The 139,389-nt window shown below is 40.5% G+C and overlaps 28 protein-coding genes across 31 annotated transcripts in view; all 28 read left to right on the top strand.

Moving 5' to 3' along the window:
• Nucleotides 1-4,594: 4,594 nt before the first annotated feature.
• si:ch73-233f7.1 (uncharacterized protein LOC100537710 homolog) lies at nt 4,595-10,827 on the top strand. Its single transcript, XM_068326052.1, has 4 exons — nt 4,595-7,120; nt 9,614-9,672; nt 9,838-9,965; nt 10,275-10,827. Exons 1-4 carry the CDS (start codon nt 4,595-4,597, stop codon nt 10,619-10,621), a joined length of 3,060 nt encoding a protein of 1,019 aa, XP_068182153.1. The 3' UTR covers nt 10,622-10,827.
• A 2,871-nt stretch (nt 10,828-13,698) lies between these two features.
• On the top strand, nt 13,699-20,808 carry pcdhb (protocadherin b). The gene is made up of 4 exons (XM_068326464.1): nt 13,699-13,709; nt 13,889-13,950; nt 17,710-20,042; nt 20,776-20,808. The coding sequence occupies exons 1-4, from the start codon at nt 13,699-13,701 to the stop codon at nt 20,806-20,808; spliced, it is 2,439 nt and encodes an 812-aa protein (XP_068182565.1).
• A 160-nt stretch (nt 20,809-20,968) lies between these two features.
• LOC137603223 (protocadherin alpha-C2-like) lies at nt 20,969-23,580 on the top strand. The gene is made up of 2 exons (XM_068326462.1): nt 20,969-23,353; nt 23,518-23,580. The coding sequence occupies exons 1-2, from the start codon at nt 20,969-20,971 to the stop codon at nt 23,578-23,580; spliced, it is 2,448 nt and encodes an 815-aa protein (XP_068182563.1).
• A 540-nt stretch (nt 23,581-24,120) lies between these two features.
• Nucleotides 24,121-26,818, top strand: LOC137603222 (protocadherin alpha-C2-like). Its single transcript, XM_068326461.1, has 2 exons — nt 24,121-26,511; nt 26,759-26,818. Exons 1-2 carry the CDS (start codon nt 24,121-24,123, stop codon nt 26,816-26,818), a joined length of 2,451 nt encoding a protein of 816 aa, XP_068182562.1.
• Nucleotides 26,819-27,437: 619 nt separating this feature from the next.
• Nucleotides 27,438-30,135, top strand: LOC137603221 (protocadherin alpha-C2-like). The gene is made up of 2 exons (XM_068326460.1): nt 27,438-29,828; nt 30,076-30,135. Exons 1-2 carry the CDS (start codon nt 27,438-27,440, stop codon nt 30,133-30,135), a joined length of 2,451 nt encoding a protein of 816 aa, XP_068182561.1.
• Nucleotides 30,136-30,754: 619 nt separating this feature from the next.
• Nucleotides 30,755-33,178, top strand: LOC137603219 (protocadherin alpha-C2-like). The gene has a single exon (XM_068326459.1). The coding sequence runs from the start codon at nt 30,755-30,757 to the stop codon at nt 33,176-33,178; it is 2,424 nt and encodes an 807-aa protein (XP_068182560.1).
• Nucleotides 33,179-35,043: 1,865 nt separating this feature from the next.
• On the top strand, nt 35,044-37,455 carry LOC137603218 (protocadherin alpha-C2-like). The gene has a single exon (XM_068326458.1). It carries the CDS (start codon nt 35,044-35,046, stop codon nt 37,453-37,455), a length of 2,412 nt encoding a protein of 803 aa, XP_068182559.1.
• An 861-nt stretch (nt 37,456-38,316) lies between these two features.
• Nucleotides 38,317-49,668, top strand: LOC137602933 (protocadherin alpha-C2-like). 4 transcript variants are annotated; one of them, XM_068326055.1, is made up of 3 exons: nt 38,317-40,812; nt 46,694-46,729; nt 47,887-49,668. In XM_068326055.1, exons 1-2 carry the CDS (start codon nt 38,404-38,406, stop codon nt 46,703-46,705), a joined length of 2,421 nt encoding a protein of 806 aa, XP_068182156.1. In that variant the 5' UTR covers nt 38,317-38,403; the 3' UTR covers nt 46,706-46,729; nt 47,887-49,668. The 4 variants fall into 4 exon arrangements, 3 of the variants coding, with proteins under 3 accessions (XP_068182156.1, XP_068182155.1, XP_068182154.1); XR_011037221.1 differs by lacking the exon at nt 38,317-40,812 and adding an exon at nt 43,036-45,655 and having other exon boundaries at nt 46,159-46,729; XM_068326054.1 differs by lacking the exon at nt 38,317-40,812 and adding an exon at nt 43,036-45,655.
• A 7,312-nt stretch (nt 49,669-56,980) lies between these two features.
• Nucleotides 56,981-63,076, top strand: LOC137603217 (uncharacterized). Its single transcript, XM_068326457.1, has 3 exons — nt 56,981-59,338; nt 60,520-62,940; nt 63,062-63,076. Exons 1-3 carry the CDS (start codon nt 56,981-56,983, stop codon nt 63,074-63,076), a joined length of 4,794 nt encoding a protein of 1,597 aa, XP_068182558.1.
• Nucleotides 63,077-65,452: 2,376 nt separating this feature from the next.
• LOC137603216 (protocadherin alpha-8-like) lies at nt 65,453-68,819 on the top strand. Its single transcript, XM_068326456.1, has 2 exons — nt 65,453-67,813; nt 68,802-68,819. Exons 1-2 carry the CDS (start codon nt 65,453-65,455, stop codon nt 68,817-68,819), a joined length of 2,379 nt encoding a protein of 792 aa, XP_068182557.1.
• On the top strand, nt 68,456-71,338 carry LOC137603215 (protocadherin alpha-8-like). The gene has a single exon (XM_068326455.1). The coding sequence runs from the start codon at nt 68,951-68,953 to the stop codon at nt 71,336-71,338; it is 2,388 nt and encodes a 795-aa protein (XP_068182556.1). The 5' UTR covers nt 68,456-68,950.
• A 785-nt stretch (nt 71,339-72,123) lies between these two features.
• LOC137603214 (protocadherin alpha-3-like) lies at nt 72,124-75,409 on the top strand. Its single transcript, XM_068326454.1, has 2 exons — nt 72,124-74,454; nt 75,326-75,409. Exons 1-2 carry the CDS (start codon nt 72,124-72,126, stop codon nt 75,407-75,409), a joined length of 2,415 nt encoding a protein of 804 aa, XP_068182555.1.
• A 39-nt stretch (nt 75,410-75,448) lies between these two features.
• On the top strand, nt 75,449-77,818 carry LOC137603213 (protocadherin alpha-3-like). Its single transcript, XM_068326453.1, has one exon. The coding sequence runs from the start codon at nt 75,449-75,451 to the stop codon at nt 77,816-77,818; it is 2,370 nt and encodes a 789-aa protein (XP_068182554.1).
• Nucleotides 77,819-79,782: 1,964 nt separating this feature from the next.
• LOC137603212 (protocadherin alpha-8-like) lies at nt 79,783-83,031 on the top strand. The gene is made up of 2 exons (XM_068326451.1): nt 79,783-82,140; nt 82,885-83,031. The coding sequence occupies exons 1-2, from the start codon at nt 79,783-79,785 to the stop codon at nt 83,029-83,031; spliced, it is 2,505 nt and encodes an 834-aa protein (XP_068182552.1).
• A 138-nt stretch (nt 83,032-83,169) lies between these two features.
• LOC137603211 (uncharacterized) lies at nt 83,170-89,011 on the top strand. Its single transcript, XM_068326450.1, has 3 exons — nt 83,170-85,530; nt 85,615-85,643; nt 86,677-89,011. Exons 1-3 carry the CDS (start codon nt 83,170-83,172, stop codon nt 89,009-89,011), a joined length of 4,725 nt encoding a protein of 1,574 aa, XP_068182551.1.
• Nucleotides 89,012-89,518: 507 nt separating this feature from the next.
• Nucleotides 89,519-91,897, top strand: LOC137603210 (protocadherin alpha-C2-like). Its single transcript, XM_068326449.1, has one exon. The coding sequence runs from the start codon at nt 89,519-89,521 to the stop codon at nt 91,895-91,897; it is 2,379 nt and encodes a 792-aa protein (XP_068182550.1).
• A 1,341-nt stretch (nt 91,898-93,238) lies between these two features.
• On the top strand, nt 93,239-95,702 carry LOC137603208 (protocadherin alpha-3-like). Its single transcript, XM_068326448.1, has 2 exons — nt 93,239-95,599; nt 95,694-95,702. The coding sequence occupies exons 1-2, from the start codon at nt 93,239-93,241 to the stop codon at nt 95,700-95,702; spliced, it is 2,370 nt and encodes a 789-aa protein (XP_068182549.1).
• Nucleotides 95,703-96,511: 809 nt separating this feature from the next.
• On the top strand, nt 96,512-99,970 carry LOC137602781 (protocadherin alpha-8-like). The gene is made up of 2 exons (XM_068325815.1): nt 96,512-98,944; nt 99,153-99,970. Exons 1-2 carry the CDS (start codon nt 96,581-96,583, stop codon nt 99,189-99,191), a joined length of 2,403 nt encoding a protein of 800 aa, XP_068181916.1. The 5' UTR covers nt 96,512-96,580; the 3' UTR covers nt 99,192-99,970.
• Nucleotides 99,971-100,637: 667 nt separating this feature from the next.
• LOC137603207 (protocadherin alpha-3-like) lies at nt 100,638-104,216 on the top strand. Its single transcript, XM_068326447.1, has 2 exons — nt 100,638-102,998; nt 104,139-104,216. The coding sequence occupies exons 1-2, from the start codon at nt 100,638-100,640 to the stop codon at nt 104,214-104,216; spliced, it is 2,439 nt and encodes an 812-aa protein (XP_068182548.1).
• Nucleotides 104,217-104,334: 118 nt separating this feature from the next.
• LOC137603206 (protocadherin alpha-8-like) lies at nt 104,335-108,082 on the top strand. Its single transcript, XM_068326446.1, has 2 exons — nt 104,335-106,695; nt 108,017-108,082. Exons 1-2 carry the CDS (start codon nt 104,335-104,337, stop codon nt 108,080-108,082), a joined length of 2,427 nt encoding a protein of 808 aa, XP_068182547.1.
• A 609-nt stretch (nt 108,083-108,691) lies between these two features.
• Nucleotides 108,692-112,063, top strand: LOC137603205 (protocadherin alpha-3-like). Its single transcript, XM_068326445.1, has 2 exons — nt 108,692-111,049; nt 112,034-112,063. Exons 1-2 carry the CDS (start codon nt 108,692-108,694, stop codon nt 112,061-112,063), a joined length of 2,388 nt encoding a protein of 795 aa, XP_068182546.1.
• A 1,333-nt stretch (nt 112,064-113,396) lies between these two features.
• LOC137603204 (protocadherin alpha-13-like) lies at nt 113,397-115,775 on the top strand. The gene has a single exon (XM_068326444.1). It carries the CDS (start codon nt 113,397-113,399, stop codon nt 115,773-115,775), a length of 2,379 nt encoding a protein of 792 aa, XP_068182545.1.
• A 1,153-nt stretch (nt 115,776-116,928) lies between these two features.
• LOC137603203 (protocadherin alpha-3-like) lies at nt 116,929-119,337 on the top strand. Its single transcript, XM_068326443.1, has one exon. The coding sequence runs from the start codon at nt 116,929-116,931 to the stop codon at nt 119,335-119,337; it is 2,409 nt and encodes an 802-aa protein (XP_068182544.1).
• A 2,355-nt stretch (nt 119,338-121,692) lies between these two features.
• On the top strand, nt 121,693-124,474 carry LOC137603202 (protocadherin alpha-3-like). The gene is made up of 2 exons (XM_068326442.1): nt 121,693-124,050; nt 124,421-124,474. The coding sequence occupies exons 1-2, from the start codon at nt 121,693-121,695 to the stop codon at nt 124,472-124,474; spliced, it is 2,412 nt and encodes an 803-aa protein (XP_068182543.1).
• A 1,908-nt stretch (nt 124,475-126,382) lies between these two features.
• On the top strand, nt 126,383-130,401 carry LOC137603201 (protocadherin alpha-3-like). Its single transcript, XM_068326439.1, has 2 exons — nt 126,383-128,743; nt 130,324-130,401. The coding sequence occupies exons 1-2, from the start codon at nt 126,383-126,385 to the stop codon at nt 130,399-130,401; spliced, it is 2,439 nt and encodes an 812-aa protein (XP_068182540.1).
• A 127-nt stretch (nt 130,402-130,528) lies between these two features.
• LOC137602777 (protocadherin alpha-C2-like) overlaps nt 130,529-139,389 on the top strand; it is a 117,558-nt gene continuing 108,697 nt past the window's right edge. Inside the window, exon 1 of the mRNA XM_068325793.1 lies at nt 130,529-132,889. Within this exon, the coding sequence (XP_068181894.1) occupies nt 130,529-132,889 (2,361 nt within the window). The remainder of the gene's footprint in view (nt 132,890-139,389) is intronic.
• Nucleotides 134,105-136,483, top strand: LOC137603160 (protocadherin alpha-8-like). Its single transcript, XM_068326401.1, has one exon. The coding sequence runs from the start codon at nt 134,105-134,107 to the stop codon at nt 136,481-136,483; it is 2,379 nt and encodes a 792-aa protein (XP_068182502.1).
• Nucleotides 137,930-139,389, top strand: part of LOC137603159 (protocadherin alpha-3-like) — a 2,494-nt gene continuing 1,034 nt past the window's right edge. Inside the window, exon 1 of the mRNA XM_068326400.1 lies at nt 137,930-139,389. This exon is cut by the window's right edge and continues 901 nt beyond it. Within this exon, the coding sequence (XP_068182501.1) occupies nt 137,930-139,389 (1,460 nt within the window).

Below are 139,389 nucleotides of genomic sequence, written 5' to 3'. Positions count from 1 at the left end.
AGGGTTAGGGTTTGCCATTATAATTCTTAAGACGCACTGTGAATCAGGTATAGTGTATTTATTTGGTAATGTGGATAGTATAACAGCAGCATTTTTCTTCTGTCCTTTAAAGTGTGAGTCACAGTTACTGGTGCTTTCTATGGATGCACCTGACTAAACTGATCCATCCATCCATTGCCTATCACCGCTTATCCTTGCAGGGTCACGGCTCACTGGAGCCAATCACACCTGACACTGAGGAAGAGGCGGGACACACCTTCGACAAGTCGCCCATTCATCACAAAAGGCTGACGCATAGAGTTTTATGCGCGCTCGCATGCACACGTAGGGGGTCATATAATTTTGGTCAGATTCGTTCATTATAACAATTTTCTGGCAAGGTCACACGATGTAGCGAATGTTGCTTTGTGCCTTTAGTGTGGTAGTGTCTAAACAATGTTGATCAAGCAACAGCGTTAGTGTATACAGGAGTAGTCTTGCTCATTCACTTAGTTTAATCCACAGTTCTGTTCTTCTCCACAATTAATTACATCCTGCTTCAAAGGGATGATTTATTTTAATTGTCAGCATTCATCAGCGTTCGACAGCCAGAAGAAGACAGAGGGAAAAGGGTTCATATATAGGGAAGAAAAGGAGGTGAGTTAGCATGTAGTGAAGAGTTTTTGACCATGTGTTCCAATAACCAAACACAACATTAATATTATCTATTTTTATTCACATATTTTTTTTGTGATGTGTTGATACATGCTTTGTATAATCGTTGCCTAATGCACTTAAAACAATACCCCTTGTTATTTTCATTAAAGAAGAAAAAATCTTGAGAAGTTTGGAAATCTAGATTTGGGTTATTTTTCAAACTGATAGAACATGAAGAACAAGACGTCAAGTTCAGAAAAAACAGTCTCACAAACGGTATCTAGATTCACCCAATGTTCATTAATCAGCAGGGGGAAAAAACTAAGGATCACTTCCAAAAGGATTATATAAGGAGTTTGATTAGACTGATGAGCTAAATGATATGATTTAAAACTCTCCAATACAGAGAATCACATAATAAATCTGGGTATGGCGCACTCATACTGTGTTACGATAGTAATCACTTACATTGTTACATGTTGCATTTATTGCATTGTACTGTATATGATTAAAAGAAGATACATGAGCAGATGCTATGACATAAAATATCCGATAGATGGCGATATAGGATCAAAGATAAAGTAACGACCACTGAAGACACAACAGAGTATGAATATTGGCTTCTACTGTAACAACAACAGAAACTTATGGCAAATCCTGAACGGTGCTCCGGTGTTTTTCCATAAATCAGATTTTCTAAAGCATATTTCTGGAGAAGGGTTTAAGTGATTACATTATTTAATCCCATATACTCGCATTAATCCCATCAATGTGGCATACAGAATAGCTTTATTGTCAAATGTTTGTCCTTATACAAACAATGGCACAAATAGCACAACTAATCCCCTATTAAGTGGTTGTACAGTGATTATCGGTCACTACTGAAAGATAAATGATCACACTATAACACGTTTGTTTTAGGCTTCGTTCAACAACTGATGATGAGTAAAGATGTCCAGATAGAAAAAGTACATGGATGTGGATGTTTATTATTAACACTAATAACAATCAACATCCACATCTGATAAATTAGAGAAGATAAAAATGATTTAAGACTGGACAAATTTTAACATTGACAAATAACAACCAGTAGATGGCGCCACTAGATCACAAATGAAATGTAGTCAGTTGACCTATTCTGTGTTCTTTGTGGGTCAAATGGAAATTATCAAGTAACCCAGCAGCTCTCTATTCAAAATTTAACTTCTCTTTTTGTTATTTTTAAAAAAATCTAAACTAAGGAAGAAGTTTACAACCTTGAATCCTTGTAGCATCTAGAGCGGATTCCTGATCCCACCACCTTCTCCTCCTCTGACACTCAGAGGAGTCACAGGTCACGGTCAGGTGGTTGTTAAATGGTCGTTCAGAAAACGTAATGGCTGTCTCTCTGTCGGACAATGGGGTGAGCGAGGCGATAGGGGCGGATGAGACTGGCTTAATGCTCCGTGTAATGCATGTTAATGTAACAGGCACCCAGGGACCGCCGGCCGGAGTGCTTTGGGATTATTTATCACTAAACATTTGTATTCTTCCGTCGGAGAACGGTTGATCCCGGATAGCTGCACACTAATCCTTCACCCCGTTAATTAAAAAAGAAGGGGAAAGCAATAGAACTGGTGCTGGTGATTTTTTTTTTCTTTTCCAGAAATATAATCATTTCTGGAGAAGCTTAACCATCTGCTTGAGGTTAAATCTGCAAGCAGATTGTGTTTCCTACTTATTTAAACCTGGGGATTTTTTTTTTTTTTACTTTATTCCTGAAAAGGGGGTGGTGTATTTGCAAACTGCTTTTTGGAAATATCGTGCTCAGCTTGGGGGCAGTTATTATGTCCAGGTTCAGTGATGATTGCTATCTTTCCCTGGAAATGGAGTCGAGATATTGCATGATACAAACGTTTCACCCACCTCCCTGGATTCCTTAAGTCAGTTTTGTCTAAGTTTAAAGAGAAATCTCCCTAGTAACCGCTGTTTACAAATGTAAGTAGTCCCACCAGCCTCACTTGATTTTCCTCAAGTGAAAAGAGTCAAACAACATCAGACATCAATGTCGCGTGGTGTCCATAATTATCCTGACAAAGGACCAGACATCAACCCAATTTCCAGCAAAGTATGCAGCCCACGGATTTCCAGGGCAGTTTGACAGACAATGTTGCTTCTTGTGTGAAATAAAATGTTCCTCTTGGGAAATAGAAATATTTGTTTCTTGCTTCTTCTCCTCACATCTACTGCTACTACTTAACAACCCATATGTTGCTCTGGGGTTGAAGCTGTGTCGTCAGTCTTAGGCAGAGACTTTCAGATTCCAACACATCATTTTAAATTAAAATGCAACTCGTGTCTGTCTAGACACGAACCCGACTTCACAAAGACGTCCTTTAATTTCTCCCTTACTTTCTCCTCTCCCCTCTCTAAGGTTCAGTGACTGTCTAACTCAACAGGATTAGCAGGGAAAAGATTAGATGTGAACAAACATGCGCCACAGTCGAAAGGATCTGGAGACGTCCTCTTTGTCCTATCATAACTATAATGCTGAGTGTTTCATCTGCCAGTCAAAATTTAACCCGGGAAAACAACCATCGGGATTCAAACTGGCCTTTTCTGTTATTCCCAAACCCTCAGCTCATCACCTATGGGATATTTATCAAATCCCTCTGTAATACCTGATTAGAGCCAAGTGTGATTGAGGCTTTATGACATTGCTTTTATGTTGATTATGATAATATGTGTTCAGGACGACTTCAACGAATTAAACCAGTGTAATGCGCATTTGTATGAGTTGATCACCCGTACATGATTACCACTGCAATCACTTTAAGCACCGAACTGCAGCTCTCACTTATTTGAATGTTGATTAAAAATGAGTGTCCTGACCCATTAAACATTATTTTTAAATCCCAATGCTGTTTATGATGATGGATATATGAGGTGTGTTTTTTTTCAGTGTGTTCATCTCCGAATGACTTTCATTAAGATGATTAATAAAATTCCGGGAGAATACCAATCACTGGCCCATTTCAAACATGTAACAGTGGAGCCTCATGCTATAATTTATCAAGTATCATATGAGGGCTGGGATTAGACATTTCATCTCTTGTTTACTTCCCACCAGCTAGTTAGAACTGAAGGATCCTCTTAGATTAGAAGTGAGGTGACTTCAAACCCTAAACAGAAGTCTAGTTTCTTCCGATTCAACCTTCAAGGATTAGCAAGACCTGAATTAATGAGAATCTACATCGACATATAACAATGTCAGCTTCCAGTACATGACAAATCCTTCAAGATCCTCATCTGTTCATCCTAGAAAATAACACCCACAACACAATTTGTCCCCTAATCCAAATCTGGCTCCGATGTCTACTGTCAACTTTACGCCTTCTCCTCTCTTCTCTTTAATGGGTCAAAGGAACAGACATGAGGACGTGAAAGGGTTAAACGTCTTCAGTAATTAGAGTCGGCGTCCTCCAATACGGAGCTGAGCGAGTCTACCCCCCCTTCCCCCCCCCCCCTCTCTCTCTCTCTCTCTCTCTCTCTCTCTCTCTCTCTCTCTCTCTCTCTCTCCGCACACACACACACACACACACACACACACACACACACACACACACACACACACACACACACACACACACACACACACACACACACACACACATACACAAGCGCGCCTCCCCATCAGTTCCTCCGAGTGTCTTACACTCTGGAAAATCAAAGCTCCAGCTCCCCTCGTTCACACACCGGCGTTGGGCGCGGAGCGCATTAGAGAGGAGAATAGGTGCTTTCACTTTCCCCTGCTTTCATCTCCTGTCTCCTTAGCTTAGCTGTCCAATAAAGTTAACTATAGATCTTTTCTCATCTGGGACAGAGTCTAATTTCAGCTTTAATTATTTTTAGCAGCACTGCACACTCAATTTTATAACCCAAACGATGTCTGGCTGAGGACTTTACGCGCGCCTCTAACATGGATCACAGACTTCACAGATGCAGTTGGGTACCGGTGACTGGATTGGTTATATGTCTGCTTCTGTGTGCGTGCGTAGTGGACCTAGTTCTTGCACAAATTCGGTATTCCATTCCCGAAGAGCTGGAGCATGGAGCTTTTGTAGGCAACATCGCTGAAGATCTGGGCTTGGATGTTGCAAAACTGTCAGCTCGTCGGTTTCGTATAGTCTCCGGAGCTAAGAGGCAGTATTTAGAAGTGAACTTGGAGAATGGTATTCTCTTCGTCAACGAGAAAATAGACAGAGAGGAGCTGTGCGAACGAAGCCCGAGTTGCTTTTTACACCTTCAAGTGGTGATTGAAAACCCATTAGAACTGTACAGAGTGGAAGTGGAAATCTTAGATGTGAATGACAATTCCCCTAGTTTTCCATGGAGCGAGTTTAATCTTGACATCACAGAGTCGGCTGCGCCTGGTTCCCGTTTCCCGTTAGAGAGCGCGCAGGATCAGGACGTGGGCACCAACTCCCTGCGCTCCTACCAGCTAAGCGCAAACGCGCACTTCATACTGAATATCCAGACGCGTAATGATGGAAGCAAGTTTGCTGAGCTTGTGCTGGATACCCCATTGGACCGGGAACAGCAGAAAAAACACGAGATGGTTCTGACTGCCTATGATGGGGGGTCTCCGGAACGCTCTGGAACAGCGCTGATAACTATTACGGTGTTGGACGCCAACGATAACGTGCCCGTGTTCGACCGCTCAGTTTACCGCGCAAGCCTGGTGGAAAACGCACCGAGGGGAACGCTGGTGGTGAAGCTGAACGCCACAGACCTGGACGAGGGCTCCAACGGGGAGGTGACCTATGCGTTTAGTGGGCACGCACCCCTCAAGGTGCGTGAACTGTTCAACGTGGACCCGTATATGGGTGAAATCAGAGTGAAAGGCGTTGTGGACTATGAGAAAGCCAGTGTGTATGAGCTGTACGTGCAGGCGAAAGACCGCGGACAGTCGGCTGTGGCAGTCCACAGTAAAGTGCTGGTAGACATCCTGGATGTGAACGACAACGCGCCCGAAGTCATCCTCACATCTGTCTCCACTCCCGTCCAGGAAGACGCACCACCAGGCACGGTGATCGCGGTCATCAGCGTCATGGATCGGGACTCAGGAGAAAACGGGAACGTTGACTGCCAAATTCCCAGCAACGTCCCGTTTCAGCTCCATTCATCGTTTAAAAACTACTACACTTTGGTTACAAGCGAATTTCTGGACCGAGAAGCTGTATCTGAATACAACATCACCCTCACAGCCCGAGATTTGGGCTCTCCTTCCCTCTCCACACGGAAAACCATCCTCGTTCAAGTGTCTGACATTAATGACAACCCCCCGCGTTTCTCCCAACCTTCATACACAGTTTATGTGACCGAGAATAATGCCCCGGGCGCTTCCATTTGTTCTGTATCTGCATTCGACCCCGATACTAACCAGAACGCGTATCTGTCTTATTCTATTCTTGAGGGTCAGATTCAGGGCATGCCCGTGTCCACTTATGTCTCAATCAACTCTGACAACGGCAACATTTACGCACTACGCTCTTTTGATTATGAGCAACTTAGAAACTTTCAGATTCTGGTTCAGGCGCAAGACGCTGGCTTCCCACCTCTGGCCAGTAATGTCACAGTCAACGTCTTTGTCCTGGACCAGAACGACAATCCACCTGTCGTCGTATCCCCGCTTCCAAGAAACGGCTCCGCGGCCACGGAGGTGGTTCCGCGGTCAGTGGACGCGGGGTATCTGGTTACCAAGATTACAGCGTTAGACGCGGATGCAGGGCAGAATTCGCGGCTGTCCTATCAGGTGTTACAGGCTACAGATCCCGGACTGTTCAGTGTGGCTCTGTACACGGGAGAAATAAGGACAATTCGCAGATTAGTGGAAAAAGACGCAACAAGACAGAGAATGGTAATATTAGTGAAGGACAACGGGCAGCCGCCGCTCTCCGCCACCGTTTCCATTGTCCTTACGGTGGTGGAAAGCGTCCCCGAGTCTCTGTCAGATTTCGGAGACCTCACACTCAGCCCACAGCCCCCCTCAAACCTCGCTCTATACTTGATCGTGTCACTGAGTACAATATCTTTAATATTCCTGGTGGCAATTATCATCCTGGCTGCTATCAAGTGTTACAAGGACAGGGAGACTCTCAGCGGATACAACCTCCCCCCGTTCGCCTGCTGCTGCTGCGATGGATTTCAGTCCGAGCCCCCACCCCCGGAGGTGTTCAAAAAATCCAACCTCAACCTGCAGATTTCATCTGCGGCCAAAGTGCCGACGAACTGTATGGAGGTGAATGGAAACAGTAGTCTCTCACAGTCATATTGTTATAAAGTGTGTCTGACTCCAGAATCAGCCAAAAGTGACTTTATGTTTCTGAAGCCGTGCAGCCCCGGTAGCACACCGAGGAACAACGAGGCGAAGAGCGCAGAAAACTCGTGGAACGCGCAAAGCCGGAGCGCATCTGTGAACAACGGAGCAACTACTCCCAACGAGGTACAGTTCATTCAGCATCAAGTAAACGTAGAGTTTATATGTCATTCTGTTTTTTCAATCATAAACATCTCATCTCTGGATTAAATAAAGAAGCAGGACGTGACACTCTTCCCTTGAAGGTCAAATCAAACATGCCAGACAGAGTCAAACTCTGCTTTTCCTCTGCGCTCAGTCTGACGCTGCACATCATTTTGTCTCGATTAGTTTTTCTAATTATGGCACCGATTTCTCCTAATTGTGTAGCCTATCATAATGTTTGGCACCCTGGAAATGAAATGAGACGTTGGCGAGATTAAATTTTAATTGACACGCTGATGAAATCGTGAAACCCCCCCATTCTGAGAGGAGCATTTTCTGTGGCACGTATCGGGGTCTTTATATCTGCGTACAGAGCGAAGTGAGATATCAATTACTGTGTGAGAGGAAGCGGAGATTCGAGGCGATTAGTGTCTGCTCCATTCTTAATCAAAAGAAAAGAAGAGAAAAGACATGACACGTGGAAAAGCTTCACCCAATTGATAGTTTTTAATTGTGTTTGACATATAAGATGAATTTCTCCACATATTTATGCAAAAAAAGGGGGGATACACACCTGCCTCCAGTAAATCATATGGAGTTTGAAACGTCAAGGTTACACGTGTGAGGGACAAGGTGAACGGCAGCAGCGTGAATTTATTTACCTTGGGTTTAGACAGTTGTTCGACCATTTGGGTATACAACACGCCTTCTTGTTCTCCATCCAATAAAATAGGACAGACAACCTCACAACAATGCCTCAAGGGCAAAAACACGGCCGAACCATTACACTACACACAATGTGGCGTATATTCGCAAGAGGGGGGGGGGGCTGTCCGTTGTGGATGAAAAATGGCAAATAGTCGGTTTTGGGGAGAAGGTGGAGGACACCAAAGAGGGGAGGGGGCAAAAGGGAGAAGGAGGGGGTGCAAGGACAATGTTGGACTGACGTGGGCCGCTTTTAGATCGGCAATAGTCTTGTCCTCTGTTTGCAAAGAGAGAGAGGGAGAGAGAGAGAGAGAGAGAGAGAGAGAGAGAGAGAGAGAGAGAGAGAGAGAGAGAGAGAGAGAGAGGAGAGAGAGAGAGAGAGAGAGAGAGAGAGAGAGAGAGAGAGAGAGAGAGAGATGCTGAGGAGGGGGGGTGTAATAGAAGAAGGAGAAAGGATGGGGACAAGGATAAAGGAGAATTCACGGTGGCATGATGTCTATACCAGTGTATTGTAACTCGTATAGACGGGCCAGCAGACCGTAAATATGTGCCCACTGCTCATTGCCGCCTTCTTGCCCCCCCCCCCGCCCCCGCCCCCGAATCGCCGAGGGACAAAGACTCGGAGCCATGATACCCGACTCCACCAGACAGACTGAGAAATGTCAGCTCGGTCATCGGCACAGACACCTCTGGCCACAAGAGGGATTTCGAGGTCACGATGATTGTTCCGCCTGCAGCTCTGCTCCTTCAGGAGAAAGTGTCCTTTCTGTCTTTTAATTGGTCCCCCTCTTATAATTCACCCGGTGACGCCCCCCCCCCACCCCCACCGGGCGCATCCACGTGAGTCCGTCCCGAGGTCGTCAGTGACACATTAAATTTCAAAGGCAAATCACAATGAAACTATCTGAGCATCACAAGTACACGGGCCCGGAGTGTACGTTGATGAATTGAAGGTGAAAAGAAAGATTAAACGCACATCCAAGCGTGTAAGACAAGGAGGACAGGTGCGTAAAAACGTGCCTGCGCGCTTTGCCGGTGTGGATCACAGCTGCAAGCGCCGCAAACTTTTCAAGGCTTTCAGTGAGACTTTTAATTAAAAACCTTGCTCGAGGAGCGGCAAGCAAATATTAATGTAGAATGATGCATAAAATCTACAAAACAATGACGTGGGTAATTTTCTTAATTTCCTCCCTGGTACGGTTTCCTTTGAAGATTAAGATCATGTTTCGTTTCATCCCGGTAGGGATCTAATTGGTTTTGCGCGCAAGTTGACGAGGGGTGTATTTTGAATACCGATTCTAATAATACACTAACGTCACATTCTCCTCACTAACGACTTTAAGTGAGTTAATAGAGCGTGCAATCCATACTATGAGACTCGGAATAAACACCAATCGCGAACTCCCCCCTCCCCCCCCGGCCTCCCGCTGTGCCACAGAGGATAAAAGCAAAAACTAAGTGACAGGCGAATAGTAGCTGAAGGCAACGGCGTCTCTGCTCTTTAAAAAATGTGTGCTGCCATATATCCACAGGGCGGCAGCCGCGATCCACGGGAAACAAAATCATATCTCTACATCAGGACGGAGATAAAGATAGAACTCTGCTCGCATAATTTATGAATGACCTCAGGACTGGAATCAAAACCGGTTTGATTGGAAATTGTTTGGAAGCAAAAATAAGTTTGAACGGTAACATTACATTGTTATACTCATGAGATTTCCTATTTTTTTAACGATTCAATTTTTTTCTTCTTCTTCTTTTTCCCTACAGTTGAAGGCACCAAACACCGACTGGACCCTCACTAAAAATCACAACTCCTCTATTAAAAGGTACCGATTTTGACCTGTGAACACATTGTTTCTTAGTCATTAATGAGGGCGGATATGAAGAAAAGCTGAGACGTATAGAGTATGCTGTGAAAAATATATATTTCACTCGTAGAAACTGAACGAGTGAAATATATCGTTTATGACAGACCGGTGTGTTGTTTGCAGTTATAACTCCATCAACATGGATGGCACGCTCATGCGGAAGGCCATGCATGCAGACCCAGAAAATTACGTCACCTCCATGGGACCTGGGCAGTATTGGACCTGGGGTACTCACATGAAAGGAATGAAAGGTGAGAGAGAGAGACACTGGGAGGCAAACAGCTTCCATAATGATGACACTCATTTTGGATTACTAGTTTATGTGGATGCAATGTAAAAAGAGTGAAGTGCACGTCTCATATCCACGTGAGATAGTCTTACCTCAACTCCACTATCCTCGAGCTTTATATTCATACACTACATACACATCATGTTCTATGCTTCTATTTTTGTTTCATGCCCTCGATTTTAGTCTAGATAGCTCAAAGATGAAATCTAAATGCAAATTATCACATTAAACGGTTGCATCTTCTTTTTTTCTTATCCATGTCCTATTCCAGATTACAAAATGTCTCCTTCACCCAGTGTGGTCCCCTCTCGCCCATGGACTCCTCGGTGCACACCTCCACCTCAACAACAGCAGCCATCAATGGCCTCCCACCCCCACCCGCACCCGCACCCACACCCCCATCCACACCCTCACCCCCATCCACACCCACCACCTGACTATCACCACAACGTGTATATCCCCGGGACGCCATCAGGCTTTTGCACCCTGAGGCCAGCAGCCCAGCGGAGTGAGCTGGACGTCCACAATTCCTTCTCCACCTTTGGCAAGAGGCGACGTCTCCAGATGTCACCCCAGGGAGAGGCTGCGATCATAAATAATGACCTGTTCAATGACTAACTTGTCCATAATTGCTTGGATAGTTGATTGAATGAATGATGTTTTCAGATGAATATGGAGGCGGAAGTCATTCAGTAGTGAATTGACCAACATATGACTTACAAATGATAGGACTGTGAAAAAAAAAAGACCAGAGGACAAACAGTTCACTGAGAAATAATGAATCAACAAGCCTTTGGATGTGGAAAGAAAGTTAGTCGTGGTGATAATTTATGTGACATACCACTGTAACAAGGCCATTGTATGTGTCCGCCTATTATTATTATTATTATTATTATTATTATTATTATTATTATTATTATTATTATTATTATTATTATTATTATTATTATTATTATTATTATTATTATTATTTAGACAATCAAACCTGAGCAGCAATTCCATCCAAATTTTTTTGAAAAAACATTAGTGGACAATATTTTTGCACATCCTTGAATTTATATTTTGGATTTTATGAACAATATCTTCTTTTTGTATGTTTGTTTGCTAACAGAGCTTGTGTGAATAAGACCTATAGTGTGATAATGTATATGCAAGCTGCATCAAGATGCACACAGCTGTAAAGACGGGGATTATCCCCACACATGTACTGTAGACATTTATGAAAATAAAGTATTTTTTCCATATGGTCTTTGAAGTATCTTAAATGCTGCTGTAATTGATCCAAAGCCAATTCCAACCCAACACACATGCATGCATGCACTCAAACACACACACACACACACACACACACACACACACACACACACACACACACACACACACACACACACACACACACACACACACACACACACACACACACACACACACACACACACACACACACGACATGATGCTACAAGCACAAAGCGTTTAAGTTTCTGAGATCAATGCTTAATTAGCTTCAGTCAAGTCTTTCGGGATGGAAAAGTTCCACAGCTCCTCTTTAGAAGGATGGAAAGCTTTTCGCCTTGGTAAGCTGTTTTCCACGGTAAGGAATAAACATGGTAAAATGCTAACATATGCTAATTTGACTGCTTGCATTTCCATTTGCCCGCAGAGAATAGTGGGGTTCATTAACCGAACAAAGAGAACCTCCTCACTCAAAATACCACTTTAATTAAGACCACAAGCACGAATACAAGTGTTAATGGAAGGAGCGCCCGGCTCCAAATGTCACACCTGGATGTGAGCTCAGAGGCCTGAAACTTCTCTCTCTCTGCCCTTTTACGTCTTACTTCCCAGGGAATTAGTTCCTACCATCAACAGATGAGATTTGGCCACCGGCCAGAAATGAATAGGATAATTGGGTCGTTCTATGGCTTAGATTGAAAATAATTCCATTAATAAGGAAATGTGTGTCCACAGAGAGCATGGTGGGTAAGGTGATCCACAGACAGGGCTGAGGGAACAGCTGCTTTTAGGTCAGCATGGCTCACTTTTATATGAGCGAGGAATAGAACTTGTTCCTGTTATGGTAATGGGGGATTTTTCTTACTGCTTCAAGAACGATAAGTCTGGGGGAAAAAGAACTTTTTTTAGGCTCTGAGGTTAGTGAAATTGTAATAAATTTACATTGTTCTATTTTTTTTTTTAAATTAAAGCCATTGTGGATACAATTTGGACCATGTGTGGTATTTTGTATTCATTAGACATGGTGGTCATTTGCACCAGGAGCTGTCCGTTACCGTGGTGCTGGAATTGTTCTTGACAGTGGCTCGTTCTCCGTCAGTTGCAATGTCACCAGTTATCCACCAGAGGGTGCATTCGGCTTTATAACCTGTGCGACATGCTTTCTTCCAACAACAACATTGAGAACAATAACTCAGCAATCTTGTTCTGAATCCATTTGAAGAAGAAGAAGAATTTTGATTTTTTGCAAAAACACTTTAATCACATTCAAACATTTTACAATTTTTCATTAGTGCTTCAAACACACTAAAAACCAATAAATAAAAGGAAATACAATTTAAAAATTAGTGCATTACATCAGGAAGTTTGTGTGGTACACTCAAAATATATGGTCATATTTGTTTTCATTGTTAGGGATTAATTTTTACATATTATTTTATTGATTTGTCAGCACTTTATTTTCGCCAATTCTAATTTATGAAACATTTTTATATTAATGTCTGTCCTCCCAGATATTAATTTCGTCTTTATTTTAAGACAAAGTAACTCATGTAACAGGGAAACAGGAGGGCGGAACCTAAGTGCAGGTCGCGTTGCACCCAGGTGACTCTAGGTGACGGACCTCGGCCCCTCTCCTCAGAACATACTGGAGATGCAACAAGGGTGGTTCGTCTCTCTCATTCCTGTGACTGTTTTCCTGTGTTTTCAGGTTAGTACATTGTGACAACCACAAAATGACTACCTTCTAAGAGATAATTATTTTTAGCATTATTGACATGCTTTGGTGGCGTTTCTCAACGTATAAAAGTAAGTTTGATGTTAGCTAGAAAACTCCGCCTAGCAAGCAAAGCCGCTTGGCGGGAGTTTCGGAAAATGGCGCCTACCTGTTAAATATTAGGCAGAGCTCATTTGCATATGTGCACATTGCGTGGCAAGATTTTAGTTGTTTTCCTTCTTTTGGCCCTGCACACCTGACAAACATTGTAGATAGAGCGTTTCTGTTGGGATATGATTAAATTAATATTGTAGGATCTTTGTTTACTATGGTGCATTATGGAAATTACTTGAACAAGTAGATGCATATATTTTTGAATGGCTATTTTCTGTTTATAAAAAGCACTATTAGTTTCATGTGCCTTTCCGGAATAAATAGTTACAGTATGAAGGGTGAAACTGCATTTTCGTCAGTTTTAAAGTTGTTAGTTTTACTGTATATTAGTCCATTAACATTCCCTATGCAATGAGTTTACTGTTTTAGATTATACCAGAGCACTACATATCATAGTAGCCATGATAATAGCATAGATGCCGAAAATATGCTTTTGGGACACAAGTAATATACCGTCTGAATCCCCCTGATTCATGTTTATTTATTTTTGGCTTATTTTGAGTTTTATGGGGAAAATCTTAAACTGACTGTGATGTGAGATGGAGCGGAATACACTGTGTCCTGGAGTTTAAGCATGGACATACAGTATGAGAGCCACACAATGGACATTGAGACATGAACTTTATTGTATTAGGGAGAGATTAGGGACATGAATGTTTATCGTAATGTTGTGAATAATTGTGAAATAAAAAGAGAACATACTGGAGATGCAACAAGGGTGGTTCGTCTCTCTCATTCCTGTGACTGTTTTCCTGTGTTTTCAGGGTGCGAGGCGTACAGAACCGCCATTCATTTGTTATTACGTCCCTCAGTATTTGGGACCGGTAACATTTGCAAAAGTGAGTTGATCATCAATTAAAGTGCATAGGACATTTTTGTGACACCAGATGTTCCTAAAGTTATTTAGGTCTTTTGTCATTTTATAGAAACCAAATTCTAGTTTTAAGCAACATCTGATGTTACAGCAAAAAACAGTAGCTGCTTCTTGAACGGTATTGTTTTCAATTCTCCTCTTCCTGGTCACATAAAACATTAATAAATATACTTTTAACCAATTTAAAATGGAGACTATTAGCCATCAATCATATTTAACGATTTAAGTTATAACCTTAAGCTGTGAGTAATAAGTTATAATAGTGTTAAAAAGTACTATCGAATAGATACATTTAACTGAGTGAACATAAAGTGACATCTCCCTCCAATATGTGCTCAAATTAAATAGCTTGAGTAAACTAATAGTTGAGTGCAACAATTAATCTTGTTTTAACGTCAAATCCTACAAGGATGCTCTTGGCCCATTTATATAATTCCAATAAAAAAAACCCAACAACACATGTGAGGTGAGGAACCAGATCTAAGCAGAATAGTTGGAGTTAAGTGTCCCTGTTAGAAGAGTCCCTGTTAGAATGCAGGGCTCAGTTTATAAGAAAGTGGTGAGGTCAGCCATGATGTACAGACTAGAGACAGTGCTGCTGAAAAGAAGACAGGAAGTGGGGCTGGAGATGGAGGAAATGAAGATTTTGAATTTCTCTCTAGGGGTGATCAGGATGGATAAAATCAGAAATGAGTTCATCAGAGGAACAGCCAAGGTGAAACGTTTTGGAGACAAAGTTAGAGAAAGTTGACTTCGATGATTTGGTCACGGCCAGATGAGAGATTGTGAGTATATTATTAAAAGGGTGTTGAGGATGGAGCTACCAGGCAAGAGGGTAAGCATACGACCAAAGAAAAGCTGGATGGATGTAGTGAGAGAAGCCAAGAGGGCAGTTGCTCTTATAGAGGAGGATGCAGAAGATATGGAAAAGGATGACACTCTGTGGCGAAAAATAAGATGAAATAATACTTGACATAGTAATTAATTATTGAACATATTCAATTGGTTTTCTCAGAATTCTATCGTAGTGTCAGACGAATATTAAACTAAATAAACCAGTAAAAATGAATGTGCCTATGATAACAATGCTGAATTTGTCCACTAGAGGGCGCCGTTGTGCAAGAATCTACACACATTTGTTCTTATTTCACTGTGACGTGGAGCTGGAACTTTAAAATTAAACAATTTTAAACACTTGCCACAGAATTGGAAAAAAGTATGTCAGTATGTCTTTGCTTTCTTGGTAGTTCAGAAAAATGTTATGTGACTTCAGTTTTCAGTCCTCAGCAGTGTAGCAGTCTGGATATTAAAATACAACCTTATTTTTTTCCTTACAAATAAAATATTTTACTCATGGCTCTTTTCTGTCTTTGTGACTCAAATCTCAGAACACAAGGAAATGAGGTGAGGGAGGATATCTTCCACCTAGAGAAAGAAACCAAATATACAAAACACTCATATCATCTAAACTATTCCTGTTTTTTCATCATCCATCACATCAGTGTACAAAAACACCCTACAAAATAAATGACATGATCAAAAATACTTAGTCCTGAAAACACAAGAGTTCCTCTTAATGACCTCTTCAGTGGAACAGTGAAAGTTCCTCTTAATGTTGCTTTTAGTAAAGATTAATTCCTGTCACCCATTGCAGGGCTAGATTGGCCACATATATATATATATATATATATATATATATATATATATATAATTTTATTTTATTTTTTTACAGGGCTTTTTTTATTTAAACTATTTTTTATTGTAGATTCTTACCAAAGGTATCAAATCTATGAATGAACAAATTTGAAATTATCTCTATAAAGAGATTTTATATTCCAAGTTTTTCAAAACAGCCACCCTTTACTTTGATTCCTACTTTGAACACCCTTGGCCTTCTCTCCAGAAGCTTTAAGATAAAGTCCCCTGAAATGGTTTTCTAACAGTCTTGAAGGAGTTCCCACAGGTGCTGAACACTTGTTGGTTCTTTGGCGTCACTCTACAGTTCATCTCATCCCAAACAATCTTGATTGGTTTAGATCAGGCGACTGTGGAGGCCAGGTCTTCTGCCGCAGCACTCCATCACTCTCCTTCAAACAGGTCATTGTCCTGTTAAAATATTAAATTGTGCTCTAATTATAAGAGCAAACTGGATGATGGCATTTTGCTACATGATGCAGAAGTAGCTCGGTGTGCCTTCAATTTTGAAAAGCAACATACATATACACGCGCGCACACACACACACACACCATGCATATAGGGAATCCTGCACAAAGCAACCATCCGTTGACCTTTTCTGCCTCACACAAAGACAGTGGGTGGAACCAAAGACCTAAAAATTGGCCTTATCAGTACAAAGCTCAGATTTCCACTGGTCTAATGTCCATTCATTGTGCTTCTTGATGCAAATAAATCTCTTCTGCTTTTTGCTTTTCCTTACTCATGATTTCTTAGCAGCTATTTAACCATGAAGGCCTGATTCACACAATATACTCTGAACAGCTGACATAGAAATGTGTCTGTGGCATATATGTGTGTTCTAATCTGAAATGTAGTTATCTTTTGATTTCTGAGGCTCTGACTCAGATGAATTTTTCCTCAGCAGTAGAGGTAACCCTTGGTCTTCAGTTCCTGAGCCAATCCTCATGTGAGCCAGTTTGTAGTCGCGCTTGATGGCTTTTGCAACAGACATTTTCTGGCCCGACTGACCTTCAGTTCTTAAAGTAATGATGGACTGCCATTTCCTTTCAATTAGCTGATTGGCTTTTCTCATAATATGTGTATTATAATAGTTTTCAAATGGAGCTGTCAACTGACCTCTACACAACACTATTGATGTACTCAAGAAAATAAAATAAAATTTAAAAAAAATTATTAAAAGAAAAAGAAGGTAAGAAAATCCACAAATGAACTATGACAAGGACACCTGTGACCTGAAAACCATTTCAGGTGATGACCTCATGAAGATCATTGAGAGAAGGCCAAAGATTTACAAAGCTAATATCAAAGCAGAGTAGCTATTGAGGAATCTAAAATATAAAACTTTTTTAGAGTTCTTTCACATGTTTTTGTTTGCTACATAATTCTATAAATGGCGCTTTATAGTCTTAATGTCTTCAGTTTGTATCTAAAATGAAGAAGGTAGTCATCAATTGCAGCCACGTTTAACAGCTACACGACTCTGTAATCATCTCATTCTACATTCACGTGGCATCGGATTTATTAGCTTCCATGGTCATTCACATCGTTTTCACCAATTTTGGTTTAAAAATGAAATTGTCATAGACATGCAAGTTGCATCAAAAGTCCTCCTATGTACCATAATTTATTATGTCTTCAAAAGAGCAGAATTGATACTTTTACACAATATTCACAATCATAAATCTGTATTGTTATTGTTCCTTGATCACAAAGCAACAAACAGCGGCTGCACTGTGTACAACTGTGTCTCTGTCAAATGGTGTCACTGTTGCCCATGAAGAAAAATACTTCTCTCCTCCTTTCATGACACACCCATTCATAAATGGTGCAGGACACATCTTGGAGGAGGATGAGATTTTTATTCATGTGTTAATAACACAACCTAGCAGATATTATAAGACCTTTTACACATTAAAACATCACGCTTTTAAAATCTGGGGAATTTTTTTTTCTTCCTGCTGACGAAAGGATGTATTTTTGGGCCACTGTCTTTGTCTTGTGTGCAACGCCCGGCGCTTTGTCTGTGACGCGGTACTCCATAGCCGAGGAGATGGAGAGAGGATCTGTTGTGGCCAATCTGGCTGCAGATTTGGGACTTGAGCCTGGAGGTTTGACTCAACGCGAGGTAAAACTTGATATTTTCCATAATAAAAAATATCTAGACGTGAACAAAAAGACAGGGGAGTTGTTTATCGTGGAAAAGATGGACAGGGAATATCTCTGTTCGAAATTAACGTCCTGTTTTCTAAAGCTTGATGTGATCATAGAAAGCCCGTTGCGTATCTTCAACATTGAACTAGGGATAACAGACATAAATGACAACGCTCCACATTTTCGTCGGGACAGAGTAGAGCTCGACGTCTCAGAATCTGCAACGCCGGGGGAGAGATTCTCCCTGCCGAACGCTGCGGATCCAGATGTTGGCATGAACACAATTAAAACATATAAGCTCAGTGTCAGTGAACATTTCACGATCGAAATTCAGACGGGCAGCGACGGAACTCAGTACGTTGATTTAGTGTTGACCAAATCTTTAGACAGAGAGGAGAATGCTGTTCATAATTTAGTGCTCACCGCTGTGGACGGCGGGGTCCCTGAACGCACCGGTACTGCCAATATTATTGTTAATGTGCAAGACACTAATGACAATCCTCCTCGGTTTGACAGGCAGATTTACACGATTAATATGACAGAGAATTCTCCCATCGGCACCTTAGTGATGAAGCTCAACGCTACAGATATTGACGATGGTCTCAATGCAGAAATAATGTACTCCTTCACCCTTTATACTTCCGAAAAAACACAAGATGTATTTGCACTGCATCCCAATACAGGGGAGGTAACGGTGAAAGGAACTATTGATTATGAAGATATGAAATTTTATGAAATGCACATCGAGGCAAGAGACAAAGGGGCTCATCCCTTACTGGGGCAATGTAAAGTAATTATCCATGTAATCGATATGAATGACAATTACCCGCACATTACCATACAATCTGTTAAAAACACGTTCGATGAGAACATCCCAGTTGGAAGTGTCATTGCTCTGATAGGCATAGGCGACAGGGATACGGGTCAGAACGGAAACGTGAGTTTATCGACAAACGGGAACCTGCCTTTCATTCTTAACCAATCGTTAGAAAGACCCATGCATTACAAGCTAATAGTATCCGAACCTTTGGACCGTGAAACAATGCCAGAATATGACATCACACTGGTTGTAACTGACGCCGGGAAACCGCCTTTATCTGAAAATGAAACCATTCATTTGAATTTATTGGATGTTAATGATAATGCGCCACGGTTCCCTCAATCATTTTATACGATACGTGTGATGGAGAATAACGCTCCTGGGGCCTTGCTCAGTTCCCTCTCTGCCTTTGACCCCGACCTCCATGAAAACCAGTATCTAGTTTATTTCATCCTGGAAAAGGAGACAGCCAACACCTCCATGTCCATGCTGTTCTCCATCAATCCAGAGAACGGGAATCTTTACGCACTAAAAACCTTTGACTATGAGATCGAGAAGGAGTTTCTGTTCCACATCGAGGCCAGAGACTCTGGTTCTCCTCCACTCAGCAGCAACGTGACCGTCCACATCATTATTGTGGACCAGAATGACAACACCCCTGTTATTGTCTCCCCGTGGCGTGCGCATGGATCAGTGGTGGAGGAGAAGATCCCCAGATCCACTGACAAAGGCTCTCTGGTTGCCAAGGTGATAGCATTAGACGTGGACTCTGTGCACAACTCTCGGATTACCTACCAGTTTCTGCGGGTGCCTGACGCCACCTTGTTCAGTCTGGACCAATACAACGGAGAGATCCGGACTATGAGGATGTTCAGTTACAGAGATCCACGACATCTGCAACTGGTTGTTGTTGCCAAGGACAACGGCGAGCCTGCTCTCTCTGCTACAGTCACCATCAAGCTGTCCACAGTGGAGACTGCTGTGAAGGCCTACTCTGACATGACTGAGGTGCCTCTCCAATACGACATCTTTTCAGACCTGAACCTGTATCTGGTCATCGGTCTGGGCTCGGTGTCATTTCTCCTGCTGATCACCATATTGGTCACCATCGTGCTGAAGTGTCAGAAACCCAAGGCCAGCAAAGCAGCTCCTCCCTGCAGGAACAGTGTGATCAGTGAGAGGAACTCCACCATCGCAGATTCCACTCTGGTGTCCAACGATGCCTACTGGTACAGTCTGTTTCTGGCAGAGACCAGGAAAGGAAAGCTGGTGGTTAGACAGCCTGTGCCAAAGGGCTCCAGATACATCGTGTCCAGCATACCGAGAGGAACAGGACTGACAGACACCAGTGACTCAGCAGCTTCTACTCTGCAGGTGAGAGACCAACGATTTTTCCCAGTCACTTTTAATATGAAGTTATTTTCTTTTAATGTAGTTCATTTGAAGTCATTCAGCTTCAAATAGAAACGTCCTTGTATCATATTGTGAGGGTTACATGTCCGGTGCTTGATAACTCGAGAAAAATATAACCAGAAGGAAAGAGATCTGTTCTGGAAACAACGGTTCATCTTTCGGACCCGTCCGCAGCTCGTATACCAACGTCAACCTTATGTCAAATATTGTATTTTCCCTTTTTGTGTGTGTGTGAATCACATGCCTCGTAATTAACCAATGAGAAGACGAAAGAAGTTAGAATTAGGCAAATGTGTGGGAACACAGGAGGTAACGCCGGCAATTCTTTAAAAAAAAACATGCTGTTGTAGCTATTTTAATGTAAACAGAACGATAATGTTTGTAAGAATAACGCTGTGGAAGATGTGAACTTAACATTGAGCACAAACCTATGTATATCCAGGCAGTTATACGATTTTCATGGACATGAAATTTATGGCTTTATTTGGTATTGATACTGAGACTACAATCAGTAAAATGGACGGATATTGAATATAAATGATATTAAATGCAGTAAAAATTCTTTTATTCAATACAGTTGAAATAATTAGGCAAAACCTTAAGGATGGCGCTGTTTTCTCAGCAGAACACCAGCTCTGGGTCGCTGTGATTGTGAATCGTTGTCAGCAGCGCAGACTGTCTCACGTCCGGACAGCTCCTCGGTGCTGACACTGTCCTCAGAGAATGAAGATGCTAATCTGAAAGCAAAAACCCATAGATTTGCAGTTGTGTGATTTTATTTTATTTTTTGGGGCTCAGAAATACTGAATAATGCTCGGCATTGCTGGGATCGTAAATTTTATCATTTGATTGTGAACCGACGCACAACAATGAGGGCCGTGGTAACAATGGAGTCTTGGCAGAGGTACGTGCTGCTCGTGTTTCTTCTCTCGTTCTTCCGTCATGCTTCGTCTTCAATGACTCATTATTCAATACCAGAGGAAATGAAGGAAGGATCGGTTGTCGCTAACCTCGCTAACGATCTGGGTCTGGACGTCAAAACACTGAATCAGAGGAAGATGCGTCTTGACATCATCGCTAATAAGAAATATCTGGACGTGAACAAAGAGACTGGTGAGCTGTACATTGTTGAGAAAATTGACAGAGAATATATTTGTTCAGCGAAGTCATCATGTTTTCTGAGACTGGAGGTGATCCTGGAAAATCCTCTGAGAATTTTCAACATAGAACTAGAAATTTTGGACATGAATGACAACGCCCCACAATTTCGGAGAGACGCCATTCATTTAGACATCTCTGAAGCGACACCGAAAGGAGAGAGATTTTCTCTCAGCAACGCAGTTGATCCCGATGTTGGAAGTAATTCAGTCAGAACGTACCACCTGAGTGAAAGTGGATATTTTACTATTGAAGTTCAGACGGGAAGAGACGGGTCAAAATTTGCCGAACTGATCTTAACAAAGGCCTTAGACCGAGAGCAGCGCGCTGTTCATAATTTAATCCTCACTGCTGTAGATGGAGGCACACCTGCTCGTTCTGGCACTGCAAGTGTCATCGTTCACGTTTTAGACACGAATGATAACTCACCTACATTTGACAAAGAGATTTATAACATAAAAATACTGGAAAATTCTCCCACGGGCAGTCTTGTTATTGATCTGAACGCAACGGATTTAGATGAGGGGTCCAATTCAGAAATCACTTACTCATACAGTTTATATACATCAGAGAAAACTCAGGAAACATTTAATCTGAATCCCTCCAGTGGTGAAATTACTGTAAAAGGAATGTTAAATTATGAGGACAGTAGAATTTATGATATGGAAGTTATAGCAGTAGATAATGGAGCCAATAGTTTATCAGGACAATGTACAGTAAAAATTCTGGTTGATGACATGAATGACAACCACCCTGAATTATCAATCAAATCATTTCAGAGTCCAGTGGCTGAAAACATAAAACTAGACACAGTGATAGCTGTGGTTAGTGTCAGTGATAAAGACTCAGGAGACAATGGAGTGGTCGAGGTTCGTATTCCAGACAACATGCCTTTCAAACTGAGGGAGTCCCCTGATAACTGTTATGAATTAGTGGTGTCAGAGCCGTTAGACCGCGAGAAGGTTCAAGAATATGACATCACTTTCACTGTTACAGACAGAGGTTCTCCTCCTTTGTCTGACAATGAAACTATGACGTTAGAACTGCTGGATGTTAATGACAATGTTCCACAGTTCCCTCAGTCATTTTATACGATACGTGTGATGGAGAATAACGCTCCTGGGGCCTTGCTCAGTTCCCTCTCTGCCTTTGACCCTGACCTCCATGAAAACCAGTATCTAGTTTATTTCATCCTGGAAAAGGAGACAGCCAACACCTCCATGTCCATGCTGTTCTCAATCAATCCAGAGAACGGGAATCTTTACGCACTAAAAACTTTTGACTATGAGATCGAGAAGGAGTTTCTGTTCCACATCGAGGCCAGAGACTCTGGTTCTCCTCCACTCAGCAGCAACGTGACCGTCCACATCATTATTGTGGACCAGAATGACAACACACCTGTTATTGTCTCCCCGTGGCGTGCGCATGGATCAGTGGTGGAGGAGAAGATCCCCAGATCCACTGACAAAGGCTCTCTGGTTGCCAAGGTGATAGCATTAGACGTGGACTCTGTGCATAACTCTCGGATTACCTACCAGTTTCTGCGGGTGCCTGACGCCACCTTGTTCAGTCTGGACCAATACAACGGAGAGATCCGGACTATGAGGATGTTCAGTTACAGAGATCCACGACATCTGCAACTGGTTGTTGTTGCCAAGGACAACGGCGAGCCTGCTCTCTCTGCTACAGTCACCATCAAGCTGTCCACAGTGGAGACTGCTGTGAAGGCCTACTCTGACATGACTGAGGTGCCTCTCCAATACGACATCTTTTCAGACCTGAACCTGTATCTGGTCATCGGTCTGGGCTCGGTGTCATTTCTCCTGCTGATCACCATATTGGTCACCATCGTGCTGAAGTGTCAGAAACCCAAGGCCAGCAAAGCAGCTCCTCCCTGCAGGAACAGTGTGATCAGTGAGAGGAACTCCACCATCGCAGATTCCACTCTGGTGTCCAACGATGCCTACTGGTACAGTCTGTTTCTGGCAGAGACCAGGAAAGGAAAGCTGGTGGTTAGACAGCCTGTGCCAAAGGGCTCCAGATACATCGTGTCCAGCATACCGAGAGGAACAGGACTGACAGACACCAGTGACTCAGCAGCTTCTACTCTGCAGGTGAGAGACCAACGATATGTGTTATTGTTGTTGTTGCTGCTGCTTTTGCTATTTTATATTTTGTATTTACATATACTAATTTTAAAGTTTTTTATACACTGTATATTGTTTGGCATCCATTCATTATTTTGCGGACGAGATGACCGTTATCTTTTCGTCTACAGCCGCTTTTCCGCTGTGCGGGTCACGGGTGTTGCTTGAGCCAATCGCAGCTGGCTACGGGCTAGAGGCGGTCCGGACCAGTCATTGTCTGATATCATTCACCTACACCAATATAACGCGCTACTATCGTATGGTGAACGTAAGATTTGTCAATAAGGCGTAACACATGTATAAACAATGTAGATTATTTGAGGCAATTCAACTTCAAAATGATAGGTTGATCAAAAAAAAACAGAATACCGTCTTCATAATATTACAGTGATGAAAATGAACGGTTTTGAGGGATTCGTGAAATTAAATGCAGATGAGAAAGTTGTGGAAAATATGAAGGATGGCGCTGTTCTGTCAGGAAAAAGGCCAAGGAGTCATCGCCATAACAATGAGTCGTTGATAACAGTGCAGGCTGACTGCCGGACAGCTCAGCGGTGCTGAAAACAGACACCGAACACTCAGTGAGGCTATGAGAAGCCCAAATACCCTTGGATCGAAAGCGTGTGGATGTGTTCGGGATCAAAATCTTTGATCGATGTTCGACATTGCTGGGACCGTAAATTCTATCATTTGATACAGTAATCCGACGCACAACAATGAGGGCCGTGGTAACAATGGAGTCTTGGCAGAGGTACGTGCTGCTCGTGTTTCTTCTCTCGTTCTTCCGTCATGCTTCGACTTCAATGACTCATTATTCAATACCAGAGGAAATGAAGGAAGGATCGGTTGTCGCTAACCTCGCTAACGATCTGGGTCTGGACGTCAAAACACTGAATCAGAGGAAGATGCGTCTTGACATCATCGCTAATAAGAAATATCTGGACGTGAACAAAGAGACTGGTGAGCTGTACATTGTTGAGAAGATTGACAGAGAATATATTTGTAACTTCAAATTCTCGGCATCTTGTTTTCTCAAACTGGAGGTGATCCTGGAAAATCCTCTGAGAATTTTCAACATAGAACTAGAAATTTTGGACATGAATGACAACGCCCCACAATTTCGGAGAGACGCCATTCATTTAGACATCTCTGAAGCGACGCCGAAAGGAGAGAGATTTTCTCTCAGCAATGCAGTTGATCCCGATGTTGGAAGTAATTCAGTCAAAACGTATTTTCTGAGTGAAAGTGAATATTTTAATATTGAAGTTCAGACGGGAAGAGACGGCTCAAAATTTGCCGAACTGATCTTAACAAAGGCCTTAGACCGAGAGCAGCGCGCTGTTCATAATTTAATCCTCACTGCTGTAGATGGAGGCACACCTGCTCGTTCTGGCACTGCGAGTGTCATCGTTCACGTTTTAGACACGAATGATAATTCACCTACATTTGACAAAGAGATTTATAACATAAAAATACTGGAAAATTCTCCCACAGGGAGTCTTGTAATTCATCTGAACGCAACGGACTTAGATGAGGGGTCCAATTCAGAAATCACTTACTCATACAGTTTATATACATCAGAGAAAACGCAGGAAACATTTATTCTGAATCCCTCCAGTGGTGAAATTACTGTGAAAGGAATGTTAAATTATGAGGACTTTAGAATTTATGATATGGAAGTTATAGCAACAGATAATGGGGCTAATAGTTTATCAGGACAATGTACAGTAAAAATTCTGGTTGAAGACATGAATGACAACCACCCTGAATTATCAATCAAATCATTTCAGAGTCCAGTGGCTGAAAACATAAAGCTAGACACAGTGATAGCTGTGGTTAGTGTCAGTGATAAAGACTCAGGAGACAATGGAGTGGTCGATGTTCGTATTCCAGACAATATGCCTTTCAAACTCAGGGAGTCCCCTGATAACTGTTATGAATTAGTGGTGTCAGAGCCGTTAGACCGCGAGAAGGTTCCAGAATATGACATCACTTTCACTGTTACAGACAGAGGTTCTCCTCCTTTGTCTGACAATGAAACTATGATGTTAGAACTGCTGGATGTTAATGACAATGTTCCACAGTTCCCTCAGTCTTTTTATACGATACGTGTGATGGAGAATAACGCTCCTGGGGCCTTGCTCAGTTCCCTCTCTGCCTTTGACCCCGACCTCCATGAAAACCAGTATCTAGTTTATTTCATCCTGGAAAAGGAGACAGCCAACACCTCCATGTCCATGCTGTTCTCCATCAATCCAGAGAACGGGAATCTTTACGCACTAAAAACCTTTGACTATGAGATCGAGAAGGAGTTTCTGTTCCACATCGAGGCCAGAGACTCTGGTTCTCCTCCACTCAGCAGCAACGTGACCGTCCACATCATTATTGTGGACCAGAATGACAACACCCCGGTTATCGTCTCCCCGTGGCGTGCGCATGGATCAGTGGTGGAGGAGAAGATCCCCAGATCCACTGACAAAGGCTCTCTGGTTGCCAAGGTGATAGCGTTAGATGTGGACTCTGTGCACAACTCTCGGATTACCTACCAGTTTCTGCGGGTGCCTGACGCCACCTTGTTCAGTCTGGACCAATACAACGGAGAGATCCGGACTATGAGGATGTTCAGTTACAGAGATCCACGACATCTGCAACTGGTTGTGGTTGCCAAGGACAACGGCGAGCCTGCTCTCTCTGCTACAGTCACCATCAAGCTGTCCACAGTGGAGACTGCTGTGAAGGCCTACTCTGACATGACTGAGGTGCCTCTCCAATACGACATCTTTTCAGACCTGAACCTGTATCTGGTCATCGGTCTGGGCTCGGTGTCATTTCTCCTGCTGATCACCATATTGGTCACCATCGTGCTGAAGTGTCAGAAACCCAAGGCCAGCAAAGCAGCTCCTCCCTGCAGGAACAGTGTGATCAGTGAGAGGAACTCCACCATCGCAGATTCCACTCTGGTGTCCAACGATGCCTACTGGTACAGTCTGTTTCTGGCAGAGACCAGGAAAGGAAAGCTGGTGGTTAGACAGCCTGTGCCAAAGGGCTCCAGATACATCGTGTCCAGCATACCGAGAGGAACAGGACTGACAGACACAAGTGACTCAGCAGCTTCTACTCTGCAGGTGAGAGACCAACGATTTTGCGTTTACGCTCACCAATCTTTCAATCAAGTGATTTTTGTTTATTTTTTGTAGTTGATTATTTGAAGTCATTCAGCTTCAACGAGTGAACGTCCTAAAATAGTGTCATGAGTGTTACATGTCCTGTACCTGATAGACAATAACTATGCGGATGGACAGGGATATCTTCCTGAAACAACGGTTCAGTGTTCTGACACTTCCGAGCTTGACAGATGATTTTTTTTTTCAGTGTTGGCGGGAGAGGGTGGGCGTGGTGGTGGTGGTGGGGCTGGAACCGCATGTCTCATAATTAGCGATTGAAAAGATGAAACAAGTTAGATTTAGGTAAATGTGTGGGAACCCCAGATAGCGTCGGCAATTTTTTTAAAATGCTGTTGCAAGAATTTTAAAGTGTTAATGTAAATTATTGGACGGAAATACCCGTGGAAAGTGTGAACGTAACAATGTGCAAAAACGTAATTATACTAACTATTAAATGAAGTTTTTATGCACCTATATTTTGTAGACATTTGGGATCGACGCTACATGATTACACTAAGCAAAATGTACGAATAGTAAAAGTAAATGACGTCAAAAACAGTTCAAGGACTTCTCTCTTAAACATTTAGAATAATTAGGCAAGACGTAAAGGATGGCGCTGTTTTCTCAGCAGAACACCAGCTCTGGGTCGCTGAGATTGTGAATCGTTGTCAGCAGCGCAGACTGTCTCCCGTCCGGACAGCTCCTCGGTGCTGACACTGTCCTCAGACAATGCAGATGCTCGTTTGACAACCGAAAAACCGCATGGATTAAAAGTGTGTAATTTTTTTTGGGTTCAAGATCGTTAACGTTATGTCATAACATTTGTAAAATCGTAAATCCTCTTTTTAATGTGTTGAACCAACACAACAATGAGGGCCGTCGTAACAATGGAGTCTTGGCAGAGGTACGTGCTGCTCGTGTTTCTTCTCTCGTTCTTCCGTCATGCTTCGACTTCAATGACTCATTATTCAATACCAGAGGAAATGAAGGAAGGATCGGTTGTCGCTAACCTCGCTAACGATCTGGGTCTGGACGTCAAAACACTGAATCAGAGGAAGATGCGTCTTGACATCATCGCTAATAAGAAATATCTGGACGTGAACAAAGAGACTGGGGAGCTGTATATCGTTGAAAAAATCGACAGAGAATATATTTGTAACTTCAAGTCTTCAGCATCCTGTTTTCTCAAACTGGAGGTTATTCTGGAAAACCCAGTTCGGATATTTAATATCGAAGTTGAAATTTTGGACATGAATGACAACGCCCCGAGATTTCGGAGAGACGCCATTCATTTAGACATCTCTGAAGCGACACCGAAAGGAGAGAGATTTTCTCTCAGTAATGCAGTTGATTCTGATATTGGAAGTAATTCAGTCAAAACGTACCACCTGAGTGAAAGTGAATATTTTAATATTGAAGTTCAGACGGGAAGAGACGGCTCAAAATTTGCCGAACTGATCTTAACAAAGGCCTTAGACCGAGAGCAGCGCGCTGTTCATAATTTAATCCTCACTGCTGTAGATGGAGGCACACCTGCTCGTTCTGGCACTGCGAGTGTCATCGTTCGTGTTTTAGACACGAATGATAATTCACCTACATTTGACAAAGAGATTTATAACATAAAAATACTGGAAAATTCTCCCACGGGGAGCCTTGTTATTCATCTGAACGCAACGGACTTAGATGAGGGGTCCAATTCAGAAATCACTTATTCATACAGTTTATATACATCAGAGAAAACTCAGGAAACATTTAATCTGAATCCCTCCAGTGGTGAAATTACTGTGAAAGGAATGTTAAATTATGAGGACTTTAGGATTTATGATATGGAAGTTATAGCAGTAGATAATGGAGCCAATAGTTTATCAGGACAATGTACAGTAAAAATTCTGGTTGAAGACATGAATGACAACCACCCTGAATTATCAATCAAATCATTTCAGAGTCCAGTGGCTGAAAACATAAAACTAGACACAGTGATAGCTGTGGTTAGTGTCAGTGATAAAGACTCAGGAGACAATGGAGTGGTCGATGTTCGTATTCCAGACAATATGCCTTTCAAACTCAGGGAGTCCCCTGATAACTGTTATGAATTAGTGGTGTCAGAGCCGTTAGACCGCGAGAAGGTTCCAGAATATGACATCACTTTCACTGTTACAGACAGAGGTTCTCCTCCTTTGTCTGACAATGAAACTATGACGTTAGAACTGCTGGATGTTAATGACAATGTTCCACAGTTCCCTCAGTCTTTTTATACGATACGTGTGATGGAGAATAACGCTCCTGGGGCCTTGCTCAGTTCCCTCTCTGCCTTTGACCCTGACCTCCATGAAAACCAGTATCTAGTTTATTTCATCCTGGAAAAGGAGACAGCCAACACCTCCATGTCCATGCTGTTCTCCATCAATCCAGAGAACGGGAATCTTTACGCACTAAAAACCTTTGACTATGAGATCGAGAAGGAGTTTCTGTTCCACATCGAGGCCAGAGACTCTGGTTCTCCTCCACTCAGCAGCAACGTGACCGTCCACATCATTATTGTGGACCAGAATGACAACACCCCGGTTATCGTCTCCCCGTGGCGTGCGCATGGATCAGTGGTGGAGGAGAAGATCCCCAGATCCACTGACAAAGGCTCTCTGGTTGCCAAGGTGATAGCGTTAGATGTGGACTCTGTGCACAACTCTCGGATTACCTACCAGTTTCTGCGGGTGCCTGACGCCACCTTGTTCAGTCTGGACCAATACAACGGAGAGATCCGGACTATGAGGATGTTCAGTTACAGAGATCCACGACATCTGCAACTGGTTGTGGTTGCCAAGGACAACGGCGAGCCTGCTCTCTCTGCTACAGTCACCATCAAGCTGTCCACAGTGGAGACTGCTGTGAAGGCCTACTCTGACATGACTGAGGTGCCTCTCCAATACGACATCTTTTCAGACCTGAACCTGTATCTGGTCATCGGTCTGGGCTCGGTGTCATTTCTCCTGCTGATCACCATATTGGTCACCATCGTGCTGAAGTGTCAGAAACCCAAGGCCAGCAAAGCAGCTCCTCCCTGCAGGAACAGTGTGATCAGTGAGAGGAACTCCACCATCGCAGATTCCACTCTGGTGTCCAACGATGCCTACTGGTACAGTCTGTTTCTGGCAGAGACCAGGAAAGGAAAGCTGGTGGTTAGACAGCCTGTGCCAAAGGGCTCCAGATACATCGTGTCCAGCATACCGAGAGGAACAGGACTGACAGACACAAGTGACTCAGCAGCTTCTACTCTGCAGGTGAGAGACCAACGATTTTGCGTTTACGCTCACCAATCTTTCAATCAAGTGATTTTTGTTTATTTTTTGTAGTTGATTATTTGAAGTCATTCAGCTTCAACGAGTGAACGTCCTAAAATAGTGTCATGAGTGTTACATGTCCTGTACCTGATAGACAATAACTATGCGGATGGACAGGGATATCTTCCTGAAACAACGGTTCAGTGTTCTGACACTTCCGAGCTTGACAGATGATTTTTTTTTTCAGTGTTGGCGGGAGAGGGTGGGCGTGGTGGTGGTGGTGGGGCTGGAACCGCATGTCTCATAATTAGCGATTGAAAAGATGAAACAAGTTAGATTTAGGTAAATGTGTGGGAACCCCAGATAGCGTCGGCAATTTTTTTAAAATGCTGTTGCAAGAATTTTAAAGTGTTAATGTAAATTATTGGACGGAAATACCCGTGGAAAGTGTGAACGTAACAATGTGCAAAAACGTAATTATACTAACTATTAAATGAAGTTTTTATGCACCTATATTTTGTAGACATTTGGGATCGACGCTACATGATTACACTAAGCAAAATGTACGAATAGTAAAAGTAAATGACGTCAAAAACAGTTCAAGGACTTCTCTCTTAAACATTTAGAATAATTAGGCAAGACGTAAAGGATGGCGCTGTTTTCTCAGCAGAACACCAGCTCTGGGTCGCTGAGATTGTGAATCGTTGTCAGCAGCGCAGACTGTCTCCCGTCCGGACAGCTCCTCGGTGCTGACACTGTCCTCAGACAATGCAGATGCTCGTTTGACAACCGAAAAACCGCATGGATTAAAAGTGTGTAATTTTTTTTGGGTTCAAGATCGTTAACGTTATGTCATAACATTTGTAAAATCGTAAATCCTCTTTTTAATGTGTTGAACCAACACAACAATGAGGGCCGTCGTAACAATGGAGTCTTGGCAGAGGTACGTGCTGCTCGTGTTTCTTCTCTCGTTCTTCCGTCATGCTTCGACTTCAATGACTCATTATTCAATACCAGAGGAAATGAAGGAAGGATCGGTTGTCGCTAACCTCGCTAACGATCTGGGTCTGGACGTCAAAACACTGAATCAGAGGAAGATGCGTCTTGACATCATCGCTAATAAGAAATATCTGGACGTGAACAAAGAGACTGGTGAGCTGTACATTGTTGAGAAGATTGACAGAGAATATATTTGTTCAGCGAAGTCATCTTGTTTTCTCAGACTAGAGGTGTTCCTGGAAAACCCAGTTCGGATTTTTAACATTGAAGTTGAAATTTTGGACATGAATGACAACGCCCCGAGGTTTCGGAGTGACGCCATTCATTTAGACATCTCTGAAGCGACGCCGAAAGGAGAGAGATTTTCTCTCAGCAACGCAGTTGATCCCGATGTTGGAAGTAATTCAGTCAAAACGTACCACCTGAGTGAAAGTGAATATTTTAATATTGAAGTTCAGACGGGAAGAGACGGCTCAAAATTTGCCGAACTGATCTTAACAAAGGCCTTAGACCGAGAGCAGCGCGCTGTTCATAATTTAATCCTCACTGCTGTAGATGGAGGCACACCTGCTCGTTCTGGCACTGCGAGTGTCATCGTTCGTGTTTTAGACACGAATGATAATTCACCTACATTTGACAAAGAGATTTATAACATAAAAATACTGGAAAATTCTCCCACGGGGAGTCTTGTTATTCATCTGAACGCAACGGACTTAGATGAGGGGTCCAATTCAGAAATCACTTATTCATACAGTTTATATACATCAGAGAAAACTCAGGAAACATTTAATCTGAATCCCTCCAGTGGTGAAATTACAGTGAAAGGCATGTTAAATTATGAGGACTTTAGAATTTATGATATGGAAGTTATAGCAGTAGATAATGGAGCCAATAGTTTATCAGGACAATGTACAGTAAAAATTCTGGTTGAAGACATGAATGACAACCACCCTGAATTATCAATCAAATCATTTCAGAGTCCAGTTGTTGAAAACATAAAACTAGACACAGTGATAGCTGTGGTTAGTGTCAGTGATAAAGACTCAGGAGACAATGGAGTGGTCGATGTTCGTATTCCAGACAATATGCCTTTCAAACTCAGGGAGTCCCCTGATAACTGTTATGAATTAGTGGTGTCAGAGCCGTTAGACCGCGAGAAGGTTCCAGAATATGACATCACTTTCACTGTTACAGACAGAGGTTCTCCTCCTTTGTCTGACAATGAAACTATGACGTTAGAACTGCTGGATGTTAATGACAATGTTCCACAGTTCCCTCAGTCATTTTATACGATACGTGTGATGGAGAATAACGCTCCTGGGGCCTTGCTCAGTTCCCTCTCTGCCTTTGACCCTGACCTCCATGAAAACCAGTATCTAGTTTATTTCATCCTGGAAAAGGAGACAGCCAACACCTCCATGTCCATGCTGTTCTCCATCAATCCAGAGAACGGGAATCTTTACGCACTAAAAACTTTTGACTATGAGATCGAGAAGGAGTTTCTGTTCCACATCGAGGCCAGAGACTCTGGTTCTCCTCCACTCAGCAGCAACGTGACCGTCCACATCATTATTGTGGACCAGAATGACAACACACCTGTTATAGTCTCCCCATGGCGTGCGCATGGATCAGTGGTGGAGGAGAAGATCCCCAGATCCACTGACAAAGGCTCTCTGGTTGCCAAGGTGATAGCGTTAGACGTGGACTCTGTGCACAACTCTCGGATTACCTACCAGTTTCTGCGGGTGCCTGACGCCACCTTGTTCAGTCTGGACCAATACAACGGAGAGATCCGGACTATGAGGATGTTCAGTTACAGAGATCCACGACATCTGCAACTGGTTGTTGTTGCCAAGGACAACGGCGAGCCTGCTCTCTCTGCTACAGTCACCATCAAGCTGTCCACAGTGGAGACTGCTGTGAAGGCCTACTCTGACATGACTGAGGTGCCTCTCCAATACGACATCTTTTCAGACCTGAACCTGTATCTGGTCATCGGTCTGGGTTCGGTGTCATTTCTCCTATTGATCACCATATTGGTCACCATCGTGCTGAAGTGTCAGAAACCCAAGGCCAGCAAAGCAGCTCCTCCCTGCAGGAACAGTGTGATCAGTGAGAGGAACTCCACCATCGCAGATTCCACTCTGGTGTCCAACGATGCCTACTGGTACAGTCTGTTTCTGGCAGAGACCAGGAAAGGAAAGCTGGTGGTTAGACAGCCTGTGCCAAAGGGCTCCAGATACATCGTGTCCAGCATACCGAGAGGAACAGGACTGACAGACACCAGTGACTCAGCAGCTTCTACTCTGCAGGTGAGAGACCAACGATTTTGCCAGCTGCTTTTGATATGAAGTGAATTTTTTTTTACGTTTGACTTCATTTGAAGTCATTCAGCTTCAATGAGTAAACCTTGTTGTATCATATTGTGAGGGTTACATATCCGGTGCTTGATAACGCTCGAGAAAAATATAACCGGAAGGAAAGAGATCTGTTCCGGAAACAACGGTTTATCGTTCGGACCCGTCCGCAGCTTGCAAATCAACATCAACCGTGTGTCAGTGATTTTATTTATATATTTATTTGGTGAATCACATGTCTCATAATTAACCAATGGGAGAATGACAGAAGTTAGACAAAGGAAAATGTGTGGCAATATAACCAAATATCAACTTGCCCTTCCTTTAATGATAGACAAACGAGGAGATCAGATTCAAAGGTTACTGTACAGGAATTTATTTAGGGTCTGGCAGTAGTATGCTGCCTAAAGTTAAAAAAAAAAAAAACTTTTATGGACTGGAGCGTAACTCCCCTTTAAATCAAAATATATCATATGAAAATAAACTTTGAATAACTTAGAAAAAAAATGTATTAAAATATATAAAATAAATTCTCTTTAACCATTCCCCCCCCAGGATTTATCAAAACGAATCTGTCCCTCTTATTCTGATAAAGAACGGTTCTTCCTTTCCACAAATCGTGACGATCCACTCTTTATGCAGGAAAGGAAAACAAAAAAAATTTTGGGTACCCAACAAAAAATTACTATAGAGCTCTATAGAGAAGAAAACAATAATTTTCTAGTACTCAATGTGTCTCCTAGCAGAGCTAGGTGATCGCTCGCAGCAGGTCCCGACACACAGCAAGCCTCTAGCCGGCTCCGGTCCACTCACGCTGGTTTCCTCAACGAATAGAGGTGGGGTCGCTACACGGAAGACGCTGACTCTTTTTTAGTCTCTCTGTGAATCAATTGACAACCTGCTATTTTCTCCCGCTTTTTTTGATCACCTGTTCCACAGCCGTAAAGCAGAGCGTTACTGTTGTGATTCCTAAAGAGACAGTGTACCTGTCAACACTGCACAACAGGCTGGCTAAATATTAACCCCTGGGTTACAGCAACACAGGAGGTAACGTCAGCAATTAAAAAAAAATGCTATTGTAACTATTTTAAAGTAAAAATCTATGTTAAGGCGTGTAGGTGGAAGAAATCACTTCTTGGAGCGCAAAAGAACGAAGATGTCAGTGGTGCTCTCTTTAGACTCTCATGGGCATCTTTATTGAACAACTTTTAGCGGGTCACACAGCACAATGACAGCTTGACTACATACCAATTAGAAAATACAATGGAAAAAGTGACGTCATACGTCCTACAAAATAAAAGCTTCTTTTACACAGAGCGTAAGAGCGTTCTAAAACAAATACTTAACAATCTAGATAATGTTTATAAAAATAACGCTGTGGAAGGTGTGACTTTAACATTGAGCAAAACTGTAATTATAGAGGCAGTTAAACAATTTTGAACCTACAATTAATGGCTTCATTTGGTATTGATACTGAATGATGACATTCAGCAAAATGGACGGATATTAAAATTAAATGATGTTGAATGCATTTAACAGCATTGTGTTCAAAACCGTTAGAAAAAGTAGGCAAAACGTAAAGGATGGCGCTGTTTTCTCAGCAGAACACCAGCTCTTGGTCGCTGTGATTGTGAGTCGTTGTCAGCATCGCAGACTTTCTCACGTCCGGACAGCTCCTCGGTGCTGACACTGTCCTCAGAGACTGCAGATGCTCGTTTGAAAGTAAAACCCCTCACAGAATTAAAAGCGTGTGGATATTTTAGGGCTCGAAAATACTGAGTAATGTTCTGCATTGCTGGGATCGTAAATTTTATCATTTGATTGTGAACCGACGCACAACAATGAGGGCCGTGGTAACAATGGAGTCTTGGCAGAGGTACGTGCTGCTCGTGTTTCTTCTCTCGTTCTTCCGTCATGCTTCGACTTCAATGACTCATTATTCAATACCAGAGGAAATGAAGGAAGGATCGGTTGTCGCTAACCTCGCTAACGATCTGGGTCTGGACGTCGAAACACTGAATCAGAGGAAGATGCGTCTTGACATCATCGCTAATAAGAAATATCTGGACGTGAACAAAGAGACTGGTGAGCTGTACATTGTTGAGAAGATTGACAGAGAATATATTTGTCCTGTGAAGTCGTCAGCATCTTGTTATCTCAGACTGGAGGTGTTCCTTGAGAATCCAGTTCGGATTTTTAACATTGAAGTTGAAATTTTGGACATGAATGACAACGCCCCGAGGTTTCGGAGTGACGCCATTCATTTAGACATCTCTGAAGCGACACCGAAAGGAGAGAGATTTTCTCTCAGCAACGCAGTTGATCCTGATGTTGGAAGCAATTCAGTCAAAACGTACCACCTGAGTGAAAGTGAATATTTTAATATTGAAGTTCAGACGGGAAGAGACGGGTCAAAATTTGCCGAACTGATCTTAACAAAGGCCTTAGACCGAGAGCAGCGCGCTGTTCATAATTTAATCCTCACTGCTGTAGATGGAGGCACACCTGCTCGTTCTGGAACTGCGAGTGTCATCGTTCGTGTTTTAGACACGAATGATAATTCACCTACATTTGACAAAGACATTTATAACATAAAAATACTGGAAAATTCTCCAACGGGTAGCCTTGTTATTCACCTCAATGCAAAGGACTTAGATGAGGGGTCCAATTCAGAAATAACTTACTCATACAGTTTATATACATCAGAGAAAACTCAGGAAACATTTAATCTGAATCCCTCCAGTGGTGAAATTACTGTGAAAGGAATGTTAAATTATGAGGACTTTAGGATTTATGATATGGAAGTTATAGCAGTAGATAATGGAGCCAATAGTTTATCAGGACAATGTACAGTAAAAATTCTTGTTGAAGACATGAATGACAACCACCCTGAATTATCAATCAAATCATTTCAGAGTCCAGTGGCTGAAAACATAAAACTAGACACAGTGATAGCTGTGGTTAGTGTCAGTGATAAAGACTCAGGAGACAATGGAGTTGTCGATGTTCGTAGTCCAGACAATATGCCTTTCAAACTCAGGGAGTCCCCTGATAACTGTTATGAATTAGTGGTGTCAGAGCCGTTAGACCGCGAGAAGGTTCCAGAATATGACATCACTTTCACTGTTACAGACAGAGGTTCTCCTCCTTTGTCTGACAATGAAACTATGACGTTAGAACTGCTGGATGTTAATGACAATGTTCCACAGTTCCCTCAGTCATTTTATACGATACGTGTGATGGAGAATAACGCTCCTGGGGCCTTGCTCAGTTCCCTCTCTGCCTTTGACCCTGACCTCCATGAAAACCAGTATCTAGTTTATTTCATCCTGGAGAAGGAGATAGCCAACACCTCCATGTCCATGCTGTTCTCCATCAATCCAGAGAACGGGAATCTTTACGCACTAAAAACTTTTGACTATGAGATCGAGAAGGAGTTTCTGTTCCACATCGAGGCCAGAGACTCTGGTTCTCCTCCACTCAGCAGCAACGTGACCGTCCACATCATTATTGTGGACCAGAATGACAACACCCCTGTTATTGTCTCCCCGTGGCGTGCGCATGGATCAGTGGTGGAGGAGAAGATCCCCAGATCCACTGACAAAGGCTCTCTGGTTGCCAAGGTGATAGCGTTAGACGTGGACTCTGTGCACAACTCTCGGATTACCTACCAGTTTCTGCGGGTGCCTGACGCCACCTTGTTCAGTCTGGACCAATACAACGGAGAGATCCGGACTATGAGGATGTTCAGTTACAGAGATCCACGACATCTGCAACTGGTTGTGGTTGCCAAGGACAACGGCGAGCCTGCTCTCTCTGCTACAGTCACCATCAAGCTGTCCACAGTGGAGCCTGCTGTGAAGGCCTACTCTGACATGACTGAGGTGCCTCTCCAATACGACATCTTTTCAGACCTGAACCTGTATCTGGTCATCGGTCTGGGCTCGGTGTCATTTCTCCTGCTGATCACCATATTGGTCACCATCGTGCTGAAGTGTCAGAAACCCAAGGCCAGCAAAGCAGCTCCTCCCTGCAGGAACAGTGTGATCAGTGAGAGGAACTCCACCATCGCAGATTCCACTCTGGTGTCCAACGATGCCTACTGGTACAGTCTGTTTCTGGCAGAGACCAGGAAAGGAAAGCTGGTGGTTAGACAGCCTGTGCCAAAGGGCTCCAGATACATCGTGTCCAGCATACCGAGAGGAACAGGACTGACAGACACCAGTGACTCAGCAGCTTCTACTCTGCAGGTATGGAATACACCGAGTTAGAGATATAATTTGACACATGTGTCCACAATATTGCTAGATCCAGAGCGTCATACTTTTCAATATTCTTGAGGTATTGCGTTTCTTTTAATTTTTGGAAAATTTGAAATAAATTCACTGATATTGAAACTTTTAACAGATTATTTATCCCTTGTTTGATTTTATTTGAGTTGGGATCCTGTCATCTTGAAAATATTATAATCCTTTTTAAACAGGTAAAGTTGCTCCTAAAATATTTCCATCAACAGGTTTTCTTTTATCAATGTTTTATTTAATAACTCATGATTTAAAATCATTATTGCATCGGAATAGCACTCTGTGTTGCAAGATCCAAATTCTCCGAAACATCTCAATCAAGCAAAGAACGCAAGTTTTTACCAATGACAAAGTAAATGTTCATTGTTTGCATACAGCAAATCTAGTGATATATACACTCACTGCGTTCAGGGGAAATTCTTTGAACTCACAGGAATCGGTTATGCAAAAAAAAAAAAAATCAAAAGCCAAACTATAACAAGTGTCTGTTATCCTTCATAACCGTTGCACTAATAGATGGTCATTTTTCATCTTGAAATTCAAATGTTAAAAAAAAATAATGTTCCATTTACATGATGATAAACAAGACGAAAATCAAAGACAAATTCACACGTTTTATTTTTTCTATTAATTCTGGACATTTTTATAAAATTAGGAGGTGAAAAGGATCATAGTCTGTGCAAGTCGCTGTTCTGCACAAAAAAATTAAAATAAAATAAAACAATCGCTCACTGATGAAGTCATCATTTTCCCGATTGGTCGATCGAGGTGCGGCAACCAAACGTAGAACACACTCAAATCTGTGCTACCAGCATAAAGAAACGCTTTGCTTGAAAACCGTCGACGACGTCGTATATTCTAGAAATCTTTTTCTCTCCATTTCACATCGCGTTCCAAATCTCAGGATTATCCTCAATGGCTCTTCCCATTCGCCAGTTTTCCTGGAGAGGCTTCCTGACAGTATTTATCGTCGTTTCTGCCGTCGTGAACACGGTCTTCACCGTCACCCATTATTCTGTTCCTGAAGAAATGGAGGAAGGATCTGTTGTTGCTAATCTAGCAACTGATTTGGGATTAGACGTCAGAAGCCTGAATAAAAGAAAAATGCGCGTCGACGTTGTCGGAAATAAAAAATACCTTGACATCAACAAAGATACGGGAGAGTTGTTTATTCTGGAGAGGATCGACCGAGAGTTTCTGTGTCCCCTGAAGACAGCCACGTCATGCTTTCTCAGACTAGATGCAACGATTGAAAATCCAATTCGAATGTTCAATATTGAGGTAGAAATCACGGATATTAATGACAACGCTCCTCATTTCCGTCGAGGAACAATGCATTTGGACATCTCTGAGTCGAGTCCCGTTGGAGAGAGATTCTCTTTGAATAACGCTGCGGACCCAGATGTTGGAGCGAATTCTGTAAAGAATTATCATCTGAGCTCAAGCGAACATTTTTCTATCGAAATCCAAACAGGAAGAGACGGAACAAAGTTTGCGGATTTGATTTTAAGAAAAGCTTTGGACAGAGAGCAGCAGGCTGTTCATAACCTGATTCTGACTGCTGTGGACGGTGGAGTCCCCACGCGCACAGGTACAGCCAGCATCATTGTTCGCGTGCTTGATGTGAACGACAACGCCCCTTCATTTGACAAAGACCATGACGTCATAGACGTGACGGAAAACTCTCCGACTGGAAGTCTCGTGATTAAACTAAACGCCACTGATTTAGATGAGGGGTCTAATTCTGAGATCATGTATTCATATAGTTTGTATACATCAGAGAGAACCCAGCAGATGTTTACCCTGAATCCAGATAACGGTGAAATCCGAGTGAAAGAGATGATAAATTATGAAGATTTGAAGCTGTATGAAATGGAGGTCATTGCAAGTGATAAGGGGCCTAATTCTTTATCTGGACAATGTAAACTGACAATCCAGGTGACAGATATGAATGATAATCATCCAGAAATATCAATCAAATCATTTCAAAGTCCCATCAAAGAAGATGAATCCATAGACACAGTGATAGCTGTGGTTAGTGTCAGTGATAAAGACTCAGGAGACAATGGAGTGGTCGATGTGCGTATCACAGACAACATGCCTTTCAAACTGAGGGAGTCCTCTGAACACTATTATGAATTAGTGGTGTCAGAGCCGTTAGACCGCGAGAAGGTTCCAGAATATGACATCACTTTCACTGTTACAGACAGAGGTTCTCCTCCTTTGTCCGACAATGAAACTATGACGTTAGAACTGCTGGATGTTAATGACAATGTTCCACAGTTCCCTCAGTCTTTTTATACGATACGTGTGATGGAGAATAACGCTCCTGGGGCCTTGCTCAGTTCCCTCTCTGCCTTTGACCCCGACCTCCATGAAAACCAGTATCTAGTTTATTTCATCCTGGAGAAGGAGATAGCCAACACCTCCATGTCCATGCTGTTCTCCATCAATCCAGAGAACGGGAATCTTTACGCACTAAAAACCTTTGACTATGAGATCGAGAAGGAGTTTCTGTTCCACATCGAGGCCAGAGACTCTGGTTCTCCTCCACTCAGCAGCAACGTGACCGTCCACATCATTATTGTGGACCAGAATGACAACACCCCAGTTATTGTCTCCCCGTGGCGTGCGCATGGATCAGTGGTGGAGGAGAAGATCCCCAGATCCACTGACAAAGGCTCTCTGGTTGCCAAGGTGATAGCGTTAGACGTGGACTCTGTGCACAACTCTCGGATTACCTACCAGTTTCTGCGGGTGCCTGACGCCACTTTGTTCAGTCTGGACCAATACAACGGAGAGATCCGGACTATGAGGATGTTCAGTTACAGAGATCCACGACATCTGCAACTGGTTGTTGTTGCCAAGGACAACGGCGAGCCTGCTCTCTCTGCTACAGTCACCATCAAGCTGTCCACAGTGGAGACTGCTGTGAAGGCCTACTCTGACATGACTGAGGTGCCTCTCCAATACGACATCTTTTCAGACCTGAACCTGTATCTGGTCATCGGTCTGGGCTCGGTGTCATTTCTCCTGCTGATCACCATATTGGTCACCATCGTGCTGAAGTGTCAGAAACCCAAGGCCAGCAAAGCAGCTCCTCCCTGCAGGAACAGTGTGATCAGTGAGAGGAACTCCACCATCGCAGATTCCACTCTGGTGTCCAACGATGCCTACTGGTACAGTCTGTTTCTGGCAGAGACCAGGAAAGGAAAGCTGGTGGTTAGACAGCCTGTGCCAAAGGGCTCCAGATACATCGTGTCCAGCATACCGAGAGGAACAGGACTGACAGACACCAGTGACTCAGCAGCTTCTACTCTGCAGGTATGAGAGGGAAATAATTAACTTCAATTCATTACTCAGAGATGTACAAAGTCAAAGTCAACGTTATTGTCAAGTGCACTACATATGCAGGACATACAGTACAGATGAAATTTCAATCCTCTCTTACCCATGGTAAACAGGCAGTACAAGACAGACAGTAACACAGGCAGTACAATACAGGCAGGACAAAACAGACAGTACATCAGACAGTACAGCACACAGTATGAGACAAAACACGAGAAATGGTAAACATCTCTATACACTTTCTAATCCCATAGTGGAAGTGATGTGTGCGCCGTCTCCCCCCCCCCCCCTTAGACGGGGGAGAGAGAGGTAGTCAGGCGCTGGGGGGTGGGGGGTAGGACAGGGAAAAGTGAGAGAAGAGTTCAGGGTTGTGGCAGGGGGCAGAGCAGGGCGGGAGTTGAGCCTCCTGACCGCCTGGTGAAAGAAACTGTCCTTGAGCCTGCTGGTTCTGGCCCGCACACTCTGCTGCTCCTACCTGATGGCAGCAGGCTGAAAAAGCTGTGAGAGGGGTGGGTGGGATCACCTGCAATGCTGATGGCTTTGCAGTTGATGTGGGTGTTATAAATGTCTGTGAGGGAAGGGAGAGAGACACCAGTGATCTTTTCAGCTGCTCTCACGATGCGTTGCAGGGTCTTACGGCAGGAAACGGTGCAGGTACTGTACCACACAGTGATGCAGCTGGTCAGGATACTCTTGATGGTGTCTCTGTAGAAAGTGAGCATGATGGGGGGTGGGGCTTTTGCTCTCCTCAGTTTGTGGAGGAAGTAGAGGCGCTGGTGGGCTTTTTTGGCCAGCGATGCATTGTTGCAGTCCCAGGACAGGTCTTCTCAGATGTGCACACCCAGGAATTTGGTGCTGCTGATGCATTCCGCTGCAGCACCGTCGATGGTTACTGGAGCATGTTGGATGCGTGCTCTCCTGAAGTCCACAACAATCTCCTTCATCTTCTCCACATTCAGATGGAGATTGTTGTCCTAGCACCACATAGCCAGGTGGCTCACGTCATTTCTGTAGGCTGTCTCATCGTTGTTGTTGATGAGTCAAACCACAGTTGTGTCGTCTGCAAACTTTATGAAGAGGTTGGAGCTGGAAGTTGGTGTGCAGTCATGGGTTAGCAGAGTGAAGAAGAGGGTGCTCAGTACTAAGATTCTTATAAAGAATCTTAGAGAAGTCATTGTAATCATAGTGTTCTTCTCATGTTGTCACATCATAATTTGTAGTCTTCCTGCATCTCATGCACAGTGAATACAATTTGTATTTTCTGAACATGTGGAAAAGAGTCAAACCTCACAAATGTTATTGTCAGTGTTGACACCCAAAGTGGACATTAAATCGCTTTACATCTAGGACACAATATTGATATGTGAACCGAAATAACCTCATCAGAACAATAGAAAACCTTTGAAGCCACATGGATCATCTTTTAGACATTGACTCTTCCATCATGTAACTTTTTTTTGAAAGTGAACATGTTATATATTCATTGCTTTTACTTTTGATACTTTTAAGTAAATGCTGCTTCAGCTTATTTTGAATTCTGGACGCAAGACTTTCTCAAATGTCAACATATCCTCACTTGTTGATTCTCAAAGTTATGACAACAAATTGCAATCTTCTTTCACCACTTCTTGTTTCTACTCTATACGGTTCTTACTGTGTGAGCTTCAAAAGGCATTTTGCCAAACAAACTATTCCCCATTTCCCCCAAATATTATCAATATTTGTTCTATCAGCTAAGAAGTGTCTGCATACATTAGGTCGTGGAAGGAGGACTTTGATAAGACGTTAGGCACACTGACACTATATAATCCGACGCCTTTAATAATCACAAATACCTGAACCCTTCATACCTAATGTTTGATATGGTTTTACGCGCTGACCACCGTGCGTAAATCGCGGACGCCGAGAGAACGCAGGTGCAGTGTTAAAAACACTTCAACTTTATTGAGGATTAAAGAATGAAGAAACAAAACGAAACAAATATAAATACCATAAAATGCATTATAGAGGGTAACAAAAAATTAAACACCGTATTTTTAGTAGTGTCATCTCCCAAACTGGGAGTAAACCTTTAGAAACAATCACTGGAAATTAGCAAAGGCTTATGTCCGTTTACGTCTTGCTTATTTGTTCAGTTATTTGTGGTTCTGATTATTTTTTTGTTAGTTTTATAAAAATGTAAAACGCTATAACACACGAGTACATGGTCGCTGCTCTCCATGAAAACACGTCCTGATGATCTCATCGTTCTCGCGAGATTCTATTGGAGAAACGACTGACAGAATTCATGAGAGGGAACGTCACTGATCTGCACTGAGGAGAGGTTTTCCTTGGAGATCGTTGTGTTGGGTGGTCCTTGGGACGGTTTTGTCCGCATCGCAACAGAATTTAAGTCTTTGTTGAAGTAAGGATGGCGCACCGTAACCGACTGTTACACAGGAGAGGGTATGTTTTTGATTTTCTCTTCATCTCTGCGCTAATGAGTACCGTGATCGCTGTCACCCATTATTCTGTTCCTGAAGAATTGGAAGAAGGATCTGTCGTTGCTAATCTAGCAACTGATTTGAGGTTAGATGTGAAGACGCTGAAGGAAAGGAAAATGCGGATAGATGTAGTCGCCAACAAAAAATACCTTGACATCAACAAAGACACAGGGGAGCTGTTTATTTTGGAAACGATAGACCGAGAGTTTTTATGTCCTCTCAAGACAACGATATACTGCGTACTTAAACTAGACGCCACAATTGAAAATCCAATACGAATGTTCAATATTGAGGTGGAAATCACGGATATTAATGACAACGCTCCTCATTTCCGTCGAGGAACAATGCATTTGGACATCTCTGAGTCGAGTCCCGTTGGAGAGAGATTCTCTTTGAATCACGCTGCGGACCCAGATGTTGGAGCGAATTCTGTAAAGAATTATCATCTGAGCTCAAGCGAACATTTTTCTATCGAAATCCAAACGGGAAGAGACGGAACAAAGTTTGCGGATTTGATTTTAAGAAAAGCTTTGGACAGAGAGCAGCAGGCTGTTCATAACCTGATTCTGACTGCTGTGGACGGTGGAGTCCCCACGCGCACAGGTACAGCCAGCATCATCGTTCGCGTGCTTGATGTGAACGACAACGCCCCTTCATTTGACAAAGACCATGACGTCATAGACGTGACGGAAAACTCTCCGACTGGAAGTCTCGTGATTAAACTAAACGCTACTGATTTAGATGAGGGGTCTAATTCTGAGATCATGTATTCATATAGTTTGTATACATCAGAGAGAACCCAGCAGATGTTTACCCTGAATCCAGATAACGGTGAAATCCGAGTGAAAGAGATGATAAATTATGAAGATTTGAAGCTGTATGAAATGGAGGTCATTGCAAGTGATAAGGGGCCTAATTCTTTATCTGGACAATGTAAACTGACAATCCAGGTGACAGATATGAATGATAATCATCCAGAAATATCAATCAAATCATTTCAAAGTCCCATCAAAGAAGATGAATCCATAGACACAGTGATAGCTGTGGTTAGTGTCAGTGATAAAGACTCAGGAGACAATGGAGTGGTCGATGTGCGTATTCCAGACAACATGCCTTTCAAACTGAGGGAGTCCTCTGAACACTATTATGAATTAGTGGTGTCAGAGCCGTTAGACCGCGAGAAGGTTCCAGAATATGACATCACTTTCACTGTTACAGACAGAGGTTCTCCTCCTTTGTCTGACAATGAAACTATGACGTTAGAACTGCTGGATGTTAATGACAATGTTCCACAGTTCCCTCAGTCATTTTATACGATACGTGTGATGGAGAATAACGCTCCTGGGGCCTTGCTCAGTTCCCTCTCTGCCTTTGACCCCGACCTCCATGAAAACCAGTATCTAGTTTATTTCATCCTGGAGAAGGAGATAGCCAACACCTCCATGTCCATGCTGTTCTCCATCAATCCAGAGAACGGGAATCTTTACGCACTAAAAACTTTTGACTATGAGATCGAGAAGGAGTTTCTGTTCCACATCGAGGCCAGAGACTCTGGTTCTCCTCCACTCAGCAGCAACGTGACCGTCCACATCATTATTGTGGACCAGAATGACAACATCCCAGTTATTGTCTCCCCGTGGCGTGCGCATGGATCAGTGGTGGAGGAGAAGATCCCCAGATCCACTGACAAAGGCTCTCTGGTTGCCAAGGTGATAGCGTTAGACGTGGACTCTGTGCACAATTCTCGGATTACCTACCAGTTTCTGCGGGTGCCTGACGCCACCTTGTTCAGTCTGGACCAATACAACGGAGAGATCCGGACTATGAGGATGTTCAGTTACAGAGATCCACGACATCTGCAACTGGTTGTGGTTGCCAAGGACAACGGCGAGCCTGCTCTCTCTGCTACAGTCACCATCAAGCTGTCCACAGTGGAGACTGCCGTGAAGGCCTACTCTGACATGACTGAGGTGCCTCTCCAATACGACATCTTTTCAGACCTGAACCTGTATCTGGTCATCGGTCTGGGTTCGGTGTCATTTCTCCTGCTGATCACCATATTGGTCACCATCGTGCTGAAGTGTCAGAAACCCAAGGCCAGCAAAGCAGCTCCTCCCTGCAGGAACAGTGTGATCAGTGAGAGGAACTCCACCATCGCAGATTCCACTCTGGTGTCCAACGATGCCTACTGGTACAGTCTGTTTCTGGCAGAGACCAGGAAAGGAAAGCTGGTGGTTAGACAGCCTGTGCCAAAGGGCTCCAGATACATCGTGTCCAGCATACCAAGAGGAACAGGACTGACAGACACCAGTGACTCAGCAGCTTCTACTCTGCAGGTACAAGTAGCTGCTGACATTATAACTATTTGAACCATCCATTTATTATTCAAGAAAACTGGCTGCTCTTCTATTAAATTGTTTCATAGCTAATTTCTTGACTGCCGTATTGTCAATCATTCTTGTGTGATTTAAATGTTTTTTGCGATGAGGAAAATTTCTTTAAAACAAATTTTTTTCAACTCTTTAGTTCAACATATAGCCAACTCCATTAAATCCATAAAGGAATGACATCATTAATGTGTGAGAGGGAATGCTGTCACTTTTCAAACGATACAAGAAATAAAATATAGTTTCATAGACTTAATCAGGATAAACCACTCAGGTAGCTGAAGAACGGTACTAACAAGATTTGTTGTGCAGTTCATGTGAAAATAGTTGTCAAGTGTCTGACATCTTCAAACACTGGTAATATTTGCAGCGTCGCGAAATTGTGTTGCAACAGCATATGATGGTGCTTAATGTTTTTCTCTATGGCTTTTCTTTCTTTCTTTTTTTAACAGCTCAACTGCAAATATAACCCTTTATTTGTATTGACAGCAGTAGCTCAATCCACTAGGGCGGGAGACTGGAGGGTGAACCAAAAAGTTTGAACTGGCAGTGAAGAGAACTAGTTCACTATCTGAACACTGGTGCCCTTGAGTAAGGCACCATCCCCTCGCAAGTTGTTCTTTGCGCACACCATGAAGGAACTGCCTGCATTTCTACCTCTCACTTTTGCATGCTTGCAGGCCCCGTGTGTGTGTGTGTGTGTGTGTGTGTGTGTGTGTGTGTGTGTGTGTGTGTGTGTGTGTGTGTGTGTGTGTGTGTGTGAATGTGTGTGTGCTTCTTGGTTTGTGGTAAGTATGCTTATCTGAAGACAATGATTTTGTTTAATATTCAAACTTGTTTTTCACTCAGTTGGAATGGATAACATTTCATTGATAGTGCCCTTGACACTGATGCTTTAATCATAAGATACGTACACAAATCATTCTATTTGTACCTGTGAAAATCTGACCAATGAACTGCTTGTTTTGTTTTTCTCCCACTCTTAAGTACCCTAAATGAAGGAAGTCCACTCTACAGCTGGAGGTATGCAGGTGTCTCATTCCCCCACACTGGATGCCCTTTTAACTGATTTTGTTGCGATTGAGTTGTTCTGTTTTGTTTGATTTGTGGATTCCTGTAATTTCGTTTAAAAAAAAATTCTTCCAGTGCAGGAGTCTGTTTTTTAACTTATAAATGGTCATTCAATTGACGCCACACACAGTTTACCAATTCTCCTTTATAAACCTTTTCTTGCCTGATAAAATAACAAATTTCAGAGGCTCATGCTATAAGCCTACAGAAATGTGTCTATGCAATCTCATTTCTACAATAATTGACAATGGCTTTATCAATAGTTTTTGGATTATTAACCTGTCTCAAAGTGGTTATGTATTATTACAAAGCAGAATGATATGTCCTTGATATTTTTATATTCATTTTAGGGGACAAAGACAGGCCATAGTAACCACACTGGATAATGCACAAAGTCTAACAATCTGTTTCCATTCTTCAGACAGTATAAAGTGGTGATCCAGATGATGTACTATGAACTAGTATTCCTTTCTTTGTCACTATTTATAGTGACAAAAGTGTGGGTCAAGTATTGTGTGTCCAGACCTTGTCTTCTGGCCTCATAGAGCGTTCGTTTTTGAACATAGACTAATGACATCATCATGCTGTCCCTTCTGAAGCTCTGTGATCACAGAATTAAATTGAATCGTTCAGTTCACCTCACAATTTTGAAATTTGCTTACTTAACATTCTACACACTCTTGTTTTTTGCTGTTAACACACATCAATCATGTACTGATATGCTTTTAACTCAATCACAATACTCTCAATAGAATTTCTTGCATGTGAAGTTTAATTTGTGTTCAAAGACGCAGAATTGCACTTTCAAATTTTCTGCCTGCTGTAGTGTAAATTCTGACCCAATTTTTTTGCACAGGAGTGAAATAGAAAACAGTCACCCAGTTACCTAGCAACCAGCCTCTGTCTAAAAATCTTGGGAGCATGGTATCCATTCATATAACCCCATCACCTCACCACAGACAAGGATGTTTTTCACCCACTGTCTTCTGCCTGAATCCCCTTTCTTAGTGACAAACACCAGCTGCATGAGATATGTCATTTTGGTCAGAAGGCTGTTATTGTACTGGAACTTTCCCAGGACTCATTCTGTTCTCTTGTGTCATTGGCAGGCATCTACCACCACCAGTAGCAGTTCCACATAAGGCCAAGATGTGAGCTGTGTATTGGATTGATGCTGACAGGAAGAGGGGAGAAGAACCATCTGTCCATATCCACCCACCCTACGTTTATCCTGCTCAGTCTGATCATTGCTTCTCACAATGTGTAGCCAAAATGGACTACGGTGACTGATCAATCACACAACCACACGAAAAGGCCAATCAACATTGTCTCTATGTCTATTTAATATGCATGATGAGACTGCATGGTTTCAAACATATTCAACCATACAAGAGGGTATATCCACAGAGAAGCAGACTGCACAAAAACAAAAAAATAAGCCTGTATGTTCTAAGAAGCCTCTATGTGGACATGGGAATGTTGAAATGCCTTTAAGAGACTGACTAAAGTGGGTGTTTCATTTTTAACCTCTGTGCTTTGTCATGTTCTATAATATCTTTGATGTGTATTATACAAGGTATCAATCATAGAAATGAAACAGCACAAATAATTAACTGTCAGAAAAGCACCAAAATGTGATTTTAAAGTTTGGAACAAAAGGACAATGGTATTTTATAATTGTAGTAGCTTTTAGCGGTGCCATGTTTGTGCTTGAATATGTGTTTTACACTGTATATGAGCCAAGCCTAAGTATATATGTTAAGTATGAGGAGATGAATTGAAGTTGAACAGTACACTAAACAGATGCCTTTAGCTGTTACTTACCTGCCTTTCAGTTGTTTTTGAATGGATAACTCAGTACTTTGACGACTTTAGTCATAAGACATTGAGCTATGCATTATCTGTAGATAGGCCTCATTGTTCAAAACAAGATTGATAATTGTATTTTAATGGGACCAATACTCAATATTACATATAAGTGTTGCATCGTATTTCTCTAGTTAGTCAAGTTAAAGTTTACAGTCTGCTTGAATTTTATGGTCACATGGGGGAGAGTGTGAGTCATTTGGTTCCGACTTCTAATTTTACTTTGATGATGAATAGGTTGGCAACTTTTTATAGTTGATGTACGTATATACAACACAACCATACACTTTCACTTATTTTAAACTAGATATTTTCAAACTCTGGACGTTCCTCAGCATCACTGTCTTCTGAGCTGTGTAACAATCTGAAAATTCCAGTTAAGTTATTAATGTTTACTTACGATAACAAACAGCATTACTGTGGTTAATTTAAAAGAATGGAAGCTGTGCTTGTGTATTACTGGTTACTGTACAAAGGATGGGATGCATTTCAAATGCAACAAGTAAATACAAACATGGACGTGACTGATTTATATATACATCAAATCATGTATCTGTGTGTATAAATAAGCCATATTCATGTATAGATTTAATGCCAATGTGGAAAGAACTCTTGTGCCATCATATTTCTGAGCCAGATGTGAATCAATGCAATAGTCAGACATCATACAGCCAAACTGCTCAGTACGACTCACATTTCATTATTTCTATAAAGTGGAAATGTTGTAGGTAAGCTTTCACAGTTGTTTTTTTGTTTTTTTTACTTTCATTGTAAAGTAATGTAGTATCTTGTGTAACGTGAGCTTTCTTTATGATACAGTCTAGTGTGTACAGTATTTTAAAGAAAAAAACAAAACACAAAAATTAGTGATGGACTTCAGAATTTCTTGAGTATTGCATAACAATGAATAGCATTGCATTGGTCCAGCTGTATTCCTGTTACATAAATACTGGTTCTGGTCTAGCTCAAAAGATGGAACAAAGTATGTGACAATAGTGTCAATAAATTAAAGGCCTACTTCAGTACCTTATTTTTCTGTTGTCTGTCTCACCCGTGGTAGCTTATTAAAAACGTGTTCAGCTTCATTTAAATAAAAATTTAAAAAAAAACCTTTAGGGAATTTATAGCCCTGACAAAATTATCTGGCCCACAAGGTGGGTTTTTTTTTCAGGTCAACTATACTGCTAACTTTCTGTGAATACATAATCAGGATTCCTGGACTTCTGTACTGTAAACACAGTTGAAACAGATGAAATTGACAGAATTTCCATATCAGAAAGCCTTATTTGCAAACTTGCAACTGTTTTCATGTGAGACTAGTACAGATGTTCACACAACTTGGGAGTCAAGATTAAATGTCAATCTTGAGCTATAGTGATCCACAAACTTACAATGAATAGTGATAGGTTAAAGTTTAAAGATAAGCTTAAAGACCAAAACTTACCGGTGTTGTTTCTTTTTTCTCACTAGTACTAGGATAGTATTGGAGATAAAGTCAGAGAGGCCAGACTGAGATGGTTTGGACATGTCCAGAGGAGAGATAGTGAATATATTGGTAGAAGGATGCTGAGTTTTGAACTGCCAGGCAGGAGGCCTAGAGGAAGACCAAAGAGGAGGTTTATGGATATAGTGAAAGAGGACATGAAGGTAGTTGGTGCGAGAGAAGAGGATGCAGAAGACAGGGTTAGATGGAGGCAACTGATTCACTGTGGCGACCCCTGAAGGGAAAAGCTGAAAGGAAAAGAAGACGACGACTAGGATAGTATTAATACCAAATTAAAATATATTCAAAATATATTCAATTTAAAGGAACTCTAGGTTCTTACTCATCCAGGTCATGGTTACCCAAAGTTGTTTCAGAACTGAAGAAGCCTCTTGGATGAGAGGTGAAATGTCTTCAAGGATTTTTTTAAAGTCCAGTGGATTAATTCAAACAACTTTGAATATTTAAAGGATCTGTTGTTTCCTTTGATTATCACTTAAGGAAAAAATGGGTATGTTTAAGGGGTTTCTGAATAATCAGAAATTTATCAATTTACATCAAACTGAAAAATTCTGCTTGTGCTTCCATCTGACAGTCAAAGCAGTAAGAGTCACATGGACTGAACCTAGGTAGTGCTGTAGCATCACAGAAGAATTGGACCAGGTGAGTGTGGGAGTAACAGGTTAATTGCGGGATAATTTAAATAGCTAGACCATGCTTTTCTCTCACAACAGGTTAAGTAATCTGAGCATTTTACTATCCAGTCATAATTTTATTTCAAATTTAAATTAACCAGTGTACATTCAGATGATCTTGTAAGCAGTCCCACATTTTCCTACTTAATACTATTGGTAACTCTTTTCAGTGAATCTGACATGCTTCGACACGTTTTTAACATCCACCAGAACACAACTATTTCTTTCCAAATATTTATGAGGCCAAACAGTTTTTCCCATGCACTGAATTTTGGTAAAGTATCTCAATCACTACTTATTTTTGTTGATATGTACCCATTTCATTACAATCAAAGATATGAATGGCAGTACTACATAGTGGCCAATAGCTGTTGTCCACTTTAGGAAAGTAAAGACTTTTCTTCTTTTATTTATGAAGATTTTTCTTTTAATTGGGTGATTTTAAGCAGTTCAAGTGCAGAATATGTACAGTATGTTGTAGTCATTGGATTCCAGGAAGAAGAAGAAGTATACTTTATTAAGCACAACACACACATGTTGATCTACAGTATTTCCATGTAGATTCTGGGGATAAAGAAGAATGGACACTGAGTGATCCAGGCTATGTAATGAGTTATATGAAATTTGGAGCTTTTATGTATAATGAATAATTATGAAAATGCATTTAAAGCCAACTCCATCCAAGGAAAATGTTTTTGGTACAGGTCACAAGTCACAATAAAACAATACATAACATTTCGCCCTTCAACTTCAACTTCTAAATTATAAACACTTTAGCAACATATTTCATAATCCATACAAAACAAATATATTAACATTAGCTTACATTTTTGGTAAATCATTTAACACAATAACTTTCTGTAATATTAATCATGTGGGAGCCCGAATCTCACTCTGTAGCAATGCTACCGGTCTGCCTGCAAGACTAAACTAAGGTTAAAGCGAACCCAAAACACCTGTGATGCACCTGCCGACTTGGCGGCATTTTCACGATTTACAAAGTTAACAAAAACACTTAAAACATTGTCACACGTTCTTTTTAACACTTTCCGTGCGACATTAACTCTCAACGGGTTGAAACTGGTTACTTTTACCAACTACTGACAGGTGAAACAGATGAAAAGTAGCAGTAATGAAGAAACGCACCGCTTGCTTTGTCGTTCAGGTTACATCTGAAATGTGGGAGGAGGGTCCCACCTTAGACAACCCGGGGTACACCTGCTCCCGTGACAAAGGTTCCACATTCCGCTGGCTACATTAACTACATTTCTTTAAATATGAACGTTAAATAAATGAATATAATTCAAAACAAATAGACACAACTGTGGTCGCACAATTTTGGGTGTACCACATTTTCATGATTTAGCATAACTCATAAATCAGTGGTGTGTTCTATTAAAACACATCAAAATCTACACGTGGTATTTAGAAGCTAAAATTTTTCTCTGAGGTTTCCTGCACAGTGCAATCTTAAATCCATAACACAATCTGAGTAAAAACTATTTTTATGACCTACAATGTGAAAAAGTTAATTTACCACTATGGGATTCTGAGGCTGTAATTTATATATTTTGTATTTGACCAGTATTATACTACTAAGAAGCATTAAAACTAACATGTATTGGAAAACAGAAGCTACATTACACCTCAGCCAGACAATACCGATCACACATGATCTCATCTCCCCAGACCCAGAGAGATGAGGTCATGATAAACAGGGACAGATGCTGTCTTTATTCCAGCACTGAAAAAGGTCCTACAAACATGCGCACTGTACAAAGGGAACTTTTTATTTGTCTTTCAAAGTGATTTTTTTTAAACAAACGGTACACCGTCAACTTTAACAGTACTGCTGCGTTATAAGAAACATTGGCACAGAAATGAAAACCAGCTGGTGACCCATCCCTCAGAGCACGTACTGCTGAACGAAGGGGACGTGAGGTCTGACGTCATCAACGTCACGACGTTCATGCTGCGACGTCACGTTTGTAAAATATTCAAGATGGCTGCGCTTCTACAACAACGCAGTATTTGCTTTGGGTATGTTACAAAAGTCGGGAGAATACAAGTAAAGTAAAGTAGCGTCGGTGTGTCTGAATGTAAAAAGTACGTTTGGAATTTAGTGGATGGCAGGAATGCATTCCAGTCTTCAGGCTGTAATTTACTCTAAATTATTTACAGGCAATTATTAAAAAAGGAAAGTTTGATTTTTGATTTATTAATTATTATTTATTATTTATTATTTGTCTCATTACTTTTGGTCTCTTAAAATGTGGGAAGCACATACAGAAACTGATGTACAGTAATTCCTATTCTGTTCACCAGATTAGGATGTAAATACCCCGAGATTAAAGGTGATAGTCTGCAGTTAGAGCGCAAAAAGGATGGATGGATTATAGGATCATGTATCATGGAGACTAAATATAAATTTATTTCTCATTATTGTCAAAATCAAAGAAAAAATATACTGTGAACTCTAAAGATTGATGGCTAATGGGATTCGGTAATACATATTAACATTCACCAGAAAGTATATTTTTGTATTGTGACAGTAAATGTTTTATTGAAGAAACAGAATTTAATGACACACTTGTTGACTAGAGTATATTGAATTGTTTCATATTGTCCCCTGTGGATTAAATGTGAACTAAAGCACTACAGCAATTCAAATATATTTTCAATTTGGATTTTCTTCATTTGTGTTTCAATTTTTGTTTTGAAATAAGTGCATGTGGACTTAGAATGCTTTATTAAAAGTAAAAGGGCAGTCTGTTGATTGTATGCAGTACAGATAAAAATATTTATCCACAGAAAAATCTTATGCATGCACTGCACCATGCCACTGATCCACTGTTTGGATCAGAAGTTTGCAGATCAGACTGAAATCTGACTTCACCTTTCAAATTATTTCAGATTATTCTCATGAGTCATCAGCAAATGAACTGTGTCAGTACAGTGGTTCATATTATGTACATGTACATCATTGCATTATATGCTTCATACTGGAAAAAAACCCCGTTCGCTTCTACTGATGGTGAATTTGATTTTTTTTTTTTAGGTTTTTATTGCAGGCTGCAGATGATTCACTGGAGGAGAAATGCAAGTTATGTTGGTTATCTTTAATGTAATCCTAAATGCTCTTAACGCTTGCTTTTAAAATAAATCAAGCTGCGACATTTTGGTTTATTTTCTCATTTTAATGGCTTGAGTTTTGAGCTACAACTAACAGGTGTTATGGTTGTGTGGTCTACAAAATGCTTGGAAATTAAAATCGCTTATTACATTTTTCTAAATCCCTAAGTGCCTTTTGACAGTTGAAATAAGTTTCAGTGTTACATAAGTGGATATACATTGTGATGTTGTTACATTGATCATGTATATTGATGTGACAGATGTTTTAAATTTGTTTTGCAATGAATAAAAAATTGAATGGTAAAAATTGAGTTTTAGTCGTATTTGTGTATAAATCATAAGTCGGCTAGTACTTTGTAAACGTCGGTGTGTTTGAGTTTAGCACAGCTGAATTTTTAGTAGATTTCCAGCTAAATTGTACAAAAATAAATCCATTGAGTTTAAGATGGTTAAATAGAATTTATTGAAAATAATTTTCATTCAATTCAGATTTAAACGAGATGACAGAAATAAAACATCCAAAAATTAAGTGTTATATTTAAGATGAGACAGAATTTTAAAATACGAATAGATTAAGAAATTATATTCCCAAAAAATATATTTATTACTTGATTGGTTTACTTAAAAATGTAATACCATGACTTACATTCTTTGGGTATCAATTACAACAAAATCGAGTTATTTTGATTTATCAGGGTTTACAGTGCAGTCATCTAGGAATTGCTTGTTCTATCGGTCCATGATTCTGTTCATTTGGAATTCAGCTGGCAATAAATATTCAGTTTATTGTTAGTTTTTTTGCAGTATGAAGATGACAAAATACAGAATACATAAATTGCAGCCTCAGAACCTTATAGAGTCAAATTTCAAACTACTGCTTGTTGTGCTCTGGTCCATTGACCACTACAGTATATTGTAGTCTGTTGTCACATGACAAGATTGCACCAATGTGAAATAATGAGCTTAAAAACTATAACCAGCTGGTTCTGGTAACTACAACAATCATCACGCTGGAATGAATTTGATGTAATTCTGAAGAAAATCTAATTCATAATACAGTGTGATAGTATTGGACGTATTGTACAATCACCCTGCTGTGTACACTGTGTACATTCAACTCCCCTGGTACAGTAACAGAATGATTACTGTAAACAACGAGGTGTGGAAAATGCATATTGCACCAGTCTTGGCAGCATTCACAGCTCTGCCTTCATTCTCTGTCTGCGTTGGACTCACTTTCAGCACCACGGCCAGTGACCTACCGATGGAAAACGGCGTTGCCATGGCAACGCGACGTCTGTTCACTCGAGCTCGCAGTGTGTTGTAAAGCAGCCTGTAATTTAATATTCTGACATACCCACTGTACGTCACAGTGCAGCATCCTGCGGACGAGCATTCTGTGGAGAATATGATCGTTACCCCTATAATAAAGGGAATGTGGTGTTAACATGGAACAAACGATGGAGTCAGAATATACTGTAGGAGGTGAATGCGCACAATGCGCATCGATTACGTAGAAGCAAATGTGTACATTTGACCTAATTCCATAACCAATACTAAATAGCAGAATCTAGGTCATCTAGTTCCGGTTAGTTCTATAGTTATTTTAGTTTAGATTATTAATTATTCATGTCCTGCTGCATTGCGGTACGCGCCTGCAAGGTGTACAAGACGGGATTCCGTCAAGTATGAAGACTGCAGTGCTGAAAGACACCAGAGCTGCATTTACTGCTTTAATCCAGGAGATGTCGCTACTCACCTCTGCAGGATGGTGGTGGTTGTGGGAGTGTGCTGAGAAGAGGACATTTTAAGATATCACAAAATATCATCTACGTTATGACCAGTATAATGAACCATAACCAGGTTTCCTTTAAAATTCGTCAGTTTTGATAATATAGTTATGTACATACATTATAAAGGTGTCTGAAAGCAATATATTCATCTCCTTGAAGATGAGAAAATCACTAATCGTCTAATCTTCAACCGCTAATCCGAATCCAGGTTATAACTGTTTTTTGTGGGGAAGGTGGGGTATAAATCACCACTCCATCACAGGGCTACACACAAACAAATATTTACTCTCATAGTCACCCCCACAGGCAATTCAGAATGTCCAATTCATCAAATTTGCATGATTTCGAAGGTTAGAGGAGGTTGCGATCCCGGAGAGGTCCCGGGGAGAAGATGCAAACTCCCCACAGAAAGCCCCAAGTGGGACCCTGCCCTGAGGAAGCGTCACTTCCCACTGCGCAACCGTGTTGTCCCCTGAAATAGAATCTAAATATATAAAATAATGACGGGAATGTTATTTTGAATTTGTCGAGTGAATTACTTATAAATATTCGCGTAAATATGAATTAATTTGGATTTTTCTTTTGTTTTTCTATTAATCTCCACTTGCCCACATCATTCAAGATCTTTACAGGAGTGTAGTTGTTGTTGTTGTTGATGTTGTTGTTGTTGTTGTTGTTGTTGATGTTGTTGTTGTTGTTGTTGTTTAATGTCTAAAATAAAATAAATATTATAAAATATAGATGAAATAAAAATGTAATAAACAATGGGATGTTTTATTTTTATTTACTGTGGGTGACATATTTTAAAATAAAACGAAAAAATTTCAGTTTCACATGAAATAGATCATTTGGAACATTTTGGAAACAATATTTTGTTATTATTTACTTAATTCATAACCTCTAGCATTAAACGCATAAATCAGTTGTGTTATGGCCAGATCACATCTAATCTGGAATAAAGCGTCTTCAGGACACAGCACCGTCCTAAACAACGGGTGGTGCTGTTAGACTGTATATCACCACCTCTCTCGTGTGTATAGGGGGTCTTTTTTTTTGCATGTGTGTTCAGTCACAACCCAAAGAGAAAGCCTGAATGGACGGACTGAAAAGCCTTCATTTTGCGTCTGAAAAAAAAAGCGGCTCCCGAATTTCTTTAGCGTTTAACATCCGTTCAAGAACAGTGACACTTACAGAATAATTTTATCTACGGATTTTTGGAGGATTCTCGTAAACAATGGCGATAACGGACACCATGGGACAATGGCTGACTGTGTGGATTTTTTATTGTCTATTTGTGCTCTTCCTGTGTCATTTTGAAGGAGTATCTGCTCAAATACGATATTCCATCCAGGAGGAATTAAAACCGGGGTCAGTAGTTGGACATGTCGCAAAAGACCTTGGATTAGATCTTGGAAGAATGGCGGACAGGAATCTCCGTGTCGTGTCAGGAACAAAGCACGATCTGTTTAAGGTAAACCAAAGAGATGGAGTTTTGTCCGTGAATCTGAGAGTAGATAGAGAGCAGCTGTGCGCAAAAACAATTCCATGCATCGTAAATCTAAAGGCAGTTGTTGAAAATCCTTTGGAGATGCATCAAGTTATAGTTGAGATACTTGATGTAAACGACAATCCGCCGAAATTTCCTGAAGAAAACTGCACATTAGATGTGCTGGAGTCCGCCATAGCCGGGTCTAGATTTCAAATAGAAGGAGCGCATGATTTAGACGTAGCATTAAATTCATTGCAATCTTATAAACTAAACCAAAATCATTATTTTCGCCTGGAAACTGAGGATTTTGGGGATGATGGAAAAGTTCCATTCCTAATTTTGCAGCGGCCTTTAGACAGAGAACACACCGCTCAACACTATTTATTGTTAACAGCTACAGATGGAGGAAAGCCATCCAAATCTGGTACCATTAACATCACTATTAATGTATCTGACGTCAATGATAATCCACCTGTGTGTGATAAACAGAAATACACCGCGACGATAAAGGAAAACGCACCTGCAGGGACGTTTCTGCTGACAGTAAACGCGTCTGACTCAGATGAAGGTGTAAACAGCGACATAGAATATTCATTAAGGGGCAAAATCAGAGGGTTTACATCACAGGCTTTTGATTTGGATAGTAGAACTGGCAAATTAACGGTGAGGAGAGGCCTGGATTACGAGGAAAAACAGATATATGAGATGAAGGTATTGGCTGCGGACAAAGGTGCCGCGTCTCTTTCCACGCACTGCAACGTGGTTGTTCGAGTGGAAGACGTGAACGACAACTCCCCAGAGATTGACATCACATCTCTTTCCAGTCGCATTCCAGAGGATGCCCCTCCTGGTACAGTGGTGGCGTTGATGGGAGTGACGGACCTTGACTCGGGTGTGAACGGACAGGTGGTGTGTAGTGTTCCCGCTCATTTACCTTTTGACTTAAAGGCATCTCCTGACGGACAGTCCTACTCTTTGGTCACCAAAGGTTATTTAGACAAGGAAATAACACAGACGTATGAAATTAAAGTTACAGCTAAGGATTTAGGAACCCCAGCCCTCTCATCCACGAAGGTGATACAGGTGGACGTGTTAGATGTTAATGATAATAGTCCACGGTTCACTGAAAGCCCATACACTTTTTACGTGACTGAAAACAATAATGCTGGAATGTCGGTTTTTGCGGTCAGTGCAACAGATGCTGATGGACCTGAAAATGCAGCAGTGACATATTCATTTAGCCGAAATCGTGGTCCCATTTTAACTTCGTTTCTAAACATAAATGAAGTCAACGGTGCCATTTCTGCGTTAAAAAGTTTTGACTTTGAGACCCTGAAGACGTTCCAGTTCCAAGTTGTGGCCACAGATGGTGGAACTCCGTCCCTGAGCAGCAACGTGACAGTGAACGTGTTCATTCTGGATCAGAACGACAACGCTCCAGTCATCCTGTATCCAGTCAGCTCCAACGGTTCTGCTGAAGGTGTGGAGGAGATTCCCCGCAATGTGAACGCAGGACACTTGGTGACTAAAGTCAGAGCCTATGACGCTGATATAGGATATAACGGCTGGTTGCTGTTTTCACTGCAGGAGGTGACTGACCACAGTCTGTTTGGTTTGGACCGCTATACAGGACAGATCAGAACCCTTCGCTCATTCACAGAGACAGACGAGGCTGAGCACAAACTGGTCATACTGGTGAAAGACAATGGGAACGTTTCCCTGTCAGCAACAGCTACTGTGATTGTCAGAGTTGTGGAGCCCAAAGAGGCTTTTGCTGCTTCTGATGTGAAAAGTTCTGCAAAGGATGAGGAGGAGAATAATGTGACTCTTTATCTGATGATAACTCTGGGCTCAGTTTCACTTCTTTTTGTCATCAGTATCATCGTGCTGATTGCAATGCAGTGTTCAAAAAGCAGCACAGACTACACTTCTAAATATCTCCAAGAGACTAATTATGATGGGACACTGTGTCACAGCATCCAGTACAGATCTGGAGACAAACGCTACATGTTAGTTGGACCCAGAATGAGTATTGGATCTACTATTGTACCAGGAAGCAACGCTAACACTCTGGTGCTCCCTGACAGGAGGAAGACATCAGAGGTAAGACATGAAAACAATGTGGGAAAAAAAAATTCTACTTTCCACTGTCACTGTGTTATGACTGATGACATATACTTTCTTTAATGAGTCATTTCAGTTTCTGACTACATAAAACACTAATAAAATTTTGAATTAAAGTCGATCACATTAGAAGTTTTATTATATATTTTTATCTTTCGGTCTGATTTATTGTCGTGATTGAAACCATTTTAACAGTAATTGATATCCCCATTGGATTAGTAAGTATTTAATTGTATCTAAAGTTTAGTTCCTTTTCTTTGTTGTGTCGACAGACCTCACATTTCTCTACATTTTAATGGAAAATCTTGTGCGCTAATGAACACAAAATAATTGCATTATGTGCAATGGTTCGTTTTTAATATTTAATATTTTTTACACACAGTACAGAAATCTGTTGGTTTTTCTCGTCCTGAAGATAACAGCACACAAAAAGCAAGCAAATCTATATTTTTTGCCCGAGTGTGCGACATGTTTTACTACCGCAGTTATTCCAAGGTTGTCAGATATCGGAGTTTGGGTAAAGATATGGATATTTTAAAGTAAGCATATAAATCCTGTAATATGGTTATTGGGAAAGTGTTGGTATGCTGATCTCTTCCTTCTGCTTGAATGGAGAGGTAAAACGGAATGAATTGTTTTCGTGTCGTTCAGGACAGACAGCTCTGGTCAGAATACCTATCCATGGTGCTGAAACGCAAATACTGTAAACTCGTCCTTGAACTCCTATAAATGGCAACACCGTTCTTCTTGCATCGCAGTGTTAAAAATACAGACTGTACTTCTAAAAGTCTAAGAGAGGCTAATTATGATGGGACACTCTGTCACAGCAGATCTGGAGACCAACGCTACATGTTAGTTGGACCCAGATTGAGTATTAGATCCACTATTGTACCGGGCAGCCACGCAAATATAGTGCTACCTTGCAGAAGACAGGTTTCTGCTCTCTTTATCTTTACGTAGCCCACTAGCCACATGGTGTCAGTGTGGACTTATGTCTGTGTTACTATTTATACAGACCCTGCCCATCCCTGGTTTATATCTAATGGACGCTCAATGCTGGGTTCGGATTTGTCTTAGTTTACGCACTAAATAATACGAGCAGCGCTTAATATTTGATTTTATACGTTCATATTTGCTGTTGATCAAATTGATCTAAACAGACTGCATTGCTGAATAGTGGCGCCACTGGATTTGCTGAAATAAATATTTATTTCTTTTTCGGCTTCACAATGGGAGAACGAGGACAAAGGCGCCGAGCGAACGGCTGGTGGCTTTCCGGGATTTTTTTGCTGTTGTTTGGCCGGAATATTTTGGCTCAACTAAGATATTCTGTCCCTGAAGAGGTGCAGGTGGGGTCCCCTATTGGAAACGTGGCCAAGGATTTAGGCCTTGATATCGGTAGTTTGACATCCAGACGATTTCGGATTGTTTCGGGGCCCAATAATGATCTATTTCAGTTAAATCACAATGGAGTGCTGTCTGTTGCAAAAGAAATCGACCGGGAAGACCTCTGTGATGGAAGCAAGGTTTGTTCAATAAGCCTGAAAATTGTGGTTGAAAACCCACTGGAAATACATTATGTCGGCGTTGAAATAACGGATGTTAATGATCATTCACCGACTTTCCCTGAAATGGAGCAGCGGCTGGAGATAGCGGAGCATACTCCTCCAGGTACTCGTTTCCAAATCCATGCAGCGAGGGACCCTGATATCGGTACACAGTCTGTTCGATTGTATAAATTAAGCTCAAACGAATATTTTGACAGTGAAATAAAAGACAGCGAGGAGGGTAAAATCCCATTTATAGTGCTGAAAAAACCTTTGGATAGGGAGCAAAAAGCAGAACATCGTTTAGTGTTTACAGCTTTCGATGGGGGCAGCCCGGCCAAATCTGGAAGCCTCAATTTAACTATTACTGTGCTGGATGCAAATGATAATCGCCCCATGTTTGGCAAAGATATGTATTCTGTGTCCTTGAACGAAAATTCCCCGATAGGAACTCTTGTAATGCAATTAAACGCCACAGATTTAGATGAAGGTTTGAACGGAGAAATAGAATATACTTTCGGGAAAACACAAAAGAAAAATGTGTACGACACATTTGAATTAAATAACGTCACTGGGGAGATTCGAGTAAAAGGAAAAGTGGACTTTGAGGACACAGAGGTATTCAGACTAAATGTGCAGGCTTCAGATAAAGGTCAGTTACCATGGACGTCTGAAAGTAGAGTTGTGATAAATATTAAAGATGTGAATGACAATAAACCAGATATTGAGATAACTTCCTTGTCTAACTTAGTCCCAGAAGATTCAAAGCCTGGTACCGTTATCTCCCTTATCAGTGTAACGGACAGAGATTCAGGCCTCAATGGAAAAGTTATATGCAAAATCATGAATGATGTTCCGTTTGGTTTGATACCATCAATAGAAGAAAGCATGTTCTCTCTTGTCACAAAGGGACGCTTAGACAGAGAAAGTGTGTCTCATTATGATATCACAATTACAGCCACTGACTGTGGTGAGCCGCCACTGTCGACTGTAAAAAGCTTGAGTGTTAAGGTTTCGGATGTGAATGACAACAGACCAGTTTTCAGTCAATATCCATTAAAAGTTTATTTGGTAGAAAACAATATCCAAGGTGAATCAATAATTTCTGTAAGTGCTGCTGACAGTGATCTTGATGAAAACGCAGCAATAACGTACCGCATTATTAGAGGTGAAGGGACACCGGGCGATATGACATCATTCCTTAATATCAACTCAGAAACCGGAATAATTTCTGCGTTAAAAAGTTTTGATTTTGAGACCCTGAAGACGTTCCAGTTCCAAGTTGTGGCCACAGATGGTGGAACTCCGTCCCTGAGCAGCAACGTGACAGTGAACGTGTTCATTCTGGATCAGAACGACAACGCTCCAGTCATCCTGTATCCAGTCAGCTCCAACGGTTCTGCTGAAGGTGTGGAGGAGATTCCCCGCAATGTGAACGCAGGACACTTGGTGACTAAAGTCAGAGCCTATGACGCTGATATAGGATATAACGGCTGGTTGCTGTTTTCACTGCAGGAGGTGACTGACCACAGTCTGTTTGGTTTGGACCGCTATACAGGACAGATCAGAACCCTTCGCTCATTCACAGAGACAGACGAGGCTGAGCACAAACTGGTCATACTGGTGAAAGACAATGGGAACGTTTCCCTGTCAGCAACAGCTACTGTGATTGTCAGAGTTGTGGAGCCCAAAGAGGCTTTTGCTGCTTCTGATGTGAAAAGTTCTGCAAAGGACGAGGAGGAGAATAATGTGACTCTTTATCTGATGATAACTCTGGGCTCAGTTTCACTTCTTTTTGTCATCAGTATCATCGTGCTGATTGCAATGCAGTGTTCAAAAAGCAGCACAGACTATACTTCTAAATATCTCCAAGAGACTAATTATGATGGGACACTGTGTCACAGCATCCAGTACAGATCTGGAGACAAACGCTACATGTTAGTTGGACCCAGAATGAGTATTGGATCTACTATTGTACCAGGAAGCAACGCTAACACTCTGGTGCTCCCTGACAGGAGGGGTACTGGAGAGGAGGTAAGCCTAGATTTAATATTTAATTTATAGTATATTACATACACTGGCACGTAATTTGCTGTAGGCTGACTGCAAGTTATTTTACTGATGTGATTGTACCTTCTCCCCGTATCTGTATCAGTTCTCCGACTTCTAAAACATACAATTTAGGTGAATTGTTCTCACTGAAATTATCCATAGGTGTGAGTGTGAGCGCGACCTTAATTGGCTGTCTGTCTTTGGTGTGGATGGGCTACAGTAGAACCCACGACCTGTTATTTCGATGAGCGACAAAAAGATGAACGAATGAATGATCACATTGATAAGACAACAATTAGACGTTATGTTTATTGTTTAATGATCAAAAATGTTTTTTATTGTCTGTTAATATTCAAGCTCTTAATGTGACAACATATTATATGACACCAAATGTGATTTAGATCCAAAAACCCTAAGATTTGGAGTGCTGTTCAGGTATCATACTGTTGTTGGAATTTAAGTTTTTCAAGTATTTATTTTTATAAAAAAAATAGCAAAGGTCTCGTCAGGGAGAAATGTACATACAAGCTAAATAACTATGTTCAGTTGCACTGTCCATTGCACTTAACTTACGCTTAGCTATATTGTGTTAAATTTAATATCTGAACATATAGCATGACATTTAAACCTTGTTGATGTTACACGCCCCAGGGGTGTGGCTAGTAAAACAGATTATATTTTAAACTGCTCTGCTAGGTAGACCTGAGTAAACAGGGAAAAACACGAGACAGAGTCAGTTTCGTTGTTCGTTGTTCTCTCTTGGTCATTTCAATTTATTAACAATCATCTATCTTAAATCACTTTACTGTTCTTTCTTTGTTTTAAAGAGGTTCAATCATTTCAATCATAAATCATGTTCACAAAATATCAATGACACATATTTTCTCCATAGTTTCCTCATCAATTCAATACATTCTTCTTTGCATACATGTCCATGTTCCCATATGTTTTCATTTCTCAGCATCCATATACTGTAATAATGTTTGATTTTTAACAATCATGTTGCTTACTGCATAGAATTAGTCCATTCTGTTTTCGTACCGTCACATCCCTAATGACTGTATTGTTTTTAACTTCACATCAATATTAAAGTATTTATAGAATCATGTAATCATTTCTATCATCATGTAACTAGATAAATCAAGAAATAATCATGAACAAAACACAATATCCCTTCTGTTCTGCTAACAGGCTAACACTGTATCGGTATAATATAGTGTATAAAGACAACTGGATGCACTTCAAGGCAAAACTGGAGAGAATTAACAATATACAAAATACGGAAATGTACTCTTTCAATGTAAACAATAAATCACATATCCAAAACACAAAAACAGGGGCTTGCAAGACTAAAGGAGCAACAAAAATAACATCAGTGAAAACCACCCACATGTCACGTAGTGGACGGCCGGAATGGCTGCTGCCATGAAAGTTAGCATAAAACCCTAGATTCCGCTACACACATTAAACTACTAGAAAGTAATGTCATTTCTGGCATAAAACCGAGTCAAGTTTTGTTTTATAATACAAAGTGCTCATAATAAACGTTTTTCATGTGCCAACGTTATACTTACCTGAATTAACAGATAAAAACACGGGACAGAGTCAGTTTCGGTGTTCGTTGTTCTCTCTTCCTTGGTCATCTGAAGAAGAACGTCACGTGGGCACCGAGCTAACCTGTCTCTGGAAAGGGAGCGGCCACCTGGTGGCGGAATGTGGAATAGGTGTATTCCTAGAATATACTGTAGATCCCTGTTCATTCTCAATGCACATGAAGGCTATTCAAAATAAAAGAAAAGTATCTAATATTACAAAAAATGTGACTACATTTTTGTGTATGTCACATTGACATAATTTTTGGATGTCATAGATAAAATCTGTAGTTGACAATGTGCCCAGTTGTTACACCACTGTTTTACACCAATAGTAGACCCAATACTCATTCTTTAAAAATTCCGATTTATCTTGTCTGCTATGTGCTTCTTTCAGTGGTTCTGTTTTCTTCAATATATGATTCCATTCGCTAAAAATTAATCCGACTAATAACTTCCATCCTAATTCGTTTCTTACTTTCAACTTTTCAAGCAAGTAATACACGTTGTGATAATTGTCGTGTAATCGAGAAATTAAGAGAAAGTAGTACTTATCCAAACTCGGCATCGAAAAGCTGTTATTGTACATATTATCTGTATTAAATGTAGTCAATAAAAATCATACTTATGTATTACGGAGATTCTTTCAAACTGGTTTCGGTCCACGAGGTGTCAGTGTCAGACCGGCTTGAATGGTGTGAGTTGGCCCGGCCCTTACCTCATTATTTGTTCAGGTCGACAGAAGAAAGACGGCGTTTTCAGCGGACACGAGTGTTTCTATTTTATTGTCATAGAAATAGACTGAAAACATGGATTATATGCCAACTCCATATTTCGTAGTTTAGCCAATATCATATTTCATAGACGGACTTGTGAGTGGATGAGATCATAAAATTGAGACGATGGGAAAAGGACGACAAAGGAGAAGCAACCCGTTCTGGTGGATGTTCATCCGTATTTCTGTGATGCTCAGCTTTGTGGATCGGGTTTCATCTCAGGTAAAATATTCAGTTCCAGAAGAAGTTAAAGTGGGGACCGTTGTTGGAAACGTCGCCAAGGATTTAGGATTAGACATCAATTCACTGGAGGAGCGACGGTTTCGTATTGTCTCTGGGACGAAAGACGCTCAATTTGAGGTGAATCGGAACAATGGTGTCCTGTGTGTGCGCAGGAACATTGACCGAGAAGAGCTCTGTGAAAACGCGTCTCCGTGTTTAATTAATCTTAAAATGGTAGCTGAAAATCCCATGGAAATACATTATGTGGCAGTTGAAATTACAGATGTTAACGATAATTCTCCGATCTTTAAAGAGCAAGAAAAAACGATAGATATTTCTGAATCCGTGGTTCCCGGGAAACATTTCCAATTACCAACTGCACACGATCCGGATGTTGTTGTCAATGCTGTACGTGTTTACAAATTAAACCAAAATGATTATTTTAGAATACAACTTCGAGACAGAGGAGATGACAAAATACCGTTCTTAGTTCTGCAGAAGTCTCTGGATAGAGAAAAATACAAGGAGCATAACCTGATTCTGACGGCAGTCGACGGTGGAAACCCACCGAGGTCAGGGTCTCTTAATGTCACCATTGTTGTTCTGGATTCCAACGATAATCATCCAACATTTAGCCAAGAAGTTTATTCAGCAACAATACGTGAAAATGTAGACGAGGACACGATTGTAATTAAAGTAAACGCAACTGATGCGGATGAAGGTGTAAATGGCGTTATTGAATATTTTTTCGGAAGTCAACTTGACCGGAATATTTATGACATGTTTAGTTTGGATGAAAACACTGGGGAAATTAGAGTAAAGGGTAAAATTGACTTCGAAAGACATGGTATTTTTAAATTAGACGTCCATGCCACTGACAAAGGGCAGCCTCCAATGAGTACCGACTGCAGGGTGATCATCAAAGTTCTGGACGAAAATGACAACGAACCTCAAATAGATGTAACTTCCCTGTCGAACACGATAGCTGAAGACTCAAAAACTGGAACTGTGGTTTCTCTTATTAGTATTACAGACCTGGACGCTGGGTTAAACGGAAAAGTCACATGTAGTCTAAACGATAATGTGCCATTTGAGTTAAAACCATCATTTCAAGACAACATGTACTCGCTTATTTTGACAAAGCATTTGGACCGAGAATCAGTTTCGCATTATCATATAACAATAACAGCTAAAGACTGCGGAGAACCTCCGTTGTATGCGTTCAAATCTCTGAGCATCGATGTATCAGACGTGAATGACAATGCCCCAGAATTTCAACAAAATCCAGCTGAACTTTATCTACCTGAAAACAATGTCCCCGGAAAAAATATCATTTCAGTCACTGCTTCGGATAAAGACTCAAGTGAAAATGCAGATATAACATATGCTCTAGTTAGAGATGAAAGCAGCAACGGAAAAACTACAGTGTTTTTAAGTATGAATTCAAAAAATGGACAAGTATCTGCGTTAAAAAGTTTTGACTTTGAGACCCTGAAGACGTTCCAGTTCCAAGTTGTGGCCACAGATGGTGGAACTCCGTCCCTGAGCAGCAACGTGACAGTGAACGTGTTCATTCTGGATCAGAACGACAACGCTCCAGTCATCCTGTATCCAGTCAGCTCCAACGGTTCTGCTGAAGGTGTGGAGGAGATTCCCCGCAATGTGAACGCAGGACACTTGGTGACTAAAGTCAGAGCCTATGACGCTGATATAGGATATAACGGCTGGTTGCTGTTTTCACTGCAGGAGGTGACTGACCACAGTCTGTTTGGTTTGGACCGCTATACAGGACAGATCAGAACCCTTCGCTCATTCACAGAGACAGACGAGGCTGAGCACAAACTGCTCATACTGGTGAAAGACAATGGGAACGTTTCCCTGTCAGCAACAGCTACTGTGATTGTCAGAGTTGTGGAGCCCAAAGAGGCTTTTGCTGCTTCTGATGTGAAAAGTTCTGCAAAGGATGAGGAGGAGAATAATGTGACTCTTTATCTGATGATAACTCTGGGCTCAGTTTCACTTCTTTTTGTCATCAGTATCATCGTGCTGATTGCAATGCAGTGTTCAAAAAGCAGCACAGACTATACTTCTAAATATCTCCAAGAGACTAATTATGATGGGACACTGTGTCACAGCATCCAGTACAGATCTGGAGACAAACGCTACATGTTAGTTGGACCCAGAATGAGTATTGGATCTACTATTGTACCAGGAAGCAACGCTAACACATTAGTTCTACCTGACAGGAGGGGAGCATCTGGAGAGGTAAGACATGAAAACAATATGAAAAAAAAAAAAATCATCTGCTTACTTTCATTTTATCGTGGCTGGTAACATATGCTGTCTTTGAATCATTCATTTCAATTTACGAGTACACAGAACATTATTGAAATTATAAATTCAATGATCTTTTTTCGAAAAATTGTCTTGGATTTTTATACTTAAGTCTGATTTATTTGAAAGTTTCTCCAACAGCTATGTCGGATCAGTGTTTATTTAGTTGTATGTAAGGCACACAGAATATCTATGTCATTTTTAGTACTACATTTCAGAGAAAAATGCAGTCGCCCGTTTTTTATGTTTGTATGTATGTATGTATGTATGTATGTATGTATGTATGTATGTATGTATGTATGTATGTATGTATGTATGTATGTATGTATGTATGTATGTATGTATGTATGTATTATTATTATTATTATTATTATTGTTATTAATAATAATAATAATAATAATAATAATAATAATAATAATAATAATAATAATAATAATAATAATAATAATAATAATAATAATAATAATAATAATAATTTTATTGTGGACACAGTACGGCAATCTGTTGGCTTCATTTATCTTGAAGATGAGAGCACATTAAACAAGAAAATGGAATGTTTTACTATGGCGGCATGTTCTGTAACAGTCATTGGTCTCTCCTTTCTAACTGAATGAGGAGGGCAGAGGATGAATTGTTTTCGTGTTGTTCGTTTGAGCTGTGGTCAGGATCTCTATCCATGGTGCTGAAATGCAAATAATTTCGACCACGAACTCCTACAAATGGCAGCATATAATCAAAGTAAAATTATATAAACTGCCAATAATGGCTCAGCAATCTTTTTCGCAATGATGCTAAGGGCTGCGGTTAATAAATTGAGAGCTCTTTTTTTTTTTTTTTTTTTTTTTACCTTGGTATAATCCTCTGGGTGACAGTATAACATTAGGAAACCACTGAATGTTTGTCCCTCCTCTCACTCAGCTTTTGTTTGCCTCTTGATGAACACGTACAGGAGGGTTTGAATCCACCCGATGGAATCGTGCTGCCTAATTTGTACATTTGCGAAACGCAACAGCTTATTTTTAGATATTTCTCAACAGAAACGATTTTTATAGTTGTGTTGGAAAACCATGTGGATCGAAAGTCAAAGTCGACGAGCGATATTCTCTTGTTTCGTCATTCGGTTGGCGCTCCTGCTGTCTGTCGGACAGCGGAGTTTTGCAGAAATAAGATACATTCTTCCAGAAGAGGTAAAAGAAGGAACTCTTGTTGGAAATACTGCAAAGGATCTTGGCCTTGACGTCACCTCTTTGATTGACCGAAGATTCCGTGTTGTTTCTGAATCCAAGGAGACGTTTTTTGAGGTAAATCCGGACAATGGGTTTCTCTACGTCCGTAAGAAAATCGACAGAGAGCAGCTCTGTCTCGGTAGTGGTGTCTGCATAATGGAGCTTAAAGTCATAGTGGAAAACCCTTTAGAAATACATTATGTAGCAGTGGAAATTACTGACATAAACGATCATTCTCCTGCTTTCCCAGACAGAGAGCAGACATTTGAAATAGGTGAACAAATATTACCAGGAAAGAGATTTCAACTACACACCGCCCGCGATCCAGATGCGGGAATAAATTCCATTCGCACATACATTTTGTCATCGAACGATCATTTTGAAATCAATATCCGTCAAAGTGATGAGGACAAAATACCATTCTTAGTGATGAAGAAATCGTTGGACAGAGAACAAAAGAGCAAACACACTCTGCTGGTGACAGCAGTCGATGGAGGAAAACCTCAGAAATCAGGAACATTAAACGTTTCTATTATTGTTCTTGATATTAATGATAACATACCAATGTTTGGACAGGAAATTTATCAAATATCAATACATGAAAATGTACCAGTCGGTACTTCAGTGTTTAGAATGAATGCGACTGATCCAGATGAAGGGACAAACGGAGACATTGCATATAGTCTTGGTAAGACTCTGAAGAAAAAAGTCTATGATATTTTTGAATTGGACAATTTAACTGGAGAAATTAAAATAAGAGGAGGAGTGGATTATGAAGAAAGTGACATTTATAAACTGGATATCGAGGCATCAGATAAAGGAACGCCTCCACTGACAGGTGAGTGTAGAGTCATTATCAAGATAATAGACGCCAATGATAATCCACCAGAGATAGAAGTCACGTCACTGTCAAACACAGTGTCTGAGGACGTGAAGCCTGGAACTATTATTTCGCTTATTAGGGTAACAGACAGAGACTCTGGTGTCAATGGAAAAATAATCTCAAACCTGGACTCAGAAGTACCTTTTGAATTAAAACCTTCTTACAAGGAGAACATGTATTCAGTTGTTATTAAGGAACCTTTGGATCGAGAGAAGGTGTCACAATATGAAATAAACATAAAAGCCACTGATTGTGGTGAACCTCCTTTATCTACTTTTAAAACGCTCAATATTCAGATATCAGATGTAAACGACAATAGACCACAATTCGAAAAAAATCCATTAAAGTTTTATCTGGTCGAAAATAACATTGCTGGAGCTTCAATATTCTCTGTTAGTGCAACGGACAATGATCTGGATGACAACGCAGCTATTTCATATCAAATCATGAGAGAAGGGAGTCAGAATGACGTTAACTCTTACCTAAATATAAATTCTGATAATGGACACATTTCTGCGTTAAAAAGTTTTGACTTTGAGACCCTGAAGACGTTCCAGTTCCAAGTTGTGGCCACAGATGGTGGAACTCCGTCCCTGAGCAGCAACGTGACAGTGAACGTGTTCATTCTGGATCAGAACGACAACGCTCCAGTCATCCTGTATCCAGTCAGCTCCAACGGTTCTGCTGAAGGTGTGGAGGAGATTCCCCGCAATGTGAACGCAGGACACTTGGTGACTAAAGTCAGAGCCTATGACGCTGATATAGGATATAACGGCTGGTTGCTGTTTTCACTGCAGGAGGTGACTGACCACAGTCTGTTTGGTTTGGACCGCTATACAGGACAGATCAGAACCCTTCGCTCATTCACAGAGACAGACGAGGCTGAGCACAAACTGCTCATACTGGTGAAAGACAATGGGAACGTTTCCCTGTCAGCAACAGCTACTGTGATTGTCAGAGTTGTGGAGCCCAAAGAGGCTTTTGCTGCTTCTGATGTGAAAAGTTCTGCAAAGGATGAGGAGGAGAATAATGTGACTCTTTATCTGATGATAACTCTGGGCTCAGTTTCACTTCTTTTTGTCATCAGTATCATCGTGCTGATTGCAATGCAGTGTTCAAAAAGCACCACAGACTATACTTCTAAATATCTCCAAGAGACTAATTATGATGGGACACTGTGTCACAGCATCCAGTACAGATCTGGAGACAAACGCTACATGTTAGTTGGACCCAGAATGAGTATTGGATCTACTATTGTACCAGGAAGCAACGCTAACACTCTGGTGCTCCCTGACAGGAGGGGTACTGAAGAGGAGGTAAGCATGCTGTTTGGTATTCCTTTATAGATCGAATGCTTTTTTTTAATAACATATTGAATTTGGGCTTATCTATGGAGTGAAGTAAGGTGGTGATTTGTTTAAACTCCTCCGATATTTCTTAAGCCAGTCGCTGACATTCATATGCGAACCTCGTTCATATTCATACTCAGGTAGAATATCTATTTTTTTGTTTTATTTTATGGAGTCTTGAAAATGTACTTTGAGTCGCACACAGGTGCTTTAAAACCAAAATTTGTTTCTTTGCTCTGTCCGATGTGCTGAACATTCCTCTCAAACTTCTTGTGTTGAACCAGAGATGATGGCAGCCATGCAATTTTTTCTAAAGAACGGTGAAAGTTTGCAGGATTTTTATTAAACTAATCGAGCCTAATGATTTGTGTAGCTGGGGTCTTATCAGCAGCATGTAACCCTGATTGTGTTGGTAGAGGTTTGTACACTCAAATTTAGCCAATGCAGTCTAAATTTGCAGTGTGATGCAGGTGATTCGTGTTTCATACACTTAACATTTTAAAATCAAACAGTCTCATCTAATGTTCCACTGGGTGCCAGTGTTACACAGGAGAACACCTAATGCTTCAGTCAACATTAGGCGCTGCCTCATTCAAATCCGTTTTCAGTTCGCCCACAAAGAATGACATCGTTCCGTGTCATGGATTAGATCTTTTCTGCACGAACTTGGTTACGCCAATTTCAATTTCATGTCAGCTTGTGATTTTTTAAATTGAAGATATGCGTGGATTCTATTTCAAATGATCACACCGAGAAGGACAAAGGACAAAAGAGGCGCAATGATGTCGTTGTCGCGTCATCTGTTTTTCTCCCTGCTGCTTTTTGTCGGTGAGCCGGTTTTAGCTCAAATTAAATACTCCACTCAGGAGGAAGTTAAAGTTGGAACTGTAATTGGTGATGTTGCCAAGGACTTAGGTCTTGATGTCAGTTCATTGATGAGCAGGAAATTTCGTCTTGTGTCCGGAGCTCGGGACGCGCTGTTTGAGGTAAACCCGAACAATGGGGTTTTGTTTATCCATCAGAACATCGACAGAGAAACGCTGTGTGACAGATATGCTGCTTGTGTATTAGATCTGAAAATTGTTGTTGAGAATCCACTTGAGATCCATTATGTCACAGTGGAGATAACGGATGCGAACGACCATGCACCGACCTTTGTGGAGACGGAGAAGCTGATAGAAATAGCAGAATCTACTTCACCGGGAGCTCGATTTCAATTACCAGGAGCCCGTGATCCCGATGTTGGGCTGAATTCCGTCCAGCGATATAAGCTGAGTCAAAATGAGAATTTTCGTCTTGAAATTCGTGATAGGGGTGAGGATAAAATCCCTTTTTTAGTGTTGCAAAGACATCTGGATAGAGAGCAGAAAACAAACCATAGCTTGATTTTAACTGCCATGGATGGAGGGACACCGCTAAAATCATCAAATCTTAATATTACTATAAAGGTTCTGGATATTAATGATAATAGACCGATTTTTTTGAAAGAGGTATATTCGGTGCCACTACAGGAAAATGCTGCTTTGGACACTGTTGTAATAAAAGTCCAAGCAACGGATCTAGACGAGGGAATCAACGGGGATGTCGAATATGTGTTCGGGGGTGATTTAAATTCGAAGGTGTTGGAATTATTTGATCTTAATAAACAAACGGGAGAAATTCGAGTTAAAGGAAACGTCGACTATGAGGCAGCTGATGTGTTTAAGTTAGACGTTCAAGCCACTGACAGGGGTCAGCCTCCGATGACAACGGATTGTAGAGTTATTATAAAAATACAAGACGTCAATGACAATGAACCAGAAATAGATGTGACGTCAATTACCAGCACCGTCCCAGAGGATTCAAAACGCGGGACTGTTATCGCACTTATTAGTGTAACAGATAAGGACTCCGGCCTGAATGGGAAAATTCTGTGCAGCTTGAATGAGAACAAACCTTTTGAATTAAAACCGTCGTTTAAGGAAAATATGTATTCATTAGTAACGAAAGAACCTTTGGATAGGGAAAGTTTGTCCCATTATGACATTTCAATAACAGCGAGAGATCACGGTGAGCCGCCATTATCCACATCAAAAAAACTGAGCATTCAGGTGTCAGATGTTAATGATAACAGTCCAGAATTCACACACAGTCGACTAAACCTCTATATGTCAGAAAACAATCCTCCCGGCGAATCAATATTTTCTGTGACTGCGTTTGATAAGGACTTAAACGATAATGCAGTTGTGTCCTATCGGATCGTTAGAGGAGGAGGTGGCCATAATGAGATGAAGTCGTTTCTAAATATCCATTCTGACAACGGACAAATATCCGCCATGAAAAGTTTTGACTTTGAGACCCTGAAGACGTTCCAGTTCCAAGTTGTGGCCACAGATGGTGGAACTCCGTCCCTGAGCAGCAACGTGACAGTGAACGTGTTCATTCTGGATCAGAACGACAACGCTCCAGTCATCCTGTATCCAGTCAGCTCCAACGGTTCTGCTGAAGGTGTGGAGGAGATTCCCCGCAATGTGAACGCAGGACACTTGGTGACTAAAGTCAGAGCCTATGACGCTGATATAGGATATAACGGCTGGTTGCTGTTTTCACTGCAGGAGGTGACTGACCACAGTCTGTTTGGTTTGGACCGCTATACAGGACAGATCAGAACCCTTCGCTCATTCACAGAGACAGACGAGGCTGAGCACAAACTGCTCATACTGGTGAAAGACAATGGGAACGTTTCCCTGTCAGCAACAGCTACTGTGATTGTCAGAGTTGTGGAGCCCAAAGAGGCTTTTGCTGCTTCTGATGTGAAAAGTTCTGCAAAGGATGAGGAGGAGAATAATGTGACTCTTTATCTGATGATAACTCTGGGCTCAGTTTCACTTCTTTTTGTCATCAGTATCATCGTGCTGATTGCAATGCAGTGTTCAAAAAGCAGCACAGACTACACTTCTAAATATCTCCAAGAGACTAATTATGATGGGACACTGTGTCACAGCATCCAGTACAGATCTGGAGACAAACGCTACATGTTAGTTGGACCCAGAATGAGTATTGGATCTACTATTGTACCAGGAAGCAACGCTAATACATTAGTTCTACCTGACAGGAGGGGAGCATCTGGAGAGGTAAGATGAAAAAATGTTTTATACAATATAAGTACAAACAGTTATTTTATTTCGTATTAGTATTTTTTTAAAATCTTTTTTTTCTTCTTCTTTTTGTTTAGGGTATGTCGTTTTTAAACGATAAAAATAATTTACTTTTTGGAGTGTGTTGCACGATTGTAAGGATTTTCAACAGTCTTTCATCTTTTTAGTCTCATAGAAAGAGCTCACAACGACTGATGCGTGAAAGTTAGTCAAACAAAATGAAAATGAGGTCACGCTCAACGTGCGCTTGTGCAGCACTCTGAATTTCGCTGCTTCACGTTCACACACACTCAAATGCTCATACGTTTGAAATGTCTTTTATAACAAACTGTGGCTCTAGTAGCGATGTCTTACAAAGGCGAGATTTTTTTTCCAGCCAAACATTGAATCGATTTCAAATCTATAAGTGGGAAATGCCTTTTTCCAAAGTTTGGCCCCGCGTATTCCGTTTGAGCGAGATGTTGGAAGAGCTTGTAATGTCTCTCTGAAATTATACATGTATGCACTGACTACGATGTCCAAAGTGGAGTTGAAGTTAATTGCTGTAAAGTGATAAGATGCCCATGGTGATGAAGTGAGACATCGTCCTGAAGCGACGCAACAGCAAATTACCAGCATCACGTTCATTAGCAATCTGTAAGAAAGACCGACGGAGTCAGATTGAAAAGATCTCACTTTTTTTTCCTGAAGCGTGCAGAAACATTTTGTATAAAATATTAATATTTTATTTTCCAGAATGCCCCATATTTTTCTCAACAATAACCTCCGTGTGTCGCTATTACACTGGTAAACCCAAAGCGTGTCTGTTCCTCCCTCCGTGATCCTTTTGTTCATCTTTTTGTTCAAGAGCAGAAACAGCACTGGGATCGACCACATCAACGATGTTGTGAAGGCTTATGGTTTCCATGAACAAACGCTTCGGATAAATTAATTGCTTATCGTATAGGAGCTTGTGTGTTGCTGGATTACGATGGGGACTGATCCAAAGACGCGGACGAGGGACTGCTACTGGGTTTCCTTTCATTTGTCTCTCCTGCTGCTGCTCGGAAAACAGGCTTTGGCTCAGATAAGGTACTCGATTCCAGAGGAGGTGGAAGTGGGAGCTGTTGTTGGGAATGTTGCGAAGGATCTCGGTCTTGATGTCGCCTCTCTGACCGATAGACGGTTACGTGTTGTAGCTGAAAGCAAGGACGCTGTTTTTGAAGTGAATCAGAATAACGGGGCATTGTACGTCCATCGGCACATCGACAGAGAGGAGCTCTGCCGAGGCAGCGGCGCTTGTCTGATGGAGCTAAAGGTCCTTGTTGAAAACCCGTTGGAAATACACTACGTAATGGTAGAAATTACTGATGTAAATGATCACTCTCCTATTTTTCCTGAACGAGAACAGATATTTGAAATAGCTGAGCACATATTACCAGGAAAGAGATTTCAACTACACACCGCCCGCGATCCCGATGCGGGAATAAATTCCATTCGCACATACATTTTGTCATCGAACGATCACTTTGAAATAAATATCCGTCAAGGAGATTCTGGTAAAATACCATTCTTAGTGCTGAAGAAACCTTTAGACAGAGAACAAAAGAGCAAACACACTCTGCTGGTGACAGCAGTCGATGGAGGAAAACCTCAGAAATCAGGAACATTAAATGTTTCTATTATTGTTCTTGACAGTAATGATAACATACCAATGTTTGGACAGGAAATTTATCAAATTTCTATCCAAGAAAATGTTCCAGTCGGTACTTCAGTGTTTAGAATGAATGCGACTGATCCAGATGAAGGGTCAAATAAAGAAATTGAATATAATCTTGGTAAAACTCTGAAGAAAAAAGTCTATGATATTTTTGAATTGGACAATTTAACTGGAGAAATTAGAGTAAAAGGAGCAGTGGATTATGAAGAAAACGACATATATGAATTGGATATTGAGGCATCAGATAAAGGAACGCCTCCACTGACAGGTGAGTGTAGAGTCATTATCAAGATAATAGACGCAAATGATAATCCACCAGAGATAGAAGTCACGTCACTGTCAAACACAGTGTCTGAGGACGTGAAGCCTGGAACTATTATTTCACTCATCACCATGAGAGATAAAGACTCTGGTGTCAATGGAAAAATAATTTCACACATTACAAATGATGTACCTTTTGAATTGAAGGCATCCTATAAGGAAAATGTGTATTCAGTTGTTACTAAGGCACCTTTGGATCGAGAGAAGGTGTCACAATATGAAATAACCATAAAAGCCACTGATTGTGGTGAACCTCCTTTATCTACTTTTAAAACGCTCAATATTCAGATATCAGATGTAAACGACAACAGACCACAATTCGAACAAAATCCATTAAGGTTTTATCTGGTCGAAAATAACATTGCTGGAGCGATTATATTTTCTGTTAGTGCAACCGACAATGATCTGGATGACAACGCAGCTATTTCATATCAAATCATGAGAGAAGGGAGTCAGAATGACATTAAGTCTTTCCTGAATATAAATTCTGATAATGGACATATTTCTGCATTAAAAAGTTTTGACTTTGAGACCCTGAAGACGTTCCAGTTCCAAGTTGTGGCCACAGATAGTGGAACTCCGTCCCTGAGCAGCAACGTGACAGTGAACGTGTTCATTCTGGATCAGAACGACAACGCTCCAGTCATCCTGTATCCAGTCAGCTCCAACGGTTCTGCTGAAGGTGTGGAGGAGATTCCCCGCAATGTGAACGCAGGACACTTGGTGACTAAAGTCAGAGCCTATGACGCTGATATAGGATATAACGGCTGGTTGCTGTTTTCACTGCAGGAGGTGACTGACCACAGTCTGTTTGGTTTGGACCGCTATACAGGACAGATCAGAACCCTTCGCTCATTCACAGAGACAGACGAGGCTGAGCACAAACTGGTCATACTGGTGAAAGACAATGGGAACGTTTCCCTGTCAGCAACAGCTACTGTGATTGTCAGAGTTGTGGAGCCCAAAGAGGCTTTTGCTGCTTCTGATGTGAAAAGTTCTGCAAAGGATGAGGAGGAGAATAATGTGACTCTTTATCTGATGATAACTCTGGGCTCAGTTTCACTTCTTTTTGTCATCACTATCATCGTGCTGATTGCAATGCAGTGTTCAAAAAGCAGCACAGACTATACTTCTAAATATCTCCAAGAGACTAACTATGATGGGACACTGTGTCACAGCATCCAGTACAGATCTGGAGACAAACGCTACATGTTAGTTGGGCCCAGAATGAGTATTGGATCTACTATTGTACCAGGAAGCAACGCTAACACATTAGTTCTACCTGACAGGAGGGGTACTTCTGAGGAGGTAAGAGGCTGACAATATGTTTTTTTCTTTTGTATTTTCTACTTTTGTTTTTAGGATCTTTGAAGCATTCTCATCAAAAAATACATATAATCAAGATTCTTGGAATGATCAACATATTTGCTGTGAAAGAAGTATCCCATGTTCTGAGACTAATATACAGTAGTGTCGGACATATGCGACATGTTAGGAGACATCAAATACCTTCTATCATCCAGTGTTGTTCGTCATCATGTTTATTATTTGTGTTTATTTTTTGGAAAGGGGTGTGATATTCTGTTTATCTGCAATGTCAAAGGTCAACGTTTAGTTAATGAATGCACGGTTACAATTAGCAGAGCTCACACAGACACTTTGGGAAAGCAGGTTGCCTCAGGGGTCCTTTCAGAAGGCGCTGGAGGCTGTGCCATATTCAGAATATAGACAGCATGCGGCTTGCAGTGATGTGTTTGATGTGCACATGTCTATTTTCCAGGTAAGAAAAATTGTCAGCAAATGGTGTGTAAGCAGTGATGCAGATATATAATGTGCTTAAGAAACTTTAGCCATCCGACTAAATTATGAGTGGTGTGAATGTACAGAATATGGGGAATGAGTTGGTATTTTTTGGGGTGGATAGTGAGTCTGTGCCATATTCAGTATATAAACACCCTGCGGCTTTCAATGTAGTAGCTATTGTGTATGTGTATGCTTTACAGTGTTTTTGAAGTAAAGGAACATAAAAAAGACTCATGCATGCCTGGAAGTCCACTTATTAAGCCCAAGTGTGCAACAGTAGTTCTTGGTTGCCATTTGACTTCTCTCCTGCAATTGCTCGTTTGTGACATTACTTTAAAAATCGCAGTTAACGTGAGACAATTCTTCCTGAAGATTCAAACTTCAAACTAGAAATTAATTAAAAATGCATCCATATACAGTGGTACTTCTTTAAAGTGTATTATTTAACCGTATGTGTAGCGTGGTGCAGAATGAAGCTGCCCTCCATTAGACATTTGATTTTTAAAGTGTTTTATTTTTGTCTGTAAAGAGCAAATCCATTCCTGTCACTCATTAGTTCGCCACACGCACGATGAACGTACATTCAAGTGTGCCTTCTCGTTCACTGAACGCTGCACACACAATTTATCGAACGCGCCCTCTGCTGGTAGAAGTTAGACAATGCACAATGCTAGATTACATTTTCAACCATTTACCCAACCTCTTAACTTTACAGGAAACACCCAGAAAATGTCATCAAACTCAGAACCTGAGCTGTACTAAATAAAATGAAAATTAAACATATAAAGCATATTTATGTAGGTATAATCAACCCACCGATGGCACTGTATGCCACATAATAACAATAATAATAATAATAATAATAATAATAATAATAATAATAATAATAATAATAATAATAATAATAATAATAATAATAATAATAATAATAATAATAATAATAATAATGACCAGTACTTTAATTGTCCCTCTTGGGGAAATTATTTTTACACCTCACACATATGCATGAACTGATTTTGTGGTGTCACTTCTGATATGTAACTGTGGACGACCTTTGCTGTCCATGGTGCTGAAAGTATGAATGAAAAACAAATGCAAATAATGTTTTGTGAACGGAGTCACTTCGTAACGTCAGGAGAGAGAAAGAGATAGAGACAGAGAGAGAGAGGAGTTCGTGTGACAGCTGTTTTTTAGGGAGTGGTTGGACATTTTGCGCAGTAAATTGTACATAACTGCGGTCGTATTTGGCAATTACCTCTGGGTGTCAGTATTACATAGGGAACCATAGAGGACGTTGTCCCTCCTCTTTCCTCTTTGTTTCTTTCTGAATATGAAAATAGTGACGGCGACATTTGGATCAAATAGCGGCCGATGGATTAGGGGTAACCTCTTGGATGTTTCTTTTTATCATATTTGGCGGATTGAACATGAATATTTAAGTGTCAAATTAAGCCCAACCTATGAATACGTGCTGGATTACGATGGGGACTGATCTAAAAACGCCAACGAGGGACCGCTACTGGGTTTCCTTTCATTTGTTTCTCCTGCTGCTGCTCGGAAAACAGGCTTTGGCTCAGATAAGGTACTCGATTCCAGAGGAGGTGGAAGTGGGAGCTGTTGTTGGGAATGTTGCGAAGGATCTCGGTCTTGATGTCGCCTCTCTGACCGATAGACGGTTACGTGTTGTAGCTGAAAGCAAGGACGCTGTTTTTGAAGTGAATCAGAATAACGGGGCATTGTACGTCCATCGGCACATCGACAGAGAGGAGCTCTGCCGAGGCAGCGGCGCTTGTCTGATGGAGCTAAAGGTCCTTGTTGAAAACCCGTTGGAAATACACTACGTAATGGTAGAAATTACTGATGTAAATGATCACTCTCCTCTTTTTCCTGAACCAAAACAGTTATTTGAAATAGCTGAGCATACTTTACCAGGAAAGAGATTTCAACTACACACCGCCCGCGATCCCGATGCGGGAATAAATTCCATTCGCACATACATTTTGTCGTCGAACGATCATTTTGAAGTAGATGTCCGTCAAAGTGATGAGGACAAAATACCATTCTTAGTGCTGAAGAAATCGTTGGACAGAGAACAAAAGAGCAAACACACTCTGCTGGTGACAGCAGTCGATGGAGGAAAACCTCAGAAATCAGGAACATTAAACGTTTCTATTATTGTTCTTGACAGTAATGACAACATACCAATGTTTGGACAGGAAATTTATCAAATATCAATACAAGAAAATGTTCCAGTCGGTACTTCAGTGTTTAGAATGAATGCGACTGATCCAGATGAAGGGTCAAACGGAGACATTGCATATAGTCTTGGTAAGACTCTGAAGAAAAAAGTCTATGATATTTTTGAATTGGACAATTTAACTGGAGAAATTAAAGTAAAAGGAGCAGTGGATTATGAAGAAAGTGACATTTATAAACTGGATATTGAGGCATCAGATAAAGGAATGCCTCCACTGACAGGTGAGTGTAGAGTCATTATCAAGATAATAGACGCCAATGATAATCCACCAGAGATAGAAGTCACGTCACTGTCAAACACAGTGTCTGAGGACGTGAAGCCTGGGACTATTATCTCACTCATCACCATGAGAGATAAAGATTCTGGTGTCAATGGAAAAATAATTTCAAGTCTGAACTCAGACTCACCTTTTGAATTAAAACCTTCTTATAAGGAGAACATGTATTCCGTTGTTACTAAAGAACCTTTGGATCGAGAGAAGGTGTCACAATATGAAATAGCCATAAAAGCCACTGATTGTGGTGAACCTCCTTTATCTACTTTCAAAACACTCAATATTCAGATATCAGATGTAAACGACAATAGACCACAATTTGAACAAAATCCTCTACAATTTTATCTGGTCGAAAATAACATTGCTGGAGCTTCAATATTCTCTGTTAGTGCAACGGACAATGATCTGGATGACAACGCAGCTATTTCATATCAAATCATGAGAGAAGGGAGTCAGAATGACATTAAGTCTTTCCTGAATATAAATTCTGATAATGGACACATTTCTGCGTTAAAAAGTTTTGACTTTGAGACCCTGAAGACGTTCCAGTTCCAAGTTGTGGCCACAGATGGTGGAACTCCGTCCCTGAGCAGCAACGTGACAGTGAACGTGTTCATTCTGGATCAGAACGACAACGCTCCAGTCATCCTGTATCCAGTCAGCTCCAACGGTTCTGCTGAAGGTGTGGAGGAGATTCCCCGCAATGTGAACGCAGGACACTTGGTGACTAAAGTCAGAGCCTATGACGCTGATATAGGATATAACGGCTGGTTGCTGTTTTCACTGCAGGAGGTGACTGACCACAGTCTGTTTGGTTTGGACCGCTATACAGGACAGATCAGAACCCTTCGCTCATTCACAGAGACAGACGAGGCTGAGCACAAACTGCTCATACTGGTGAAAGACAATGGGAACCTTTCCCTGTCAGCAACAGCTACTGTGATTGTCAGAGTTGTGGAGCCCAAAGAGGCTTTTGCTGCTTCTGATGTGAAAAGTTCTGCAAAGGATGATGAGGAGAATAATGTGACTCTTTATCTGATGATAACTCTGGGCTCAGTTTCACTTCTTTTTGTCATCAGTATCATCGTGCTGATTGCAATGCAGTGTTCAAAAAGCAGCACAGACTATACTTCTAAATATCTCCAAGAGACTAATTATGATGGGACACTGTGTCACAGCATCCAGTACAGATCTGGAGACAAACGCTACATGTTAGTTGGACCCAGAATGAGTATTGGATCTACTATTGTACCAGGAAGCAACGCTAACACTCTGGTGCTCCCTGACAGGCGGTCTGCAACTTCTGAGGTAAGAAATATATTTTTTTCCCAGATATGTGCACAATAATATTCAGAGAATTATGAATAACTGGGAATTTTAGCAACAGCAACTTTTTTATACAAAATAAATCAGTAAGTTTGTGTTCCGGACATTGCTTCAAGGATGGGTGTCAATCACATAATCAACCCTTATTATTATTATTATTATTATTATTATTATTATTATTATTATTATTATTATTATTATTATTATTATTATTATTATTATTATTATTATTATTATTATTATTGATAATAATGGTAATAATAATAATAATAATATTTTAAAACTATAATATATATATAATATTATATATAATAATAATAATAATAATAATAATAATAATAATAATAATAATATTATTATTATTATTATTATTATTATTATTATTATTATTATTATTATTATTATTATTGTTATTATTCCCTAATCTTTGTGTTTTTGGTATTGCTACTCTATTGTGTCAAAAAGATCTCAATACTCTATGTTTTAAATGAAGGTTAAATCAGTAAATAAATACAATAATACCTTCTTTCAGATCGTCTTGCAGAAAACATTTTTAAATTCCTTCGTGTTCTTGATTCAGTTACTCAGTTTCAAAGATATAATTAGGACAACATATATTATCAAAATGTAGCTGTCAGAGTGAAACTCTATTTATCTTCCTGACATATAGCCACATACAGTATTCTCTTTATACGTACATGTTATTATTTTGACTATGTCATGCAGAGTTCATATAAACCCGTTTTAGTGGAGGAATCGCATGGTGGCAGTAAATGGCCAGAAATACAAAGCACATCTTTCCATGAAACAAAGGTCTGTGCAGAGACAGATTTTAGAGCGCAGAAGAGGACAGACCACTACCACCCTGTGTGATTTTATGCCAGCGGTTCTCTCGATGATTCCAATCCTCAACATTCTCGGATTGGACTTTTTATTCGGCTCATGGACATGCGCGTAATCTTCAGATAACCACATATTGTATTATCTGTTTTCATCCATTGACGTGAGACAATGGAACGAAGCGGAATGAATTCATGTCGACAAGGAAAGAAATTGATTCCCCTCTTGTTGATTTTGATCCTGGTATTACGCGGGACATCGGCACAGATCAGATATTCTATATCCGAAGAGGTCAAAGAAGGCACCGTTGTTGGCAATATCGCAAAGGATTTGGGAATAGATGCAAATATATTAAATGCAAGAAGATTTCGCATCGTTTCTGGCTCAACCGAATCTGTTTTCCAGGTAAACACAAATAATGGAATTTTATATGTAAATCGTAATATTGACCGAGAGAAAATTTGCCAACGCACAAGTGCGTGTTTGATAAATCTTAAAACCGTGTTAGAGGACCCGCTGGAGATTCACTATGTTGCAGTCGAGGTGTTAGACGTGAACGATCATTCACCCTCGTTTCCAGAGAACAATAAAACGCTGGAAATATCCGAGTCCACCTTGCTCGGAACCAAATTTCAGTTGCACGCTGCTCTCGATCCAGATGCTGGGGAAAATTCCGTTCAACAGTATAAAATAAGTCAGAATAATCATTTTCGACTTGAAGTAAATGATCGTGGAAAAGATGGCAAAGTGCCTATTTTACATCTACAGAGTCAATTAGATAGAGAGGCCTATCGCAGCCATAAACTGCTGCTCACCGCCCTGGATGGGGGTAAACCTCCAAAATCAGGGACCATGGAAATATTAATAGAAGTTTTAGATGTTAATGATAATGCGCCAGTTTTTACAAAAGATGTGTATTCCGCAGAAATAGATGAGGACGCGCCAATTGGAACAACAGTCATTAGAGTAAACGCCACCGATAAGGACGACGGATTAAATGGAGGTGTTAACTATTATTTTGGTAATGTAAACAGCAAGGTACTCGATCTATTTGATGTGAACCCGAGCACAGGGGAAATAATAGTGAAAGGACAATTAGACTATGAAGCTGATGACAGCTACCAGATAGACATCCAAGCGTGTGACAGCGGCGCTATTCCTTTTAGAACGGATAAAAGCGTAACTGTAAATATTAAAGATATAAATGATAATGCACCTGTAATTGAGGTGACTTCACTCTCTAATAGTATTTCGGAGGATTCCAGACCGGGAACAACAGTAGCACTGATTAGCATTACCGATTTAGACTCTGGGAAGAACGGAAAAGTTGTCAGCTTCGTAAAAGAGGACACACCGTTCACATTAACACCATCGATACAGGACAACATGTTCGCTCTCGTAACGAAATCACAACTCGACAGGGAAAGTGAGTCAATTTATGATGTGAGAATAATCGCGAAAGATGGAGGTGAGCCAAACTTAACAGCTGCAAAAACTTTAAGACTCGTTGTGACTGACGTAAATGATAACGGCCCAGAGTTTGCATCGAGTAAATACAATTTCTATGTCACCGAGAATAACGCTCCTGGAATGTCAGTGTTTTCTTTAATCGCGTCCGATCGTGATGAGGGAGATAACTCTGTGATCACTTACCACATTGTCAGAGATGTTGGCTATGGTGACAAAAAAGCGACATCATTTCTCAACATCAATCCTGATAATGGAGATATTTTGGCACTGGCAAGTTTTGACTTTGAGACCCTGAAGACGTTCCAGTTCCAAGTTGTGGCCACAGATGGTGGAACTCCGTCCCTGAGCAGCAACGTGACAGTGAACGTGTTCATTCTGGATCAGAACGACAACGCTCCAGTCATCCTGTATCCAGTCAGCTCCAACGGTTCTGCTGAAGGTGTGGAGGAGATTCCCCGCAATGTGAACGCAGGACACTTGGTGACTAAAGTCAGAGCCTATGACGCTGATATAGGATATAACGGCTGGTTGCTGTTTTCACTGCAGGAGGTGACTGACCACAGTCTGTTTGGTTTGGACCGCTATACAGGACAGATCAGAACCCTTCGCTCATTCACAGAGACAGACGAGGCTGAGCACAAACTGCTCATACTGGTGAAAGACAATGGGAACGTTTCCCTGTCAGCAACAGCTACTGTGATTGTCAGAGTTGTGGAGCCCAAAGAGGCTTTTGCTGCTTCTGATGTGAAAAGTTCAGCAAAGGAGGATGAGGAGAATAATGTGACTCTTTATCTGATGATAACTCTGGGCTCAGTTTCACTTCTTTTTGTCATCAGTATCATCGTGCTGATTGCAATGCAGTGTTCAAAAAGCAGCACAGACTACACTTCTAAATATCTCCAAGAGACTAATTATGATGGGACACTGTGTCACAGCATCCAGTACAGATCTGGAGACAAACGCTACATGTTAGTTGGACCCAGAATGAGTATTGGATCTACTATTGTACCAGGAAGCAACGCTAACACTCTGGTGCTCCCTGACAGGAGATCATCTACAGAGGTAAGATCTTGATGGCTTGATTTAAGCGATCTGAAGCTGTGGTCCGTAGTGCAATAAGGACTTATCTTGTCCCTCTTGATTCAGTTCAAAGTTCCGCGATATGAGCAGAAAGGGTTTGTTTTTAGTCTTTTTTCATGTATGTGTGAAGTGCTTGCAGTAAGCCGCTGTACTGGACAGTGTAATGTTTTAGCAGTAAGGATATTTTATAAGCTAACAATATAATAATAATATACAATTTTCCGGAGTATTGTCCTTTTGCTTCTGGTGCTTCTTTTGCTTCCCCTGTCCTGTCATGTTTGAGGCCTCCAAATGCTGGGCCCTTTTAAAAAGAAAACTATTACCAGTCCTTCATCTTTCTCATCATTTATGGCACTATACATCTGAACACACCTTATGTCAAGAATTCTAGCGTGCTTGACTTGCCCCTGTTTTGACACATGTTAATACCACCAGAGATCATTTTGATTTCCATATACTGTATACTGTACAACAATTAGATGGAATAAACATCTTGCATCACAAAACATGGTAGAATTACATTTAAGTGAGTGCAACATTTTTTTTTTTCTACAGTCAACTCTTTTTGACGTGGATCAGTTTCCATCACATCTCTCTCCAGCAAAGTGTTTGATAATTGATCAAACGGATTACAACCTGACAATCATCGGGATTGGTCTCTCAGTACAGTCACTCAACATCACCAGTGTTCTATTTTGCTACCGCAGGGCAGATGATCCTCCATCACAAACTTTTTGTTGAAGAGTCTCAGTGGCAGACACTGCTTTAATTCATCATGAATCACCAGTCCTAATAAACAACTGTTGTGGGTTTAACTGCATCTCCCAGTTTATTATTTTTTGAGGTAGATTTGTTTGGAAATTATACGAAGTAAAATTTTTACAGATTAAGAGTAATCTAAAATGTTGTCCTCTTGGTGTCAGTATTACATCTATATGACCTCATAGACATCAGCCCTCCTCAAAACCCCCGCTTTTGTCTCATGCCTCACAATAAAGGGTAGATCTAGGAGACCTGGAGTCGGATGAGAGCGTGCCTTGTTCGGGTATATTTGACTGACTTGATGCAAAATACAAGCACTTGGTTGTTGTTGGCGAACTAAAAAATGATGGGCTGTGAACGATCCAGATGTTGGCGGTTCGCTTTGCATTTTTTCTTCCTCCTGATTTTCGGGAACCAGAATTTGGCTGAGCTGAGGTACTCTATCCCAGAGGAGATTAAAGAGGGAACTGCGGTTGGAAATGTCGCTAAGGATCTTGGCCTGGATAAAACCTCTTTCAATAATCGACGTTTTCGTGTTGTTTCTGGATCCAAGGACGCATTTTTCGAGGTTAATCCGGACAGTGGTGCGTTACAGATCCGTAAAAAGATCGACCGGGAGGAGCTGTGCCACGGTAACGCTTTATGTTTAATAGAGCTGAAAATACTCGTTGAAAACCCTTTAGAAATGCACCATATCGTCATTGAAATAACTGATGTCAATGATAACTCTCCTAGTTTCCCTGAAACGGAACAACAGTTTCAAATAGCGGAGCATACGTCTCCGGGAACGCGATTTCAGCTGCATTCAGCCCGTGATCCTGATGCTGGTTTAAATTCTATCCACGCGTATAAATTAACCGCGAACGATCATTTTGAAATAGATTATAGTCGTAGTGATGACGATAAAATACCATTTTTAGTGCTGAAAAAGTCATTGGACAGAGAAAAAAATAATAAACATTTGCTCCTGGTGACAGCAGTTGATGGAGGGAAACCTCAAAGATCAGGAACCCTAAATGTTTCCATAATTGTTCTTGATATTAATGATAATCGTCCAACATTTAGTCAGGAATCATACCAAACAGAAATATATGAAAATGTCCCTATCGGTACATTTGTTACGAGAGTGACTGCAATTGATGCAGACGATGGAACGAATGGAGAAATAGAATACAAACTGAGCAAAACGTTGCCACGTAAGATTTATGACATTTTTGAATTGGATAGTTTAAGTGGTCAAATTAAATTGAAAGGACAGTTGGATTTTGAAGAATCCGACGTTTATAAATTAGACATTGAAGTATCTGACAAAGGAACACCTCCATTAACTGGAGGCTGCAGAGTCATCATAAAGGTAAAAGACGTGAATGATAATCCGCCAGAAATTGAAGTCACATCACTGTCAAGCAGAGTGTCTGAAGACTCAAAACCTGGAACAGTTGTATCTCTGATTAGTGTGACGGATGAAGACTCTGGTGTCAATGGAAAAATAATTTCACAAATAACCTCCGACGTACCATTTGAGTTAAAACCTTCTTATAAGGAGAACATTTATTCAATTGTTACAAACGATTTTTTGGATCGAGAGAAGGTGTCAAAATATGAAATAACCGTAAAAGCCACTGATTGTGGTGAACCTCCTTTATCTACTTTTAAAACACTCAATATTCAGATGTCAGATGTAAATGACAACAGACCACAATTCGAACAAAATCCATTAAAGTTTTATCTGGTCGAAAATAACATTGCTGGAGCTTCAATATTCTCTGTTAGTGCAACGGACAATGATCTGGATGACAACGCAGCTATTTCATATCAAATCATGAGAGAAGGGAGTCAGAATGACATTAAGTCTTTCCTGAATATAAATTCTGATAATGGACATATTTCTGCATTAAAAAGTTTTGACTTTGAGACCCTGAAGACGTTCCAGTTCCAAGTTGTGGCCACAGATGGTGGAACTCCGTCCCTGAGCAGCAACGTGACAGTGAACGTGTTCATTCTGGATCAGAACGACAACGCTCCAGTCATCCTGTATCCAGTCAGCTCCAACGGTTCTGCTGAAGGTGTGGAGGAGATTCCCCGCAATGTGAACGCAGGACACTTGGTGACTAAAGTCAGAGCCTATGACGCTGATATAGGATATAACGGCTGGTTGCTGTTTTCACTGCAGGAGGTGACTGACCACAGTCTGTTTGGTTTGGACCGCTATACAGGACAGATCAGAACCCTTCGCTCATTCACAGAGACAGACGAGGCTGAGCACAAACTGGTCATACTGGTGAAAGACAATGGGAACGTATCCCTGTCAGCAACAGCTACTGTGATTGTCAGAGTTGTGGAGCCCAAAGAGGCTTTTGCTGCTTCTGATGTGAAAAGTTCCGCAAAGGATGAGGAGGAGAATAATGTGACTCTTTATCTGATGATAACTCTGGGCTCAGTTTCACTTCTTTTTGTCATCAGTATCATCGTGCTGATTGCAATGCAGTGTTCAAAAAGCACCACAGACTATACTTCTAAATATCTCCAAGAGACTAATTATGATGGGACACTGTGTCACAGCATCCAGTACAGATCTGGAGACAAACGCTACATGTTAGTTGGACCCAGAATGAGTATTGGATCTACTATTGTACCAGGAAGCAACGCTAACACTCTGGTGCTCCCTGACAGGAGGGGAGAATCTGGAGAGGTAAGATGATCTTTTCAGTCGACACTTTCATTGTCGTCTCAATTGTCAAAATAAATTGTTGTTTATTATACTTAATTATAATAGGCAACTAGACAGTTTGGTCCTTCATTTTAGAGTTAATTTTGTTTTCTCACCGTTTTCTATCTTTGGGGTTGACTTAAGAATATACAGTTATCAATTTGCTTTTTAAATTAAAAAAAATTGATTCTTATTGATATCGCTATGTAATCCTTCATCTGGGATATGTTGAGGAACACGTTGCAAAGTGCTCACTTGGTGTCGTTATGTGCACAGAAATAATGTGTCAGGATAAACCTTTTGTTACCGATGTAGATCCACCCCTTTGTGGGAAGGGCTTTCATATTTCAGTACTTGATGCATCCATTACGCACACAGCAAATATCATTTGTGGTTCTGATATTGTACTGGAAAGACATCGGGCTGTATTAGGTCGGTTTTTGTTCGTCGAATGAGCCGACATTGTGGCTCACCGGGACATATTTTAGTTCAGTAATAATGGAGCAGAAACGACTTAGAACATCGAGAGAGCCAAAGCGTTGGATCGCTTTTATTGTTCCACTAATTTTGCTTCAGAGCCGAGCTTCGGCTCAGACGAGGTACTCAATCGCTGAGGAGGTTGAAGAAGGAACTGTTGTTGGGAATATAGCGAAGGATTTGGGACTGGAAAAACAGGCACTGAAAAAAAGAGGATGTCGTATTGTTGAAGGGCAAACAGAGTCATTCTTTCACGTCAACCAAGACGATGGCATATTGTATGTTGGACGAATAATTGACAGAGAGACGATTTGTGAACGAAGCAGTGTGTGCTTGATTAATTTGAAAACAGTGCTGGAAAACCCTCTTGAAATTCATTCCGTGACTGTCGAGGTGCTGGATGTGAACGACCACTCTCCCACCTTCCAAACAAAAGAGGCGCGTCTCGAAATTTCCGAGTCGGTTTTACCAGGATTGCGCCTCCAGCTGCAAGCTGCGCACGACCCGGACGTCGGTCAGTTTTCAGTGCAGGAATATAAACTCAGTCCCAATGACCATTTTCGTCTGGAAATTAAAAATCGTGGAAAAGACGGTAAAATTCCAATACTAGTTTTGCTGAAAACCCTGGATAGAGAAACAAAGAGAAGTCACAGGTTACTTCTTACAGCTATTGATGGGGGTAAACCGAGTAAATCCGGAAGAGCAGAAATTATTGTTGATGTAATAGACGTCAATGATAATATGCCGGTTTTCAACGAAGAAACTTATTCAGTGCGTTTGGAAGAAAATGTTCCCATTGGTACAACAATCATAAAAGTAAATGCTTCTGATTTAGACGATGGGTCAAATGGCGAGGTTGTGTATTCACTTGGCAAAAATGTAAATAGCAGGATACGTGAATTATTTCGCGTTGATTCAGAGACAGGTGAGATTATAGTTCAAGATCTGATTGACTATGAATTAGAGGGAAGTTACGAAATTGATATACAGGCCTCTGATAAAGGGTCAGCACCATTAAGGACAGATAAAAGTGTGTTGGTGAATATTGTTGATTTAAATGATAACATTCCTCAGATTGAGGTTACGTCATTTTCAAGGGCCATTCCAGAGGATGCCAGACTAGGAACAACTGTGGCATTAATCAATATAATCGATCGAGACTCTGATCAAAATGGGAAAGTGATTTGCACATTCAAAGAAGATGTTCCATTCGCACTGTCACCCTCAGCACAGGATAACATGTATTCTATAGTCACAAAGTTGCCACTAGATCGAGAAAAGCAGTCTATATATGATCTTACTCTTGTTGCAACAGATGGAGGTGTACCCACGCTGTCGTCTGAGAAAAGCATTAGCATTATAATATCAGATGTAAATGACAATATTCCAGAATTTTCTCAGAACCCTTACAGATTTTATGTTAGTGAGAACAATTCTCCAGAAGCTTCACTGTTTTCAGTGATTGCATCAGACCATGACGAGGGGGATAATTCTCATATTACATATAAAATTTTAACTGATGGAAAAGAGAGTAACAAACGACATTCATATAGTCTCAACATTAACGCTGAAAGTGGAGATATCATGGCACTAAAAAGTTTTGACTTTGAGACCCTGAAGACGTTCCAGTTCCAAGTTGTGGCCACAGATGGTGGAACTCCGTCCCTGAGCAGCAACGTGACAGTGAACGTGTTCATTCTGGATCAGAACGACAACGCTCCAGTCATCCTGTATCCAGTCAGCTCCAACGGTTCTGCTGAAGGTGTGGAGGAGATTCCCCGCAATGTGAACGCAGGACACTTGGTGACTAAAGTCAGAGCCTATGACGCTGATATAGGATATAACGGCTGGTTGCTGTTTTCACTGCAGGAGGTGACTGACCACAGTCTGTTTGGTTTGGACCGCTATACAGGACAGATCAGAACCCTTCGCTCATTCACAGAGACAGACGAGGCTGAGCACAAACTGGTCATACTGGTGAAAGACAATGGGAACGTTTCCCTGTCAGCAACAGCTACTGTGATTGTCAGAGTTGTGGAGCCCAAAGAGGCTTTTGCTGCTTCTGATGTGAAAAGTTCTGCAAAGGATGAGGAGGAGAATAATGTGACTCTTTATCTGATGATAACTCTGGGCTCAGTTTCACTTCTTTTTGTCATCAGTATCATCGTGCTGATTGCAATGCAGTGTTCAAAAAGCAGCACAGACTATACTTCTAAATATCTCCAAGAGACTAATTATGATGGGACACTGTGTCACAGCATCCAGTACAGATCTGGAGACAAACGCTACATGTTAGTTGGACCCAGAATGAGTATTGGATCTACTATTGTACCAGGAAGCAACGCTAACACTCTGGTGCTCCCTGACAGGAGGGGTACTGAAGAGGAGGTAAGACTCTAATGTTACCTCACTACATATTCATTGATAATTAAAACGGTGTTATATACTCCAATCTATAAATTGTAACATCTCACAAATATAAGTCTTGTGTTCTTTATTGAGTAACTGATTAAATATTTTCATTCTCATAATGTTATTGTCAATACTAAAGTCTCTGTTAAGAAACTTTTAAGAAACAGTGGTGTAAAGGCTTCTTTCCATAAACTAAAATCCCATTTTTCAGTAAAGACAAGTTCTGTTTGAATGCACATTTTTAATTGATAAAGGAAAGACACGGGTTTAATGTCCATGTAAATAGCATGTATTAAAAAGATACAAATACCAAAACAACAGGACTATACAGCTAAGTATAGCTGCTGTTCTTTGTATCAGACTGGTTTGGCTGTCTGGTTTGCACTGGTGAAGGAGAATAATTTCTGATTAATAACTTACTGATATTTGCAATTCATCGATCTTAATTTCATGGCCTTCTAGTCTTTGGTAGCAATGTGGCTGAATGTCGTATTTGCTATTGTTTTTGCTGAAACATTCATTAATCGTAATATGTACAGTATATATACAGTAGCCAGACAGAGATAATGTGAAGTAAACTGGTCATTCAGGTGAAAATGAATGGAAGCTGTTCATTCTAAGCAGCAGCTTGATGTTGTGGAATAAAAATGTATTTGGCAACTTGTGACTATTAAAGATGGAGCATCAGATATTATGAAAAATATTTTGACTTTCTATCTGATCATGGATATTGGTTATTTTTTTTTCACTTTATGTCATCAATATCACTAAGATGCTTACAAAGTAGTGCTTAAAATATAGATACGTATGTGTAATACATGGGAGATAAATTACATTGTGTTACAGAATCTGCTGCAGATCTGGAAAGAAATCACAATACAAACAATGCGAATATTTTGGGTTTTTCTGATGGGGAATACCCAAAATATGAGTCAAAACATATTTCTTATTTATGTAGTTCCTTTATAACTAATCGTTTGGCGGAAGACATTTAACACTATGAAGAATTTATTTGAATATAATCTTTGATATTTATTGCTGGTCTCTTGAACGTGGTGGATGCATTTTTACGCACGTTCATACGGTGGCAGTACCTTATCATTATAATGACTCAACGTCTCAGTTTCCTGTACACATGACCCAGTCTGTACGTCCAGACTGCAGAGAAATATTTTGGCTTACACGCATCGAAAAACGATGAGGTGAATATTTAGTATTTGTGACATTAAACATTTTCCTGGAAAATATTAGTATACGTCTGATCGAGACTCTGTTTTTGACGACTATATAATTATGGATCTGTTTGGACTCGGATTTTTACCTCAAATCATGAGACAAAGAGGATGGGAGACAACGCGCCAGCGACTACATCTGTATGTCGGTTTGAGTTTGCTTTTATTTTTCAAAGAAACCTCGGCACAACTGAGGTATTCTATACCCGAAGAGCTCCAAGAGGGAAGTTTTGTCGGGAATATCGCTAAAGATTTGGGAATAGACTTGAATTTAATGAAGCAGAGAGGATTTCGCATAATGTCGGGCTCAACGGAATCGCTTTTCAAGGTAAATGAGGATGATGGGGTGCTTTATACCTGCAATAGAATAGACAGAGAGGAGGTGTGTAAGGAAAGCGCAACGTGTTTAATCAACCTGAAAACGGTTCTCGAAAATCCTCTCGAGGTTCATTATGTGACCGTGGAGATAACCGATTTGAACGACCACTCCCCCACATTTCCAGAAAAAACAAAGAGATTGGAGATTTCGGAGTCTGCGTTGCCTGGAGCGCGATATCAGCTGCAAAATGCCTACGATCCGGATGGTGGTATTAATTCCGTCCAACAGTATACAATCAGTAAAAACGAACATTTTCGTTTGGAGATTAAAGATCGTGGGAGAACTGGTAAAACTCCGATTTTACAGCTACAGAAGCAGCTCGATAGAGAGGTAAAAAACAGCCATAAACTCGTGTTGACGGCTGTAGACGGTGGAAATCCGCCGAAGACCGGTACGGTTGAAATATACTTAGATGTTCTAGATGTAAATGATAATATGCCGGTGTTTACCAAAGACACATACACAACCATGGTACAAGAGAACGCCCCAGTCGGAACAACAGTCATTCAAGTTAACGCAACCGATTTAGACGACAGCCCAAACGGAGAAGTTGTTTATTCATTTGGAGCAAATGTTAAAGGAAAAATTCTAGAGCTGTTTAACATCGACCCTGTCACTGGGGAGATAATTGTGACAGGCTGCATAGATTATGAGGAGCAAGACAGCTATGACATTGACATACAGGCATCTGATAAAGGAAGCATTCCGTTTAGAACCGATAAAAGTGTGCTCATTGAAATTGGAGATATAAATGACAATCCTCCAGAGATAGAAGTAGCGTCGTTGTCTGCTGCTGTTGCAGAAGATTCGAGACCAGGAACTACGATCGCTCTCATCAGCATTACTGATTTAGATTCTGGACTGAATGGTAAAATTATAAGTTATGTTGCCGAAGAGAGCCATTTTAAGTTAACTCCTTCAATGCAAACGAATATGTTTGCTGTTGTCACGAAATCACAGCTAGACAGGGAACAACAATCAAATTATAATATCACAATAATCGCAAAGGACGCAGGCGAGCCAGCCTTAAGATCCGAAAAGACAATACGTGTGTTTGTGTCAGACACGAATGATAACAGTCCAGTGTTTTCAATGAAGCAATATTCTTTCTACATCAAAGAAAATAATCCCCCAGGGCATTGTGCATTTTCTGTCAGCGCATCTGATCGCGATGAGGGCGACAATGCCGTTATTTCGTACCACATTCTCAGGAGTAAACCCCACGACAATAAAGTGACCTCATCTCTAAGCATCAACTCTGACAACGGAGAGATTTTAGCTCTAAAAAGTTTTGACTTTGAGACCCTGAAGACGTTCCAGTTCCAAGTTGTGGCCACAGATGGTGGAACTCCGTCCCTGAGCAGCAACGTGACAGTGAACGTGTTCATTCTGGATCAGAACGACAACGCTCCAGTCATCCTGTATCCAGTCAGCTCCAACGGTTCTGCTGAAGGTGTGGAGGAGATTCCCCGCAATGTGAACGCAGGACACTTGGTGACTAAAGTCAGAGCCTATGACGCTGATATAGGATATAACGGCTGGTTGCTGTTTTCACTGCAGGAGGTGACTGACCACAGTCTGTTTGGTTTGGACCGCTATACAGGACAGATCAGAACCCTTCGCTCATTCACAGAGACAGACGAGGCTGAGCACAAACTGCTCATACTGGTGAAAGACAATGGGAACGTTTCCCTGTCAGCAACAGCTACTGTGATTGTCAGAGTTGTGGAGCCCAAAGAGGCTTTTGCTGCTTCTGATGTGAAAAGTTCTGCAAAGGATGATGAGGAGAATAATGTGACTCTTTATCTGATGATAACTCTGGGCTCAGTTTCACTTCTTTTTGTCATCAGTATCATCGTGCTGATTGCAATGCAGTGTTCAAAAAGCAGCACAGACTATACTTCTAAATATCTCCAAGAGACTAATTATGATGGGACACTGTGTCACAGCATCCAGTACAGATCTGGAGACAAACGCTACATGTTAGTTGGACCCAGAATGAGTATTGGATCTACTATTGTACCAGGAAGCAACGCTAACACTCTGGTGCTCCCTGACAGGAGACAAACATCTGGAGAGGTAAGATTAATATCCAATATTTTATGATTTTTAGAATTTTCTAAGATGTTTAGAAAAAAGATTAAGTCAATCATGTCAATTCTAATTCAAGCAGCCGAGCTAAACTTTCCACCTATACACAAACTTATTATAGCTTCTACAGCATACATGGATGGCATTAATTTGTTTTCACCGATGTATGTACTGTATGAATACATACATACATGCGTCCGTACGCATGTAAATAAATGAATACAGTAAATACACAATTAAATAAATAGATACTTGAGTTTACTAAAGTAAGGATAAGATACTAGCAGGAGTGAGCTCAACTATCACAATGAAGAACAAGAAAAACAACAACAATAATAATAATAAAAAAGAAGTTAATGAAAAAGAAAAATAATAACAAAAGAGAATAATACTAAAAATGAGAAACTACACAAAAATATTTGTTTATTTCATAAAATACAATCCAATGAAGATATTAGAATAATACAACATCAATACGATGTGTGTTTACAGAATATTACTTACAAATGTATTTCACAGTCGTCAGTTATGGATAAGTGTCATCCATTAAATGATTTATTGCCGTCACTTGTTTGATATTCATATGTTATGACCAATACTATGACAGGTAATAACGTCCCGTTCTTCTACGCTCATATATGGACTGAAGATTCAATTTATAATAGCGTCCATATTTTAAATAATGTGCAGAAAATGCTTGTTGTGTGTCAAAGTGACCACTAGGTGTCAGTGTCTTTCAATGATTCTGTGTCTGGCCACATTTTACGTCAGAAGCTTTATTTGAGCCAAGTCTTTGCATTTTTCTCAGAGCGTTGTGCAACGCACGATCGCGTCTGGCAGCAAAAGGAGCGGAACACTTTGTACGATTTTTGTTGAGAAGGATTTTGGCCATCCTTGTGAAACAAGAAGCACTAAGCCTCGTTTGTATATCAAGGGGGTTTCTGGATAGTTCCCCATCGCTTTTCAATTATGGAACAAAGGAGACGCATATCATGGAGGAAGCCGTGGAGTTTGTTTGCTTTCATGGTTGCTTTGGATATTCTATGGAGTGGAGCTTCTGCTCAGATCAGATATTCAATATCTGAGGAGGTTCCGGAAGAAACGATCGTGGGAAATATAGCCAAAGATTTGGGACTTGATAAGCGTGCACTCAAAGACAGAAAATATCGCATTGTAACAGGCTCGACTGAACCCCTTTTCCAGGTGAATCAAAATGATGGCGTGTTGTTTGTGAAAAGAAAAATAGATAGGGAGGAGGTGTGCGACCGGAGCAGTCCATGTCTGATCAATTTGAAAACAGTGCTAGAAAACCCGTTAGAGATCCACTATGTTGCAGTGGAAGTACTTGATATAAATGACCACAACCCTATTTTTCTAGAAAAAGAAAAAAGGCTTGAGATTTCTGAGTCGGCCTTGCCAGGAGCCAGATTTCAACTACAGGCTGCAAGAGACCCTGATGTAGGCCAGTTCTCCATTCAACAATATAAACTCAGCATGAACGACTATTTCAGATTAGAAGTGAAAGATAGAGGTGAAGACCGAAAAGTACCGTTTCTGGTTTTGCAAAAACAGCTGGACAGAGAAACAGCTGAGAGGCATAATCTGCGTCTGACCGCCGTTGATGGAGGAAAACCCGCGAAATCTGGCACGATAGAAATTATTGTGGATGTACTTGACGTAAATGACAACTCACCAGTTTTTACTAAAGAACAGTATTCTGCCACGCTCAAAGAAAATGTTCCCGTTGGGACTATTGTGATTCAAGTAAATGCAACAGACATGGACCAGGGTGCAAATGGTGAGGTCATTTACTCATTTGGCAAAGAAGCTGATTCAAAAATAATGAATTTATTCAGTATAGATGCAAACACTGGGGAAATTAAAGTAACCGGTCAGATAGATTTCGAGGAATGTAAAACTTATGAAGTTGATATACAGGCATCTGATGAAGGGCAAGCTCCACTAACAACAGACAAAAGTGTTCTGATAACTATTATTGATGTTAATGATAATGCACCTGAGATAGAGGTGACATCTTTCTCTAGCTCCGTTACAGAGGATGCTAAAATAGGAACAACAGTGGCCCTGATTAGTGTCCATGATATAGACTTTGGAATAAATGGAAAAGTAATTTGTACCATAAGTGGAGATGTCCCGTTCACATTATCTCCATCGTTGCAAGAAAATATATATGCTGTTGTTACCAGATCACAGTTAGATAGGGAAGAAATATCCCGATATGATGTGACCATTACCGCAAAAGACACCGGTCTACCATCATTTTCAACTGAAAAGACAATAAGTGTTGTGGTGTTAGATGTGAATGACAACAGGCCAAAGTTTTCATCAAGCCCTTATGTATTTTATGTAATTGAAAACAACATCCCTGGGGTCCCAGTGTTTTCAGTGAAAGCTTCTGATCATGATGAAAGTGATAATGCTCTCATTTCATATCAGATTTTCAGACAGGCAAGTGAAGTTAATAAATTTGCATCATTTCTTAATATAAATAGTGAAAGTGGAAACATTTTGGCTCTAAAAAGTTTTGACTTTGAGACCCTGAAGACGTTCCAGTTCCAAGTTGTGGCCACAGATGGTGGAACTCCGTCCCTGAGCAGCAACGTGACAGTAAACGTGTTCATTCTGGATCAGAACGACAACGCTCCAGTCATCCTGTATCCAGTCAGCTCCAACGGTTCTGCTGAAGGTGTGGAGGAGATTCCCCGCAATGTGAACGCAGGACACTTGGTGACTAAAGTCAGAGCCTATGACGCTGATATAGGATATAACGGCTGGTTGCTGTTTTCACTGCAGGAGGTGACTGACCACAGTCTGTTTGGTTTGGACCGCTATACAGGACAGATCAGAACCCTTCGCTCATTCACAGAGACAGACGAGGCTGAGCACAAACTGGTCATACTGGTGAAAGACAATGGGAACGTTTCCCTGTCAGCAACAGCTACTGTGATTGTCAGAGTTGTGGAGCCCAAAGAGGCTTTTGCTGCTTCTGATGTGAAAAGTTCTGCAAAGGATGAGGAGGAGAATAATGTGACTCTTTATCTGATGATAACTCTGGGCTCAGTTTCACTTCTTTTTGTCATCAGTATCATCGTGCTGATTGCAATGCAGTGTTCAAAAAGCAGCACAGACTATACTTCTAAATATCTCCAAGAGACTAATTATGATGGGACACTGTGTCACAGCATCCAGTACAGATCTGGAGACAAACGCTACATGTTAGTTGGACCCAGAATGAGTATTGGATCTACTATTGTACCAGGAAGCAATGCTAACACTCTGGTGCTCCCTGACAGGAGAGGTACTGCTGAGGAGGTAAGGAGTGATTATTTTGTAACCCTAAATAGTTTTTGCTCGCACTGACAGTCCTTTATCTCCAGTCCTTTACATAGTAAGCCACTTTGCAGATTGTTTTACTGATTTTTTTTTAAAATTATCTGGGGGTGTAAAGTACATTTCAATATGTAATTCATTCATTCATTCATTCATTCATTTTCATGTACCGCCGCTGTATCTGCCGTAGCGGGTCATGGGAAGCTGGAGCCTATCCCAGCTGGCATAGGACGTGAGGCGGGGGACACTCCGGGCACGACGCCAGTGCACTGTGGAGCCATATAGACATACAGACACACACACACACACACTCACTCACTCCTACGGGCAATTTGGAACGGCCAATCAACCTGAAGCACATGCTTTTTGGAGGTGGGAGGAAACCGGAGAACCGTACACACGCAGACACGGAGAAAGCATGCAAACTCCGCACAGAGCGGGACTCGAACCTGGACGCGCTGTGTTGTGAGGCAACAGCGCTACCCACTGCACCACCATGCCACCCTCAATATGTAATATGAACTAGTAATGTTTTTGTCAGTGTCATTCTTAGGGATTATAGTATGAACTGATTCAGAAGATAAAAATTCTTGGAGAAAGCCATTCATTTGTGGCAGCACATACTCCTGAGTGTAATCAAATATAAGTTTCTGGGACCCATGCAGTGTTTTTCAACATCAACTGTTGGCCATCACTTTCCATGGAATATTACGTATTTTATCTTTGCTTGGTTTCTATCAGTATACGGTTCAACCTGGGGAGGGAAATGCAAACAATGAAACATAATAGAAACCCTCAATTTTCATGTTTTTATATGATTTTCCCAGTTGATTTTCATGTTTTTATTTGAATGCTGTTTATTCCTTTAAACCTCATATACAAACAGGTTTATTTGGATAAAATTATGGTGGCTCATTTGTTAGTCAAGCTCTACCGGCTGATTTAAAAACACAAATGTACTCTAACAGCATGCATTTACATTATAAAGAGTCAAAGTAGTAAAAGATCAGAAATACAATGTAGTGTGATATAATAAAGTTAAATTCTCCTTTTGTTGGCCTGTGATTATATATTTTTAAATCTGTTTAAATGGGAAACAAATCAAAAGAAGCTGGACAGATGTGACTGATGATCACTGTCCATGGTGCTGAAAAAGCTTCTTTCAATACGTCTTAAAAATACCTCTCAAACCACAGCGATCATATTTCTGTTTGATCCATATTCCAAAATAACATGGACAAAACGCATTTACACAATGTAAGAATATGCTCTTAATTTTTTGTAGTTTTTATTTGGTAATGTGTTCACTCACTCAGGTACTGCTTGTGATGAGCAAACCATAAATACAGACAAACATTACATTGAGCTAATTTTGTCCTGACAGTTTATGTTCTGCAGACATAATGTCCATCGCTTGGTGTCAGTGTAATGAAAAAAACAAACAAACAATCCAGCACGTCGTTGATGTAGAACCGCTTTGGATCCTCCTTCGCAGAGATTCTCAGTGCGACGTTCGTTCAGACGTTTTTTGTTTTGCTGCTGACATGAGAAATATTTAAATGATGACTGAGGTTTGAAAAGGATGGTGAACATTTTCCAACGTGGAGTATTTCATTGTGGTCGTATTACTCGAGTAATATTTTGTGACTGATAACTGGTGGTATCGGGTGTGACCATGGAACAAAGAAAACGCGACAGACGAGCGACGCGTGGATTCCTGTTCGGCTGCGTTGTTGCGGTTCTTTTGTGGAGCGTTGTCTCTGCGCAAATCAGATATTCACTCTCTGAGGAAGTTAATGAAGGAACTGTTGTTGGAAATATCGCAAAAGATCTTGGAATTGATAAAAACACCCTGAAGGCCAGGAAGTATCGGATTGTTTCTTCCTCTGCGGATCCGCTGTTTCATGTGAACCAAAACGACGGCATCCTTTACGTGAGTCGGAAGATTGACAGAGAAGAGGTGTGTGCGCAAAGCAGTACGTGTTTCATCAATCTGAAAACGGTGCTTGAAAATCCGCTGGAGGTACATTATGTAGGTGTGGAGGTGATGGATATTAACGATCATTCTCCATCGTTCCCGGAAAGAGAGAAAATATTCGAAATTTCGGAGTCCGTGTTGCCTGGAGCACGATTTCAGCTGAAACCCTCAATTGATCCAGACAGTGGTTCTTTCTCTGTACAGCAATATAAATTAAGCCCAAATGATCACTTCCGTTTGGAAGTTAAAGATAGAGGTGAAGATGGTAGAATTCCGATATTAGTTGTTCAAAAGTCTTTAGACAGGGAAGCAGCAGGAAGTCACTCCTTAGTGCTGACCGCACTGGATGGAGGTAAACCTCCTAAATCTGGTAACATGAATATTCTAATAAATGTTTTAGATGTTAATGATAACGCACCTGTCTTTACTGAAGACGTTTATTCTGTTATGCTGAATGAAAATGTTCCAGTAGGGACAACAGTCATACAAGTGAATGCAACTGATTTAGATGATGGACTGAATGGAGAAGTAATTTATTCATTTAGTAACAGTATGAACAAAAACATATTGAAGCTATTTGATGTAAATCCATCTACAGGACAAGTGACCGTTAAAGGTTCAATAGATTATGAGGAGAAAGATCGATATGTAGTTGAAATTGAGGCATCAGATAAAGGTTTAGCACCTCTGACAACAGAGAAAAGTGTGATAATTAAAATAGTTGACATTAATGATAATGCACCTGAGATTGAAGTGACCTCATTCTCAAGCTCCATTCCTGAAGATTCCAGACCTGGAACAACAGTTGCCCTCATCAGTGTAAATGACCTGGACTCTGGTCTCAATGGAAAAGTTATTTGTTCTATGGATGAGAATGTTCCCTTTATGTTAACTCCATCCTTAGAAGACAAAATGTATTCATTAGTCACTAAATCTCCTCTGGACAGAGAGAAACAGTCACAATATGACCTGACAATACTTTCAAAAGATGCTGGTCAGCCTCCGTTATCATCTGAAAAGACAATAAGTGTTGTGGTGTCAGATGTGAATGACAACAGTCCAGAGTTTTCACTGAGTCCTTATACTTTCTATGTGACTGAGGGGAACGATCCAGGAGTCTCTGTGTTTTCTGTCAAAGCTTCTGATCATGATGAGAATGATAATGCTCTCATTTCATATCACATCCTCAGAGACAGAAGCAAAGACAATAAAATCACTTCATTTCTAAATATAAATAGTGATAGTGGAGAGATTTTGGCTCTAAAAAGTTTTGACTTTGAGACCCTGAAGACGTTCCAGTTCCAAGTTGTGGCCACAGATGGTGGAACTCCATCCCTGAGCAGCAACGTGACAGTGAACGTGTTCATTCTGGATCAGAACGACAACGCTCCAGTCATCCTGTATCCAGTCAGCTCCAATGGTTCTGCTGAAGGTGTGGAGGAGATTCCCCGCAATGTGAACGCAGGACACTTGGTGACTAAAGTCAGAGCCTATGACGCTGATATAGGATATAACGGCTGGTTGCTGTTTTCACTGCAGGAGGTGACTGACCACAGTCTGTTTGGTTTGGACCGCTATACAGGACAGATCAGAACCCTTCGCTCATTCACAGAGACAGACGAGGCTGAGCACAAACTGGTCATACTGGTGAAAGACAATGGGAACGTTTCCCTGTCAGCAACAGCTACTGTGATGGTCAGAGTTGTGGAGCCCAAAGAAGCTTTTGCTGCTTCTGATGTGAAAAGTTCTGCAAAGGAGGATGAGGAGAATAATGTGACTCTTTATCTGATGATAACTCTGGGCTCAGTTTCACTTCTTTTTGTCATCAGTATCATCGTGCTGATTGCAATGCAGTGTTCAAAAAGCAGCACAGACTATACTTCTAAATATCTCCAAGAGACTAATTATGATGGGACACTGTGTCACAGCATCCAGTACAGATCTGGAGACAAACGCTACATGTTAGTTGGACCCAGAATGAGTATTGGATCTACTATTGTACCAGGAAGCAACGCTAACACTCTGGTGCTCCCTGACAGGAGGGGTACTTCTGAGGAGGTAAGGAGTGATTATTTTGTAACCCTAAATTGTTTATGCTCACACTGATAGCCCTTAATGTCCAGTACTTGCTAAAGCAAGCCATTTTGCAGATGGTTTTGCTTGATTTTCTTTTCTCATCTGGAGGTATAAATTGCATTTCAGTATGTAATGTGAAGAAGTAATGTTTTTCCTAGTGTCATTCTTCGGGATTATAATATGAACCCCCTTTAGAAAATCACTGGATTATAAAGTGTTCTGACAAATTAATCTTCCGTTTTTACTGTCAGTCTGGAAAATCCATTCAGTTATGGCAGCAAATTCTCCTGATTCACTTATCGGTCTTTTTGGACCCATTAAGTGTTTTTGAACATCAGTTGTTGCCAGTCATTTTCCACGGAAAGTTACACATTTTATCTTTGCTTAGTTTCCGTCAGTGTACAGTTCAACCTGGGGAGGGAAATACAAACAATGAAACATAATGAAAACCATCAATGTTCATGCTTTTACATGATTTTTCCACCTGCTTTTCACCCTTTTACTTGTATTCTATTTTTTTTAACTAAATATACAAACATGTTTGGATGAAATTAAGGTGGCTCATTTCTTAACCAAAGCATACTGGCTGATTTATATACACAAACATTCTCTAGCATCATGTATTTGCTCCATAAACAGTCATAATATTAAAAGATTAGAAATACAATGAAGTGTGACATAATACATCAAGTTAAAATCTCATTTTGTTGACCTGTGATTAGTATTTTTTAACTGCTTATGTGTGAAACTATCAAAAGAAGCTGGACAGTTGTTACTGATGATCACTGTCTTTGGTGCTGAAAATACTTCCGGATATACGCCATAAATATATTATGTCACAAACCACAGTGAACATATTTCTGTTTGATTCATATCCTTAAATTATACAAATTATATAAGAATATACACAATTTAAGGAAATGCTCTTAAATACTAGTACAGTAGTTTTTATTTGGTACTGTGTCCACTCACTCAGGTACTGCTTGAGATGAGCAAACCATCTCAAGCAGTTCAAACAAATTGCATTGAGCTAATGTTGGCCTGGCAAGTTACTTTCTGCAGACATAATGTACATCGCATGGTGTCAGTGTAATGAGAAAACCCAGCACGTCGTTGATGTAGAACCGCTTTGGATCCTCCTCCGCGGAGATTCTCGGTGCGATGTTCGGTCAGACGCTTTTGATTTTGCTGCTGGTATGAGAAATATGACTGAGGTTTGAAAAGAGTGACGAATATTTTCCAACGTGGAGTTTTTGATTGTTGCAGTATTACGCGAGTAATATTTTGTGACTGATAACTGGTGGTATCGGGTGTGACCATGGAACAAAGAAAACGCGACAGACGAGCGACGCGTGGATTCCTGTTCGGCTGCGTTGTTGCGGTTCTTTTGTGGAGCGTTGTCTCTGCGCAAATCAGATATTCACTCTCTGAGGAAGTTAATGAAGGAACTGTTGTTGGAAATATCGCAAAAGATCTTGGAATAGATAAAAACACCCTGAAGGCCAGGAAGTATCGGATTGTTTCTGCCTCTGCGGATCCGCTGTTTCATGTGAACCAAAACGACGGCATCCTTTACGTGAGTCGGAAGATTGACAGAGAAGAGGTGTGTGCGCAAAGCAGTACGTGTTTAATCAATCTGAAAACGGTGCTTGAAAATCCACTGGAGGTACATTATGTAGAAGTAGAGGTGATGGATATTAACGATCATCCGCCAGGATTCCCTGAAGACGAGAAAAGGCTGGATATTTCCGAGTCTGTTCTACCCGGAGCACGATTTCAGCTGAAACCTTCACGGGACCCAGACAGTGGTTCTTTCTCTGTGCAGCAATATAGATTAAGTCCGAACGATCATTTCCGTTTGGAAGTTAAGGACAGAGGGGACGGTGACAGAATTCCGATATTGGTTGTTCAAAAGTCTTTAGACAGGGAAGCAGCAGGAAGTCACTCCTTAGTGCTGACCGCACTGGATGGAGGTAAACCTCCTAAATCTGGTAACATGAATATTCTAATAAATGTTTTAGATGTTAATGATAACGCACCTGTCTTTACTGAAGATGCTTATTCTGTTATGCTGCATGAAAATGTTCCAGTAGGGACAACAGTCATACAAGTGAATGCAACTGATTTAGATGATGGACTGAATGGAGAAGTAATCTATTCATTTAGTAACAGTATGAATAAAAACATGCTAAAACTTTTTGATTTACATACATTAACAGGCGACCTAATTGTCAAAGGCTCTATAGATTATGAGGACAAAGATATTTATGTCGTTGAAATTGAAGCATCAGATAAAGGCTCGGTTCCTCTGACAACAGAGAAAAGTGTGATAATTAAAATAGTCGACATTAATGATAATGCACCTGAGATTGAAGTGACCTCATTCTCAAGCTCCATTCCTGAAGATTCCAGACCTGGAACAACAGTTGCCCTCATCAGTGTAAATGACCTGGACTCTGGTCTCAATGGAAAAGTTATTTGTTCGATGGATGAGAATGTTCCCTTTATGCTAACTCCATCCACAAAGGATAAAATGTATTCATTAGTCACTAAATCTCCTCTGGACAGAGAGAAACAGTCACAATATGACCTGACAGTATCTGCAAAAGATGCTGGTCAGCCTCCATTATCATCTGAAAAGACAATAAGTGTTGTGGTGTCAGATGTGAATGACAACAGTCCAGAGTTTACACTGAGTCCTTATACTTTCTATGTGACTGAGGGGAACGATCCAGGAGTCTCTGTGCTTTCTGTCAAAGCTTCAGATCGCGATGAGAATGATAATGCTCTCATTTCATATCACATCCTCAGAGATGGAAGCAAAGACAATAAAATCACTTCATTTCTAAATATAAATAGTGATAGTGGAGAGATTTTGGCTCTAAAAAGTTTTGACTTTGAGACCCTGAAGACGTTCCAGTTCCAAGTTGTGGCCACAGATGGTGGAACTCCGTCCCTGAGCAGCAACGTGACAGTGAACGTGTTCATTCTGGATCAGAACGACAACGCTCCAGTCATCCTGTATCCAGTCAGCTCCAACGGTTCTGCTGAAGGTGTGGAGGAGATTCCCCGCAATGTGAACGCAGGACACTTGGTGACTAAAGTCAGAGCCTATGACGCTGATATAGGATATAACGGCTGGTTGCTGTTTTCACTGCAGGAGGTGACTGACCACAGTCTGTTTGGTTTGGACCGCTATACAGGACAGATCAGAACCCTTCGCTCATTCACAGAGACGGACGAGGCTGAGCACAAAGTTGTCATACTGGTGAAAGACAATGGGAACGTTTCCCTGTCAGCAACAGCTACTGTGATTGTCAGAGTTGTGGAGCCCAAAGAGGCTTTTGCTGCTTCTGATGTGGAAAGTTCTGCAAAGGATGAGGAGGAGAATAATGTGACTCTTTATCTGATGATAACTCTGGGCTCAGTTTCACTTCTTTTTGTCATCAGTATCATCGTGCTGATTGCAATGCAGTGTTCAAAAAGCACCACAGAGTATACTTCTAAATATCTCCAAGAGACTAATTATGATGGGACACTGTGTCATAGCATCCAGTACAGATCTGGAGACAAACGCTACATGTTAGTTGGACCTAGAATGAGTATTGGATCTACTATTGTACCAGGAAGCAACGCTAACACTCTGGTGCTCCCTGACAGGAGGTGTAATTCTGAGGAGGTAAGACACACCAAAAGCATTGTTTCTCTTTTCTTCACAGTAGAATGTGAAAAAATGTTTTCATATACAAAATTATGTCAGAAAATGTTAGTTTTGATATTTGATGAGGCTGCAGTAGTTCAGTTAAGGACTTTGCTTGTGGACTTGAGGCTAATCAGTTTAAGTACATTGTAGACCACACTGATAGCTTGAGTTGTGCCAGTTGACCGCTTGAGACTCCTCACACTGATCCTTACAAGCTGCTTCTGCTCTTATGTTGCTGCTCTATGGCTGCCAGTCACTACACCTTCCATCAATATTTTTTTTCCATGAATGTCTACTGGCCCTCTGCATGTGTCTGTGTGTGCGTGCAGGGGGTTGGGGTGTGTCTTCGAGCCTGTATGAGTTGTTATATACTGAATTGCCCTCCTGTTTGTTAAGGCCATTAAATCTGAAAATTTTCAATGATCTTCCCGTGTACAGAATGTACTGTATATATGTGTCGTTGTTGAACTTGGGAAAATAATACATTTTCTGGGAGTTATAGTGTAAAAAGGACTTTTGAGGCTAATGAAGATTTCTTTTTGGGGTTTTTGAATCGGTGACACACTTTTGTCTTGATCACGCACATGGCCCAATGAGTGGATATTGCTCTCAAAACCCTGTTTGTCTCTGACCGTGGTGCTGAACCTGTTTGGGGCAAATTTTAAATGTGGTTAACATTATAAAAATACATTAAACCCAATAATGACATAATATCACTGACTTCATATTTAAAACCATCCTATGAATTACAACATATTGACAATTGTTTTTTCTTTTGAACATTTTGAAAGGTTTATCTTGCGAGGTTCAAGTGAAGCACATCGTTGGTTGTTGATTGAGAACTTCACTCACCTCGGCCGTCTGAAATAATATTGTGACCTTAAATAGGGAAATGGTAGTGAGAGAGAACTGACGAAAACCACACACAGCTCTGTAGTTCACTTATTATATTCAAACATTTTGCGCATAATACATACAAATTTTTCTTCTAATTAAAAATAACAATAATACATTATTCTAGTGCCATATGAATTGCAAAATTAACATTTTTACCTCACTGAAGTAGTGTTAATGTATCAGTAGCTAGCAAGAAATAGCAAACCTGGAAAGGCAAACAGTCCAATATGGCCCCGCCACGATGTCGTCTCTAGCTTAAAATTTATCATATGAAACTGTTTCAACAATAAAACGACAGGAAATATGTCATTTTTACCAAATAAAATGACACTAACTCATACTAAAACATTGCTGACGTGCCTTATAAAGTTGCTTTGTGTACGGTAATTACCTTAAATAGGGAAATGGTAGTGAGACACAACTGAGGAAAACCACACGCAGCTCTGTCGTTCACTTGTTCTATTGAACGAGACAGCAGGGCGTGAAGCCCTAAGGCATTACCAACAGATCACTGAGTAATCGATCTACCCACAGACGGCTCTAAGGCATTACCAGTATATGACGGGATAATTAAATTTATCACATGAACAAACAACAATAACAGCATGAACAACTTTAAAAAGGAATGAAGAAATTGCCCTTGTATTTTAAATTAACTATGGGGTGAGTGAATGGGATTATTTTGTTTTGTTCACACAATAACCTGTCACAATTACTCCACTAGTTTTCCTCAGTGATTCTGTGTATCAACAATGTACTATTTATGATACACACTCTGACAACAAACTGGTCTTCATCACCGAGGCATTTTGTCGCTTGGTGTCAGTGTAATGTAAAAAGTCAGTAGCAAACGATTTCGTCGTCACTGCATTTTGGTTCCACCTCTTAACAACATCCTCGCTTCGATATCTGCACTGCCATTCTGCTACCATCCATAGTGAATATATTGTTTTTCATAAGAAATGATGATGTAAGAAAACAATACGCAATTTCTTTCAAGGATATTGTTGGATTTTGTTTTTATATCATTTGCACTATCATCGCGTTAGGAATAGTAAGTGATTCTGTTTTAACCATGGAACAAAGGAGATGTTATCCGCGAGCGACGCGTGGATTCCTGTTTGGCTGCGTTGTTGCGGTTCTTTTGTGGAGCGTTGTCTCTGCGGAAATCAGATATTCACTCTCTGAGGAAGTTAATGAAGGAACTGTTGTTGGAAATATCGCAAAAGATCTTGGAATTGATAAAAACACCCTGAAGGCCAGGAAGTATCGGATTGTTTCTGCCTCTGCGGATCCGCTGTTTCATGTGAACCAAAACGACGGCATCCTTTACGTGAGTCGGAGGATTGACAGAGAAGAGGTGTGTGCGCAAAGCAGTACGTGTTTAATCAAACTTAAAACGGTGCTTGAAAATCCACTGGAGGTACATTATGTAGGAGTTGAATTGATGGATATTAACGATCATTCTCCAGTTTTCCCGGAAGAAGACAAACGGATGGATATTTCCGAGACTGTTCTACCCGGAGCACGATTTCAGCTGAAACCTTCACGGGACCCAGACAGTGGTTCTTTCTCTGTGCAGCAATATAGATTAAGCCCAAATGATCACTTCCGTTTGGAAGTTAAGGATAAAGTAAATGATGGTAAAATTCCAATATTAGTTGTTCAAAAGTCTTTAGACAGGGAATCAGCAGGAAGTCACTCCTTAGTGCTGACCGCACTGGATGGAGGTAAACCTCCTAAATCTGGTAACATGAATATTCTAATAAATGTTTTAGATGTTAATGATAACGCACCTGTCTTTACTGAAGACGTTTATTCTGTTATGCTGAATGAAAATGTTCCAGTAGGGACAACAGTCATACAAGTGAATGCAACTGATTTAGATGATGGAATGAATGGAGAAGTAATTTATTCATTTAGTAACAGTATGAATCAGAACATATTAAATCTATTTGATATAAATCCATTATCTGGTGTGATAGTTGTTAAAGGTTCGATTGATTATGAGGAAAAAGATATATATCAAATTGAAATTGAAGCATCAGATAAAGGCTTTGCTCCTCTGACAAGAGAGAAAAGTGTGATAATTAAAATAGTTGACATTAATGATAATGCACCTGAGATTGAAGTGACCTCATTCTCAAGCTCCATTCCTGAAGATTCCAGACCTGGAACAACAGTTGCCCTCATCAGTGTAAATGACCTGGACTCTGGTCTCAATGGAAAAGTTATTTGTTCTATGGATGAGAATGTTCCCTTTATGTTAACTCCATCCTCAGAAGATAAAATGTATTCATTAGTCACTAAATCTCCTCTGGACAGAGAGAAACAGTCACAATATGACCTGACAGTATCTGCAAAAGATGCTGGTCAGCCTCCATTATCATCTGAAAAGACAATAAGTGTTGTGGTGTCAGATGTGAATGACAACAGTCCAGAGTTTTCACTGAGTCCTTATACTTTCTATGTGACTGAGGGGAACGATCCAGGAGTCTCTGTGTTTTCTGTCAAAGCTTCTGATCATGATGAGAATGATAATGCTCTCATTTCATATCACATCCTCAGATATGGAAGCAAAGAAAATAAAATCACTTCATTTCTAAATATAAATAGTGACACTGGAGAAATTTTAGCTCTAAAAAGTTTTGACTTTGAGACCCTGAAGACGTTCCAGTTCCAAGTTGTGGCCACAGATGGTGGAACTCCGTCCCTGAGCAGCAACGTGACAGTGAACGTGTTCATTCTGGATCAGAACGACAACGCTCCAGTCATCCTGTATCCAGTCAGCTCCAACGGTTCTGCTGAAGGTGTGGAGGAGATTCCCCGCAATGTGAACGCAGGACACTTGGTGACTAAAGTCAGAGCCTTTGACGCTGATATAGGATATAACGGCTGGTTGCTGTTTTCACTGCAGGAGGTGACTGACCACAGTCTGTTTGGTTTGGACCGCTATACAGGACAGATCAGAACCCTTCGCTCATTCACAGAGACAGACGAGGCTGAGCACAAACTGGTCATACTGGTGAAAGACAATGGGAACGTTTCCCTGTCAGCAACAGCTACTGTGATGGTCAGAGTTGTGGAGCCCAAAGAGGCTTTTGCTGCTTCTGATGTGAAAAGTTCTGCAAAGGATGAGGAGGAGAATAATGTGACTCTTTATCTGATGATAACTCTGGGCTCAGTTTCACTTCTTTTTGTCATCAGTATCATCGTGCTGATTGCAATGCAGTGTTCAAAAAGCACCACAGACTATACTTCTAAATATCTCCAAGAGACTAATTATGATGGGACACTGTGTCACAGCATCCAGTACAGATCTGGAGACAAACGCTACATGTTAGTTGGACCCAGAATGAGTATTGGATCTACTATTGTACCAGGAAGCAACGCTAACACTCTGGTGCTCCCTGACAGGAGGGGTACTGAAGAGGTAAGAATCAACCAAACATTTATTGTTTTGAGTCCAAAAGATGCAATGACTGCATTGAGCTAAAACATTAGTTTTTAATAAGTAAAAACGATATCAAGAAATTAATTCAGATGTATGATTTTAAAAGACTAACTCATGTGGACGGAGCACCGTATCACATTTTGAACTTGTTACAATATTCTGTGTCTGAAGTTTGGGAAGCAATTTTGTAAAGTAATTATTTTCCTTCTAGTTGCATGCTAACAACAGCTATTGCAGAAGTATTTTTAGGTGTTTGGATGGATGGTAACATGTATTAATCCACAGAATTGCCGTATGTATGGGCAATGTCCCCTCCAATTTTTCATGTGTCTGGGCATATACACACAAGCGTCCTGAGCGCACTACGGACCACTGTGAGCAACATCAAATGTGCACGCTGTGACCACACACCAGTATCACACTTGTTCAAAACCTTGCATCATAGCAAGATGGCTTATTAAATGATTCATATTACACCAACAATTTTCATTCATTTACTTTTAATATAAGTGCTTTGGTCCACTTGAAATGAAAAAGACAAAAATCGTATTCTTCATGAGATGTGTAGTTTGTCATATGTGAAGGTCCTGATGTGGCCATGGGAAGAGAGCTGCTTTTGTCGGTGAGGGCCAGTTGTGGCCTGGCTTAGGGTCCTGTTCTGGAAGAAATGACACATATACACGTTTGAGACATCACAGTTTGTTCACATTATAACATTCATATTTTGCGCAATCACGTGTGCCGATTGTGATACAGAATACATTCCTGTAACTCTTGGTCTGTGAAATATCTAATTACTCCTTTTTATCAGCATTTATACAACCCACAAATGGTCTAGTAGTGACGGCATTTAATGATTAATATCCGTTAATAAAAAAGAAATCTGAAATTTTGTCATTATAATTTTCACAAATCCGACTTAAAATGTACCTTATATTTCACGTGGTGCTACACTTTGTCCAGGTTGATGGCCTCTTCAGCTTCTTGGTTTGAACTTTCTCAAAAAGAAAAGAAATCTCACCCAGTTTCACAGCTTGTTCTTCTATTTGCATAAACTCTGACAGCCATCCCATGTTAGAAGAACCGCATTTCTTTTTTACTTTGGTTTGGTGAGTGGGTGTGTACCTGCCCGTTCGTTTCCAGTCACTAACCTGTTAACCTGCACGGTGCGCATAGCAGGAAGCACGTGTAGGACCGTCAATGCTCTGATTGGCTAGGTAGCATAAGTGAGCCTCACCGTATTGGCTGGACATTGGCCGGACACCTGTCACTGAGTTATTACGCAAAATGGTACAGAAAACAATATGATTGGCCTAAATTAATAGATTAGGTTTAATATTAGGTATTATTTTATACGTTTATATCGCATTTTAATTCGTGTGCTACATACATATTCTTGTGCGCTGAGAATGTGCGAGCGGTGTGAAAATGCGCAGCTTAGAGGAAACGCTGTTTGGGGCATAATTTATTTTATTCGTCTGTGTTCATATTTGTTTAACTTGTGTTGAATCTGCCGTCGCTGGGTTTTACATAGATGGATTTAACCTTACGCTCTATAAAATCTAAATGTTTTTTTTTTTTTTAAATTGTTGAAAAGTGGCAGTTTGAACAGGTTTGCAGAGATTTAAGTTGGATGACTGTTGACTTGCTTTCACTTTGTATCATATTTAAATAATAATGATAAGGTTTGCAGATGTCAGTGGGGATATCTTTGGTTTCATTCTGTTTTTCTTTTCTTTTTTCTTTTTTTTTTTTTGTAAATGCTTTTCGAAAATGCTAGAGCATGCAAAACCTCAGAATCAGATAAAATCGGTAATATAAGATATGAATTCATAAATGTAAATCCCCCCAAAAATGACAAATCTTAATAGTGACATATTTTGAAAAACTTTCAGTTAGAATGTTATTGAAGGAAAGAAAATGCATTTCTAATTGATGACTCCAACTCCAAATCACTCTCCCTCTCTGAAGAATAAAGTCTATTAGTGATTTTAGCTGAGAAATAAAGTACCTTCCATCAGACATACAACAAAACCACACAGTTTTCAACAGCGATATGTTTTGTCGCATGGTGTCAGTGTAACTTAGAAGTCAGTAGCATACGATTTTGTCGTCACTGCATTTTCGTTCCACCTCTCGACATCATCCTCGATCGGTATCCGCACAGCCATATTTTGTACGCGGCTGGCTTTGTGAATGCTTTGTTTGACGAGGTTGACTATGTAGCAAAATATTGGATATTAATATTCCGGATAATGCTGGATTCCGTTTCTGTATAATTTGCTCTATTTTTGTGTATGGAGTACTAATTAATTACGGCTGAACCATGGAACAAAGGAGAAATATACAACGAACATCGCGCAGCTTTTTGGTCGGCTTCGTTGTTGCGGTTCTTTTGTGGAGCGTTGCCTCGGCAGAAATCAGATATTCACTCTCTGAGGAAGTTAATGAAGGAACTGTTGTTGGAAATATCGCAAAAGATCTTGGAATTGATAAAAACACCCTGAAGGCCAGGAAGTATCGGATTGTTTCTGCCTCTGCGGATCCGCTGTTTCATGTGAACCAAAACGACGGCATCCTTTACGTGAGTCGGAAGATTGACAGAGAAGAGGTGTGTGCGCAAAGCAGTACGTGTTTAATCAATCTGAAAACGGTGCTTGAAAATCCACTGGAGGTACATTATGTAGAAGTAGAGGTGATGGATATTAACGATCATCCGCCCAGATTCCCAGAAGAAGACAAAAGGCTGGATATTTACGAGTCTGTTCTACCCGGAGCACGATTTCAGCTGAAACCTTCACGGGACCCAGACAGTGGTTCTTTCTCTGTGCAGAAATATAGATTAAGCCCAAATGATCATTTTCGTTTAGAAGTTAAGGAAAAAAGAAATGATGGTAAAATTCCAATATTGGTTGTTCAAAAGTCTTTAGACAGGGAATCAGCAGGAAGTCACTCCTTGGTGCTGACCGCACTGGATGGAGGTAAACCTCCTAAATCTGGTAACATGAATATTCTAATAAATGTTTTAGATGTTAATGATAACGCACCTGTCTTTACTAAAGACACCTATTCTGTTACGCTGAATGAAAATGCTCCAGTAGGGACAACAGCCATACAAGTGAATGCAACTGATTTAGATGATGGACTGAATGGAGAAGTAATCTATTCATTTAGTAACAGTATGAATCAAAACATATTAAATATATTTGACGTAAATCCATTATCTGGGGTGATAGTTGTTAAAGGTTCAATAGATTATGAGGACAAAGATATATATGAAATTGAAATTGAAGCATCAGATAAAGGCTCAGTTCCTCTGACAACTGAGAAAAGTGTGATAATTAAAATAGTCGACATTAATGATAATGCACCTGAGATTGAAGTGACCTCATTCTCAAGCTCCATTCCTGAAGATTCCAGACCTGGAACAACAGTTGCCCTCATCAGTGTAAATGACCTGGACTCTGGTCTCAATGGAAAAGTTATTTGTGCTATGGATGAGAATGTTCCCTTTATGTTAACTCCATCCACAAAGGATAAAATGTATTCATTAGTCACTAAATCTCGACTGGACAGAGAGAAACAGTCACAATATGACCTGACAATATTTGCAAAAGATGCTGGTCAGCCTCCATTATCATCTGAAAAGACAATAAGTGTTGTGGTGTCAGATGTGAATGACAACAGTCCAGAGTTTTCACTGAGTCCTTATACTTTCTATGTGACTGAGGGGAACGATCCAGGAGTCTCTGTGTTTTCTGTCAAAGCTTCTGATCGTGATGAGAATGATAATGCTCTCATTTCATATCAGATTTTCAGACAGGCAAGTGAAGTTAATAAATTAGCATCATTTCTAAATATAAATAGTGAAAGTGGAGAAATTTTGGCTCTAAAAAGTTTTGACTTTGAGACCCTGAAGACGTTCCAGTTCCAAGTTGTGGCCACAGATGGTGGAACTCCGTCCCTGAGCAGCAACGTGACAGTGAACGTGTTCATTCTGGATCAGAACGACAACGCTCCAGTCATCCTGTATCCAGTCAGCTCCAACGGTTCTGCTGAAGGTGTGGAGGAGATTCCCCGCAATGTGAACGCAGGACACTTGGTGACTAAAGTCAGAGCCTATGACGCTGATATAGGATATAACGGCTGGTTGCTGTTTTCACTGCAGGAGGTGACTGACCACAGTCTGTTTGGTTTGGACCGCTATACAGGACAGATCAGAACCCTTCGCTCATTCACAGAGACAGACGAGGCTGAGCACAAACTGGTCATACTGGTGAAAGACAATGGGAACGTTTCCCTGTCAGCAACAGCTACTGTGATTGTCAGAGTTGTGGAGCCCAAAGAGGCTTTTGCTGCTTCTGATGTGAAAAGTTCTGCAAAGGATGATGAGGAGGAGAATAATGTGACTCTTTATCTGATGATAACTCTGGGCTCAGTTTCACTTCTTTTTGTCATCAGTATCATCGTGCTGATTGCAATGCAGTGTTCAAAAAGCAGCACAGACTATACTTCTAAATATCTCCAAGAGACTAACTATGATGGGACACTGTGTCACAGCATCCAGTACAGATCTGGAGACAAACGCTACATGTTAGTTGGACCCAGAATGAGTATTGGATCTACTATTGTACCAGGAAGCAACGCTAACACTCTGGTGCTCCCTGACAGGAGGGGTACTTCTGAGGAGGTAAGACACCTCTAAGCAAGTGTGTTGTATTTTTTTTGTTTCTGAAAATCGTTTTCTGTTTTAACGTAAAAGGCGGAATTTGAAATTTCACAAAAGGGGATTGTCATTCTTGACACACATTTCTGCAAGCTACAGAGACAGCAATTCCAAAATACAGATACAGTGATATTATAATTTTATGACAGCTACACGTTTTCACATTAGGCGTCGGTGCAGCGAAGAGTTAATGAAGATTGGCATCTTTGACATTAATGTAGTACCTTGTTAAACTAATATTTGAGAAAACACAAAAAAATATTATTTTGGGCTCATTATTATACGTCAGCAAATATTTAAAAAAAATAATTCCATTCAGATGTATTCACTGAACTTAAAGTGGTTCTTTAATACTCAAGTTCATCTCTCTACATCGCACAACAGTGATTCAAGTCAAACTACAGTATAATTCAAATCAATGATGCATTTGATTCACCTCTTTTAAGCAGCGTAAAGCCCCACAACATTAAATAATACATACATACACATACACACACGCACACACACACACACACACACACACACACACACACACACACACACACACACACACACACACACACACAGATACACAACAGCAAGAATTTTGTCTAAGATGAGAACCCACACTGACGTATATGATTAAAGTCTATAATAAAACCCATATAGTACAAGGAAAAGATACACACAGTAGATACACACAATACTGCATTTAAAATACATTTAAATTTCACTAGTCGTCAAAGTACGAGTGCTTGTATCCTGAAGACACGGTCTGTTCATCTCTTTTAAATCATTCCACTGCTTTTTGCCAGTAATTAGCATAAGATGTGTCAAAATACACAGAAAAATATATAGAAAAGGACCCAGTGCGCTCTCCGTATCCATATGTGTTGTCGCTTGGTGTCAGTGTAATATAAAAAGTCAATAGCATGCAATCTTGTCGTCACTGCATTTTGGTTCCACCTCTTGAAATCCTCGCTTCGATGTTCTCACGACGATTGAACTGTCCATTTCTTTCCAATTGCTTGTTGGCAACGAATTTTGAATACGTAGAAAATTGCTGTATTTTTATTTAGGAATTTTCTGGATTACATTTTTACATCGTTAATGTTCTCCTCCAGAAGGAATAGTCGAGAGTTCGGGTTTAACCATGGAACAAAATAGATGTTATCAACGAGCGACGCGTGGATTCCTGTTTGGCTGCGTTGTTGCGGTTCTTTTGTGGAGCGTTGTCTCTGCGCAAATCAGATATTCACTCTCTGAGGAAGTTAATGAAGGAACTGTTGTTGGAAATATCGCAAAAGATCTTGGAATTGATAAAAACACCCTGAAGGCCAGGAAGTATCGGATTGTTTCTGCCTCTGCGGATCCGCTGTTTCATGTGAACCAAAACGACGGCATCCTTTACGTGAGTCGGAAGATTGACAGAGAAGAGGTGTGTGCGCAAAGCAGTACGTGTTTAATCAACCTGAAAACGGTGCTTGAAAATCCACTGGAGGTACATTATGTAGAAGTAGAGGTGATGGATATTAACGATCATTCTCCAATTTTCCCGGAAGAAGAAAAAAAGCTGGATATTTCCGAGTCTGTTCTACCCGGAGCACGATTTCAGCTGAAACCTTCACGGGACCCAGACAGTGGTTCTTTCTCTGTGCAGAAATATAGATTAAGCCCGAATGATCATTTTCGTTTGGAATTTAAGGATAAAATAAATGATGGTAAAATTCCAATATTGGTTGTTCAAAAGTCTTTAGACAGGGAAGCAGCAGGAAGTCACTCCTTAGTGCTGACCGCACTGGATGGAGGTAAACCTCCTAAATCTGGTAACATGAATATTCTAATAAATGTTTTAGATGTTAATGATAACGCACCTGTCTTTACTGAAGACGTTTATTCTGTTATGCTGAATGAAAATGTTCCAGTAGGGACAACAGTCATACAAGTGAATGCAACTGATTTAGATGATGGAATGAATGGAGAAGTAATCTATTCACTGAGTAACAGTATGAATCAAAACATATTAAATCAATTCAATATAAATCCATTATCAGGTGCGATAGTTGTTAAAGGTTCAATTGATTATGAGGAAAAAGATATATACCAAATTGAAATTGAAGCATCAGATAAAAGTCTACTTCCTCTGACAACAGAGAAAAGTGTGATAATTAAAATAGTTGACATTAATGATAATGCACCTGAGATTGAAGTGACCTCATTCTCAAGCTCCATTCCTGAAGATTCCAGACCTGGAACAACAGTTGCCCTCATCAGTGTAAATGACCTGGACTCTGGTCTCAATGGAAAAGTTATTTGTTCTATGGATGAGAATGTTCCCTTTATGTTAACTCCATCCACAAAGGATAAAATGTATTCATTAGTCACTAAATCTCCTCTGGACAGAGAGAAACAGTCACAATATGACCTGACAGTATCTGCAAAAGATGCTGGTCAGCCTCCATTATCATCTGAAAAGACAATAAGTGTTGTGGTGTCAGATGTGAATGACAACAGTCCAGAGTTTTCACTGAGTCCTTATACTTTCTATGTGACTGAGGGGAACGATCCAGGAGTCTCTGTGTTTTCTGTCAAAGCTTCTGATCGTGATGAGAATGATAATGCTCTCATTTCATATCACATCCTCAGAGATGGAAGCAAAGACAATAAAATCACTTCATTTCTAAATATAAATAGTGAAAATGGAGACATTTTGGCTCTAAAAAGTTTTGACTTTGAGACCCTGAAGACGTTCAAGTTCCAAGTTGTGGCCACAGATGTTGGAACTCCGTCCCTGAGCAGCAACGTGACAGTGAACGTGTTCATTCTGGATCAGAACGACAACGCTCCAGTCATCCTGTATCCAGTCAGCTCCAACGGTTCTGCTGAAGGTGTGGAGGAGATTCCCCGCAATGTGAACGCAGGACACTTGGTGACTAAAGTCAGAGCCTATGACGCTGATATAGGATATAACGGCTGGTTGCTGTTTTCACTGCAGGAGGTGACTGACCACAGTCTGTTTGGTTTGGACCGCTATACAGGACAGATCAGAAGCCTTCGCTCATTCACAGAGACAGACGAGGCTGAGCACAAACTGGTCATACTGGTGAAAGACAATGGGAACGTTTCCCTGTCAGCAACAGCTACTGTGATTGTCAGAGTTGTGGAGCCCAAAGAGGCTTTTGCTGCTTCTGATGTGAAAAGTTCTGCAAAGGATGAGGAGGAGAATAATGTGACTCTTTATCTGATGATAACTCTGGGCTCAGTTTCACTTCTTTTTGTCATCAGTATCATCGTGCTGATTGCAATGCAGTGTTCAAAAAGCAGCACAGACTATACTTCTAAATATCTCCAAGAGACTAATTATGATGGGACACTGTGTCACAGCATTCAGTACAGATCTGGAGACAAACGCTACATGTTAGTTGGACCCAGAATGAGTATTGGATCTACTATTGTACCAGGAAGCAACGCTAACACTCTGGTGCTCCCTGACAGGAGGGGTACTTCTGAGGAGGTAAGGAGTGATTATTTTGTAACCCTCAATTGTTTTTTCTCACACTGATAGTCCTGTGTCTCCATTCCATTCCAAAGCAAGATATTTTGCAAATTGTTTCACCTGGTTTGCTTTTCTCATCTGGAGGTGTAAATTACAATCCAATATGTAATGTGAAGTAGTAATGTTTTTCCTAGTGTCATTCTTCGGGATTATAAAATCTCTGGAATGTAAAGTTGTTCTGACAAATCAATCTTCTGTTGTTAGCAGAGTTCATTTTACCTCAAAAAAGTAGTATGTAATTGGTTGAAAACCAGTTTTAATAGTTAATAGGTACCCCTTTGTACTTTTTTTATTTTTTGAGACGTCATTTAGAGTTGCGTTAGCAGACTGGGATGTTACTGGGTAGCACTTGCAGCGCCAGATCAGTGGGTGGCGCTCGCACGCTCTTGTGGATCGAGGGGAGCGGCGTCTTCGCAATCTTTACCTGGCGCGAGTCATTAATAAAACGGCACTGGCTTGTGAAGACGTTAATCTGTGGGCTCCGTTATTGATCCACAGCCAGTGCACCACCACCGATTCACGGTGCTTTTAGCCTGTGCATCACTTGAGCCGGTCCAGATTCTCCTAAGTCTGGCGCCACATGTATCCCTGTGCTGCGCTTCAAGAAAAAATTGTGCATCCCAACATGACGTTTATGTATCCCAAAAGTAATAACAGAATATACAGTATAAGCCATATTGAGTTTTTCCAATACTACATTAAAAGAATAAAACACTTAATTTTAATGACTTTGTTAATAATAACCTCATAACTGTTTAAGTGGAATATAGGGTAAAATTATATATAATTTTTTTTATCGAAATGTTAAAGCCGGGTAGTCATTCTTTTAAAAAAAGTTTCAGAAATGAAAAAGTGTGGAAGGTTTTCCCTTTTTGTGTTTCGTTCAATAGTTTTCTTTTTCTTTAATTGATATGTTCTCCTGTGGACACTGCACAAAGTTGAAAGAGCCTTCTCCACATACATATTTTTTGTAATTTGTGTGTGGAGAAATTTGTCAATATTTTGTTTTCTTTATTAACTTTTGATTGTTATTTTGTTTTTTTTTATTCAAGGAAGCGCCCATTGTCATTTGGCTTTTCTCCAACTTTTGCATCTTTTTCGGAAGCATGGTGATAGTGTAAAACTACTCCTCGCTCTATCACTGCAGCATGTAAAACGAGTTGACGTTGTTTTGCCGTTTGGTCAATTGAAATAAAATCTAATCCCACAGGTGAGTGTCGTGACGAGAAACTCGCGCAAGATGAAACATATCCGGGCTCGAAATTTAAGTGGAGAAATGGATAAATAGTGAATATCTTTGTTGAATGGAAGTGCATTTCCCCCCAATATTATATAGCAGAAAAAGGTAGCATCGATATTTTTTTTTTGTATAGTTAAAGCTTGCGTCCCAGGGACGCACGTTGTCTGATCGTCGGGCGTCACTGTCAAAAAATGTGCGTCAAAGACGCGAAAACGCACGCTAACAAGAACACTCAGTATAAGAAAAATCCATTCATCCATTCCATTCATTTAATTTTCAATTTTCATGTTTTTACATTATTTTTCCATCAGCTTTTCACCTTTATACTTGAATTCTATTTACTGTTGTTAGCCTCGCACAATCATGGGTGTTTGGATAAAATTATGGTGGCTCATTTCTTAACCAAAAAGTACCCGCTGATTTATGTACACGAATTTGCTCTGACAACATGAATTTAAGACATAGTCTTCGTAATAAAATATAAGAAATACAATGAATTGTGACATAGTACATTTAGTTTAAGTCTCATTTTATTGGCCTGTGATTATTATTTTTTGACTGAATTAGAAACTAGCAAAAGATGATTGACGGTTGTTACAGATCACTGTCCATGGTGCTGAAAATGTTACCATCTTAAAATATATCTCAAACCATAGTGCAAATATATGTTTGATCCATATTCTTAAATCATACAAATCATTAAAGAATTTACACAACTCAACATAATGCTCTTTAATATTAGTAGTTTTTATTTTGTAATGTTTCCACTCACTCAGGTACTGTTTGAGATTAGTAAACCCTAAACGCAGACACATTACAATGAGTTAATGCTAGCCTGAAAATGTATGTTCTGCAGACATAATGTACATCGCATGGTGTCAGTGTAATTAGAAAATCCAGCACGTCGTTGATGTAGAACTGCTTTGGATCCTCCTCCGCAGAGATTCTCGGTGCGATGTTCGGTCAGACGCTTTTGATTTTGCTGCTGACGTGAGAAATATTTAAATGATAACTAAGGTTTGACAAGGATGATTAACATTTTTCTACGTGGAGTATTTGATTGTGGTCGTATTACTCGAGTAATATTTTGTGACTGATAACTGGTGGTATCGGGTGTGACCATGGAACAAAGAAAACGCGACAGACGAGCGACGCGTGGATTCCTGTTTGGCTGCGTTGTTGCGGTTCTTTTGTGGAGCGTTGTCTCTGCGCAAATCAGATATTCACTCTCTGAGGAAGTTAATGAAGGAACTGTTGTTGGGAATATCGCAAAAGATCTTGGAATTGATAAAAACACCCTGAAGGCCAGGAAGTATCGGATTGTTTCTGCCTCTGCGGATCCGCTGTTTCATGTGAATCAAAACGACGGCATCCTTTACGTGAGTCGGAAGATTGACAGAGAAGAGGTGTGTGCGCAAAGCAGTACGTGTTTAATCAACCTGAAAACGGTGCTTGAAAATCCACTGGAGGTACATTATGTAGAAGTAGAGGTGATGGATATAAACGATCATCCGCCCAAATTCCCAGAAGACGAGAAAAGGCTGGATATTTCCGAATCTGTTCTACCCGGAGCACGATTTCAGCTGAAACCTTCACGGGACCCAGACAGTGGTTCTTTCTCTGTGCAGAAATATGGATTAAGCCCGAATGATCATTTCCGTTTGGAAGTTATGGACAGAGGGGACGGTGACAGAATACCCATTTTGGTTGTTCAAAAGTCTTTAGACAGGGAATCAGCAGGAAGTCACTCCTTAGTGCTGACCGCACTGGATGGAGGTAAACCTCCTAAATCTGGTAACATGGATATTCTAATAAATGTTTTAGATGTTAATGATAACGCACCTGTCTTTACTGAAGAAGTTTATTCTGTTATGCTAAATGAGAATGTTCCAGTAGGGACAACAGTCATACACGTGAATGCAACTGATTTAGATGATGGACTGAACGGAGACGTAATCTATTCATTTAGTAACAATATGAACCAAAACGTATTAAAGCTATTTGATGTAAATCCATTCACAGGACAAGTGACCGTTAAAGGTTCAATAGATTATGAGGAGAAAGACCGATATGTAGTTGAAATTGAAGCATCAGATAAAGGCCCGGTTCCTCTGACAACAGAGAAAAGTGTGATCATTAAAATAGTTGACATTAATGATAATGCACCTGAGATTGAAGTGACCTCATTCTCAAGCTCAATTCCTGAAGATTCCAGACCTGGAACAACAGTTGCCCTCATCAGTGTAAATGACCTGGACTCTGGTCTCAATGGAAAAGTTATTTGTTCTATGGATGAGAATGTTCCCTTTATGTTAACTCCATCCACAAAGGATAAAATGTATTCATTAGTCACTAAATCTCCTCTTGACAGAGAGAAACAGTCACAATATGACCTGACAGTATCTGCAAAAGATGCTGGTCAGCCTCCATTATCATCTGAAAAGACAATAAGTGTTGTGGTGTCAGATGTGAATGACAACAGTCCAGAGTTTTCCCTGAGTCCTTATACTTTCTATGTGACTGAGGGGAACGATCCAGGAGTCTCTGTGTTTTCTGTCAAAGCTTCTGATCGTGATGAGAATGATAATGCTCTCATTTCATATCACATCCTCAGAGATGGAAGCAAAGACAATAAAATCACTTCATTTTTAAATATAAATAGTGAAAATGGAGACATTTTGGCTCTAAAAAGTTTTGACTTTGAGACCCTGAAGACGTTCCAGTTCCAAGTTGTGGCCACAGATGGTGGAACTCCGTCCCTGAGCAGCAACGTGACAGTGAACGTGTTCATTCTGGATCAGAACGACAACGCTCCAGTCATCCTGTATCCAGTCAGCTCCAACGGTTCTGCTGAAGGTGTGGAGGAGATTCCCCGCAATGTGAACGCAGGACACTTGGTGACTAAAGTCAGAGCCTATGACGCTGATATAGGATATAACGGCTGGTTGCTGTTTTCACTGCAGGAGGTGACTGACCACAGTCTGTTTGGTTTGGACCGCTATACAGGACAGATCAGAACCCTTCGCTCATTCACAGAGACAGACGAGGCTGAGCACAAACTGGTCATACTGGTGAAAGACAATGGGAACGTTTCCCTGTCAGCAACAGCTACTGTGATTGTCAGAGTTGTGGAGCCCAAAGAGGCTTTTGCTGCTTCTGATGTGAAAAGTTCTGCAAAGGATGAGGAGGAGAATAATGTGACTCTTTATCTGATGATAACTCTGGGCTCAGTTTCACTTCTTTTTGTCATCAGTATCATCGTGCTGATTGCAATGCAGTGTTCAAAAAGCAGCACAGACTATACTTCTAAATATCTCCAAGAGACTAATTATGATGGGACACTGTGTCACAGCATCCAGTACAGATCTGGAGACAAACGCTACATGTTAGTCGGACCCAGAATGAGTATTGGATCTACTATTGTACCAGGAAGCAACACTAACACTCTGGTGCTCCCTGACAGGAGGGGTACTGAAGAGGTAAGAATGAACCAAACACCTGTTGTTTTGATTCCAAAAGATGCAATGACTGTATTAAGCTATAACATTATTTTTTTATGAGTAAAAACAATATCAAGAAATTAATTCAGATGTATGATTTTAAAAGAGTAACTCATGTGGACGGAGCACCGTATCATATTTTAGACTTGTTACAATATTCTGTGTCTGAAGTTTGGGAAGCAATTTTGTAAAGTAATTATTTTCCTTCTAGTTGCATGCTAACAGCAGCTATTGTAAATGTATTTTTAGGTCTTTGGATGGGTGGTTATATGTATTAATCCACAGATTTGCCATATGTGTGGGCAATGTCCCCTCTAATTTTTCATGTGTCTGGGCATATACACACCAGCATCCTGAGCGCACTGAGGACCACTGTGAGCAACATCAAATGTGCACGCTGTGACCACACACCAGTATCACACTTGTTCAAAACCTTGAATCATAGCAAGATACTTGCTTACTAAATGATTCATATTACAGCAGCAATTTTCATTCATTTACTTGTAATATAGGTGATTTGGTCCACTTGAAATGAAAAAGACAAAAATCTTATTCTTCATGAGATGTGTAGTTTGTCATATGTGAAGGTCCTGATGTGGCCATGGGAAGAGAGCTGCTTTTGTCGGTGAGGGCCAGTTGTGGCCTGGCTTAGGGTCCTGTTCTGGAAGAAATGACGCATATATACGTTTGAGACATCACAGTTTGTTCACATTATAACATTCACATTTTGCGCAATCACGTGTGCCGATTGTGATACAGAATACATTCCTGTAACTCTTGGTCTGTAAAATATCTAATTACTCCTTTTTATCAGCATTTTTACGACCCACAAATGGACTAGTAACGGATATTAATGATTAATATCCGTAAATAAAAAATAAATCTGAAATTATGTCATTATAATTTTCACAAAACCGACTTAAAATGTACCTTATATTTCACGTGGTGCTACACTTTGTCCAGGTTGATGGCTTCTTCAGCTTCTTGGTTTGAACTTTCTCAAAAAGAAAAGAAATCTCACCCAGTTTCACAGCTTGTTCTTCTATTTGCATACACTCTGACAGCCATCCCATGTTAGAAGAACCGCATTTCTTTTTTACTTTGGTTTGGTGAGTGGGTGTGTACCTGCCCGTTCGTTTCCAGTCACTAACCTGTTAACCTGCACGGTGCGCATAGCAGGAAGCACGTGTAGGATTGTCAATGCTCTGATTGGCTAGGTAGCATAAGTGAGCCTCACCGTATTGGCTGGACATTGGCTGGACACCTGTCACTGAGTTACGATGCAAAATGGTACAGAAAACGATATGATTGACCTAATGTATTAAATTAATTCTAATATTAGGTATTATTTTATGCGTTAATATCGAATTTTATTTCATGCGCTACATCAATTTTCTTGTGCGCTGAGAATGTGCGAGCGGTGTGAAAATGCGCAGCTTAGAGGAAACACTGTTTGGGCCATAATTTATTTTATTCGTCTGTGTTCATATTTGTGTATAACTTGTGTTGAATCTGTAGTCTCTGCGTTTTACATAGATGGATTTAACCTTACGCTCAACAAAATCTAAATGTTTTGCTGTTGATGAATTGGTGAGAAGTGGCAGTTTGAACAGGTTTGCTGAGATTTAAATTGGATGACTGTTGACTTGCTGTCACTTTTTATAATACTTAAATAATAATGATAAGGATTTTAGAAGTCAGTGGAAATACATGTTTGTGGGTTTTGTTGTGTTGTGTTTTGTTTTCTTTCTTTTTTTTTCAAATGTTTTTCTAAAATGTGAGTGCATGCCAAACCTAGGACGCATCAATAATATATGTGACTCCACAATGGTAAATATAAAATATTGGCAAATCTTAATGATCACATATCTTGAAAAGCTTTCAGTTAGAAGGTTATTAAAGGGAAGAATATATATTTCTAATCGATGATTCCATCTCGAAATCACTCTCCCTCTGTGCAGAATAAATTAGTGAATTTAGCTGCGAAATAAAGTACCTTCCATCAAACATACAACAAAACCACACAGTTTTCAACAGCGATATGTTTTGTCGCATGGTGTCAGTGTAACTTAGAAGTCAGTAGCATACGATTTTGTCGTCACTGCATTTTCGTTCCACCTCTCGACATCATCCTCGATCGGTATCCGCACAGCCATATTTTGTACGCGGCTGGCTTTGTGAATGCTTTGTTTGACGAGGTTGACTATGTAGCAAAATATTGTACATTAATATTCCGGATAATGCTGGATTCCGTTACTGTATAATTTGCTCTATTTTTGTGTATGGAGTACTAATTAATTACGGCTGAACCATGGAACAAAGGAGAAATATACAACGAACATCGCGCAGCTTTTTGGTCGGCTTCGTTGTTGCGGTTCTTTTGTGGAGCGTTGCCTCAGCAGAAATCAGATATTCACTCTCTGAGGAAGTTAATGAAGGAACTGTTGTTGGAAATATCGCAAAAGATCTTGGACTAGATAAAAACACCCTGAAGGCCAGGAAGTATCGGATTGTTTCTGCCTCTGCGGATCCGCTGTTTCATGTGAACCAAAACGACGGCATCCTTTACGTGAGTCGGAAGATTGACAGAGAAGAGGTGTGTGCGCAAAGCAGTACGTGTTTAATCAACCTGAAAACGGTGCTTGAAAATCCACTGGAGGTACATTATGTAGAAGTAGAGGTGATGGATATCAATGATCATTCTCCAGTGTTCCCGGAAGAAGAAAAAAAGCTGGATATTTCCGAATCTGTTCTACCCGGAGCACGAATTCAGCTGAAACCTTCACGGGACCCAGACAGTGGTTCTTGCTCTGTGCAGAAATATAAACTGAGCCCAAATCATCACTTCCGTTTGGAAGTTAAGGATACAAGAAATGATGGTAAAATACCGATATTAGTTGTTCAAAAATCTTTAGATAGGGAAGCAGCAGGAAGTCACTCCTTAGTGCTGACCGCACTGGATGGAGGTAAACCTCCTAAATCTGGTAACATGAATATTCTAATAAATGTTTTAGATGTTAATGATAACGCACCTGTCTTTACTGAGGACGTTTATTCTGTTATGCTAAATGAAAATGTTCCAGTAGGGACAACAGTCATACAAGTGAATGCAACTGATTTAGATGATGGTTCAAACGCAGAAGTAATCTATTCATTTAGTAACAGTATGAATCAAAACATATTAAATCAATTTGATATAAATCCATTATCAGGTGTGATAGTTGTTAAAGGTACAATAGATTATGAGGAAAAAGATATATATGAAATTGAAATTGAAGCATCAAATAAAGGCTCGGTTCCTCTTTCAACAGAGAAAAGTGTGATAATTAAAATAGTTGACATTAATGATAATGCACCTGAGATTGAAGTGACCTCATTCTCAAGCTCCATTCCTGAAGATTCCAGACCTGGAACAACAGTTGCCCTCATCAGTGTAAATGACCTGGACTCTGGTCTCAATGGAAAAGTTATTTGTTCTATGGATGAGAATGTTCCCTTTATGTTAACTCCATCCACAAAGGATAAAATGTATTCATTAGTCACTAAATCTCTTCTGGACAGAGAGAAACAGTCACAATATGACCTGACAATACTTGCAAAAGATGCTGGTCAGCCTCCATTGTCATCTGAAAAGACAATAAGTGTTGTGGTGTCAGATGTGAATGACAACAGTCCAGAGTTTTCACTGAGTCCTTATACTTTCTATGTGACTGAGGGGAACGATCCAGGAGTCTCTGTGTTTTCTGTCAAAGCTTCTGATCGTGATGAGAATGATAATGCTCTCATTTCATATCACATCCTCCGAGATGGAAGTAAAGACAATAAAATCACTTCATTTCTAAATATAAATAGTGACAGTGGAGAAATTTTGGCTCTAAAAAGTTTTGACTTTGAGACCCTGAAGACGTTCCAGTTCCAAGTTGTGGCCACAGATGGTGGAACTCCGTCCCTGAGCAGCAACGTGACAGTGAACGTGTTCATTCTGGATCAGAACGACAACGCTCCAGTCATCCTGTATCCAGTCAGCTCCAACGGTTCTGCTGAAGGTGTGGAGGAGATTCCCCGCAATGTGAACGCAGGACACTTGGTGACTAAAGTCAGAGCCTATGACGCTGATATAGGATATAACGGCTGGTTGCTGTTTTCACTGCAGGAGGTGACTGACCACAGTCTGTTTGGTTTGGACCGCTATACAGGACAGATCAGAACCCTTCGCTCATTCACAGAGACAGACGAGGCTGAGCACAAACTGGTCATACTGGTGAAAGACAATGGGAACGTTTCCCTGTCAACAACAGCTACTGTGATTGTCAGAGTTGTGGAGCCCAAAGAGGCTTTTGCTGCTTCTGATGTGAAAAGTTCTCCAAAGGATGAGGAGGAGAATAATGTGACTCTTTATCTGATGATAACTCTGGGCTCAGTTTCACTTCTTTTTGTCATCAGTATCATCGTGCTGATTGCAATGCAGTGTTCAAAAAGCAGCACAGACTATACTTCTAAATATCTCCAAGAGACTAATTATGATGGGACACTGTGTCACAGCATCCAGTACAGATCTGGAGACAAACGCTACATGTTAGTTGGACCCAGAATGAGTATTGGATCTACTATTGTACCAGGAAGCAACGCTAACACTCTGGTGCTCCCTGACAGGAGGGGTACTTCTGAGGAGGTAAGGAGTGATTATTTTGAAACCCTAAATTGTTTTTGCTCGAACTGATAGTCCTTTGTCTCCATTTCATTCCAAAGCAAGATATTTTGCAGATTGTTTTACCTTATTTGCTTTTCTCATCTGGAGGTGTAAATTACAATTCAGTTTGTACTGTGAAGTAGTGTTTTTCCTAGTGCCATTCTTAGGGATTATAATATGAGCTCCTACAGAAAATGTCTGGAATGTAATGGTGTTTTGGCAAATTAATCTTCTGTTTTTAGCAGAGTTCATTTTACCTCAAAACAGTAGTGCACACCTTGGCTGTGCTATAAGAAAAAAATGTGCATCCCAACATGACCTTTATGTATCCCGAAAGCAAAAACAGAATATACGGTAGAATCCATGTGCAAGAATTGAGTTTTGCCAATACTAAAATACAAAAATTAAACAGACTGTTAATTTTTTAAATTACTTTGTTAATAATGATGTCATAACTGTTTAAGTGCAAATAAATATAGAGTAAAATTATATATTATTTTTATCGAAACGTTAAAGCGTCATTCTTTAAAAAAAAAAAAAAAAAACAGTTTTAGAATAAAGAAAAATGTAATGCAGTTTTTCCTTTTTTGTTTCACTCAATAGTTTTCTTTACCTTTAATTGATATATTCTGCTGGGGAGACAGCACAAAGTTGAAAAAAACGCACGCTAACGAGAACACGGTGTCAGTATAGGGAAAATCCTTTCATTTATGGCAGCAAATACTCCGGATTCAAATATAAGTTTTCTGGTACCAATGCAGTGTTTTTGAACTTTGGTTGTTGCCTGTCGTTTTCTTTGGAATGTAACATATTTTATCTTTGCTTAGTTTTTGTAAGTGTACAGATCAACCCGGTGATTGAAATAATAACAATGAAACATAATGGAAACCATCAATTTTCATGTTTTTATATATTTTTTCCAGCAGCTTTTCACCCTTATACTTGAATTATATTTGTTGTTTTTAACCTCATATGCAAACATATTTCTTTGGATAAAATTCAGGTGGGTCATTTCTTAACCAAACAGTGACGGCTAATTTATATACACAAATTTGATCTAACAACTTGTATTTACTACATAAAAAGTAATATTATTAAAAGATTAGAAATACAGTGAAGTGTGATATGATATATTAGGTTAAAGTTTCATTTTGTCGGCCTGTGATTATTACTTTTTAACTGTTCAATTGGGAAATTATCAAAAGAAGCCTGACAATTGTTACGGATGATCACTGTCCATGGTGCTGAAAAATGTTTCTGGATACGCCTTAAACATATTACGGTATATCTCAAACCACAGTGACCACATTTCAGTTCGATCTAAATTGTTATCATACAAATGATTTAGGAATTGACATTAATTAATGAAATGCTCATTAATAGTAGTTTTTATTCGGTACAATGTCAACTCACTCGAGCACTATTTGAGATGACTAAACATTGAACACAGACAAACACATTACATTGAGTTACTGTTAGCCTGGCGATTTATGTTCTGCAGACATAATGTACATCGCATGGTGTCAGTGTAAATGAGAAAATCCAGCACGTCGTTGATGTAGAACCGCTTTGGATCCTCCTCCGCGGAGATTCTCGGTGCGATGTTCGGTCAGACGCTTTTGATTTTGCTGCTGGTATGAGAAATATTAAACTGATGACTGAGGCTTGAATAAGATGGTGAACATTTTGCAACGTGGATTATTTGATTTTTGCAGTATTACTCGAGTAATATTTTGTGACTGATAACTGGTGGTATCGGGTGTGACCATGGAACAAAGAAAACGCGACAGACGAGCGACGCGTGGATTCCTGTTTGGCTGCGTTGTTGCGGTTCTTTTGTGGAGCGTTGTCTCTGCGCAAATCAGATATTCACTCTCTGAGGAAGTTAATGAAGGAACTGTTGTTGGAAATATCGCAAAAGATCTTGGAATAGATAAAAACACCCTGAAGGCCAGGAAGTATCGGATTGTTTCTGCCTCTGCGGATCCGCTGTTTCATGTGAACCAAAACGACGGCATCCTTTACGTGAGTCGGAGGATTGACAGAGAAGAGGTGTGTGCGCAAAGCAGTACGTGTTTAATCAATCTGAAAACGGTGCTTGAAAATCCACTGGAGGTACATTATGTAGGAGTTGAAGTGATGGATATTAACGATCACTCTCCATCGTTCCCGGAAGAAGAAAAAAAGCTGGATATTTCCGAGTCTGTTCTACCCGGAGCACGATTTCAGCTGAAACCTTCACGGGACCCAGACAGTGGTTCTTTCTCTGTGCAGAAATATAGATTGAGCCCGAATGATCATTTCCGTTTGGAAGTTAAGGAAAAAAGAAATGATGGTAAAATTCCAATATTGGTTGTTCAAAAGTCTTTAGACAGGGAAGCAGCAGGAAGTCACTCCTTAGTGCTGACCGCACTGGATGGAGGTAAACCTCCTAAATCTGGTAACATGAATATTCTAATAAATGTTTTAGATGTTAATGATAATGCACCTGTCTTTACTGAGGACGTTTATTCTGTTATGCTGAATGAAAATGCTCCAGTTGGGACAACAGTCATACAAGTGAATGCAACTGATTTAGATGATGGAATGAATGGAGAAGTAATCTATTCATTTAGTAACAGTATGAATCAGAACATATTAAATCTATTTGATGTAAATCCATTATCAGGTTTGATAGTTGTTAAAGGTTCAATAGATTATGAGGACAAAGATGTATATGAAATTGAAATTGAAGCATCAGATAAAGGCTCGGTTCCTCTGACAACAGAGAAAAGTGTGATAATTAAAATAGTTGACATTAATGATAATGCACCTGAGATTGAGGTGACCTCATTCTCAAGCTCCATTCCTGAAGATTCCAGACCTGGAACAACAGTTGCCCTCATCAGTGTAAATGACCTGGACTCTGGTCTCAATGGAAAAGTTATTTGTTCGATGGATGAGAATGTTCCCTTTATGTTAACTCCATCCTTAGAAGACAAAATGTATTCATTAGTCACTAAATCTCCTCTGGACAGAGAGAAACAGTCACAATATGACCTGACAATACTTGCAAAAGATGCTGGTCAGCCTCCATTATCATCTGAAAAGACAATAAGTGTTGTGGTGTCAGATGTGAATGACAACAGTCCAGAGTTTTCCCTGAGTCCTTATACTTTCTATGTGACTGAGGGGAACGATCCAGGAGTCTCTGTGTTTTCTGTTAAAGCTTCTGATCGTGATGAGAATGATAATGCTCTCATTTCATATCAGATTTTCCGACAGGCAAGTGAAGTTAACAAATTAGCATCATTTCTAAATATAAATAGTGACAGTGGAGAAATTTTGGCTCTAAAAAGTTTTGACTTTGAGACCCTGAAGACGTTCCAGTTCCAAGTTGTGGCCACAGATGGTGGAACTCCGTCCCTGAGCAGCAACGTGACAGTGAACGTGTTCATTCTGGATCAGAACGACAACGCTCCAGTCATCCTGTATCCAGTCAGCTCCAACGGTTCTGCTGAAGGTGTGGAGGAGATTCCCCGCAATGTGAACGCAGGACACTTGGTGACTAAAGTCAGAGCCTATGACGCTGATATAGGATATAACGGCTGGTTGCTGTTTTCACTGCAGGAGGTGACAGACCACAGTCTGTTTGGTTTGGACCGCTATACAGGACAGATCAGAACCCTTCGCTCATTCACAGAGACAGACGAGGCTGAGCACAAACTGGTCATACTGGTGAAAGACAATGGGAACGTTTCCCTGTCAGCAACAGCTACTGTGATTGTCAGAGTTGTGGAGCCCAAAGAGGCTTTTGCTGCTTCTGATGTGAAAAGTTCTGCAAAGGATGAGGAGGAGAATAATGTGACTCTTTATCTGATGATAACTCTGGGCTCAGTTTCACTTCTTTTTGTCATCAGTATCATCGTGCTGATTGCAATGCAGTGTTCAAAAAGCAGCACAGACTATACTTCTAAATATCTCCAAGAGACTAATTATGATGGGACACTGTGTCACAGCATCCAGTACAGATCTGGAGACAAACGCTACATGTTAGTTGGACCCAGAATGAGTATTGGATCTACTATTGTACCAGGAAGCAACGCTAACACTCTGGTGCTCCCTGACAGGAGGGGTACTTCTGGGGAGGTAAGACACACGAAAACAACTGTTTTGATATTTTCCCTTAAAATATGAGCAACGTTTTCATTTGTAAAATTAATATCAGGAATTTCCCTATCCAGTTTTTCATAGGGTGGCAATAGCTCAGTTTATATGACTTTTCTTGGGGACTGGAGGGTGGCCAATGTGTTTGTGTGTGTGTGTGTGTGTGTGTGTGTGTGTGTGTGTGTGTGTGTGTGTGTGTGTGTGTGTGTGTGTGTGTGTGTGTGTGTGTGTGTGTGTGTGTGTGTGTGTGTGCTTGTGTGCCCTTTTGCGCACGTGTGCACCCTCCAGTTTACTATATATGGATTGTAGAAAGTCTGGCCCCTCTCAGGCTTAGTCAAGGTTAGTATATCTTGAAATTTAAGTGATCTTCGCATCTTCAGTGTGTGATGTATGTTGTTTTTTGAACATGGGAAAATCGTACATTTTTTGGTGTTATATTTTAAGAAAGACTTTTGTGGCTGATAAAAAAAACAAAAAAAAAAAAAAAAAAAACAACTTTTTGGGAGGTTCTTGGACGGTAACTCGTCTTCATCACACACCTGGCCCAATGACTGGATGATGTTGTCAAATATGTGTTTGTCCTGGGAGTGGATGTCCGTGGTGCTGAACTTGTTTAGATCCCATTTTTAAACGTGACTAATATATTGAAACACAGATAAAACCAGAGAATGATGCAATCTTACCAACTTAATATTTAAACCCATTTTATCAATTACAAAATATTGACAACCTTCATCTTCTGAACATTTTAAAAGGTATTGTCTTCCGAGGTTTTATTGAAGCACATCTGTGGCTGTTGAATGAGCACTTTACTCACCTCGTCTGTCCCCACTATTTTTTTTCAGCGATTCTGAAAATAAAAATATATATACCACTGTATTTATGATACACACTCTGAGAACGAACTGGTCTTCATCGCCGAGGCGTTTTGTCGCTTGGTGTCAGTGTAATGTAAAAAGTCAGTAGCAAATTATTTCGTCGTCACTGCATTTTGGTTCCACCTCTTGAAAAAAAACCTCGCTTCGATATCTACTCTGCCATTTTTGCTGCCTTGCCATAGAGAATACATTGTTTTCCATAAAAAAGACAATGTAGGAAAATAGTACGTTTTTTCTTTCAAGGATATTGTTGGATTAATGTTTTTATATCATCTATACTTTACTCGCGTTAGGAATAGTAAGTGATTCTGTTTTAACCATGGAACAAAGGAGATGTTATCCGCGAGCGACGCGTGGATTCCTGTTTGGCTGCGTTGTTGCGGTTCTTTTGTGGAGCGTTGTCTCTGCGGAAATCAGATATTCACTCTCTGAGGAAGTTAATGAAGGAACTGTTATTGGGAATATCGCAAAAGATCTTGGAATTGATAAAAACACCCTGAAGGCCAGGAAGTATCGGATTGTTTCTCCCTCTGCGGATCCGCTGTTTCATGTGAACCAAAACGACGGCATCCTTTACGTGAGTCGGAAGATTGACAGAGAAGAGGTGTGTGCGCAAAGCAGTACGTGTTTAATCAATCTGAAAACGGTGCTTGAAAATCCGCTGGAGGTACATTATGTAGAAGTAGAGGTGATGGATATTAACGATCATTCTCCAGTTTTCGCAGAAGAAGAAAAAAAGCTGGATGTTTCCGAGTCTGTTCTACCCGGAGCACGATTTCAGCTGAAACCTTCACGGGACCCAGACAGTGGTTCTTTCTCTGTGCAGAAATATAGATTAAGCCTGAATGATCATTTCCGTTTGGAAGTGAAAGATAGAGGCAAAGATGGTAAAATTCCAATATTAGTTGTTCAAAAGTCTTTAGACAGGGAAGCAGCAGGAAGTCACTCCTTGGTGCTGACCGCACAGGATGGAGGTAAACCTCCTAAATCTGGTAACATGAATATTCTAATAAATGTTTTAGATGTTAATGATAACGCACCTGTCTTTACTGAAGACGTATATTCTGTTATGCTGAATGAAAATGTTCCAGTAGGGACAACAGTTATACAAGTGAATGCAACTGATTTAGATGATGGACTGAATGGAGAAGTAATCTATTCATTTAGTAACAGTATGAATCAAAATGTGTTAAACCTATTTAATGTAAATCCATCCACAGGACAAGTGACCATTAAAAGTTCAATAGATTATGAGGAGGAGGACCAGTATGTAATTGAAATTGAAGCATCAGATAAAGGCTTTGCTCCTCTGACAACTGAGAAAAGTGTGATAATTAAAATAGTTGACATTAATGATAATGCACCTGAGATTGAAGTGACCTCATTCTCAAGCTCCATTCCTGAAGATTCCAGACCTGGAACAACAGTTGCCCTCATCAGTGTAAATGACCTGGACTCTGGTCTCAATGGAAAAGTTATTTGTTCTATGGATGAAAATGTTCCCTTTATGTTAACTCCATCCACAAAGGATAAAATGTATTCATTAGTCACTAAATCTCCTCTGGACAGAGAGAAACAGTCACAATATGACCTGACAATACTTGCAAAAGATGCTGGTCAGCCTCCATTATCATCTGAAAAGACAATAAGTGTTGTGGTGTCAGATGTGAATGACAACAGTCCAGAGTTTTCACTGAGTCCTTATACTTTCTATGTGACTGAGGGGAACGATGCAGGAGTCTCTGTGTTTTCTGTCAAAGCTTCTGATCGTGATGAGAATGATAATGCTCTCATTTCATATCACATCCTCAGAGATGGAAGCAAAGACAGTAAAATCACTTCATTTCTAAATATAAATAGTGAAAATGGAGAAATTTTGGCTCTAAAAAGTTTTGACTTTGAGACCCTGAAGACGTTCCAGTTCCAAGTTGTGGCCACAGATGGTGGAACTCCGTCCCTGAGCAGCAACGTGACAGTGAACGTGTTCATTCTGGATCAGAACGACAACGCTCCAGTCATCCTGTATCCAGTCAGCTCCAACGGTTCTGCTGAAGGTGTGGAGGAGATTCCCCGCAATGTGAACGCAGGACACTTGGTGACTAAAGTCAGAGCCTATGACGCTGATATAGGATATAACGGCTGGTTGCTGTTTTCACTGCAGGAGGTGACTGACCACAGTCTGTTTGGTTTGGACCGCTACACAGGACAGATCAGAACCCTTCGCTCATTCACAGAGACAGACGAGGCTGAGCACAAACTGGTCATACTGGTGAAAGACAATGGGAACGTTTCCCTGTCAGCAACAGCTACTGTGATTGTCAGAGTTGTGGAGCCCAAAGAGGCTTTTGCTGCTTCTGATGTGAAAAGTTCTGCAAAGGATGAGGAGGAGAATAATGTGACTCTTTATCTGATGATAACTCTGGGCTCAGTTTCACTTCTTTTTGTCATCAGTATCATCGTGCTGATTGCAATGCAGTGTTCAAAAAGCAGCACAGACTATACTTCTAAATATCTCCAAGAGACTAATTATGATGGGACACTGTGTCACAGCATCCAGTACAGATCTGGAGACAAACGCTACATGTTAGTTGGACCCAGAATGAGTATTGGATCTACTATTGTACCAGGAAGCAACGCTAACACTCTGGTGCTCCCTGACAGGAGGAAGACATCAGAGGTAAGGCTTCATGAAACATAATGAGAAGCAACTAGTTTATTGTAGATAAACTTACATTGTCATGGCCAATATACTAGTAAAAGATGTCCAATTTGAAAATAATTGAAAAAATTTCAACTTTAACTCACTTTCAATTCATATTATAATACATTCTTTTGGAAAAGTTATCTCGCTTTGATGTTTTAGTTCATAAAATCCTATTTTGGGACATTGAGTATCAAGTACTTCTGATAATTTAAAACAAAAATAGTGATTCAATTTTTAATACTAATGCTGCAAACTGTTCTTTAAAATATGTGGTTGTAATGCTATGCTTTAAAAAAAATGTTCTCTGATTATTTTTCACCTTTTCATTGTCTTTTTTTGTTAGAAGCCCTTAATTAAGTTCAGTTAGACCTTGGTAAAGTTACAGTACATTTCTTCTTTTCCTTTCGGCTTTTCCCTTCAGGGGTCGCCACAGCGAATCAATTTCCTCCATCTAGCCCTGTCCTTTGAATCCTCTTCTCTCACACCAACTACCTTCATGTCTTCCCTCATTACATCCATAAACCTCCTCTTTGGTCTTCCTCTAGGCCTCCTGCCTGGCAGTTCAAAACTCAGCATACCTCAGCATACCTTCTACCAAGTTACAGTACATTTATAAAACAATTTTTCAGTTTCTTTTCATTTTCTTCCAGCGTTTTGTTTCATTTGATTGCATAACTGTTGCACTCCTTTGCTTTCTTGTAATTATGTAGGTGGGTACAACAATTATTCCTCTTTTGCAGGGACAGATTATTTTTAGTTACGTTTTCTTCCTATCAACAAACACTGTCTATATTTTCACTGCACTTGGCTTTAGAAAATGAGAAATGCATACAAGCTATGACATCATGAAGAAAGCTGAACATTCACACATTATTCAGATTCTTACAATGAAATTCGTAACTTGATCAAGGCGAAGACGATGGGGTCGTTGTCCATGGTTCTGATCGCCTTCGTTATGAATTAACAGTCCGCCTTCAACCACAGTGAATTGATTTCAGTGTGGTAATCCTCAAGACTTTTCTCCACCGTACATGTAAATCATAATGAACAGATGACTTTTCCTATTCACTCCGGTACTGTTTCTACATTGAAAAATATGTTAATATATGTATATAAAAAAAAGACAATCTGCAACTCGCAGACTCCCTGACTGATCTTTTTCTGCAGATTTAAAACACATCGCATGGTGTCAGTGTTATGAAAGACCCTTGCATGTCGTTGTTGTGAAAAAGATTTGGTTCCACCTCTTTAGAGCTGCTCAGTTCGATGATCGTTCAGTCATTTCTGGTCTCACTGCTACCTCTGGAAATAATCCACTCATGTCTATCGTAGGAAGAGAGGGGGGATAGCTTTTTTTTTTTTAACGTGGAGCGCATGGTTTAACCATTTTGAAATTGTTCTTTATCGTGTGACTGATAACTGGTGGTATCGGGTGTGACCATGGAACAAAGAAAACGCGACAGACGAGCGACGCGTGGATTCCTGTTTGGCTGCGTTGTTGCGGTTCTTTTGTGGAGCGTTGTCTCTGCGCAAATCAGATATTCACTCTCTGAGGAAGTTAATGAAGGAACTGTTGTTGGGAATATCGCAAAAGATCTTGGAATTGATAAAAACACCCTGAAGGCCAGGAAGTATCGGATTGTTTCTGCCTCTGCGGATCCGCTGTTTCATGTGAACCAAAACGACGGCATCCTTTACGTGAGTCGGAAGATTGACAGAGAAGAGGTGTGTGCGCAAAGCAGTACGTGTTTAATCAATCTGAAAACGGTGCTTGAAAATCCGCTGGAGGTACATTATGTAGGAGTGGAGGTGATGGATATTAACGATCATTCTCCAGTTTTCCCGGAAAAAATGAAAACATTTGAAATTTCGGAGTCTGTTCTACCCGGAGCACGATTTCAGCTGAAACCTTCACGGGACCCAGACAGTGGTTCTTTCTCTGTGCAGCAATATAGATTAAGTCCGAATGATCATTTTCGTTTGGAAGTGAAAGATAGAGGCAAAGATGGTAGAATTCCAATATTAGTTGTTCAAAAGTCTTTAGACAGGGAATCAGCAGGAAGTCACTCCTTGGTGCTGACCGCACTGGATGGAGGTAAACCTCCTAAATCTGGTAATATGAATATTCTAATAAATGTTTTAGATGTTAATGATAACGCACCTGTCTTTACTGAAGACGTTTATTCTGTTCTGCTGAATGAAAATGTTCCAGTAGGGACAACAGTCATACAAGTGAATGCAACTGATTTAGATGATGGACTGAATGCAGAAGTAATTTATTCATTTAGTAACAGTATGAATCAAAACATATTAAATCTATTTGATGTAAATCCATCCACAGGACAAGTGACCGTTAAAGGTTCAATAGATTATGAGGAGGACGACCAGTATGTAGTTGAAATTGAAGCATCAGATAAAGGCTCGGTTCCTCTGACAACAGAAAAAAGTGTGATAATTAAAATAGTTGACATTAATGATAATGCACCTGAGATTGAAGTGACCTCATTCTCAAACTCCATTCCTGAAGATTCCAGACCTGGAACAACAGTTGCCCTCATCAGTGTAAATGACCTGGACTCTGGTCTCAATGGAAAAGTTATTTGTTCTATGGATGAGAATGTTCCCTTTATGTTAACTCCATCCTTAGAAGATAAAATGTATTCATTAGTCACTAAATCTCCTCTGGACAGAGAGAAACAGTCACAATATGACCTGACAATACTTGCAAAAGATGCTGGTCAGCCTCCATTATCATCTGAAAAGACAATAAGTGTTGTGGTGTCAGATGTGAATGACAACAGTCCAGAGTTTTCACTGAGTCCTTATACTTTCTATGTGACTGAGGGGAACGATCCAGGAGTCTCTGTGTTTTCTGTCAAAGCTTCTGATCGTGATGAGAA

The sequence above is a fragment of the Antennarius striatus genome, chromosome 10, assembly GCF_040054535.1.
Source record: "Antennarius striatus isolate MH-2024 chromosome 10, ASM4005453v1, whole genome shotgun sequence".
In the NCBI taxonomy this organism is placed as follows: domain Eukaryota; kingdom Metazoa; phylum Chordata; class Actinopteri; order Lophiiformes; family Antennariidae; genus Antennarius; species Antennarius striatus.
Note: the sequence above shows the minus strand (reverse complement) of the source record. Positions and strands in the feature narration are given on the sequence as shown.

What these genes read in the sequence shown, in the direction of transcription:
- si:ch73-233f7.1 (XM_068326052.1), top strand. Translation starts at nt 4,595, where the DNA reads ATGGATCACAGACTTCACAGATGCAGTTGGGTACCGGTGACTGGATTG. An exon ending in CACAACTCCTCTATTAAAAG is followed by an intron (nt 9,673 to 9,837) that starts GTACCGATTTTG and finishes TGTTGTTTGCAG; the next exon opens with TTATAACTCCATCAACATGG. An exon ending in TCACATGAAAGGAATGAAAG is followed by an intron (nt 9,966 to 10,274) that starts GTGAGAGAGAGA and finishes GTCCTATTCCAG; the next exon opens with ATTACAAAATGTCTCCTTCA.
- pcdhb (XM_068326464.1), top strand. An exon ending in CCTCAGTATTTGGGACCGGT is followed by an intron (nt 13,951 to 17,709) that starts AACATTTGCAAA and finishes GTGCAACGCCCG; the next exon opens with GCGCTTTGTCTGTGACGCGG. An exon ending in CAGCAGCTTCTACTCTGCAG is followed by an intron (nt 20,043 to 20,775) that starts GTGAGAGACCAA and finishes ACGTCCGGACAG; the next exon opens with CTCCTCGGTGCTGACACTGT.
- LOC137603223 (XM_068326462.1), top strand. Translation starts at nt 20,969, where the DNA reads ATGGAGTCTTGGCAGAGGTACGTGCTGCTCGTGTTTCTTCTCTCGTTC. An exon ending in CAGCAGCTTCTACTCTGCAG is followed by an intron (nt 23,354 to 23,517) that starts GTGAGAGACCAA and finishes TTTCGTCTACAG; the next exon opens with CCGCTTTTCCGCTGTGCGGG.
- LOC137603222 (XM_068326461.1), top strand. Translation starts at nt 24,121, where the DNA reads ATGGAGTCTTGGCAGAGGTACGTGCTGCTCGTGTTTCTTCTCTCGTTC. An exon ending in CAGCAGCTTCTACTCTGCAG is followed by an intron (nt 26,512 to 26,758) that starts GTGAGAGACCAA and finishes TTTTTTTTTCAG; the next exon opens with TGTTGGCGGGAGAGGGTGGG.
- LOC137603221 (XM_068326460.1), top strand. Translation starts at nt 27,438, where the DNA reads ATGGAGTCTTGGCAGAGGTACGTGCTGCTCGTGTTTCTTCTCTCGTTC. An exon ending in CAGCAGCTTCTACTCTGCAG is followed by an intron (nt 29,829 to 30,075) that starts GTGAGAGACCAA and finishes TTTTTTTTTCAG; the next exon opens with TGTTGGCGGGAGAGGGTGGG.
- LOC137603219 (XM_068326459.1), top strand. Translation starts at nt 30,755, where the DNA reads ATGGAGTCTTGGCAGAGGTACGTGCTGCTCGTGTTTCTTCTCTCGTTC.
- LOC137603218 (XM_068326458.1), top strand. Translation starts at nt 35,044, where the DNA reads ATGGAGTCTTGGCAGAGGTACGTGCTGCTCGTGTTTCTTCTCTCGTTC.
- LOC137602933 (XM_068326053.1), top strand. Translation starts at nt 43,247, where the DNA reads ATGGCGCACCGTAACCGACTGTTACACAGGAGAGGGTATGTTTTTGAT. An exon ending in CAGCAGCTTCTACTCTGCAG is followed by an intron (nt 45,656 to 47,886) that starts GTACAAGTAGCT and finishes TGTCATTGGCAG; the next exon opens with GCATCTACCACCACCAGTAG.
- LOC137603217 (XM_068326457.1), top strand. Translation starts at nt 56,981, where the DNA reads ATGGCGATAACGGACACCATGGGACAATGGCTGACTGTGTGGATTTTT. An exon ending in ACAGGAGGAAGACATCAGAG is followed by an intron (nt 59,339 to 60,519) that starts GTAAGACATGAA and finishes TGATCTAAACAG; the next exon opens with ACTGCATTGCTGAATAGTGG.
- LOC137603216 (XM_068326456.1), top strand. Translation starts at nt 65,453, where the DNA reads ATGGGAAAAGGACGACAAAGGAGAAGCAACCCGTTCTGGTGGATGTTC.
- LOC137603215 (XM_068326455.1), top strand. Translation starts at nt 68,951, where the DNA reads ATGTGGATCGAAAGTCAAAGTCGACGAGCGATATTCTCTTGTTTCGTC.
- LOC137603214 (XM_068326454.1), top strand. Translation starts at nt 72,124, where the DNA reads ATGTCGTTGTCGCGTCATCTGTTTTTCTCCCTGCTGCTTTTTGTCGGT. An exon ending in GGAGGGGAGCATCTGGAGAG is followed by an intron (nt 74,455 to 75,325) that starts GTAAGATGAAAA and finishes TTTTTGTTCAAG; the next exon opens with AGCAGAAACAGCACTGGGAT.
- LOC137603213 (XM_068326453.1), top strand. Translation starts at nt 75,449, where the DNA reads ATGGGGACTGATCCAAAGACGCGGACGAGGGACTGCTACTGGGTTTCC.
- LOC137603212 (XM_068326451.1), top strand. Translation starts at nt 79,783, where the DNA reads ATGGGGACTGATCTAAAAACGCCAACGAGGGACCGCTACTGGGTTTCC. An exon ending in GGCGGTCTGCAACTTCTGAG is followed by an intron (nt 82,141 to 82,884) that starts GTAAGAAATATA and finishes TATGTCATGCAG; the next exon opens with AGTTCATATAAACCCGTTTT.
- LOC137603211 (XM_068326450.1), top strand. Translation starts at nt 83,170, where the DNA reads ATGGAACGAAGCGGAATGAATTCATGTCGACAAGGAAAGAAATTGATT. An exon ending in ACAGGAGATCATCTACAGAG is followed by an intron (nt 85,531 to 85,614) that starts GTAAGATCTTGA and finishes CTCTTGATTCAG; the next exon opens with TTCAAAGTTCCGCGATATGA. An exon ending in CCGCGATATGAGCAGAAAGG is followed by an intron (nt 85,644 to 86,676) that starts GTTTGTTTTTAG and finishes TGAACGATCCAG; the next exon opens with ATGTTGGCGGTTCGCTTTGC.
- LOC137603210 (XM_068326449.1), top strand. Translation starts at nt 89,519, where the DNA reads ATGGAGCAGAAACGACTTAGAACATCGAGAGAGCCAAAGCGTTGGATC.
- LOC137603208 (XM_068326448.1), top strand. Translation starts at nt 93,239, where the DNA reads ATGAGACAAAGAGGATGGGAGACAACGCGCCAGCGACTACATCTGTAT.
- LOC137602781 (XM_068325815.1), top strand. Translation starts at nt 96,581, where the DNA reads ATGGAACAAAGGAGACGCATATCATGGAGGAAGCCGTGGAGTTTGTTT. An exon ending in GGAGAGGTACTGCTGAGGAG is followed by an intron (nt 98,945 to 99,152) that starts GTAAGGAGTGAT and finishes TATCTGCCGTAG; the next exon opens with CGGGTCATGGGAAGCTGGAG.
- LOC137603207 (XM_068326447.1), top strand. Translation starts at nt 100,638, where the DNA reads ATGGAACAAAGAAAACGCGACAGACGAGCGACGCGTGGATTCCTGTTC. An exon ending in GGAGGGGTACTTCTGAGGAG is followed by an intron (nt 102,999 to 104,138) that starts GTAAGGAGTGAT and finishes TCGTTGATGTAG; the next exon opens with AACCGCTTTGGATCCTCCTC.
- LOC137603206 (XM_068326446.1), top strand. Translation starts at nt 104,335, where the DNA reads ATGGAACAAAGAAAACGCGACAGACGAGCGACGCGTGGATTCCTGTTC. An exon ending in GGAGGTGTAATTCTGAGGAG is followed by an intron (nt 106,696 to 108,016) that starts GTAAGACACACC and finishes TACCTTAAATAG; the next exon opens with GGAAATGGTAGTGAGACACA.
- LOC137603205 (XM_068326445.1), top strand. Translation starts at nt 108,692, where the DNA reads ATGGAACAAAGGAGATGTTATCCGCGAGCGACGCGTGGATTCCTGTTT. An exon ending in ACAGGAGGGGTACTGAAGAG is followed by an intron (nt 111,050 to 112,033) that starts GTAAGAATCAAC and finishes CACTTTGTCCAG; the next exon opens with GTTGATGGCCTCTTCAGCTT.
- LOC137603204 (XM_068326444.1), top strand. Translation starts at nt 113,397, where the DNA reads ATGGAACAAAGGAGAAATATACAACGAACATCGCGCAGCTTTTTGGTC.
- LOC137603203 (XM_068326443.1), top strand. Translation starts at nt 116,929, where the DNA reads ATGGAACAAAATAGATGTTATCAACGAGCGACGCGTGGATTCCTGTTT.
- LOC137603202 (XM_068326442.1), top strand. Translation starts at nt 121,693, where the DNA reads ATGGAACAAAGAAAACGCGACAGACGAGCGACGCGTGGATTCCTGTTT. An exon ending in ACAGGAGGGGTACTGAAGAG is followed by an intron (nt 124,051 to 124,420) that starts GTAAGAATGAAC and finishes TATACACACCAG; the next exon opens with CATCCTGAGCGCACTGAGGA.
- LOC137603201 (XM_068326439.1), top strand. Translation starts at nt 126,383, where the DNA reads ATGGAACAAAGGAGAAATATACAACGAACATCGCGCAGCTTTTTGGTC. An exon ending in GGAGGGGTACTTCTGAGGAG is followed by an intron (nt 128,744 to 130,323) that starts GTAAGGAGTGAT and finishes TCGTTGATGTAG; the next exon opens with AACCGCTTTGGATCCTCCTC.
- LOC137603160 (XM_068326401.1), top strand. Translation starts at nt 134,105, where the DNA reads ATGGAACAAAGGAGATGTTATCCGCGAGCGACGCGTGGATTCCTGTTT.